Source organism: Rutilus rutilus (genome assembly GCF_951802725.1).
Source record: "Rutilus rutilus genome assembly, chromosome: 18".
NCBI classification, from domain to species: domain Eukaryota; kingdom Metazoa; phylum Chordata; class Actinopteri; order Cypriniformes; family Leuciscidae; genus Rutilus; species Rutilus rutilus.
Genome location: NC_140231.1, coordinates 30,543,021 through 30,650,981, shown reverse-complemented (window position 1 = coordinate 30,650,981; position 107,961 = coordinate 30,543,021). Strand labels below are relative to the sequence as shown.

Genomic DNA, 107,961 nt, shown 5'->3' with positions numbered 1-107,961 from the left:
GTTTGTTTTTCAACTAATAACTTAAAATTATGATTCAACACAAAGTGTGCACATCTAACGGGCAAAAAAGCTCAATGAGGGTGTTCAACCACACATTTTTTTTTAAAAGAAAGGAAAGTTTGCACACCACAGCCTAAAAAATGGAAACATATTTATCTCATGCTCTCACCACAGGTGAAGTTTCGAGCCCATGGCTCTTTATCAGTTTGACATCTTTTTTTTTTTTTTCACACAGCTTTAAATGTTTTTAATACTTTTAGTAAAACCCTGGTAAAATATTTATTTTTGAAAGAAATGAATGCTTATTCAGCTAAATTGATCAAAAGTGACAGTGAAGACATTTGTTATAAGATTTATATTTCGAATTGATCAGAGAAATAAAAAATAAAAATAAAAAAATGCCTAAATAAGCCTTGATGAGCAGAAGAGACTTCTTTCAAAAATATTAAAAAAATATGAATTATTCCAAACTTTTGACTGGTATATACATTTTGTCTCAAAAATGTCTCCAAGAAAAATACTTTGGAGAAATAAAAATAGACAGCTCAGATTCATACAGAATCTTTGTTATCTGACTTTCCTATGGGAAAATGTGAGTATAAATAGTGTTGTATGTGATGAGTGAATGTGTGCTGCTGTCCTTCTGGATAAATTTAATCCCACATGTGTGTGAGTTGTTTATGTGTGTATTTACATAGTGTGTGTGAGAGACAGCAAGCCTGCTTTAGGACCACTCGTAGCAGACAGCTGTTGTAGTGAAATGCTAACCACGCTAAATGCTAATGTGCTTAATGGTTAAAGGCCGTGCGAGCGGACAGTCCTCTGAACCTGACACTACAACCCCTCGACACACACACACACACACACACACACACACACACACACACACACACACACACACACACACACACACACACACACAGGAATCCTGAGGTTAAAAGACGGGAAACATGAACGCGCACGGTTCAGAAGCAGGAAACTCAACAACATCATCATGAGGTTTTTCAGCTAAACCACATTAAACATGATTTTACTAAACTAGTAGAGTTCTACTTGAAGATTTCGATTCTATCTGTTGATCTAATAATAACTTTTTAAATAAGTCTCTTATCGCTCATCAGGACTGCATTAATTTGATCAAAAATACTGTAATATTGAAGTAGGCTATTATTACAATTTAAAATAACCGTTTTCTGTTTCAATAAGTTAAAATGTCATTTATTCCTGTGATCAAATCTGTATTTTCAGCTTCATTACTCCAGTCTTCAGTGTCACATGCTCCTTCAGAAATCATTCAATGCTGATTTGCTTCTCAAAAAAAACAAACAAAAAAAACATTTCTGGTTATTATCAATGTTGAAAACAGCTGTGCTGCTTCATATTTTTATGTGGAAACCATGCATTTTTTTTTTTTTCAGAATAGCATTTATTTGAAACAGAAATAACATTATGCATTATAAATGGCTTTTCTATCACTAATGCGTCCTTGCTGAATAAAAGTATTAATTTCTTTCAAAACAAAAAATCTTATTGACCCCAACTTTTGCCTGGGTCAGTTTAGAAGTCACTAAAAATGTTTGCCCGCAGAAAATTCAGGCAGTGACACTGACCTTTTGCTCTTTGGAGGAGGAGTGCATGTGTGTGTGTTTGTTGGGGAGAAGCTGGTTCTCATGGTCTGAAGTCTCATGGGACACTGCGACAGATGTGACGTCTCTCGCTCTCTCACACACACACACACACACACACACACACACACACACACACACACACTGCAATCCTACACTGCCCATGTTCATGTGCACATCCTTCTCATACATGTCCATTTGTTTACCATGTGCGTGTGTGTTTGCATGCACCTGCACGCGTGTGCGCACATGTCTGCATTGCATGCGGACAGGCGGTGTGAAACGGCACAGTTAAAGGCTCTGGGTGTGTTTGTGGGTGTGAACGGTGATGCTAAAGAGCGCAGCCTCGGGTGATCTCTCAGGATGGGTGCAGGTTTGGGCCTGAGGCCGTCACACTCGAGGTAATGGCACGGTACGATCAGAAAACACCTCCACAGGATGAAGAGATTAGCATCCGAGAGCTGGAGGAAGAACAATAAAACATGACATGAAGTGCACTCAACTGACACCATGTTTTGTTCATTATTAATCACTGTTTGGTGTTTAATTAAGGAATTAAGGGTTTATGGGATTGCTAAAGGGGATCTTTTTCTGCGCCATTTGCAGGCAGGGTTTAACGTGGGAAAACTGAGGCTAGAAAAACACTTAAAACAGAGAGAGAAAAACCTCCTTAAAGAGAGGGTTTATTGAATACACTTCTGACTACTTAAACAATGAAAATTCTGTAAGCTATAAATGATGTTAATTTGTTACAATATTGTTCACACGTCCTGCTGATCAAAAATCTGATCATGGCCTGATCATGGAGTTTGGTATAATACAGTTTTGGTTGTATTTACTCAACATTCATTTTAAAATAGAATAGCATTTACTTGCAATATAGAAAAATGATAATAATCAACTCTATTATAGTCTGTCCTTTAAAACTAAAATGTATTTCTTTTTTCCCCTTTAAACTCAAACTAGGGGCAAACTAAGCTCCTCTACCCGAAGAATCCCTTAAATATACAGAGAGAGAGAGAGGGAGAGGGAGAGGGAGAGGGAGAGAGAGAGAGGGAGACGGAGAGGGAGAGAGAGAGAGAGAGAGGGAGAGATTATTGGATTTATACTAAAATGTTCCCACTCAATTCCAATAATTCATCACTCTTAAACAAACAAGCACACACACTTTTCCACAATTTTTCCTCACACACACCTTGCCGTTCACACGCCTCCCTGTCTCGCCCTCTTGCTCAGACCTGTCGACCGAAACTGCTTCACTCAGCAGTGTGTGTGTGTGTTTGTACCCCACACTGCTGGCACTTGTTCTTATTCCCACTCTCTTATGATCACGTGTTGTTCTTCCAAATGGAAACACCTCACATTATTGTTCTTATACTATTAAATGTTCACACACACACACACACACACACGGCTAACATAACATATTCATTAAATACTTTAATTTCAAAATGCACCAAAATCACAAAAATATCTGACGTACAAATTACGTTCTATGTAAGTACAATGTACATTATAATAATATCAAAACATTGCACATTTCATTATTACTGGAGAGTAGGCAACTAAAACTAACCAAATGTGCACAGCAATAATAATAGAGGTAATACCCGATACAGTGAATGGACTCTTAAAGGTATAGCGGAGGATTTTCCCGAATTTTAGAAAAGAACCGCCCTCTCCACTTTTTTAAAAAATGCACATGCGCAACACTCTACCTGCTCCCGAGAGGGAACGCCTCACATTAAACGTGTGCACAAGAGAGCATGCACGAGCTAATCATAGCTTACATTAACTTTTACTAGCAGTGATTTTAAATGGATTTCTCCAAATAGCATGCCAAACTTTACCTGTCAAGTAGAAACTTCGCGACTGAGGCATCAATGGGAAGCCCAACCAGTGTTTTGAGCGCACGCCATCGTGTGAATCGTGTGCACGAGCACGTATGATGGCCTTACGTAAACATATCACCAGAATGATTGACACTTAGGAGGACCAATAGTCTTGATGATCCACCCGGAAAAAGAAAATCCTCCGCTATACCTTTAAGTCTAACGAACATTCTCAGAACTTTAGCTAATGTTCAGGTGAGGTTCTCTCAACATTATGAACAAATATTCTTCCAGTATAATTAATAGAACTTTCATTATATATATAAATAACTTTTCAAGTTATCTGGCCTTTATGGAATGTCGTTCATGGAACATTACATCAAAAGTAACATTCCCATAATGTTTGCAAAAGGATAAAATGGAATGTTTCCTTAACGTTTGAATAACCAAGAAAAAAAAAAACGGTTTAAAACATTTAAAAAACTGGACGTTCAGAGAACATTCAGAAATACTGTTTTCATAACTTAATGGAAACGTTCTCTCAAAGTTCCTCGAACATATTTTTGTATGAAGAGATGCTGCACTTTTGAATCAACTGGTGATTTTAAGTGCATGTGCTCCTCAAGTTCGCACAGCTGAAATCTTTCTTTAAAATAAATGCTACTTGGTTTGATATTTTCTTATCTAATGCAATGACATTCAGACATGCATTTTTGTGGCCACTGTCCAGAATCAAGAAGTCTATCTGTGATCTTCTGAATGCAAAACACTGCAAGGCAATAAACAAACATGAAACAAAAGCGCAAACTAAATAGGAAATGCATGCCTGTATTAAAACAGCAAAAACCTGATTTTCCAAACAACAGAGGTAAGTTTGACTTGGATCCGTCATCATCGCCCTCTAGTGTCTGATCTACAACAGGACGCTTTTTCATCCATATGATCTCTGTGTTTCCCCTACAGGTCAAATGTGGTACTGCACAGATTAGGACAACAATCCCGGATGAATGACACTCTTCTTTGAAGGAACATTAAGTTTTACTTCACCACAAAATATTTCACAAATGACTACACTCACAGTTCAAAGCTCTTCTTTTGTATTATATGCAGTGTTCAGACCATAATATCACTGATGAATTACCATAGTCCAGTTATATCAAGGCTTTGTATATGATCTAGTTCTAGTGCTGAGTTCTGACCGGTTAAACTTTGTTGAGTTCTGGTGTGTTAGTTGTGGACCGGCACCGTCGGTTCTGTACGGGCGGTGCTTCGGGTACATGAGCCAGTGGATCTGGACGGATCAGGAACCTGCAGAACACAATGAGCACTTTGAGTGATTCATGTTTGGGTTTTACTCTGATAATGTGACTCTTGGCACTGACATGTTTGTGTGTATGCAATATGTATGAGAAAAAGCTTGTGTGTGCATCATGATTTGCTGCCTTTATGAGGGCCAAATGTTGCTTAAACCTGACCCACACACACAAACACACAATAAATATGACCAAATGTCCCCATAAAAATAGTAAAACCTGGAACACCCTACGTTTTGGGGACTTTTGGGTGGTCTCCTCTAGAAAAAAAGGAACCAAATGTCTTAACCCTGTAAAGCCGGACATAAAAATAATTAATAAAAATAATTTTTTAATGGATCAGTTTATTGACCCTTTAGACAAAATATAAAAAAATATATAAAATATAAAAGTTTACATATGTGTTTTTTTGTTGAGTATCATATTTGATACATCTGTCATATCGTCTGATTTAGTGAGAATATGAAGTTCAAATTCGAGGAAAAAACAGCAAAAATATGCAATTTGGTGCAGATGCTGATATTTAAATAAGATGAAATTCTGTAATTTACATAAAATGCACATAAATATAAGTTGTAACTCTATATCTCCCGATTACGTCTTAGTAAGATGATATTTAAATGCTTAGTTTTATGATCAAAGCTCTGTAAAACATATGATACAATGCAATACAATGATGAATGAGAGATGAAGAAATAAACCTTCCTCAAAAGCCTGACGATCATATTTGAGACTCACATTTTAACATTTTTCTAAAAAAAATTTCGCTTCAGTCCAGTAAATGTTCATCTTGAAATATTACTAACAACATAAAATGTATGCTTATGCTTGCTTTATAAAAATCATTTAAATAAAGGCCTTTTACTTGCTAATTTTTTTTATAAACAATCAATCAGACGACATAAGGCATATAGTAAATTGTGTGCAACAGGTTTTATCAGCAAATTTGATCATGTTGAAGCCTTAGAAATTCACATATCAAATATGATACAGTAGGCTTTATTGTGTAAAATCTAAAAAAAATAAATTAATCTGATTAAAATGTAAAAAAGAAAAGAAAAAAGAGCTAGGTTAGCGGAAGTGTATAATAAATACAGTTTGCTATGAGCAAAATCTTGTATGACAGTATGAACAATATTATATCACAGTAGTTATGTATAAAGTAGCCCAAAAAAGGGTCCTGAAGAACATTTCTGAATGTTGTCCTTTGAACCATATGTGATTTAATCTATTCAAATAGCTTTACGACTTACAGCAGTTAATGAAAGGTATGTGTGCATGTGCTACTTACACGACATCATTGAGCTGCAGCAGCGTGTCGGGGGCGGGGTTTATCAGCACATATGAGATGGAGTTCTGCTGGTCATTCAACTCATCTGGAACAGAGATTGGTGGATACACCTGTCACTCAAACCATATGGGTGTGGTTAAAGTTCCACAGGGAAAGATGAAGAAAAACTAGATTAAAAACTTCATGCCACAATGTTAAGGTGCTATACAATTTATAACGTGCTATGTAATTCAAATAACAAGACTATATTATAATACAGTGGGAGTAATAATGGGAATACTGTTTATTATATCTCATGCACTTAAACTTGAATCTGGATTGCATCTTTTTCACAAAAAAATGTCCTCTTATCTTCTATATAACTCTCAATAAAAGTGAATAAAACGCCAAGAAAAGAATAAACAACCTCATATTCGTTGAAACAGTAAAGTGGAAGGTGTTTACCTTGCAAATACCCCAAATTAACTCTGTTCATCACATCACTGGCTGTTAGATTTGTGACATCTTCTATTTGAGACGAAAGACACAATGAAAAAGAGGAAGAGAGAAATGAAGGAGATATTTTGGATCAAAATTATTATCTAGAAATATAATTTCTGACCAAACAAAAGTTCTTCTGGACAAAAATGTAGCTACATATTCAGGATTCAACATAACTCAGTGTTCACAACCCTTTTTACTTTCATAATCTGACATCAATTTTCAAGTGAAACATGATTTGAGAGAAATTTAGGACAGGACTTGATTTTATCCATCAGGAATTTGTGAAAAGGAGGTTTATGGTGGTTCCAATCTCTTTACCATATGAAAATAAACATTTGGATAGATCTCCCAGTTCCCATGTTCTACAAATTTAATTTAATTTCTGTTCTTAAAGTGACCATGAAGTCGAAATTGAAATTGAATTGTTTTTATGGAATACTGCAGTATCTATTAATGATTTATCAGCGCATCACCATTTTTCACATGTACCCTTATAATGTTTAATCAACACAACTTCCCCTCCCTCTTTCAAGTGACATCTTTTTTCTTCTCTGATGATGTGTTTACTGGTGTGAGGGCGGGGCAACCTGTCACTCATATGAGATTGACCAATAGCAAACCACAACCATCCAATCAATTCCCAATGGGCAAAATCAAGTCCCGCCCTACATTTTTTCCTTGTTCGAGAGGCTGTTTCACTTAGATATACATCACCATAGGGAAGAAAAAAAAACGATCACAACTTCAGTTTCAAGCCAACTTTAAGAATAAACATATTATATGTTATAAATGAGGTAAGGGGCGTGGTTTACTGTATCCAGCCGTGTGAAGGCCCAAGTGCTGCATGCGGTTCCTGACCAGTTCCGAAAGCTCCTCCCTTTCCGAGCGCCGCAACACGCCCAGACGCTGCTGGATGGAGCTGAGGGAGGAGTCGCTCCTCTTCACGCTCCGCCTACTGAGACGCCTCGTCCAGTGCATGCTCTTCTTTCTCAGGAGCGGGTGCTCTGATTGGTCACTGCTGGAGGAGCTCCGGGTGAGGATCTTTGACTCCTCCCCCTTCTCCCTGGTGTCGTTTAACCCCTCTATGCTGACGGAACCTTGAAACTGGAGGCAGACAGACAGATAGACAGATAGATAGATAGATAGATAGATAGATAGATAGATAGATAGACAGAAAGACAGACAGACAGGTAGATAGATAGATAGATAGATAGACAGAAAGACAGACAGACAGACAGACAGGTAGATAGATAGATAGACAGACAGACAGACAGACAGATACAGATAGACAGACAGACAGACAGACAGACAGACAGATACAGACAGACAGATAAGACACAGACAGACAGACAGATAGACAGACAGATACAGACAGACAGATAGATACAGATAGACAGACAGACAGACAGACAGATACAGACACAGACAGACAGATAGACACAGACAGACAGACAGATACAGACAGACAGACAGACAGATAGACACAGACAGACAGACAGATAGACAGATTGACAGATAGATACAGACAGACAGACAGACAGATACAGACAGATACAGATAGACAGACAGATACAGACAGGGACAGATAGACAGACAGATACAGACGGACAGATAGACAGACAGATACAGACAGACAGACAGACAGATACAGACAGACAGACAGACAGATAGACAGACAGATAGATACAGACAGAATCGTATCGAATCGTGACCCCAAAACCGAGGTACGTACCGAACTGTGACTTGTGTACCGTTACACCCCTAATAGACAGACAGACAGACAGACAGACAGACAGACAGATAGATAGACAGACAGATAGATAGACAGACAGATAGATAGATAGATAGATGGATGTCTGCATACCTCAGGATGTGCGTGTGATTCAGTGCGGTAGATTCCGATTGGAATCTCTGAACTAGACGAACAGAACTTCTGGAAGAGTCTTCCATATGTGCGGATCCAGAGGTCAGCCTCGCATATGTGCATCTAAACACACAGGAACATGATCAAAACCAAACACTGACAGATCAGTGTAGAACAGATTACAACATACATCTAAACACACAAACACAGTGTGTTGCACTCACAGCACACAGGTACCCGGATCCAGGTGTGGTGTCCAATCCCAGTAGTAATCTGGCTATTGGGATCATGTAGTCCTTCACAAAACACTCACACACAAAACAAACACAAAATCAACATTAAACAAAAGCTTTGCATCACAGGGATAAATTACATTTTTAAACCATTACATTTGTAATTTATATTCAATATTTTATATCAATTCCTGAGCCCAAGAGGGCGCTGTGACTGACTTTATTAGGGATAATCCAAACATTTGTGCATAACTCTATCTATTCCTTTTTTCAAAGACACACACACACACACATGCACATTTACCTGGTACAGGAGTGTGTCCAACATACTGATGCTGAAGACTCGACCCGCAGCGAACGGAAGACGAAACATGAAGGCAAGATTCGAGCCTTTGTCACGTTCCTTCTGTCACACATTTTGCAATAATCAAAACACAAAACTACAGAATTCAACAATTAAATGCAAATATAAACGTGCTCTCCTCTCTCCATCTCCCACCTTCTCTAACTTAGACAGGGCGAGGGAGTAACAGTCCTTCGCTCTGAACTGCATGAATCTCATGTTTGACGGGTGAGTCAGTTCTGTGATTATACTGAGACTTGGAAACAACCTGAAGAGACACACACAGAAATGGAGACTATTATGAGATTATTTACATTTATGCTTTTATCCAAAGTGACTTGCATTGCATTCAAGGTTAACAATTTAGTAGTTCATGCATTCCATGGGAATCGAACCCATGACTTTGGTGATGCTAGCCCCATGCTCTACCCCATGTTATGCAAATGATGTCAGTTTCTCTTCACAGACTGCAGGTCAGCGGATCTAGGCTCACCTGAACATGGTCTGCACATTGACGATGGTTTTAGCGTCAGCCATATAGTCTTCCTCTGCACTCATAGTGCTTTCTTTGTCCACCACCACTAGATTATCAGCATACAGAACGCCACACTGCAATAGGCTGTCCAAACTGTCAATCACACAAACATCCAATCAGTTCATCAACATCTAGACGGATATATTTGAATGGTCTGTCAAAAGATAGGGCTGCATGACTGATAGATATAAACCGAAATCACACTTGCAAAGGCTGTGATTTAATTACATAAATATATGTGCTGAAAATTATTATAATATTTTTAACACACATTTTTTATTTAAGTGAATAATATTTATTATTTTTGTTTAATATTTTATTTAGTTATAGTAATAATAATAATAGCTAATAATTTTCACTAATTAAACGCAACGCAATATAAAAATCCCAATGCAATGCAATGCAATTTAAAAATTTAAATAATATAAAAATCCCAATGCAATGCAAAATAAATAATATAATAATGCAATATAAATATAAAAATCCCAGTTGCAATGCAATATAAAATGCTACACAAACAATAATAATAATAATTATTTGTATTATATGTATTATAGTCATATACAAAATTATTGGTCAAACTGCATAGCCCTAAAAAAACGCACAGCAAACCGGGAGTTTGTTTTTATTGAACACATTTAAAATTGTACTCACAATGTTTATTAGAAAAATCACATTTTGTAATCACAAATCATGCAGTCCTAACGAAAGAGACGCTAACTATACTTGTCAATGGTGCCGCCCATATAATACACCATTGGGAAGCAGGATATGGCCTCAAGGAAGTGGTCATCGGGTCTGCAGGAAGTAGATAAAACATTCATAAGGCTAATGAAACACATGAGGTGAATGAGAATGTGTTAGGGTCTGTGTGTGTGTGTGCTTACGGGTTGTCTAACAGCAGGACTATAGGGTTCAGTTCTCTTCTGGGTCTGTAATAGGCTCTTAAAGGCACTACGAAGTTGTAAAGGCCGTTTCCAGCCGTCTCAGCGGAAACGATGATTAGCTTGTTTTTGAAGCCATACGCTTTAGCATCTTCAAAAGTAACATGCTCACAGCCCTGCAGCAGAAAACGTGAGACAAATATGACATGCTTACGTGGTCCAATGTATTGTAATTGCGCAAATAAAACATTTGGGAGAGATTCGATCGTACGTTCACCTGGTCAAGCCGTAAACAGCAGAACGGGGCTTTCTGGGGCAGGAGATGGCAAAGGGTCGGGGAGCTCCCGATGTATGGAGAATTTGGAGGGTATCCTTTCACAAATCTGAGGAAAATTACATTAAAATGCACCATAACAGGGTTTGTTCATAGTAAAGTCATAAAAATTCACATTTACTCATTTTGTTTGATACCTGCATGATTTTTTTTTCCAGTGGAACACAAAAGGAGAATTTTATGAATGCGCACATGCTCATATAGGGCTGCAAGATTTGGGGAAAAAAGCTAAGTGCAGTTTTTCAGATAGAAATTGTGATTGCGAACATGAATTTGCCGTGTTTGTTTGTATGGCTGCAAAATTTGGTCAAAAATTCTGTGATTATATATCAACATGATTGTAAAATAATTATATAAATGATTATTATTGTAAAATATTTCACTGTAAAATAAAAAAATAAGTATTTAATAAAAACAAATAAATAATAATAATTTACAATTCAGTACAACTGTAAAATGACAAGAATTATAGTTATGGCCGTCTTTTTGGCTGAAAAAAGCAGCGAGCCCGTTAAAGCTTTTCTTTTATTGACAACAGCCAGTTTATAAGCGACACGATAAGACATGGTTTTGGTTTTATTTTGATTAATCTACTCTTACTTGAGAGCAGACAGTCACCAGTGGCTGTCAAAAAAAAAAAAAAAAAAGGATAAAAAAGCACCACAAAATGACTCTTTTGCATTTAAGCTTTTTAAATAATTTTCATAAAAAAACGTATACAGTTAGTTTGCTTGTGATGTTGAAACAAACCACAAAACCCATTCGAATTGGAACAAATACTTTGTGCAACTCTTTTATATTGATGTACAGTATATTTAACTCTTTCCACGCCATTGACAGAATTATCTGGCTTTCCGTGTTTTCACTGTTATACAGTAGGGGGCGCTATTAGGCATCTACTGAAAACCTGATCAAAACACATGTGAAGTAGAGTTCTCAACGGGTCGGGTCGGCCCGACAAACCCGACGGGACCCGCGGGTTCGGGTCGAAAATATAATCAAATGACTCGGGTCGGGTCGGACCTCGGGCTTAATCTTTTCCAGTCAGTGAAAAAAACAAAAAAAACATTTATTAATCATCGCTGCTGTTCACCGTAAAGAAAGTCTGGCTGCTGCGTGCAAGCGCATCACAGAGAGGGGCGGGGGCAGACCTGACGCCGCTGCGTGCACGCCTTTAGCCTGGAGAAGAAGATGGAGTTGGTGAGAAGTAAACTTGCCGCAGGTGAATTCACCGTCGCTACTACAGCCTATTTATATATTTAAAGTTTATTGTTTCAGTTGTTTGTATTGTTAAAAGGCGTGAACATTAAAGGTTGATTTGAATTTCCGTCTGCTGGTCATGATAATACGTGTATGAGAAAAAAAAATTCCGACGCGGCGTCGGGCTGCGGGCCGGGTTCGGGCAGATAATTCATGTTGATGTGTCGGGTTACATCGGGTCCGGGCTTTAAAAGCCACGGGCCGGGTCGGGTCGGGTTGTTATTTTCAGGCCCGTTGAGAACTCTAATGTGAAGACGCAGCTGAAACAAGTGATATCATATGTAAGCGTATGCATATGTAAAATAACGCGATCATCAAATAAGCATATAAATCAAAACTGCCTAATGTTACTGAATGAAATGTTGAACCAGGATGAGGTCCAGGACTGTGAAGCTTTGGGGGTGTTGATGGACTCGATCTACTCCATCTATGTTCTGATCATCATTGTGAATCTGATCCAGATGTAGTCTTTGCCAAAAACGCTATTTTCTCAGCTTATTGCTCAAAATGTTGTTTCTTTTGATGAATTGCATATTCAGATATTCATACAACAAAATATTCTGGGGCCATGAAACTTTTGTGAAAATGATCAAAAATGCTGGCGCTGGCTGACAACTTTTTTCCAAAACGCTGGTGGGGAAAGAGTTAACTGTAAATTTAAACGTATAATAATGATTGGTGTTGTTGTTTGAATTAAGAATAAAGAAAGACAGAAAACATTCCTACAGACTTAAAGGTGCAGTAAGCGATTTCTGAGAAACGGTGTTGAATGTGGATCAGACAGAGCACCAAAACACACTTATAGCCAATCAGCAGTAAGGGGCGTGTCCACTCATAAGGGGGGAGGGGCCTGTGTTGCCTAGCGTGTTTATGAATTTGGGGGCGGAGCTATCAAGATAGGGGTGTGATCCTTTTGTGTAGGGGCGTGTTTGACGTGGTGATTTCAAACATCAACAGCGTTTCTCAGAAATCGCTTACTGCACCTTTAACTCACTCATTAGCTGTTACATCTTCATCTGAGTGCCCCGCCTCATCCTCTGATTGGTCACTGAGCAGATCACATTGCAGTAAGGAGGCGGAGTCAGCGATCTCCAGAACCGGCGCTATGCTTGGGCGTCGACTTCCTTGTTCGTTCTCTGGGGGCAGGGCCAGTTTGACGCCGCTCTCGGGGGGACTGGTGTTCTGGAAATCCATGGCAACCGTTCCTGAAAACAATCAAATATTCATAAACAGACCCTCTGACAACTGCCTATCCTTTTCTATGCATTCTCGCTCACCCATGCTAGCTATGATACTATGAACAGGCAGGCCAGACGGGCTGTTTAAAATGTCACAGTGGCTCCTCCCCTTTCCCTGATCTTCTTCCTGTCTGAAGATGAAGGCAGAGTTTTCCTCCTTCGTGATGTTGATGTAGTAACAGGTGTCGCTGGCAGACATGATGTGCCGTGGTCCAGGATTCAGCAAGATGCTTTTGTTATCTTCTCTCTTCACGCCGATCATACACACACCGTACCTACAAATAAACAGCCTGGCATTACAAGTTTTCAACACATTTTATATCTTTTAAATAGTGTGTAAACCTACTTTTTGTGAGCGTGAAAGGCCGCGTAGGTAAAGCTTTTGCTGTTGTACTCTCTGAAGAACATACTGTCACCCAGGCGGATATGATACACCTCATTACCAGAACAACGGCCGTACATCCTCTGCCACTGCTCTGGAGACTGCTGCCCCTCTCTAAAAGGGCATTAACGTGTCATTATAATATTTTTCCTTTTAATTTTCATTCATCAGGTCATTATACCAAACTTAAAATAAGATATACTAATTGCAGGAACAAGTTTATTGGAGCTGCATGGGATTAAATGCTTTGTGTTGTGCATGAAAAAGCATAGTGGTGATGAAACTAATTACTTAAAGTCTGCCTGTGTTGAAAATCAAGCTTTTAATGTTGTTTATTTGTCTATGTGGTGTTTTTAATATGCTTTAAGACAAACCATGTACAAATTCATAAGTCAACACCATTGCTGAGTATTGAGAGACAGTCTCAAAAACACGGTTTGAAATCGTTTCTGACGTCACAAACTACCTTATAACCAATCAGGTTAGCGTGTGAGTGAGTGGAGGCGGGGCTCATTTGCATATTCATAGAACCGCATATACTAAATGAGGCAAGGGTGTAGAGCTATTTTAAGGGGTGTTTTTTTCAAGGAAAAAAAGTTTAAATATGTAATTTTGGTGATCAAAGATGAGTTTTAAGGGATACAATTATTGACTAAACAGGGACTTTAAAGATTATTATTGCACTACTGTTCAAAACTTTGAACTTTGAATTATTGTGAAATTTAAAAGAACTGTTTTCTATGTGAATATATAGTAAAATGTAATTTATTCCTGTGATGCAAAAGCTGTATTTTCGGCATCATTACTCCAGTCTTCAGTGTCACATGATCCTTTAGAAATCATTCTAATATGATGATTTGATGCTCAAGAAACATTTTGTATTATCATCAATGTTGAAGACAGTTGTGCTACTTCATATTTTTGTGAAAACCGTGATACATTTTTACATTAAAAAAAGCATTTATTTGGAATAGAAACATTTTGTAACATTATAAATGTATTTATTTACTGTAACTTTTGATCAATTGAATGCATCCATGCTGAATAATAGTATTAATTTCTTTCCAAATTTTTGAACCCCAACCCTTTGAACAGTAGCGTATCATGATAGTGTCCAAAAAACATGGCATGACCACGTACAATTGTTGAAAAAACATGATAATGACTAGAGGAGTGTCGGGGAAACCTGTTTGAAAACAGTCAATATTTCTGAATTCCACATGGTGGCGCTAGAAGCACAGAAATAACACACTTCACCTTTAAAGAAGCTAAGAGAGTTGCGACTCACTGTCCGCGAGATGTGTGGACCAGTAACGTGATCAGCGTAGAGGTGGCCGGACACAGACAATTCAGAGCCAGCATGGCGTATTTAAACTCTTCTTCACACACAACGTGATCTGTGGAAAGAAACGGACATGCTGCTCAGAGGCAAGATGACCATGGGTTACAAAAATTGGTCGTCTAAGGGCTTCAAATGATATTGAGAGTGCAAGTGAGAAGAATACATAATGCAGAAAGAGTGAGCAATATTCCAGAAAAAGAAAGTGAACTAAAGGAAGTGAAAAGAGCACCTGCAAATTTAACATGGAACTTGTTTTCAGGCTTTAGAATCTGGACGAAAAGAGGGCAGTTTGGAGCGAAGTCTTTCACAGCCCAGGCCCTGAGAATGGTCTGGTGATCCTGTCAATAAATCAATACTAGTCTTTAGGGATGTGCTCGAAGCCGAATACTATGTTCGGAAAGGAAATGACACATTCTACGGAGCCCCTAAAGGGACATGTTGATGGAAAAAATATGAGATGGGAGGAAAAAATATATGTCAATGCTTTTGCGTTCTCTCGCAATTTTTCAGTTATTGTGAAATAATTATATTGTATATAATTTGAGGGCATCAGGGAGCGGCTATCAATATGCAGGGTATTGAAATCACTTTTACATGTACTCTGTCTAGGGAGCAGCGGCACTGACCACACATTTTACAGGAAAATATATTTCTTTCTTTCTTTTCTTCTGTTTTTGTTGGGTTGCTTTATGATAATTGGTATTAGATATTAGATAAAAAACTAGTCAATACAGATTATGACAGATAATAGTCTTATTCTAGGTATTCTAGTTGATGATTAGAAAAAAATTTGATCTGGTAAATATTGATGCGTTTACCTTTATCGAAACATGTGAATGATAAAATAAAAAGAACACTCACTGCCGCCATGCGATCAGCTTCATTCCTGCTGCTAAGAATGAAACATGCTTCCGCATCGTCCATCCTACAGAACAAAAGCGACCAATCACAGAGGGGAATTAACAAAGCAGACCAATCACAGAAGCTACATTTGTTGTTGTTCCAAATCTTGTCCAATGCAAGCCTTCAAACAATGTGCAAACTGTGCTGTTTAAAACAAATATATAAATTGTGAGAAAAAAAGGCTTAAAATACAAGTTACAATATAAGGGAGCAGAATAAACTATTATCCAGCACTTGTCTTTTTTAAACGCATTTTGTTCATTAGTTGTTGCAGTCTTATGAAAAACAAATCCGCCTATGCATGAGCAGATGCTGTGATTGGTCAGTAAGGCTGTCACTCACTTGGCTCTCAGTAAATCCTGGTTTTTGAGGGCTGAGCCTTGAAGGTAGATGACTCTCTGTGACCACAGAGGAATCTGCAAAATCCTCCTCACCTGGACATCCACCTCACATGGACACAAGATGACCACGTAATAATCCTAAACATGCACAAACACAACATGTCATCATACTAGAACAAAATGGACAGACATTCTAAACAAGACATTCTAAACCTATTCAACACACATAAGCCGCGTTTCCATTACCCTTCAAACTGCGCAAATTGAAATTGCGAATTGAAAATACGCCCAATGGAAACACGTCAATTTCGCAAAAACTCCCATTTATCGCAAAAAAGTTTTTACGCTCGCATGAGGCGGTTTTTCAGGCAATTCGAAAAAGAAATATTTCACAAAACTGCAATGGAAACAGTTTTTGTGCATTTACAGCTCACCTGACGTAGATGACGCGGTGTGTTTGGACAGAATACGAGACAGAGTTCTTTATTAAATTCATAAAAGACAAAAGAGTTACAGAAATACTGGATTCTAAACCTCAAAGAAATGCCACAATCAAGACTTCGAAGCAGAAATGAGGGAGAAACACCCAGAAACACCTCATATGTGCCGCTCACAAGTATACAGGTCTTTCCTTGCCATTAATGCTTGGATAACACACATACATCTCCTTCGGTTAATAATAATAGCCAGTGCGGTGGATGAGAATCTGAGATATACATAAACCTACCAACGTCCGTTGCTATGATTTTTGGAATGACTTATCGCGAGAGGAATGAAGTTTTAGTCGCATAACATCGCTTAATGTAAACGCCGTCATTTCGCAATAATTTTTTATCGACATTTCGAAAAAATCGAGTTTTACGCAAATCTGTACTGTGCCTATAGACAGACAGAATACACACCTGTGTGTGTGGGTGGGCGTAGAATTCGTTGAGAAAGTCCATAAGCAGGTCGATTTTGAGAGTGCTGACACATAAGACCACGTGTCTCTCAGTCTGAGCCCGATGTCTGCTGTAGTTTCCCCCAGATTTCTGCCTTTCCATCCACAGATAGATCAACTCTTCAAACTACAGCCAGAGAAGAGGAGAAACAGACAGGCGATGAATAAAATACTTGGAAAGGTCATTGGCTGTGTTCATATAGTCAGTATTTGGGTGATCTGACCTGTAGAGGCAGCACCACCAGGGCCACACAGATCATCACCACCACCAGCAGCTGAGACGGCCATATCTGTGGCGTCACATCGCCGAAGCCCACCGTAGAGAAGGTCACGATGCAAAAATACAACGCTTTAAAGAGAGACAGACTCTTCTTACCAGCACGCTCTAAATGCTGGATGCCACATGTGCTGAAAGAGACACAAAGACTTTAGTGAAGGTGATGAGAGATAGAGAAGAAGAAAGAGCCACTGCAGAGGTGGGCGATATACCAGTTGAAGCTATAAAATTGATAGAAATATCGTTTATATTGAGGTCGTGCAAGGTGCATGGAAGAGGGTGGCTGGTCGTTGTTAAAGGGATACTCCACTTTTTTTGGAAATAGGCTCTCATTTTTGCGTAATAATCAAGAAACTTTGCTGCCGTACCATGGGTGAAGCAGGCGTAATGATATGACGCAGTGCATGCCGCCTGATAATAGGCTACTGAGCTGGGGACTATTATCAGGTGCTGCGTCATATCATTACACCTGCTGGACTCATGGTACGGCAGCAAAGTTTCTTGATTATCACGCAGGAATGAGAGTATAGTTCCTAGCCATATCAGCCTAGAAAATCGCAACTTTTCATTTTTCGTCGGTCTTAGTACACGATGTAACTACAGAAGAGTCAAGTTTTAAACAGGAAAAATATCGAAACTCTTTGTTCATTTTTTTGAGAGAGATGCTAATGGTCTTGTCCGGTTCAATTCATTATGCTAAGCTATGCTAAAAGTGGGACCCCCAGACCCGGAGATCGGCTGAATGGATTCGAAAACGTTAAAACTCAACTGTTTAACTCTGGGGGAGTTGTAAAATGAGCCTATTTCCAATAGTATCCCTTTAAGCCCTGCCCTCCTTAGTTAATGTTGCTAGGTATAAAATTGAGTAAATAAATTCTCAAAATATTTATTTTGTAAATATAACTTACATTTTAATAAGAAAATGTAATGAAAAATAATAAATTAAACAAACATAATTTAAAAATGACAAAATTAATCTTGACAATAAAATGATGTAAGAATTATTTTTTATTTTTTTTAAGATCATTCAAAAAAAATTTTTTTTGAATTATTAATAAAAACTTTTACAAATACAAGTGAAAAAAATAAATAAAAACCCAATAACAACATTTTTGAAAATCCAAAATCTTGACACCTGCAAATGCTGGTGTTTTTTGTGCTTTTTTTAGAGAAGCTTCGTTTCTTGTCTGGATTTTAAAAATGAATTAAATAGCTTTTAATTACCACAGTTTTCGATACATTTCAATTTACACAGCTCTTAATAAGCTAACATTGTATTAATAAAGATATTCCAAAACATAATATAAAATATAAAATAATTTTTCTATAAAGATGCGTATATTCATTCATCCAAAATTTTGGTAAATATCACAATAAATATACAGTTTCGGATATATTGCCCAGCCCTAAACCAGAATAAAATGATTCTTACCCGGTGAAAACGAGACACAAGAGAGTGGAGATAAGAATGAGAACCTGGTTGAACATGGCCGAGTGTGTTCTCTGAATCGCTCTGTGCAGATCATTCTGTAATACACACACACACATCGCCTGGTTTCCATACAGCATTGAACAGACACTTGGTGTGGGTTTATTTGGGAAAGGTTAACACTCACTATCATGCTCTCCAGAGCACACTTGGCCAGCCAGCAGTTGAGGAACACTGGGATGAACAGGTTTCTGAGTGGAGGCCAGAAGATCTGACACACAGAAAGAGGTCAGGTTACATTATCGGCTGTGGTGAGGAGTTTGGGCTTTAGTTCTGAAGATGCATCTTACCGTTATGATGAAAGGGACAGTATTTAGCATCTCCAACAAAAAAGACACCTGAAATATCTGCTCCCATATATTACCCTGGAAAAACACATGATCTGTGTTGAACATCCGTGTCTTTATACTGCAGTGCCAAAGCAAAACTTGATATCAAATCAATCAACAGTCAATGAACACTTTCACACTTCAAATATATGCACATGCTCACCTTGTAGCTGAGGTACGTTAGCAACATGGCCTCCAAGAAACTGATGGATGCGACAGTCACCTGAGGAAAAAAACATGCAAACAGACAAATAAAATGTGTTTTTTTGTTAAATATCATATGTGACGCATCAGAATCCTATAGTCTGATATAGTGAGAATATGGAGCTCAAATCCGAGAGGGGAAAAAACACCTCGGTTTTATCCAGAGGCCCAAACTGAGCGAAAATAAGTTATTTTGGTGCAGATGCAGATATTTACAGTGCTATGCATAAGTTTAGACACCCATGCTAAAGTTGACTAAAAAGAGGAATAAAAAATCATCTTTTGGAAATTGAACTTAATGCCTTAATTAAAAAAATTAGGAAAAATCCAACCTTTAAGGACACCAATTTTCTTTGTGAATGAATAATGTATCGTAAATAAATAAATGTTCTTCCTTAAAATACAGGGTGCATAAGTTTGGACACCCCTATGTTAAATTCCCATAGAGGCAGGCAGATTTTTATTTTTAAGTATTTTTTTAAATTTTTTGTTTAGGATACTATGCATCCTGATAAAGTTCCCTTGGCCTTTGGAATTAAAATAGCCCCACATCATCACATAGCCTTCACCATACCTAGAGATTGGCATGGGGTACTTTCCATAAGATCATCTCTCAATGCAAATCAAACTAGCTTTTAGGCTAACTGAAATAAAACCATGCCAATCTCTAGGTATGGTGAAGGCTATGTGATGATGTGGGGCTATTTTAATTCCAAAGGCCAAGGGAACTTTATCAGGATGCATAGTATCCAGGATCCATGAAGTAACTGGCCTTTAAAAATAAAAATCTGCCTGCCTCTATGGGAATTTAACATAGCGGTGTCCAAACTTATGCACCCTGTATTTTAAGGAAGAACATTTATTTATTTACGATGCATTATTCATTCACAAAGAAAATTGGTGTCCTTAAAGGTTGGATTTTTCCTAATTTTTTAAATTAAGGCATTAAGTTCAGTTTCCAAAAGATGATTTTTTATTCCTCTTTTTAGTCAACTTTAGTATGGGTGTCTAAACTTATGCATAGCACTGTATATAGCCAAAGTGAAAGATGAAATTCTGATAGCTTGTAATGTCAATCAATAAGATCTTTATAACAGTATAACAGACAACTTACATAAAATGCATATGAAAATATCAGGCATCACTCTATATCTTCCAATAATATAGTAATATAGTCTTAGTAGGATGATATTTAAATGCTAAGTTTTATGATTAAGGCTCTGTTATTTTTATTTTATTTTGTGGGGGGCAAATAATGCAATACAATGTTGTCAGATTGAGAGATGAACAAATCAAAAGCCTGATCGATGGATGCATGGATAATCAAGTAAACCTAAGTTGCTTCAAGTGTTCATCTCACTGCAAAAAATGCTTTTCTTACTTAGTATTTTTGTCTTGTTTCCAGTACAAATATCTAAAAATTCTTAAATCAAGATGCATTTACTAGATGAGTAAAATGACATTTTGTCTTGTTTTCTGGGGAAATAAATAAAAATTAAGTGAGTTTTTGCTTAAAACAAGCTAAATTATCTGCCAATGGGGTAAGAAAAATAATGTTGTTTCTGTTTGAATTAAGATTATTTTTCTAAGAAGATTATTTATATAAGAATTAATATAATATGTCATTTTACTCATCTAGTAAATGCATCTTGATTTAAGAATTTTTTGATATTTGGACTGGAAACAAGAATTTTATATATATATATATATATATAAACATTTATTCTTACTGACTATGAACAGGCCTTAGAAATTTGCGTATCAAATATGGTACAGTAGGATTTTATAGGGTTAAGTGCATAAGTGTAAGTAGATGCCGGTGTGAAATTAAACTTTTGACGTTCAGAATACTGTGAATGGGCTAGAATGATTGTCTTTGTTTTGTTCCGCACATCAATCAATAAGTGAAACCATCATAGTGAGGCAAGGTCACTTTAAAAACCTTCACATTCATTGTTTCTTGGTGGTGGACTGAACTTTTGCCTTAACGGCGGAATCCACTGAAACCTTAAAAAAATTACGGAAAACACCCTTCCTGACTAATTAGCCTTTTCAGCAGGGGGAAAAAAGGGTATAAGTGTTTTTTTTACACTTCTGCTTCAACAGCATTGTACTACTTTAATTAAATAACTAATTTATGGAAATCTGGTATGGTAACACTGTCTTTTGGATAAAGTGTTCTGAATCAGCTGAACCAATTGCTTCGCAAAATGATTCACTGTTTTAAAGTGCTTGAAACACCACAGGCTGGCGCCATCTGCTGGTCAGAACAGTGTAAATGCAATGAAAACGCAGTCCAGACATGTACAGTATAATCATGACAAACCAACTGCAAATGTTTTTATGAAAGTGTAATGTATTAAATGTACAAATATTCAAACAACATTCAATTTGAAGGTTATGTAAAATTTAATTTGAAGTCCTTGTTTATGTGTTTTATGTGTCATTAGGCAGGGCTTGTCAAGCTAGGTCAATTAAAAGCAATTAAGTATCATTCTACTGTTTGTATTATACAGATGAATTATAAATTCATTAAATTAATTTATGAATGAACCTACATTATAAAAGTGACTCGAGATTATTTAAAACCATAGACAATCAATCAAGGGTTCGACTCATAGACGGTTCAACTAGATCAACGCCATCTAGCGGTGAATCATCCGAATTTTGAAATGTTTAGAAACCAAGGTTCGAAACAATATGACGTAACACAGCCTCGTTTGCTGAAATCATGCGACTTATCGAGTTTGATTCAACCATCAAAACCACTGATTCAAAACAAAAGATTTATTAATGTTTCGAAGCTTCACTAAGCAGTGTTGAATCAATACATTTAAATATGACTGCTTTGTTTTCCCGGGACTCACCTGAATGGCCCACACTGGTTCTTTTCTGTCTACCCAGAATATCAGCCCCCTGGAAGAGAGAGGCCGATTAGAGCAAATACATTAGAAGTATAAAATCAATCACGTCTGCATAACTGCAAATTGATGCTGATGGTTTTTCTCACCAGTTGATCTCATTGGTCTGCGTGGTGCTGTTGCAGTTGATGCTGTAGAGAGAGGAGGTGTGGGTCGCTTACTGTGACACTTCAATCTAGCATAAGAGATGATTCACTAACTTTATATAAATATAAAAAAATATGTAATGGTTCTGTCATGGTAATCATACTCTTTAACTGAAATGCTAAAGAGCCAGCACACTGCTATTTCTGCTCCCAAGGAAGATTAATAAATTGCAACGTTTTGACAACAAAAGGTCTTCGTAACAGCATCGTGCCGGCTCTTTAGCATTTCATCTCTTTTGCATTTTTTCTTTTGATCGAGCACCTGCTGAAGTGATGTTTGGATGTGAGCATATACTTTGAAATCATACTCGTCACACTCATAAACATTAAAACACAGTTCTGACCATGTGTGTCGGAGCTGGGCCGGATTGTCCGTCATGACTCGTATGATGTAGAGAACACATGTTAAAAGCTTCAGGCAGAAATTAAATATTCGGATCCTTAAACCTGGGGGCGTGAAAGTTCATGCATTAAAAGACCATAAAATGGGGTCAAATTACAGGCAAAAAAGTCACAGGTTTGAGACTTACTGGATCTTTGGTTTTTGATGAAGAAAAGTTTGAGTCTCTCTTTAAACGTGTTCTCATCCACATAAAACTCCACATGAACCCTGCAGTAAAAACATCAGTCAAGCATTAACATAAATCACTATCAATCAACTGAAAGATTGTTCGGGGGGGCATTTGTTATGAAAAATAGCAGTCTACATATTTAGAAACTATAACTACAACATGCCACAATTGTAATATAAATTCATAGTGAAAAATCTATTCCCTTAAAGGGTTAGTTCACCCAAAAATGAAAATTCTGTCAAGATATTTTTGATGAAATCTGAGAGCTGGCTCACTCCTCCATAGACTTCTAGGTGACCGAAACTTGCTGGCCCAGAAAATGTATTAAAGAGATCGTTAATAAAGTCCAAGTGACTACAGTGGATCAATCTTAAGTATATCAAGCGACGAGAATACTTTTTGTGTGCAAAAAACAAACAAAAATAACGACTTTATTCCACTATTCATTTCCTTCTATCTGGGCCTCGAGTTGGTTCACGTAGTGTTTTTGCGCAGCGCGTCTGTGTTGTACGTCACACGCATCACACACATGACCAGCGTCGGCCAATAGTGAGCCTACGTGGTGACGTAACACAGACGCGCTACGCAAAAACACTACGCAAAAACACTATCAAAATAAATCTTTATTTTGGGAAGACCAAAATGTCAGAAAGACAGTAATTATAACTCCGGCAACCCAGGCATTGGGAACTTTCCAGAAAAGTCTTCGACTTCCTTTCGGATTTCTTTTATTTTCAATTGGTACTTCTCATTTTGACAAGTAGTCAAAATGTACCACAATAAATACAACAGAACATGATGAATTCTAGTAAAGCTGCTCATGAGTGGTCTTTTTAGTTTATGTTTGACTTTCTCTTTAGTGTTTTAAAGTGGCACATGGTGATTTGCTCCACTCATGCAAAATTAAACAACTGGGCTTCAGTCATATTGCGCAAATAATTGGTCCATTCAGTTCATTTGGCTTATAAAAGTTCAGAAACACACAATGATAATTAATTAATAACCTAATTCTATGTTTTGTGTGGGTGGTCAGAGTACCACAAAACATGTGAGAAGTCCATATCGGCCCACTTCAAGCACTGCGCATGGCACAAGCTGATTGGCCTCTACTGATCCTGCAGCCAATGAGATTGCTTGCTCAACAATTAAATGGTCTGGTTCATTGTTTGCTGTAAGATAGTCCTGCAGCGCTGTCAGAGTTCCTCTGAAACCCTCAATCTCCCCCAGCTCCACCTGCCTATATCTGCTATGAGATTTATATCTGTCTATTTATGCAGCAGCAGCAGCAGCATATCTTACATGCTCACCGTAAGCTCACATGATCTATGTATCTATTAGCAGTAGCAAGTCCTGTACTTGCTCTGCAGCAGCAGCAATGTAGCAGTTACATTTGCCATATTAAATAGCATGCTAAAACTATTCATTGAAATCATTTTTAAGTGTGACTTAAGTATCTTTTGGGGTCACCATAATGACTTTTTTTCCAAGCATAACAGATCACGCTTCTAGCAACCGTACTCTGTCGCAATATATAGGCAGACAGATCATATATATATATACAGAGATGAAGAGAAAGTGAAAGAGGGCAAATAAAAGTTTACTTTATCATGAAAGCTTTACATTGGTGAAGGTGGACCCGCCAGAGGCTACAGCAATACTGCCTTATAAAGTCAGTGCTCTGTGTGGGTAAGACAGTGTGAATTCATGCATGTGGGTAGTTGACATGAAATAGACTTTTAGAAAGTTGACAAGTCCTGTGGTGCGACATGCTAAACTCCATCTACAGCAGTTTGTGAATTATTTTTATAATTATCATCATGCCATGCATGCATTAGTACTTGAAAAAAAATCACCTGTCACAGGACTATTTAAAATAAACTAGTAAAATCAAAATGTGATTAAAAATACTGAAATATAAACACACATTTTAACCTAAAATCTTGAAAAGCAGACAAGTTATGCATCAAATACTCATGTAGATATGAATGCGCATGATCATAATGCATAAACTGTTGTATAATGTCAATACAGATATGTGCCAGTATATGTGAGTTTTCCTGGAACTAACTGATCAGTGATATGTTGATGCACAAGGACTCTCTCTTCTCCCTTGTTCTCTCCGTCCATTACCATGTTTTACTCTGTTTACATAGTTGAGCACGAAGACCAATTCTCTACATTACAATCTCTGACAGGAGATGCGATATGTCCGCCAGTTCCCATGGAGACCACAGGAACCGTGGTTTTATTTGCCGTAATAAAGTGAGACGGAGCCATCAACATTACAACCCCTGGCACAATTTTATGTCCAAAATTTTCCTTATGTTTTTGTTAGATATGCCATCATTTATTGAGCATGTTTTACTAATAAAAACAGTGAAACTGGAAGAACAAAAAAATAATTTTATAAAAAAATGCAAAAAAACTTTGACAACAACTGAGAAGTGCAGCACTAACAGCATCTGAAATCCACTACAGCGTAAAAGGGAAAAAAGCCAGACTCAGTGATCATTTCCAGTCATTCAAAAGACTGCAGTGACTCTTATTAGAGAAGCATCCTACCTCTGCCCAGCATCGCTACCAAAAGAGTCCAGTCTCCAGTTGACCAGAGCCGGGTTAACCCAGGACGGTACAGTGTTCTTCTGCTCCATAACAGAGAAAACCCAGAGGGTTTCTACTAGACAAGGACGTGAGGAGATCTGAGCTGAGAGGATTGTTATGGAAGTACATAATCTTCAGCGGCACTGTTCAAAATAACCCGCCCACACACTCCTGACTGCAGGCGCTCAAGCGTGTCTCTCTCTCTGTTGTGTATGCCTCTGCATTCGATTTCAATACACTTTGTTAGTTTTACTAGCACCTCTATGTCAAATACAGGCCTAATTCATATCTATGACACGCACAACAGCTGTAAAACGTGGCAAACCTTACGAGTTCTGTTAATACATAAAGCTTATTAAAAATAAATGTTTTTTTATGTATAGTGGATGATGTTAGTCTTGCCTCAAGTGATGCTGTTTGTCTTTGTAATGGTGCAAAGTCACAGGAGTGTATGTAATGTTATCATAATGTGTTTGTTTACAAAGAGAACTTTGAATGAATGAGCAACAGACTCACCGAAGAAAACTAAAATATTTCAGTCAAATGAGCAGTTCTTTTGCTTTTTCTCTCTTTCCACCTTTTCCGCAGTGCCCACACTCTCTCTCTCTCTCCCTCCTGTTGTCAGGAAATTACAGATAATAACCTGCTCAAGAGGCTATTTCTGTCGATCTGGAGAGATGTGGCTGTGTGCCCACACACACACACACACACAGTGCGACTATTTTCTTAACATTCAAGGTTTGCCAGTATAAAAAAGTCAACGAGCAACTTTGTTTTTCTCTTGTTCAGCAAGACATGATTTTCAATACAGAGTTATATTTTCCATATCGAATGTTCTGGGTGGTTGCCAAGGTGTTTCTATTTGGTTGCTGAGGTGTTCAGAGTGTTTTTAGGATATTGCTGTGCAATTGCTTTCTGTCCATACAATACACTCGATCTAGGTGTATTGTATGGACAACACCTATACACTTAGGGCATCTGCCTGCTACTTCTAATCTTTTTTTGTGATGCAGTCAGTAAGTACTGACCAGGGAGGGTCTCTATTACAGAAATATCATAACTCATAAATATTTAATAGTCATTTGGATCTAGTTCTGACTCCTGGTCTTCAATGAGACAGGTATGAATTTGCAGATGGAGCAATGGTGACACTGGACAATATAGACCTTATGCGCCAGAGAAACATGCGCGCAACTATCTTTAGAAGTTTGTGTTTGAACTCTTGGTTTTGCAGTAGCTCTGTGGCATTGCTGTCAAAGAGTAATTAGCTGGTGAAGTGGATTTACTATTGTAGAGTTAATGAAAGTCATCATAAGCATTGTAATGTTTGAAGCAGATGTTTATAACAAATGTCAGTAGACCGGGAAGATTTTAAAACGAGCCGTTCATTCATAAATGGCATATGAAATGTCTGTTCACTCTAGTGAACAGTATTAGTGGACTAACATAGGGAATAGTGAATGAGGGTTTAGGGGGCAATGTCCTGATTACCTGTCATCATAAAAAGTCTGGTCTCCAAGCAACAGGTCTCGGAACCGGAAGTAGGTTTGAGGGGAAGGAACCACCGATGCTCCAGTGGTCATCTCGAGTTCCTGCACATTTAAGACCACCCCTCTGCCCCCACAACTGGAGCCACATCTCGGACTACCAGTGAAAGAAAAGACACAGAGACTTGGAAAAATAGACTATTTGACATTTTAAAAAGCAATTAAGCTAGTCTTAGGTGTCTTCTGAATAACAGCCTCGTTTTGAGGGTAGAAACTGATGCAAGAAAATGTGAAGATTGAAAAAAAGTGCTGCATTACCACCGACCAAGACTAAATTTACTATAATACATTGGATTGTGGTATGTGGCCACCAGTAGTTTAAAAAACAAACAAATAAATAAAATGAAATCTATCTATCTATCTATCTATCTATCTATCTATCTATCTATCTATCTATCTATCTATCTATATTGCATTTCTAGCTTAGTTCTGAAGAAGACAACTGTGCGCGCACTTTACCTCAGGCGCGAGGTGCTCCCATCATCGTATTCAAATGTGTGGTTGGTGTAGCACGCGCCGCTCATCTTTTCATCCGGCGAGCGGCGCGCGGACGGAAACGTCACGGCCACTGTTTCTTCCTCATGAGCCAGAGCTTCAGGCATCGCGCGCTTTTACGATTTAAAAAAAAAAATCCGTTATTCAGTCAACGGTCAAAGATGTGTCTACATCAGATAGACAGGTAAAACTTTGTGAGGTAAAAGTATGTTGTCCGAAAAAACATGGTGACGAAATCAAACCCTGTGAAAGGTCGGCTGATCTGAAATTTAATCAGTCTTCACTTACTTTCTGACAATTTTGTTGTTTTGTTTGTGCTGAGTTTTTAAATAAAACCTGTGGCACCCAACGGAGTCTCTCAACTTCTACATCAACTAACACTGAGGTAAGCTCGTCGAGGCATTTTAAAGTGTCAGACACACAGCGCCGTGTGCTGGACAGCCTTGAACAGCTTATTCATCACGAATAATAACTTATTCTGTTAAAAGACAGAAAGTTTCTCTTTAGTTGCCAAGGCTACATCTATTCACAGTAACATAGCAACAGAACTTCATTTCTTAAAGGCAGACATTAATGTTGTTTACGGGTACATAAAGGTTTTTCAAGGTCATGGGAGTTTTAAAATTGCCTGGGGAAAAAAGTCATCAAAATGTATCTACTGATTTAACTTACAATAGCCTATTTAATTGACAAATAATTGCTCTGTGGAAACTGGTCAAATGAATATCTGAACAGAAAAATACCAAACAGTACGATATGCTGTTTTCTTACTTTGACATATAGCATAGTACTGAATGATTTCCATTTGCATCATCTACCACTGCTGGAATAAAATACCATGGTATTATTATCCAATATGATACCGGAAAACATGGTACAACAGCAGTATGTTTTTGTGAGGGTCAAGAAATTATACAGAATTTAATTTCACTGTCATTTATTACAATGATATCATCAGACATCATTTCAATCAGTACATTTCACACAGCCTTAACCAGAGCCACATGTCCACCTGGATGCTTGGACTTCATACTTCCAAAATGTCTAAACACAAGAGGAGATATAAGGAATGTGAGAGATGAAGAAAAAAGTAGTATAATGACAGTATTTTTGTTTTTGGATTAACTATTCATTTCATGACAGTCGTGTTTTTAACACATTAATGGCATATTTAAATCCATTCTGTAGATTTCCTCCCACAATCAGTACTTAAAAGACTGCACATTTGTGAGGCTTTACATGTATGAGACACTTAAAACAATACACACCTCCAGGAGTTTTCCTCATGGTTGTAAGCCTCCATTGTTTTAAGGTCACTTACACCATCGTGTCCTCCGATAGCCAATAGAAAGCCGTTAAACAGCACTAAAGAAACCTGTGCATTTTAAACACAATAATCTCACCACAAAGGGCCATGATTAAACCACTTCAGAATAATTTTAGAATGGTAATATTCTATGTATAGGTTTGGAATGACAAGAGGGTAAGTAAAATAATTTTTTGGTGAACTATTCTTTTAAGAAGACTAGCTCTTGTTCACTCAAACCTGAAATCTCTTGTTGTTCATAGCCCTAACTGGGCTCCAGCGGAGAGTGTCTGGGTCATATTTCTCCACGGTGCTCAATGACAGACCGAGTTCGTCTCGTCCTCCGGCCACATACAGACAGTCAAGAAACGCAGCACATCCTGAAGCCACCCTCGGGGTGGACATGGTGGGGCAGAGACACCAACATCCCTCAAATGGATCAAAAAGCTCCACTAGGTCAGAAGAATGAGTATTGAGTTATTTGATTTTTTTCACATTTGCACATGTATGTGTTTGTGTACCTGAATCTAGCGGCATGTCTCCATCTGTTCCTCCCACAACGTAAATTTGACCGTTCAGGACAGCGGCAGATGCAGCTGCCCTGTTCCTCAGCATTGGAGTCAACTTAGACCAGGAGTTCTTCAATGGGTCATACCTACAACAAGTATGTGTATGAGTTTGTATCTCCAGAGTTATGTTTCTCTGTGTATATGTGTTATTGTGTGTAGACCTCTCTACTGTGTTAATGCAGGTCATTCCGTCAAAACCTCCGAGTGTAATGAGACATCCATCCATCTCTACAACACACACCCTTGACCGTGGCGAGGAGAGTGACGGCACGTCCACACACCAGGTGTTACGCTCTGGATCATACCTAACACACATAAACAAACACATTCACTCAGCATTTTAAGACATCATATGTACATGCTGTAACATGTGAAAGCTGTTTTAAACAATAACCAGGTACATTTACAGATTCTAGGAATAAACCATTGGCCAATTTCTAAGGCAGCGTTGCATGTCTCCTTTTTGGAAAATGTAATCCCAAAATGCATTGAGTGAACACATCAATATGAAATGGCAGACAAAGGCAAAGAAATTAGGATTATAATTGAATATCCTTCAAATTAAAGGCAGGGTAGGCGATTTGTTACAGACATTTTTTTTGTTATGCTGGTTGAAAGTCTCTTCACATCCTGATAGAAATCACTAAATTAAGTGGTCTAAATATTTATATGTATATATCTCGTCTGTGGAAGGTGTATGTAATAGGAACCAAGTAATGGGCACCAAAAAAAAGAAAAGAAAGTGTGGCCTAATTAAACAGAGGCAGAGTGAATACAAAAAGTTTGAAGTATAAATGAATATTTATTCAAACGTGCACAACCATGAAAAATCCTAACCCAAATATATAATATTAATGGAAAAATGTAACAAAAAAAGGGAAAAAACTTATTGAAAAACATCCAAATTAGATTCAAAAGCAATAATGCCAAATGTAAATTTTCCACAAAATAACTTCCTCAAAAATAACACCAAAAAAGACAAATCAACAAAGTACAGAATACCTGCAGCACTCAGGCCACGCTCTCCACTGCAGCAACCATTGCAACTCAAAAGGTGAGAAGCCAGTAGAAGACTGAGGGACCTCCCTGTGAGCAAACAATAGGTAGGGAATATCCACTGATCCCAGCCAGCTCCAGATTCACTCGCATACTTTCGCAGCATTTGTTTAAGTGTTTGATTGAATCTCTCCGTCAGATCATCAGTCTGCGGGTGATAAGGTGTGGTTCTTATAAGACCTTGACACCGAGCAGGACCATAAAATGTTCGTCCAATAATTGCATTCAGTCCAAATGCAATGATATGATGTCCTACCTACCTGTCAGCATATGTATTTTCATACCTCTGCGCACCTGCTCACGCAGACATCACACGTCATCAGTGCGTTTCATGCTATGCAGAGTTAGACAGACGTCAGTCACCGAGCACCACAACCGAAACAGCAGACGCCTTTTACAGTTCTTCATTAACCAAAACATCTTATGCTGCATTCAAACCATAACTACTGTAATTTGGAAGAGATGGAAACCCGTGACGTTATACATGGAGCCGTTCGTGACTCAAATTTTATGCATTTCAATGGCAACACTATCAACGTCGAAATGAATCTGAAGCAGTCAGGTGGTTGCGCTCTTTAAGTTGTTTATGTTCATTATTATTGTAATGTTATGTGCTTTGATACACGAGGTAGTTTAATGCCGTCTCTCGTGGCGCTGTACGCGATCATGTGTTTTGAAGGAGTCATAGCTTTGTCAACGCTTTGAAGGGAGGGTAGGATCTTATAGCCTTACTAGCCTCTCTGAAAATTACCTACCCTACCCTTACCTTTAATTCAACTCTGAGAAATCTTATCACAAAAACATTTAATATAATTAAAAAAAATGGTAAATCCGACATTTTATTATTATATTTAATTTAATTTGATTATGAGATCTGTTTGTTATTCTATAAGGACTATTTGACCTAATAATTGTGTGCTATGCATTCTTAAGATTTACTTAAGCTTTATTTAACCTAACTTAGTCATTAGAACGTACTAAACTCAATCCCAGAACGCATTACGACAGAAAAAAAGAAAAAAAAGATAGCGGAAAAATCTAGAGAAATATATATATATACTTAAAATATCAATAATTTAATATAAAAAAATATGTTTTTACAAAAATAGCTTAATATTGCTAAAAATTAAATTATGTTAGTAAGAGTACCGGAAGATTAGTTAATCCCAAACTCCATTGAAATCAACTGTGAGTAGAATCTCGTGCACTTCACACAAAAAAACTCTATTTGAAGGACAGTTTGTTTACTTCTAAACTGATGAAAACTCCCACCTCTCCACACTGCTCAAACAGGTGACATCATCAGACCCGCCCACAGTGTAGATGATCCCGCCCAGAGCACACACCCCTGTGTCGCCGCGTTGATGGTGCATTGGAGCGGTCATCTTCCACTCATTATACTGGGGGCAGAACTGCTCAACTGGACAGGACGGTTCATCTTTACTCCAGCCTCCAACTAAAGTAACACAAACAAACATTTAAAAACCTACTAAATTTTTTTTTTTTCATGCATATTTTTTAGTATGTGTTTTATTTGTTTGCATTTAAAAAAAAAAGTGTAATTACAAATGAAATTCTGTTACAATTCCAAATTTAAAAGATTTAAACACACAAAAACCTACAACATGTAGAGAAACAACTTGAGATCTCATTTGTGATTTTACACTATTAATACTGTTTACATTTATAGTTGCCACTGGCAGCAGACCAGACTTCCTAAAATGTTTAGGCAGGTGTAGAAAAGTCTGAAAGTCATTGACAGACAAAGAGACGGATAGAAATACTGACCAACATATATCATGTCAGAGGGTTTGCCTTTGGACGACGCTTTATTCCTCTTTGAGCTGGTGTTGCTACAGCAATGACCCTTGGTGCTGTCACTCTGCATAATATTTTTGATGAACAAAAGGTCCTCATCTTCCTTAGAGTGTTTACTAAACATACACACATAAAAAGAAATGCATTTCAGAAAACACATGCACAAACTCATCACTCTTAAAACACAGCAGGCAAACAACAAAACAGCCATCTGCTCTGCTGTGAACATGCTGTGCAGTAAATCACTGTTGTGTCTCTTGCTCTCACTGAATGACACTCAGATCTTGCAGTCTGCTGAAGAGATGTGTGTTGATAAGGCTTATAAGATTTATAAAAAATAAGGGGACAAATCCCACCGATTTATATGATCGAGGGACGTGAGCCATAGACCAGAAGATCAGAAAGACTTGACTTGGGTCACAGGGTTGGGGTTATCGCAGGCGCCCACCAACACCCTCCGCTACATCACTGCTCACACCCGTTATAAAATACTCCATTGACTGTGTCTAACCTACATATCCAATGTGATCGCCTACAAACCACCCCTCACATACTAGTGATATGCTGCTTTGCTATTGGGCGCTTCTATTTTGCATCTTCTTCGTGAATCTTCAACACTTTTGTGAATCTTTTTTTCTCTGAATCAGAAAAGCGTGTATCAAACTGAACAATCACGTGATTTCAGTAAACAAGTCTTTGTTACGTCATATAACTATATCAAATGTCAAAGAGCACTACCACCTGACTGCTTCAGATTCATTTCGGCGTTGATAGTGTTGCCATTTGAAATGCATAAATTTGAGTCACGAACGGCTCCATGAAAGGTCCTTTTCCGGATGGTATTGTTACTGTTTGTGTGTATATGCCATCTCTTGAGATTGTTCAAGACTGTTTGACATATCATATGTATCTAATAGGGATGGGCATTTTTCAAAAATATTGCATTCGAATTTTCGGGCTCATAAAATTCGAATATTCGAATATTCGTTTATTTAAATGACGTTTAACGAAAAATACGTTATTTTTTAAGGTCTTTTTTTTTTTACGTTTTGTCACCATTTCTGAAGAAGCTTATGATTAGGCAATATACACAACAAGCTTACAACATGTGTTAAAGTTTTCTTTTAATTGAAAACATTAAACAGTAGGCCTATGTGTAAACAAAAAAATATAAGAACAAAAGGATATATGCTCAAGCAGCGCGAACGGAAAAAAACGCCTAATAAAGCAGAGTAGCAGATTGCGCCAGTTATCATACACTCGAGTCAGCATATGATTATCGTGTTTATATTGTTTCACGTTTATGTTGAGAAAAACAATAATATCCACATGGAGGGACGCCGCGAGCAATTTATGCTCGAGTGAGAAAACGCGCTGCGCTGACAGACGTTTCAGAGAAACAAAGATAACGGTGTTCTAGTTCTAAGTTTCTAACAGCACCTTGCGTTTTCTGTTCTTAAACCTCTCTCTCAAAGAAAACTTAAAGGAAGAATATACCTCAATATCATTTTACTATTAGATAAGTTATCATCTCGGATCACTCGCACAGTCGCACTACAGCTGCGCTTACAGTCGTGATGCAGTGATAGACAGCTGTCTTTCCTCAGTCGACTGCTGCTGTTTGGATTTCATGTGATTTCTCATTGTGGTGATGATATTATAACTCCAGATTAATAAATTAATTTGATCAAAAGTAATTCCATTTTGTAAAATCATTTAATAACCTCATTTTCGACTAGTAATTCCAAACTTCGCGAGGCAGACGACGACATTATGATAAAATACAAACAACTTGTTAAACATGCGCCACAGTGCCACCCAGTGCATTTAATTATAACTGCGAGTTAGTGCTTGGGATTTATCAGGGATTCACTGCATTTACGACCCGCAAAGTATTTACGGCTTCATAAATTCTATAAAATTCGAATAGTATTTTATTTTTCGAATAATCATTACAGATCGAATATTCGAAAATTCGAATATTCGTGCACATCCCTAGTATCTAAGCACTATTGTTAATCTTTTGTTACATTTAAATATATAATTTCAATTGCTCATTTGTAAGCTATAATAAAAAAGGACTGTAGTTAATTGTCTAATATTGGCCTGATTGGCCATGATGAAGTCCTCCATACAACACACAAAAACAAGCTCTAAACATTAATAAAAGAACACATTATACAAGACATTTCATATTTAATGGAATTTGATAATTTGTAGATTGCATTCAGTAGATTGCACTTTCAAGAAAATGTTGCAATTGGTTTGTAAAAAGAGACTGCACTTTATGCTGAGTTCATTTTTATTGATTTTACGATGCCTTTATGACCTTTTTGAATCTTGCCTTGAAATCTGTCAGTGGAGGGATAGAAATCTCTGGTTTCACACAAAGAAATAGTAGAAAAATGTGGTCAAAAAAAAATATATGCATAATGCCAGAGAGTGCAAACCATTATTTTTTAGATGGAGGAAAAGGTCACATCATAACAAAATTGAACAAAGTCTATCAGAGACATATTTTAGAAACTTAGTGAAAAGCAGCGTATTGACCATGATGTGCTCTACATATATGTGTTTAAGTGTGAATAAAAGCCGAAATTAAATCTCCTGATCATATAAAGCAATCGTATCTCTTCACAAGACTTAGATTGAGTCACTTGATTCATATTATGATGCCTTTATGATCTTTTTGAATCTTACCTTCAGCAAGACAGAAAGCTCTCAGGTTTCCCTAAAAATATCTTAATAAGTGTTTTGAAGATTACCCAAAGTCCCATGGGTTTGGAATAACATGGGGGAGAGTAATTGATGTCAGAATTTTCCATTTTTTGGTGAACTAAGCCTTTCAGTTTTGCATAGGCAAACACTTTTCACTTTTATTTCTTTTTTTTTAATCTAGCTTTTTCATTTCATACACAACCATGTCTGGTCCAGTCTATATTTTTTCAATGAGAACAGATCAATTGTTTTTGATATACACAAACAGAGTTGTGAGTCACGCATGTGGGTGTAAGTCGATGTCCTTGACTCTGTCTGCTTTTAGTGCTCATGCTTTTCTGATATTCTGCTGATATTCTCTCTCTCTCTCTCTTTCTTTTTTTTTGAGACATACTTTACAGCAGGACGACAGCTAAGAGGATGGGGGTTGTGTGTGTGAGGGGTCATGGGTGGTCTGCGCCTGTCGCCACAATAAAATATATTACCTCTTGTCGACAAACATAGCTTCACATCAGACATGTATGCAGTGTGCACGAAATTCTTCTTCACTGACACAAACAAAGTGACAAGAGAAAATAATTGCACTGACAGTCAAAACACAATCAAGCCATGACAACTACGCACTCCTGTAACCCTGAGAACCAATTGCACTGTCATTTAACTTAACACCATGAAACCCTGAGTGCTAAACCGGTCACCGATTCACCATGCTGTTTCCATATGCCGATAATGCAATCATCACCCTGGCAACCAGTTTTGTTACCATGACAACCGAGAGCTCAAACGTTTTCACAACCAGTCACCAGGGTGTCTGGCAGACATCACACACTCAACCCATGACTTTTAAAACTCATAATTATCAGACACAAAGACTGACAGAGAAATGGGAATGTCCTATATGTGTGACTGAATGACAGACGGAGACATACCTGCTGCTGGAAGTAGTGATAAAATCTCTCAATTCTTTTACATCTGACAGAGATGAGACACTGATCACTAAATCTCTAATCAGAAGAACACAGCAGAACTAGATATCATTTATTTATAATGTCTTGTTTCCCCTGTTTTGTGTTTAAAGACTTATTAAAATATGTATTTTCTGTTTCTATCGTTTACAGTTTCACAACCTGTGTTTAGTTCCAGGCCACATTTACACATAGCCGGGTATTTAGAGAAACGAATATTTCTCCCCCTCCGTTTTCAAAAATAACATCGTGCACACAACATCGTTTTCAAAAAAGTTGTCGTTTACATCAACCCGCATAAATACGCCGTCGAGCAACATAATAATTATGCCAAACCTATGGGCGGCAGTGTAGGGAGAAGGGTAAAGCCATGCAAGCCAATCAGAATCCTCAAAATCGACAACAACGAATAGCACGAGCGACTTCTACAGTTCCTTTCAAAACAACAGACATGGCGCGAGATTCGTTTGTGTGGACAGACAGCGAAGCAAATGCAAACAGGCCAAAAACGTTTGCACAAAAGTAAAAATGAGTACCACCTTAACAGCATCCATGATCAAATAGTAGCCAAACAAACTCTAAACATAGGGCGCTCACATGACGTAAGCATTTTCTGGCGCATAATGTGACGTTTGAGAACCTAAAACCCCGTTTCTCCCAGTTGACACGGCAACACATAACCGGCGTTTTCAGAAATCTCCACTTTGGCCGGAGTTTTTAGAAATAATCGTTTTCTTGGATAAAAACGGCGTTTTCGTGTAAATGACAGGCCAAAACACAGGGAAATATCTGCGTTTTCCCATCGTGTAAACGGGGCCCCAGTTTGCCTTTCCATTGCCGTTTTTGTTTGCTTCCATAGTAACCCTTGTTTGTTGCCATAGCGATTCATTACCTTCACCTGCGCCTTGTTTAGCCTCTTGTTATCCATCTGTATGTGTTTCAGCAGTCCGTTGTCGGTTGTTGTCTTTACATCCCATTATAAACTGTTGCGGTTTTCATCGTTATTCCTGATGGTTCGGTTTCTTGTTTAGATTTCTGTTTCCTTTATGGATTATTGGCATCTTCATTGCTCTTTTGGATCTTTGTTTGTGTGTTTTCTTAAATTAACTGCTACACTTCATCTCTCCTCATCCCTGCATCACCGTAACATCTACAATCTACTGATTTTGTACCTTTATGAACATCAGAAAACTCTAACATTTGTGCCTAAAAATAGCTACTAACCTTAACTAGAAAGCCCATCAGAAACATATTTTAGAAACTTAGTAAAAAGCATGCTATTTTAATTTCAATAAAAGCTCATTTTGAAAGAATTTTATTTAATATAACCCATCAAAATGCAATAATTATGAATAGTTTAGAATAGTTATTATGAATAGAACACTTGTGTGCAATGCAATGGGGTAAAAATGGGGTAATTGCAGCTTTTTACAAACAATTCAGACTTTTTTCCCCTCTGAATTGCGAGTTATAAACTCTGAATTGTGAGAAATAAAGTCAGAATTGCAAGATAAAACGTTGCAATTAACTTTCTTATTTTATTTTATTATGTGGCTAAAACAAAGCTTCCATAAACAGGGTAAATCTAGTCATGCATAGCGTAACTGTTAAGTAAATAAAATATTACACAAAATAAATCAGTGGTATAGCCTAAATCATTAGAACACACTTGGCATGCAATTGTTCTGAGAATTACCCATTCTGTGCCTTAATGAAATTATTAATTTCAGGAGGATTTTGAGCAATAATTGTGGCTGATAAATTTAAAGCCTTCTCTCTTCTTTTCATATATATGTGTCTTTCTGTCATGAATGTGTTTATGAATGTACAGTACTCACTTCTCTGATGTCATGTTGATGTTTCTTTTTGCCTGTTGTCAATGTGTGTGCCACTGGTTTCTTTCTTTCTTCTCTCTCCCACTCGTTCTCTGCAGTACATCATGTACCAGACAGAGCCTCAGTCATCTTGAGTGAAGACACTGTAAAAGGTTTATTTGTGTATGTGACTGACAGAGAGAGAGAGAGACTGTATGTATGATATGTAGGTATGTAGGTTAGTGCTGACAATGAATGATGCACAACATGTAAATGTGATCATAGAGGAGAAAAAATAGCTCTTCTGACATGTGAATCATCACCCACGTGTCTTTCATTCTTACAGATGGGCAAATGTCCACCCCAGGAACAAGCCATCTTCACACACAACCATAACTCACATACACTGACATACATTTTATGTAAACAATTACAAAGGAGCCGAAACACAAATGAATTAAATGTAAAATTTTGAAGTAGAAAGACTGAAATAGTAATTTCCTTTTAAAACATACTCCAATAATCTTTGTTTTATTTAGGAAGATAATTTGTTACAGTGAGTGTACACACTTAATGATAGGCCTCGTCTTTTATTTTTGCACGGTGCTCTGGAATACTTGCTTCTCATTGGTCAGTCACAGTTAAACCTGCATCATTGATTTAATTGTTGTCCCTGGCAAATTATTTCTTACAAAATATTGCCATTCATATCAAGCTGTACATTCAGATGGTCACGGTCACAAAATACAACCCATCAAGATTTATTTTCAACTTGCTTGCCATTTATCAACTGAAAATTTAAAAAGAAAACCATTTCAAAAATCTTTTTCAGTAATACTTTGCTATAATATCCCATTTGTTAACATTAGGCAATGCATTAGTTAAATAACTGACTACAGGTTATTGAATTATTAGAAAATAATGCACACCGGAGGTCAATTATTCTGCTTATACGACGGTTACCACACCTCAAGACATTGAGATGTTGTATTTCAAGACATTTGTCAAGTTTTTGTCCTTCAAAGCTCTTGTGTGTAGGATCAATGTATTATGCACCTCATCCCACGCCTAATTTGCTAATTCCAAAACATAATTTTAGAGCAAGTAACTGAGGCTTCAGCCATTGATATCAGACTTAAGTCAGTTATTAATGCAGCTGTTAGAGAGAGAGAGAGAGAGAGAGAGAGAGAGAGAGAGAGAGAGAGAGAGAGATTCAGCGTGTATGAATAGCTGCGTTTACATGGACACTTATAATCGGATTGACGGCTCAATCGGACTAAAAAACCTTCATGTAAACACCTTAATTGATCCGATTGAGCTCAATCCGAATGAAATTTCGATCGGATTGAAAGGGGTGGTTTATCCCTTTTGTAATCCGATCGAGAGAACATGTAAACACTTGATCTGATTGAAAACCGAAACTGAAAGGACTGCGCATGTGCAATGATGTTAAATAGCGTAATGACGTATGACGCGCGGAACGAGCTGTACTTCCTGTTGAATAAAGTGTCATCTATCTATAAATTACAGAAACGTCTGTCTGTCTGTCTGTGTGTGTGTGTCTGTCTGTTCCTTGCATATCTCTCGAACCGTTAGTCCGATTGATTTCAAACTCGACAGGTGTCTCGCCACGGGCACGAGTAAGTGCAGTGCCAAGTTTGACATTGTTTGGATGAGAAATTCAAAAGATATCGTTAAAAATAACAGTAAAAGAAGCACTTAGAAGGTTGTGGTTTAAAAATAAACATTCTGACATAAACAGAACAGCTGTGTGTCAGCTACACTGTTTACTTTTGAATATTAGTTTGGTTCCAAAACGTGATAAATCCATGATAAATCCATTTTGATTCATTTGAGTAAAAATGTGTTTTCTTTACCAAGAAAGTGACAAGATGAAAACCACTATTTTCTGTTTCAAACTTTCACATAGCATCTTTAGGTTATAATAACATAAAAAAAATTCAAATCCAGATTTTGATTTTCAAAGATTTATTATAAAAACGGATTATTTTCCCCAAAAATGCAATAAATTCATGACACTTTTTTTTTCAAAATGCAATTAATCCATTGAATCAATATAAAAGTAATTTTTTATCATATTGAAACTGTTGAAATCAGCCATCGCTAAGAAATATATCCTGAACTTTTTTTGATGGCGATCAGCTCACAAAAACTGATTTTGCACGGGCACTTTGCACGGGCATCAGCCTATTCACAAACTGTTTGCTCAAGCATAGCGTTTTCTCGGAGTTCACTTTGTGCTTTCTACCATGCACATATAAAAATGTCACTGAACTTTTGCTGTGTAATTGTAACAATGAGCACTCAAACACATCAAACCAACAATTAGGCTACTAAAAACACACTCAAAAACTGATTTTGCACGGGCATTTTGCACTAGTATTAATAAATTTCCCGTCATTCTAAAATTCTCATTTCACTCGCGCGTCTGTGAAGTGAAGCAGGACAACGTCCCACCAGTGCTTGTTTTGGATTCTCATCCACAGATGACTGGTTTTGGCCGTGGGGAGGGGCATTTTTACTGCGTGATCAATAAGCAGCACGGCAAAACGGTTAATATGCTCTAAATTATGACCAGAGACGAATGCTGTTTAAAACAAATAAAGAACCAATAGAGGAGAATATGTATGCGCGAAAAGCGGGAAAAGTCTGTATATTCGTGCAGTGTGCGCATGTCAAAACATCAGATCCGATTTGAAACTTGTGACATATAAACGTGCACATCAACCCGATTACTTTATTTATCATTCATGTAAACACCTTGTTCGGATTCATCAATCGGATTGATTTCATTCAGATAGTGACCTGAATCTGTGCTTCTCTCAGTGTTCGGAAGAAGCGTCTCTACTAATAGTGAAACTGTAAGTTTATCTGCTTCAAGAACAGCGCCGTTATTCATCGCTAGTGAGAAAAGTCATGTCGATTTTAAGTTGCTAAACTATTTTACTGACAAAATCGTCAGAACAGCGCTGACTAAACGTTTCTGTGTGTGTCCGTGCTGTATATGTGTGTGGGAGTGGGAGAGAGAGAGAATGCTTTCCGTACATAATAAAGCGTTATTTTGTGGCAGAAAAACATGGAAATAATTTGTCGTTTTTTATTCTATTGTTTGCTATATTTATTTGCTTGGTCAGTGTCGTTGTGGGTTTTGGTTATTTTGCTGTTGTTGGCTGTAAGGACCTTTGAATTATTTGACGAAGTCACATGGAGCTGTAATGCTGGAACTACTTTAGCCGTTCGTTTCCCTGAAAATAATTGCACATCTTAGAACGTTCGTCAACCAATCAGATTCAAGAATTTAACAGCCCCATTGTATAACATGAACTACCTATGAGCAATATATTTTTACAGCATTTAATAATCTTTGTTAATGTTAGCTAATAAACATACAATAGTTTATTGTCTGTTCATATTAGTCCACAGTGAATTAACTAAAAATATAAGTAAATGTAGAAATGAACATGAACAAAGATTAATAAATGCTGTAGAAGTATTGTCGTTGTTAGTTCATGCTAACTAATGCAGTTAAATCATGAAACTTTATTGTATAAGTATTACCTCCAATTCTTCCCTAGTGCAAGGGTTTGTGGGTAATAAGAAAGTATCTTTTCAGAAAATCCAGCACAATCTGGGCACAATCCTTAGTTTAATATTTTCAATATTCTTTGATTTGGGACACACTAATCCTAAGTGTGCACACTATATAGTCCCAATAGTATGTAAATTGCAATTTATTTAGTACATCTGAAATTTCGACAAAACGTTCTGTTAGATGAGAGCAGAACAGCAGCTTTAAGTGATTCTGGGAAGGCCGGGGAAGATACAAGCGGCCTGGGAACAGCCAGTGTGTGAGTTCCTCGTGAGTAATGTATCCTGATATCATCATCCATTATTACTGTAGGTGAAGCTGGACATCTTTGCCCAGTGGAGACGGAGCTGTGTTATGTTACCAGTACCTGTCTGGTGTCAGTTTACTGTAGAAACAACGTCCAGGTGAGCAGCACACGCACTTTAGCTCATGGGACAGAAAACTGAACAGGAATTTTGATTTAGAAGAGAAGAGAGAAAGAAAGACACCCTAAAAGGGACATCATGAGGGTAAGTAAATATTTGTCCTCGGTTCCTATCATTGTTCCTCTCTATTGGTGCCTCTTTGCAAATTCTAGAATATTCTGGTCTGTATATATCCAGCGTATGTTGTGTTTTGGATACTGGTTCTTAATATGGACTTTGCTGGTTCCCTGCTTAACTGGCAGAACCAGCAAGACTTCCATGGTCTCGAAGCACCAGAAATACAGTACTAGATTTTGCTTGCCTACCGACTAGAACAGCATAAACCATGTTCATGCTGCATGGTCTAAGGTGGTCCTTTTAGCCGAGATTAGAGATTAACTGTTTGTGTATTTGATTAAAAAAATATATATATGTTGCGACTGATTGACCCTAGACTCAAGTTGTTGGTCCCATTTGTTGTTCCACTCTCTCTCCCAGATCTGTGTGTTTCGGCTGCAGACTCATCAGTGGTGTTTCCTCTTGTGTAACGTCATCTTGTTTCACGCGCTGCTGTTTGGAGGTGACATAGTCGAAGAGTTTCTCTTGCAGTCTTCTCCCGCCGCCTACACTGATCGCTTTGTCCTCGAGGTCCGGGAGCGTGCACGCAAACTGGACCTGACTGAGGCCAGGGTCAACACCTCGCAGCTCTATCCCATTAACACCGAACCCTGCCTTCATCATCAGGACCTCCTCATCCTCACGGTGGTCCTGAGTTCCCCTGGTAACTTGAGCCAGAGGGAGGCGGTCCGAAACTCCTGGGCCAATCAGACTTCAGTGCACCGTGTTGCTGTGCGGACGTTGTTTTTCACTGGCCCCTCCCCTTTAGGGGCGGAGCAAGATAGGATGAGGGAGGAGTCGGCCCGGTATGGTGACATCGTGCAGTTCGAAGGAGGTGTTTCAAGGGGAGACTGGCAGAGAGGACACTGGAAACAAGTTAAAATGTCGCTTCGCTGGATCCTACTTTTTTGCCCACAAGCCCGATTTATCGTTCTTTCTGAGGATTCTGTGTATTTAAATCTTCCTGCGCTTACAACATACGTGCTGGGACTGAGAACAAATCCGGATGACCTTTACCTGGGCAGGGTCATCCACCGGGCCGCACCTGAGAGAAACCCCGACAAATCGTATTACCTGCCCTATCAGGTGTATCCCGATAAATACCTTCCAGACTACTGCTCTGGCCCGGCCTTCCTTCTATCTCAAGACGTCGTGAGAAAAGTGTATGTCGCCGCAGAGGACGTATCGCTGCCCCTCCCCTCCGACGTTCTGATTGGCCTGTGTGCAAGACGGGCAGGCGTGGTGGCCACTCACAGTGCTCGATTTTCCGGCGACCGACACATTCGCTATAACCCCTGCTGTTATGACTTCCTATTCAGCTCGGCAGGAATGGGGGCGGGGCTGATGGGCGTGGCTTGGCAGGATTTAGGGGCGGGGAAAGGGAGGGGCTGTGGCATGCTGGAAACATATTATAGCTTGGTAGTTTGCAAAGCAATGACCTACCTGGATAAACTCTCCTTTCTGAATAACAACAACACCCAGGGCTAGAATGGACAGGGATTGTTTATGTGTGTCTCTTAGATGTATAAATTAGTGTAAATATTTAATTTACCAAATATATAAAACATTTCACAAAGTGTTTAAATTCACTCTAAAAGTCGACATGAAAAAATGGTTTAGGGTAATTTTTATTTATTTTTTTTTGAAAGAAATGAACACTTATTCAGCAAGGATGCATTCAATTGATCAAAAGTGACAGTAAATACATTTATGTTGCAAAAGATTTCAATTTAAAATAAATTATGTTCTTTTGTATGCACAACTGCTTTCAGCATCGATAATCAGAAATGTTTCTTGAGCAGCAAATCAGCATATTAGAGTGATTTCTGAAGGATCATGTGACACTGAAGACTGGAGAAATGATGCTGAAAATTCAGCTTTGATCACAGGAATAAATTACATTTTAAAATATTTAAATAGAAAACAGTTGAAGAGTTCAGATGCAAAAGCCTCTAAGTGCCTCTAAGTGCAATTTTCTTCTAGAATGATCATTTTTATAAAGCTTGTATATTTAAGTTCAGTAATTTCACTTAAATGGCAATGCAAATTACCTATTAATTGTCATTTAAGTGAAATTACTGAACTTAAATATACAAGCTTTATAAAAATGATCATTCTAGAAGAAAATTTCAGATGGCACTTAGAGGCTTTTTGTATATTGTAATATTTCACAATATTACTGTTTCTTATCAAATAAATGCAGCCATGATGAACATAAGAGACTTCTTTCAAAAAAAATATTTAAAAAAAATATTACCAACCCCAAACTTATGCTAGTAAATGCCTCATTGCAGAATGATATTACATTGCGAACACAATTTCACCTTGACTCTAATGATTCTGAGTTCATCTGTGTCATACATACAACAGTGTTAGAAGATAAAAAGTGAGAGTGAATTATTTATTGCTTTGGTAACAGAGAATGTAAGTGGTTTCATAATTTATTAACATAAATTAGCATATTATATATACTTTCTTGCATCTCTTACTGAATATATTCACAAATAAATGCTAAAGATGAGATGATATTTCAGTGAATGTAGTGCACATTAAAATGTTAATTAAATTGTGCATATATTGTCTCCATAAGCATTCAAAAGAGTCTGTTTGGCCCTCTACTGTTAAGATGGGTGAACTGCTCCCTCAATACATTGACCAATTACAATCCTACTAAATAAAAACACTGTGCACATTACAAATCAGCATTTAAGCTTTGTTCACACCATCTATACCAGCTTCAACCAACCTGCTTTCACCAGCCAGAAGTTTTCAGCTGGATTTTCCAATTGACAATGAAATTATAAAGAAAGATGATTGACAGCAGAATGTGCTTGTAAAAGTGCAAGACACAAAACAGCCATTTAAGCATTTCAACAGTTTTTATTACAAAATGAGCACATACAAAAAGGATAATGTACAAGCTTTGAAATTAAACAAAATGAAAACAAAACTAAACAAAACCAAAAACATTTTAGCAAAGCCACTTTTAAATTCATCATTAGTAGTAGTAATAAATAAGGTACAAAAATTCCACCAAAAGAGAATTCTAACATTTTACACAGACTTTTTTTTTTTTTTTACTCGACCAGCAGTTACGTACTAGCAGTCACACCAGCAGGAGGCGCTATTGCTTTAATATGAATGATAAATAGTCTATATTCTGCTAGAAAATCCGCTAGTGAAAAAACACCCACAGCACGCCGGCACCCCTGTCACTGGCACTTTTAGGACAACATTATTATTATTAATGTCTTTTTTTTTTTTTTTCGTTGGTTTTGTTTTGTTTTTCAAATGCAAGCAGCAGCAAAAAAATCAATCCTCTAATATCATTAGTAGAACATCTGCACTAGTTTTTATTTTCTCTATGTAGCTGTATATTTCTATTTAGTCATGTATATATTCAAACCTGAGAAAAACATGCATTTTAAATCTGTTGTGCTTTATCATACTCTGTTAGTCCTGACCCTGCCATGAGACAGGGAGAGAGAGAGAGAGAGAGAGAGAGAGAGAGAGAGAGAGAGAGAGAGAGAGAGAGAGAGAGAGAGAGAGAGAGAGAGAGAGAGAGAAAGAAAGAAAGAAAGAAAGAAAGAAAGAGAGAGAGAGAGAGAGAGAGAGAGAGAGAGAGAGAGAGAGAGTGTGAGAGTGTGAGTAAGACTGGCAAAATAAACTATGAAGAGAGAGGTTTCACATGTCCTGGAGACTGACTGACAATATCAAGAGATAAAGATTGAGAATAAAACAGAAATAGGCACAAGGAATGAGAGATTGAGAGAAAGACATGGGCTTGTTTCTAAACCTAGTGAGCCTCCCTACCTAGGCTAGACAACACCATATGCACACTATCTAGGCTAGACAACACCATATGCACACTACCTAGGCTAGACAACACCATATGCACACTACCTAGGCGATGGCTGTTGTACAGGATCTAAAAATCACATGTATGCTTAATAGGGAAGACAATCCCAGAATGCACTGTGACAAACTTGGCCACAATAAATGGTGGAGAATGCGGGCAAATTCTGAAATTTAATTCATTTTAGTACCCAAATGCATTGATTAAAAACAGTTCCATGGACTATTTTAACCAATATATTTGTGCATGCTATATATTTTTATGCATATCGCTTTGCCAGCTTAGCAATATGCTAATATAAAACACTATTGTGTGTTGTGTATTTGTTGCTGCCTATGTAGCGTTTCAAAACAGTCACTTATTAGGTTAGTATGCTGCCTTAGAAGGTAATCTCCTATGTAGGGATGCTCACTAGATTTTGACCACACCCTTAGATGTAAACATTAGCAATTTAAGACTGTTCAAGACAGCAAAATCATGAGAAAGGAGAAAGAAAAGCAAGTAGAGGATGTAAACATTAACAAGAATAAAACTGTTAAACACTAGCCAACTATAGACACAAATATGAGACGAGAGAGGTAAAGTTCATGTAAACATTAACAATGTAAGAAAGTCTTACAGAGAGAAAGGAAGAGAAAGATTGTTGCAAAGGTCGCCAGAGTGGTTAAAATGATGCCAGTGAGAGGGTGGCCTTGGAAAACTAAGAGTGCAAACAGGACAGCGAATCAAAACCCATAATACTCCCACTCCGCTGCCGTGTCTGACCAATCAGCAAGCGGAATGTCAGTAAGGTCACAGCACCAAAGGGAGAAACACACACGAACACGACCAACCGCATGCGAAGCATTCCCGCAAACCAACTCAAACATGAGGTAAGAGTTTTAATCATTTTGTGTTATTTCTAAATAAATAAAATATGATTCCATTGCAAAAAATGAAACTATACAAAATTAAATACGCACCCACAATATCTACAGTTAGTAATAAATTATGATTGTTAAATACTTAAGGCATTTCAACGGACATAACCCTGTGTAAACGATCAACACGAGCCATCATCCACCAATCAGCACACAGAACACTGGGGGGGGAGGAGCCGACACAGGCAGAAATGCAGCTCATTGGCTGAAACGAATAGGTTTTTTTTATATTGAAGTCAGGCCCAAAAATGGGCCCCAAATTGGTATATTAAGCCAAATTAAACCAGAAGTTTCGAAAAACAATGCATATAAAAATAATATAATTGTAAGTTATAAAGAAAAAAGAAGTGCAAGGCCAGAAACGTACACATTGCCAGCATGCTTCCCTTTTTTAATGTGCATTTTTTGCAAACTTCAGTGCTCAAGTGGGCGACGGTGTTCAAACGTCTGCACCATTAGACCAGATGTGCTATTGTTCACGTTGCTAGCTGTAAACATGTTAACAGTTTCGCTAATTTTTACTTCCTCAGCGAGATTCTCTGACATTTTGACCTGAAACTGAAAACTAATAATAGCAGAAAACTGTTACAGCTTGTGTATGTTTCGGGCCTAGGTGGGGGCAAGTACGAAAAAGTCCCGGTTCGTCCTTCTCGACCCGCTTGTGTGCTGTTGGCGGATGGTCCTCTATCACACGACATTCTACATTGTAGTTCTAGCAATACAGCATAGCATCCAGCATAGCAACCACGAAGGGAAACCTGTCACACAAGAACATGGTTGGACACGCACAAGCCCCGCCTCCCTCCAAACACTGCATGTTTTAAATACCAATAATAAATACAGTAACCATGGCAGCGCAGCACCAGAGTGAGGCCGGGCACTTCAGCTATGCTCACATGTGCTTTTTTCAGTAGGCATTTAGGGTCAAAGGTCATGGCAGGGTCTCTCTCGCGCACACTCACACGCTCGCTACATGAGTCTGATAATGTTACAGATCGTCACAGCTTAAAGGAGCTAATACACATTCATGCATTCTCACACACACACACACACACACACACACACTTCCAGGTGTACCTTGAAACAACAACCCAAGCACAGATGCATGCAACTACTACTGCGCCTATCTACACGAATCCACCAATCACGACATTCTCCGCCTACTTTGTTGTTTTTTTTGTGTGTAAGACAACAGCCCTCCTCCTGCTGTCTCAGAAATGAGTTGCTTTTGTGTTTTTCGTTGAGCATTGTGTTCTTTTTTTGGCTTCTTTACATGCACCGTCGTGCACCGCTAACCCAATGACCCATGAAAATATGAACACACATACGATACACGCGCACCAAAATGGTGAACAAGCGTACATACGCACACACGCAAGCCGAAGTAGCTCCAGTGTGTAAGACTAAAGCAGTATTGCAGATCAGAAATACAGTGGACACACACACACACACACTCCAGCAGCTAGATTTGACAGTGTCTTATCCGCTTCATTGTGTATATATTATAATTAGTGTGTAAGTGTGTGTGTGTGTATTGTATGCAAGCTGAGGGTCTTTAGTAAAGTTCATGGCTTAAGGAATTGCACAAATACACACACATGCTACGGACACACACCATTTCCCTACGGACAGAATCACTCCTTGCGACAGACCCTTTAGTAAGTTCTACCAGCGTGTGTGTGAGTTTGTGTAGTGTCAGTTATTGTCATTGGCTCAGTAAAGCATGTGAGTGTGTGTTTAGTGTGTGTTGGATGGCTCATACACATGTGTGTAGGTAATATACAGTGTGTGTGTGGATGGAAATGTCTGTATATAGACATATCTGTGGATGTATAAGAGCGAAAGAGAGCATGTGTGTGTGTGAGTTATTTGTTAACGCGTGTTATTTCAGCTCTCGGGGGTGAGCTGTGTTTGGATGTCCACTCTGCAGATGGGACACTTCCTACTGGTGGCCAACCACTGATCCACACACGCCTGATGGAACAGATGCATACAGGGTAACCTCCTGAAAGAGAAGTAGAGAGAGAGATTAGCCAACTTATTCTTTATGTTTTTGTATACAAACGGTAGCCTGATGTCAGAATGTGAGTCTGATACTACTCCATTGGGCCAGAGCCCGTCTACGGAGAGCCTAGTCCACTCCCTATGAAGTCCTATTGTACCAAATTTTGGTTGTAGTTCCTCAAGAGTTCCACTGGGGGCGCTCGCCCTTGAGTGCAAAATGAATGGGAGTCTACGGAGCTAGACGGCTAAATTTGTCTCTTTCACCCGATTGCCGTTGAGAAATCTCAGATTCGATAGTAGGTTTTGCAAGTTCAACATGGGTTATAGGTCGAAAGTGGAATGAACGAGTACTTATGTCCTTTCGATTTCTTACAGGTTGAGTTGTTGTTGCCCATAACACGCTAGCATTCTGCTAATGAACGCTGATTTGTCAGTGAAGGACTGATTACGACCAGAGATATACCGCTTGATGGCATCATGGCATCCGAAGCCGGACCAGAAACAAACAAAACAAAATCTCTTCTAGCACGTGTGTTTACCTGTGTCAGCTGTGTTGTCGATGCCTCGAGAGAAAAGAAAAGCGCGAAAGCACCAAAGTGACTGAAGGATTGCCGTAAAGCAGTATCTCTGGTCGTACGATGTGTATGACGTCATTGACATTTTAAGAGACTTTTTAAATCAAATAAGTGACTCTAAAAAATCTAACACCCAGCAGTGTGTAATTTATTTGCATCACTTTTCGAATACAATATTCAAATTACTAGACAAAAAATTATATCCTGAGAAAAGTGGATTTTGAGGGGTATAGCGCCATAGACCTCCATTCATTCTGCACTCGTCCTGTGAGCGCCCTCATATGGAACCAGAGTGGAACTGCAACCAGTTCAGAAGCCGGAAGTTTACTGAGAGTGGAACTTCTCCCCTTATTAGACATTCTCTGATTGGGCTGTGATTATAAGGCGTGGTTCAACCGAACCAGGAAAGAAAATGCCTCTGCACTCAATTGGATAGACCTACAACCAATCAGAGCAACGGAGTAAGTGACGTATGTTCTTCATTCATCTTTCCGATCGACAAATGCCTTGATCGCGGTTCTCTGTTCCTCTTTTAAAATCAACGCGCTGTCGATATCTTCTATAACAGACGCGATGGCGGAATCTACACATCTCAATTCTCCAGCGGCAGCCATCTTTGTTGTAAACGAATTCAACCCAAGCGCTCTTTGGTGACGTGGATGATTACGTTACTGTTGATCATCTGTCCATCATCGTTTAAAGCCCGCCCTGACAATTTGATTGGTCCGAACAGCTCTGGTTCGAGCATAGTTGCTCCACAACGGATCAAGTCCGGACCGAACTTCCCGACCTCAAATGTTGTGGGCGGGGCTAAGTTCGGCTGGCATCCAGGCTATATAAATGGTTTATTAGGATGTGTAAAGTTAAGCCCAAAGTATACTTCGTTTTTTTTTAACGTGGTTTTAGTGATAAACGCACACAACAAAATGACTAAAACGTACATTTAAAATGAAAGCTGAAAATATAAAAATAAAAGCCAATTCAAAATATTAATAAATACTATAGTGGTATATACATACTAAAATAACACTTGTATTTTGTAGTATTTATAATGTAGTACAGAGATTTACAAACTTTTTTATCATCTCTGACCCAAGTTAATATATTAATAATTTAACAAAACATTTACATTAAACAATGTACTGCGGAACATTGAGCAATAGTGCATTAAATTGATCAAAAGTTCCAGTAAAGGCATTGATAATAATCAGAAATGTTTCTTGATCAGTAAATCATCATATTAGAATGATTTCTGAAGGATCATGTGACACTGAAGACTGGAGTAATGATGCTGAAAATTCAGCTTTGCATCACAGGAATAAATTACATTTTAATAAAACACATTAAAACAGAGTAATATTGGGAAATATTACAATTTAAAAGGACTGTTTTTGCTGTATTTTGGATCTAATAAACACAGGCTTGGTGAGCATAAGAGACTTCTTTCAAAAACATTAAAACCATCTTAGCGACCCCAAACTTTTGAACTGTAGTGTATAGAGCTTCTGTATTATATACTACCTGACGTCTTCTCCATCCTCCAGCATGGAGAGGCAGATGGTGCATTTCTCATCCACGTCAGACTCTTCCTCACTCTCATATAACTTCAGATCCAGCGGCTTCCGCTACACACACACACACAAGTATGTTAGCAGCTGAAAACTCTGTGCTGGGCATGAATATAAAAATATAAAACTACATGTATAAACCTTCTTGTATTTGTGCGGGAAGGTGAATCTCTCTATGGTGGTCTGCACGGCCCCTCGGCTGACACTTCCCAATCGATCCTCTAACTGCAACAGCTCCTACACACAATCACACACTCAGTGTTAAGTGGAGCAAAGCATGAGAGTGTGTGCGAGTGAGTGAGTGAGTGTGAGTGTGTGCGTGTTAGTATTCCTCTGTTTGTGTGTTACCTCATAACTCTCCCGAACAGCAGAAGAGTGTCTGCTGGGACTCAAGCTCTGCAGCGCCAGCAGGTGGAGCTGTGGATATGGATAATTCCTTATCTCATGGACAACCTACAAAAAAATAAAACACGTTTAAAACACATCTACATCTCTGTGCTCCTTGTTTGAGAGCCACATTCAACACTTTAAAAAATATACAAACACACATACATACATTATATATACACGTGTCTATAAACGTGTAAACATGTGTATACATATACACACACACACGCATAATATATGTATAGACATGTTGCTTAGACACTCACCACCTGGGTGGAGGAGGTGTTCCTGGGGAGGTGGTGCATTCTGGGAGAGGCCAGGTAATGCTGGTAGGGTTGAGGAATCTGCTGCAGAGGATACTGATGTGGCACACCTGCGTCCACACTCAGATCCCTATAAACACACACGCACATGTTCATTTTATTAAGAGTCATTTAAAAACATTCAATCAGCAGTGTATTTCTTCTCCTTTTTTAATCACACTGATGATTCCTAACGCTCTAAGTAAGTTTACTGCTGCTTTGTATGCAGAGCTCACCAGTCGGTGCCTTCCGCCAGGTATCTGGGCTGCTGCGGGATTGGCTGTGGGACATGGAGGGGCGGAGCATATTCATATCCCGGGCGTAACCGATGCGTGTTCAGCGGGACTCGCTCCTGTGTGCGTCTGAAGAGCGACAATATGACCTTTTACTTATCAATTGCTTTGTGTGTTTCTCCTTATCGTGTCTTTTATCTTAATGAAACCTTTTTAAGTGTCCAAATACGTTTAGGTGTGCTTTCTACCTGCGCTGCAGTAGCTGTTGCTGGATGAGGTATTGCTGCTGTAAGGCCTGAGGTAGGAAAGGGGGTGGGACGTCCTGGAACGGGGGCGGGGCCAGGTGAGGGGGCGGGAACTCAGCAGGCAGAGGCGTTGCTGTAGCAGCCAGGTGAAAATGCCGGCAGGAGGTAGCATGACTATGCTGGTGCCGGCTAAAATGTGCTCCTGTACAGGAAAACCAATCACAAAATAGAGAGTCCACACAACCGATCAGAGATATGTGAAAAACAAAAAACAAAGGCTATGTTCAGAATAGCATACTGTGTGCAATATGCAAAATTACTCTAAGATACCCTAATAACTGGACGCCATTTACCGAACATGATGAGGTTATGTGACACTCATTATTGTAGTATATAGCTTTTTAAAAATGTTTAACATTGCTGTGAAGTTTAACTTTTTTTTAGCCTTATTCGTTAAACAGAAGCAAAAGTTGTGCAAAAGAATTTTTTAATTAATTCATAAATTTTTAACAGGGCGTTTGCTAGGCAGTTGCTATGGTGTTGCTAGGTGGTTGCTAAGGTATTCTGGGTGGTTGCAAGGCAGTTGCTAAGGTGTTCTGGGTGGTTGCATGGGTATTTTGGGTGGTTGCTAGGCAGTTGCTAAGGTGTTCTGGGTGGTTGCTAGGGCGTCTCTAGGCGGTTGCTAAGGTATTTTTGGTGGTTGCTATGGTGTTACTAGGTGGTGAGTAGTTCTTAAAATCTTTAGTAATGAGTGCCTTTAGTACAGCACTTTTACAGTCAGTTTGCAGTGCACAGTGCAGTATTCAGTAAATAGTACACTACTATTCCATTCTGAACATAGCCAATGAGAAAGACACACATGTACTTAATTTTTTTTTTTTTTTTTTTTTTACATTTTACCAATAGTTTGATGTAGCTAAAACAACACATTTTATAGATTTTTTTTTACTACAGGGAAACTTATAATTTTGTATTAGCATCAATAATAATACAAATTTAAATAACAAAAAAAGTCATTGTTAATGCAGAAAAACTGTCATTTGGTATTAGCACCACTAACATTAAAATATATAAAATAAATAAAGTTAATAAATAAAAATGAAATACAGTTATTGTTACTACAGAAAAACTGTTATAAATTGGTAATGGCATCCATAAAATTTTAAATAAGTAAAATAATAAATAAAATACTAACAAAATAAAAATAAAGTACAGTTATTGTTGCTGAAAATCTGTTATAATTTGGTATTAGCATCAAAATAATTAAACAAAATGATAAATAAATATAAATTAAATAAAACTTTGTTACTACAGAAAATTGGTATTCGCATCAATAAAAATGAAAATAACTAAAACAATAGTAAAATACAGTTACTGTTACTATAGAAAAACTTATAATTTGGTATTAGCATAAATAAAATAAAATAATAAATACAAATAAAATACAGTTATTGTTACTACAGAAAAAAACTAAGTAAACTTACTAACTAAAAATAATAAACAAAGATAAATAATCAAATACAATGTTATACATTAGAATTAACATCCATAAAAATGAAAATAACAGTAAAATAACAAATAACTCAATAATATTCAACAGAAAACATCACCTAAATATAAATTAGATAAATAATATTTAAATATAAATGAATAATGAATTAATTGATAACAAAAATGATGTTAAAACTTAAGTATCTTATTTCATGTTCAATTAATTTCATAAATAAATGACATAAATAGGCTACATTAAATATAAAAAATTCTAATAGCTTCTTACACATTGAGACACCATATTAATTATGAATGTACAGTAGCCTAGTAATAATATCTGGAGTAACTATGGCAATTTGGTAGAGACTGTGGTTACCATGGTAAATGTTTGTATTAGGGTAAGTGATGTTGTGTAATATCTCATCTTATCAGCAGGACATGAAGTTATAGTTGTGGAGGCCGTTCTGATGGATGTCCTGCATTAGAGAATATATATATTACCTGTTCTTTATTTAACTGAAGCCAGGTGACGATTCGTACGCCCGCGTTACTGCAGGTAGAACTCGTTCTTTATCTGGATTACCACTGATCTAACTGATCCCATTCCCTCGGGATTAGCGGTGCTTTTTTTCGGGGAAATATACTGGAGCTAACTGCGTCAGGACTGGAGATCTGCTTCAACAGAAAACCGATTGGGCCTAATAATGACAGGCGTTTATGAGCTGATTCAGCAGTCAAACGAATTCAGTGACGGACATAACACAGACAGATGGAGGGGTGGGGGGTTTCAGGGACACACACACACACAGGGGCGGAGGGGGAGGGAATGATGGGATTGGAGGAGGGGGAAGGGAAAGAGAGAGAAATGGAGGGGGAGGGAAAGAGGAGTGTTTGACAGCTGCTCTTCATAGATCTATTTCAGCCGCTCAGCTGTCCGACTCTCACACACACACACACACACACACTTACTAAATAACTTCACACTGCTTCCAACGGGAAACCTGCCGTGGTCATGCAGTGAAAACCTTTATAGATTGATATTAATAAACAGATGTTTGTGACACTTGATTTTGGTTGGTCACTTGTGTAATTTTGCTGGCGCTGATTTGCTGCAACAGTTGTGCTGCTTCATTCAGATTTGGGGATTTTTTTTTTGATGAATAGACAGTTCAAAAGAACGGCATTTATTTGAAATAGACATTAATAATGTTGCAAAAGATGTTCTATGTTCACCTTCGATCAATGTAATGCGTCCTTGCTGAATGAAAGTATTCATTTTACTGACCTTGTACTTTTGAACGCTAGCGTGCTAGTGTTCGTTCTTCTCACATAGGCTAATAAAACATCCCAAATTAATATTTCAAATGCATTCATCTATATGTTTAAATGGCAAAATAAACTCTTATAGGGTGATTTTTGTGATAATGACTAGCTGGCTAAATATATATGGTCTGTTGAATATGTTAAAACTGAAGTGTCTTATTTCATGTTCAAATAATTTCCCATATCCCATCTCAATATGCAGAAGATGACTGTAACTCGATCAGCCCTCCTTTGAGTACTGAAGTTTGTTAGTCACAGTAATGCATGTGAAGTATGTACACCAGGACAGCATGTGTTGGTCGGGTATCCAGATCTGCGTTTGCATACTGAAGAATCAACAGAGTAAGGGCCGGTTCACACAGAATGCGTTTTTTCCATTCCACTGTGCTACTTTTCCATTGTTTTTCAATGTAAACACGCTAGATGGACGTCTTTAACCTTTGCGCTCACGTCTCGCGTTGTTAGAAAGCCATGGCTGTGTCTGAAATCGCCCCCTATACCCTTGAATAGGACACTGTTTGATGAAACAGCCATTTGTAGTGGTGTCTAAATAGTGGACGTTATTGAGTGCACTCATTCAATCGCACAATGCACCGCAATAACGAGTCTACAGCTGATGTACACTCAACTGCTAGAGAATACCCATAATGCACTGTGATTGTAGCGCCGAATGATTCCTGCATCTGATCAGAAGATGGCGCTCCCACATGTGAATGATCCATCCATCTATTTTCCAAACCGCTGGTCCAATGTGGCTACAGCGTAATATCATACAGGTATTAATTCATTTTTAATTGATTAAAATGTTTAATTAAAGGGGTGGTAAAATGCCCTTTTCACAAGATGTTAAAATAAGTCTCTGATGTCCCCAGAGTGTGTATGTGAAGTTTTAGCTCAAAATACCCCACAGATATTTTTATATGGCATGTTAAAATTGTCACTTTGAGGGTGAGCAAAAACGCACCGTTATGTGTCTGTCCCTTTAAATGCAAATGAGCTGCTGCTCCCGGCACAGGGGGCGGAGCTTCAACGGCTCATGTCCTTTTACCTCACACAGACACACACTGAAAATTTCAAAAACTTTCAGCCTTTTATGTTCAAACCGGAGTCAGACAATGATGGAGAGACTCAAGAAGAAGTGACTACATGTAGAAGCAACAGGACATTTCTGAATGGTTAGTTGATGAATTTATGTAGCTGATGTGTAGTTATCTTCTAGTCATTGATTAGCATATTCTGTCTTAATCTATAAATCGTGTTCAGGGGGCGGGGTTTATGTAAATTCTAGGGTTGGTGATGTCACTAACCCGGGAGGAATGTCGTGTAGTCTCTACCAGCCGTTTGTTGTAGTCCTTAAAAAGCAATTTCTTTAAAAGCAAATATCTCCCTTTGCTTTGAACTTTGAGCGTCGTAACTTTGCAGATGTTGTTTATGCTCAAACAGCAACATTACACACTAACTAAAGTTAGAAAAGTGAAATCATAACCACTCCTTTAAGGTTTATACATGCTAGTTTCCATGACGGAGTTCAAAATAAATATTTTCATTACTACTGGAGCTGCCAGTTTCAAATGATTATTAAACAGCAAGCACAAACTATACAAAAGCAGCAGAACCTTCCGGCGCACTGTGTCCGAATTCACTTGTTTTCATTCACTTCTTCAAATGAGCTACATTACTGGAGTAATGTAGGGAATAGTGAATGAGGGTATAGGGGGCGATTTCGAACACAGCTTGACGTCCGACACTGAAAAACAATGGAAAGGTAGCGAAGTGGAATGGGAAAAGGCATTGTGTGTGAACAGTCCTAACACTATTGTTAAAGATTCCCAAGATGTCATTGCAAGAAAAGAACAAATCTGACCTCTGCCTTAAAGGGACAGTTCACCCAAAAATGAACAATCGGTCATCATTAGCGATATGTTTCCATTGAAAGTTGTCAATTTAACTTGTGTGCAAAATTGGAATATCACATAAATAATGTGCGAATAAAGCAGCGTTTCCATCCCATGTTTTCAAAAGAACAAAATCACCTTTTTCTGTGAAATTGGTACAAAATATCTGTAATAATAAAAAAAAAAAGGTAGTTGCTGCAATCGGGGAAAAAACTATGGCTCTTTTTTCCTACATCATCATAAATGACTCGTGTCTCAGACGAAACGCAATAAATGCCATGTTATCTTGCGTTCAGATGCCTATAGTGTTTGGAAACACAATCATGTGAGACTTCTGGGAGGGAATTAAACCAAATCATTCTGATGACAGACTTTGGTTCAGGCATTTCAGAATAACTAAACCAACATTTGAGAGGTTGTGCGATGCAATTGGTCCACTGGTTAATCCAGTTATCCAATTACAGCTCCTGTTGAGGCAAAGTCACGTGTGTGTTTTTGTAGCGCAGTGAGGGATTTATGCGGTAAATGTGTTTCCATCGCATCGCATGTCTTCTTATCGGATAAGAAATGAGCACATAAAGTTATGCACCCGTTTAGAATTTATGCGCATTTTGGAGTTTCCATCCAGTTTTTTTTAAAGCTACACTGTGTAGGATTTTCTCCCGTCTAGCGGTGAAATTGTTTATGACTACCAACTGAGTATTACTTTCTAGCCCCTCCCATTCCGAGGGCGTTTTAACTGGCCGTATTATTTCAAATCTGCCGGTAGTCGCGAGTAATCTCCCCTCGCATTCGTCACGGTGCCACTGAGTGTCAAAACGCGAAGGGCGAAGCTTGAATTTCCAGGTATGTCCCTCTTTGGCACATGTATTTTCAAGATGGAGGCGCAACATGGCTGCCGCCATTCGAGTATTCTGTATTCTAAATGGCAGATTCTACGCTTACGAGAATACTTGATTAGTTGGTAGAAGTAATTACACATTAATGAGCACATATCATTTTGAAAGAACAGTGTTTTTTGCTAAGAATCAACTTACACAGTGTAGCTTTAATGTGATGCACCAAAACGCACATAAAAATAGGTGGATGGAAACATATCCATTTATTCTCACTCACGCTGTTCCAAACCTGTAAAACTTACTTGAGATATTTTGAAGAACATTGAAGCACAAACAACATTATTTGGAGAAAAAAAAAGGGGGGTGTACATATTTGGGTGAACAACATCCTAAATCACTCGTTTCTTTTTCCCTGAGGAGAATACGAGGACAAAAAATTGTGTTGTAAAAGGTCACAGGAAAGATTTTTAAAAGCTCAGAAGTCTGTGGCCCCGGGGAAACAGAAACACCGTTGCACTTGGAGGAGGAGATGGAATTTTCCGAGAGCAAAAAGTGCAGAGACTATTGATATAGAATTGTTATTGTCTCATTTCACGCCGCCTTTGGAGAACAGAACAGAGGAGAAACCAGTGATTTTCTCAGCGGGAAATATTCCCCAGGGCTCCAGAGATTCAAGCAAAACTCTTAGATCAGCAGAAACGTATGGAGTGTGCAGTTCACGCGCTCTGAATTCTAATGATCTTTTCCCTCTGCTTCCCCTCAGAAACCCAGGCAAAAATATTGATCAGTGAATAATTGTGCGATGTACTCGCCGTCCAGGATATTGTACATTGCGAGTCCCTAATAAACCACGAACCTCTCTTCCACCTGAGATTCTGATGTTTATTGAGTGAAAACTCTCTGAAATCCACCGCTAGAAACAAAGGTCACGTCCTGAAGGTCAGGTAGCAGAACTCAATGAATGAGTTTTGTTAAGATTAAACCTCATTTAGATGCATTTTATCCTTCCCTTATGGCCTGACCCTTCATCTCGAACACTCTTTTATCTGAGGATCCTTTTAACTAATTGCTAATCTACCTTTATTCAGACCTCTGTTTCAGCATGTCGAGTTTTCTCTGCAGGTTCTGTAATATGGATTGATCTGTGGGACTCTATATAATGCCGGGTTCAGACTTCTACTAATCCGGTTTCGGCACGATCCGTTGGATGTAGGGTGTGTCGTGGTGATTCGTAAATGACAATGGGCATCAGGAATGCAAGAATCAAATCGCTTTATCTTGTATCTATCACAAAGTTTCGAAACATTTTATTTTCATAATCCGATGTACAAAGGTTTGGGGTCAGCTAGATTATTTAAATGTTAAAAGAAGGTCTTTTCTGCTCACCAAGGCTGCATTTAGGCACTATTTGATCAAAAATACAGTAAAAACAGGAATATTGCGAAATATTATTACTATTTGTAATAATAAAATGTAACGTATTCCTGTGATCAAAGCTGAATTTTCAGCATCGTTACTCCAGTCTTCAGTGTCACATGATCCTTCAGAAATCATTCTAATATGCCAGGATTCTTTGAATAGAAAGTTTAAAAGAGCAGCATTTGAAAGAGAAATCTTTTGTGACATTATAAGTGTCTTTACTGTCACTTCTGATCAATTGAATGCATCCTTGCTGAATAAAAGTATTAATTAATAAAAATCGTACTATCCCCAAACCTTTGAACGGTAGAGTATTTCCAAACGAAGCTAGAAAAATCAGTGCAAAGAAGAAAAATAAGTCCTCAGGATTTGTTTTTATCCATCAGGAATTGATTGGAGTTCATGTATTGTATTGATTTTCACTCAAAAACCCGTTTCTGCGGAAGACAAAATGAGAACGAGGAGGAGATACACTAACGCAGGAGGTCAGATAGTGAAATGCAGATGGGATGTGTGTGACTTGAAGTGACTATTTTGCCTCCGTATTTGTGAGTGCACATTCCCATGATTCACTCTGGCAAGTGGGAGGAGCTGAGAGATGACTCGAGGGAGGGGCCAAAGAGGCCGTAGAGTGGAGTGGGAGGGGTTTGAGGGTACGACACATGGAAATCAGCAGAGAGCACACTGAGGGTTAGGGGAAAATCTACAGTCTTTATTGGAAATTATTAGTATGAGTGGAATTGTGTGATCATAATAATAATAATAGTAATAATAATAATAATAATTCCATGCAAATAAAGAGCGAAGGCAAGGCCCAACCATGCTCCATAAAGTTAACATAACAGAAGCAGCATCCAATGGGTAGATGTGTATGCTACAACACGTCAGTACAGCAGGACATGTCTACACAAAGATACATTGGAGTTTGCTGTTCAATGTTCCAAAACAAAGAAACAATCAAAATCAAGAGGAAAATAATAAACATGGTCATGCATTACAGCCTAGTACAGGAACAGAAGGCAGAGAAACCACAACCAAAGAAATAGAGACATTTCGATACTAGGAGGACTTCTACAGTGCAGTTCTAGTGATCCCTGTAAAGCGGATGACATTGGCGCTCGCACAGCGCTAGGAGCGCCGCTCGGTAGCGCTAGGCTAATGCTGGCGTTGCAGCATGGGTAAATCAAATGAATGAGGGGCGGTTTGAGTGCTGGTCGGGTGTCATGTGCCAGTCAAGCGCCGAAAAATACCACTTAGCGACTTCTTGTTCCTTCCGAGTACTAATTTTATTACTTCCGAATAGGGCTGCGCAATTTATCGCAATTATATGTTGTAATTATATTACAACGGCTTGCAATAACTGGGGTCATGAACAAAAGACAGAGAGAAAATCACTCGCAGCTCTTGGCTGAATAACTTTTGTAGCTTTAATAAGAATCAGGATATATTTAATTCATACAGTGTTTTATTTTTACATTTGATTATTCAGTTTCTGTTGTTAAATAACCCTAATGTAGGATAACCTGAACCCCTAAACCCCGTGGTTTACACTTCTTACGCTACAGTAAAACACTGATGTTCACTTTCAGAAGTTGTAGTTTTCTTATCACAAAAAGAGTGTGAAACACGCATGTAGGTTATATCATTTTTAAGCTAATTTTACACACTTTAAGCATTATCGTAGTGCATTATTTAATGAGTTATCGCATATTTCTTAAATAATGCAGCTCTACTTCCAAACGGAAGACGGCTTTTTTCTTTAACAAAATATGCCATTTAGTTTGTCTTTACCATTATATGAATTCTGCACATGCATCTCTTTTTAAAAAGGGACATTATGCTGGTCTTGAAATAGCGGCATTTCCGTTTTTCCCCCCAAGTTACTCTTTAGAGATCAATAAAGCTCAAGTGTCTAATTCCTTTGAAAATAATACGGCAACATATAGACCTCATGCGTCAGAGAAACAAGCCATCATTAATAAAATTATTTGAACTAATGGTTTTGCGGTAGCTCTGTATATTTCTATGGCATCGCTGTCAAAGAGTAATTAGCAGGTGAACTCGGTTTATTTATTGTAGAGTTAACAACAGTTATCATGAGCATTGTAGTGTTTGAAGCGGATGTCACTCATTCTCATGTCGTTCCATAACCATGAAGTCACATGATAGTTTTGTGCGAGGAACATACAGATTCGGCTCCTTACAAGAACCAATGGCGTTTCTGGCCATTAAACGCACATGAGATTTCTTACATTTTACTCAGAAGACGTCAGAAGACTTGAAATATAGTGCACAAGTCATTTAAATCAAGTTTGTTATGAACTAAAACTATTAAAAACATTTTTTGTTATTCGCAAAAGCTGCAATAAAATATCAAAGTAACACTTTATTTTATGTCAATACATAACATATCCATTAATATCACTCAGTACTTAAGTACAAAGTGACTACGTCACCTTAAAATAAAGTGTGAACAATAAATATTAGATGAAAAATTAAACTTACATTAGAAATGTCGCTGAAATACGTTGAAGCACTAAAATAGCCAACGAGAAATAAAACTAAAACCTAAATAAAAACGAATGAAAATATTTCAGCTTGCCCGTTTAATTTTTAGTAATTTCGTTACTTGAATATGAACAATGCTCAAATAAAACTTGCATTATGGTGTTTTTGGTCCTTTCTGGAAACCCGTAAAGATCCTTAAACGTCTCCTTTTGTTTTGCACTAAACAAACGACAGCATAGGGGTTTGGAACGACACGAGGGTTAATAACGACAGAAACTACTCCTTCAAGGAAGATGGTATGGATTTATTTTGATTAAATAATTAATTGTTCGCCCCAGGAGGGCAAAGGGTCACGAGGTGCGACGTTATCGACTTGAATAATTAGAAAATAAACACGTCGAGCTCCTCTGGTGAGTCCAAATCTCGGGCAAATCCCACCGGCACAGCACACCCTCCCGAAAAGACGAGACAGAGACAAGTGTTTAGGGGTCGATCAAGCCCGGCTATGATCGAGTGAGAGGCCAATGCATCCACTTGACAGAAATTTACAGCAAAAATGTTGGTCTATCCACACTGAGAATGGGACAAATCACAATGACAGTCGTAAAAAAGCTAAATGCTACAATGAGTTGTTATTTTCGTCAAAGCAACAAATGACCATTTAAAAATAAGAAGACAAGAGGATTCTTCTAGAGAAGAGAGAGTGTTATTCTGCAGTCGGTTACACAGGAGGATATAAACTGGATGAGTGAGAGTTTGTTTGTAATGTCGTCTTCAGATGGAAAGAGAGGGAATGAGAAGAGGGAGTCACAACACAGCTAGATGCAGGGCAGGCAGAGGCTATAGCACAGCAGCGGCGGGTGATCGTTAGATACACAATGGAAGGGAACAGAGCTCTGAAAAAATGCGGTATGTAGAATCAGCCCCCAGACTATGGAACAAGGAAAAAAATAGAAACAAATACAAGCACAATCAATGAAACCATCGGTGCTAGGGCACGGCTACAAAATGCACCTTATTATTATTATTATTATTATTATTGCACACATACATTGATGCATTTGTTTTTCTGCTGGTGTAAAATGCATACACTACTGTATTAGTTAATTACACACATTTTATACACAGATCTGATGCACCTCATGTTTTACAATTGCACAACAAAATGCATATGCTACTATATTTAATTGCACATATTATGTACGAATGCATCTTTTTTTCTGCTGGTGCATTAAGCTTTAAAATGCATAACATAGTAGGCTAGTATTTGCATGTTAAATATAAATGCATCTTCGGTTGGTGCAGCATTATGGAATTCCAAAGCTGCCAAAATATGGCTAAAAATTGTGTTTTTCTACTATTTTTTTTTAATCATTTAAGTGCACAGATACTGTATATGATGCACCTTTTTTTTTCCCAGTCCAGACATGGCTGGCTAAGGTGGGATTTAAGATTCAGACGGTTTTTTTTTTCTCTTCTTCTTCTCTCCATTAGAGCAGAATTAAACACGCAATGCAAGCTGCAAATGATGATTAGATATTAAAACGATCCGAAGCCAATTTTGTCATGCATTCATCCTGTAAAAGCTTAAATTAGGAGCAGGTTCAGCTGAGGGTATTTTGTGCTACTGCAGCTGCCCATCAGTACACTGACTGCTGAAGCCATGTTTAATTATTCATAAACAAAACCGCACACGGCGGAACGGATGTGAGGGAATTTAACGCAACGCGTTATGTCCACTGCAACGAACTAAAACGCTGTCGACGCTACAAACGCGCTACTTTGTTGCTTATAATATGTAGGCTCGTTGAATCAGCTTCGTTGTTTGTACCAAGCGTTTGACGCGCCCCAATAGGGTGCTATACGCAAAACAAACACATGAATACGCATACACGCGCGTGGTTTATTCCTATATTAAACGCATATGCTTCCTGACACAAAGGATGACGCTTAAGGAAGGTTGTGCGCGTTGTCCAAATTGTGACCTGATAAATATTTATCCAGCAAATCAGAACACAGTGAATATCTAGAATATAAATATGATGTATTTTCTTTAATGTTACCCCCACTGAGCAAATCGCTCCGTATTTGTGTTGCAAAATACGCGACGCTCCGGCAGGCCAGCAGCCTTTGATCACGTCCGCGCGACCCTCGCGCGCTCATTAAAATCAGACGAGGGTGCGTGCGACAGCAAATAAGACGCAATTACCTCTACTTCTGACGGAACCGAAGACGGGAAGAACCAGATATCCGACGTGCACTAACACCATCCTGGCTCCTTTGTTGCTGTGCTGCCCATGGACACCTTCGCCTTCCAATACGAGACCATTCAAAATGCAGTCCAGACGCCAGCTGCCCGCACACAAAGAGAACGGCGGCCAATCAGCGAGCACGGCGCTGCTTCCTGTGGCTCCGGCTCATCCAATCAGAGCGCTCGGCACGGCGGCGAGTCTTTTGTGAATTAGCTGTAGGGGGTTTTGACATCATCAGAGTGGACGCGGCGGAAACGCTCAGCTACTAAAACGCGTCAAGATTTGTAAACTATGACGTCAGCGTGTAAATATTATACTGTTGGGATATATATAAATATAAAATTAACTTAAAACTGCTGTTCAAAGATAGTCACGGTTATGTAATCAGACCATTTTTTTTTTGGTAAGGAATAATCCAGGTTTAAAATTCTGTCATCATTTACTCACCCTCAAGTTGTTTCAAACCTGTATGAGTTTCTTTCTTCTGTTGAACACAAAAGAAGATATTTTGAAGAATGTCGGTAACCAGTTGATGAACCCCATTGACTTCCATAGAAATACTGTCAGCTGTCTGGTTACCGACATTCTTGAAAATATCTTTTGTGTTGAGCAGAAGAAAGAAACTCATACAGGGATGAAACAACTTGAGGGCGAGTGGCCTAAATGATGACACAAATTTACTTTTGAAGTGAACTATTCCTTTAAATACCTGGTCATTAACATTAAACAAACACTGGGCTTAACTAGGGATTTGATCAAACTAAATAATAGGGTTACAGAACGGACATGATTGTTATCTGGCATACAATAAAACGGTTGACGGGTTATGAGGAAAGGTTTAGAGAAAAACTAATAAATAAATCGCGATTAACAAGTTTTATATATATATATATATATATATATATATATATATATATATATAGTGTGTGTTGTTTTAACTATCGGGTAATAAACACAAAGACATTTGGGTATTCTGAATGGTCTGTTGGGCAACTGTTGTGTATCTTTTGTTACACTTTCAGATTTGAGGTTTGTAGCACATATACACCAACACAAACATGATCAACCTGTTTTTTTTGTATTTTTAAAAATCTAAATTGAAAGAGCGCAAGAGAATCACAGAGTGGGCCTGTTGGCCAGAAACGGGTTTGGTTGCTTTGAAAGACTATACACTCCATATGTCAATCCTTACCCGTCCTGAACCCCTTCCCCCAAACACACACACACACACACACACACAGGGGTCTGAGCTGTGATTATCTCTGCTCCTTCTGTTCATACTCCTCGCCACAACCCCTGTAAAGACCCCCACCCTCTCTCTGCTCCTCCAATTATAAAGTAACACATCTTATTCAACATCAATTACACTGCTTGTTATACAGTCGCTGTACTCATATTTTTCTTGACTTCTTACCTTACTTGACCTAATACACTACAAGAGGCTAAATGTAAGAATTTTCATGTATTAACAGCTTTTTGTATTGCCAATGTGTGAACAGCATGTAACAAAACTTACAAAAAGAGATCTTCCTCGGCTGTCTATGAAAGCCTGTAGAGTAGACTGATTTTTTGTTTTGTTTACAACCCTTTTATACAATATTTATTATAGGATAATTCTGCCATTCTGTACTGTAATGTCAGTGTGTCACGCAAAGAATAGGGATTAATTCAAACTAGTCTCACACAGCCAGACCTATATAATCTGTAGTTTCAAACATATTTTTTATTCAAACTCTCATAACAGTGTAATTTTAATGAGCTCACCTGTTGACATGATGACAGAGAATTGCAGAGCTGTGCAAACATATCCACATCGCTCGATCAGATGCTTTCGCTGTATGCTGTTTTTCCCAACAAAAATTGAAGCAGCACATCTGTTTTCAACATTGATAATAATCAGAAATGTTTCTTGAGCAGCAAATCAGCATATTAGAATGATTTCTGAAGGATCGTGTGACACTGAAGACTGGAGTAATGATCACAGGAATAAATTACATTGTAAAATATATTACAGTAGAAAACACTTCTTTTTAAATTGTAATAATATCACAATATTACTGCATTTTTGATCAAATAAATGCAGCCTTGGTGAGCATAACCATTGAAAATATCTTACCGATGTCTATATTTAAAGGTTTTTGGCCTAAAACAGTTATATAGACAGGATTAAGTCTCTTCTATAATGTCTTGGCTATAAATAGCAGAACTGAATTCATAGCACAAAACTTGTTCTGATGTAAAGCCAGCAGACTGAGCTGACATTAGCATACAGCTGCGGGCGTGTGTGTGTGTGAGAGGAACCCCTATTTCTTTGTCATTAGGGATGAACAGACCCTCTTGTGGCAGCTGCCTAGCCGTGACCCCCGGAGGTCAGAGGTCACAGGCTGCTTTCCCACACTGGAGTCCGTTTTATAAAAGGGTTGCGAGCTGTTGCTCTGATACACTCACAACTTTGTTAACTCGTTTTAATAAATGAAAACACACACGCACAAATGTTACTCTTTAAATATCTCTATTTATTTATCTTAAAATAGTTTCATTTTATATTCTACATAAATGTTTAAAGGAAGAAAGACTTGCGGAAGCAAAAAAAAATATTAACACTCTTTTGCTATTCATTTAAAATACTGTCGAAATGAAATGAACCAAAACAGAGTAGCACAATTAAATAAAGGGAAAGTGTTTTTCAAAACGCAGTGGAAATCTACTGAACGACCCACAACGTGGGCTCACACCGAGTTCAGCCACATCGGGACCGTCCCTCTGTTCTCAGGATTATTGCTGTTTTAGGACGCTTAAATCTGTGTTAAACTACAAAACATTCCGGCAGGAAACACAAGACAAATGATCACGAGACAAAAACGCAGGAGAGAACGATGACGACGTCATAATGGAGGCTTTAGAACTCCTTTAGAACTGAAATCTGAAACGTAACATTTAAAAGTGCTCAACTCAAGAGCCGGACGTGCTGGTGTTGTGTGTGTGTGTGGGAGAGAACATCTCACAATGGCAAAGGAATATGCCAAATGTCATATTTTACTCATCTACATGTGGTTCCAAACCCGTATGATTCACCCATGGAAGACAAAAGGAGAGATTAATGCAGAATCACGAAGTTGTTTTCCTCACAGTGAAAGTTACTGGGGGACAGATGCTGTTCAGCTCCATTAGTTCGTCATCTCATGACTGAAACGTAACGAAATACACTACTGTTCAAAAGTTGTTTGATTAAAAAATACAGTAAAACAGTAATATTATCAAATATTATTACAATTTTATGTTGAAAATGTTGAAATGTAATGTATTCCTGTGATCAAAGCTGTATTTTCAGCATTATTACTCCAGTCTTCAGTGTCACATGATTCTTCAGAAATCATTCTAATATGATGATTTGCTGATCAAGAAACATTTCTTATCATTATCAATTTTGAGAACAGCTTCATATTTTATAAATAACACATAAATGCCCGTTCTTATCAATTTAACATGTCCTTGCTGAGAAAAAAAATCGTGCTGACCCCAAACTTTTGAATGGTATCGTATATAGGCCTGCTTTTCACATAAAGCTATTGTATGTCATCAGAAGATTTGAAATATATAGTGCACAAGATGCATAATCTAGTTTAATGGTGCTTTTTTTTTGGAGCAGCATCCGTCCCCACTGAACATTCAGCTAATCATATTTTGTGTCCCAGAGAAGTCAGTCAAACGGGTGTGCAACGCCACGAGAGTTAGTAACTTTCAGAGTCAACTATCCCTTTAAAGCATCAGCTCCACATGCATCTCTATCATCCTGGAGGGTGTAGAACATCTCTGTGCTCTTTTGCTATCACAGGAAGAGAAGATATCACACAATCTGGGTATCACTGGTGACAGATGTGCCCACTTTTAACTCTGAAAGGGCTTCCTCTCCTTCACAAAAGCAGGCTGAGCATGAGGCAACAGCTGGGATCCAGCAACGGCCTTCACTTTTGAAGCCAGAGAAAACAAAGTCAGAGAGTTAGGAATGGAGTTTGCTTGGAGGGATGCATCTTAAAGGAACAGTTCAATCAAAAATTAAATGTGTCATTTGCAGAATGTTCACGCAGCTCTTCCAAACAAAGTAAATGCGACAGATCAATTCATAAAAAAATAAATAAATAAAAAAGTGTAGAATTTTCACTCAGAATTTGCTTGTGAATTTCAAACAATTGCAAGCAAGACATTGAACTGAAAACGAACGCGAATGTTTTTAGTATTATAGTATTTTTGGCAACACTTTATTCAAGGTGACGTAGTTACACGTTACTACATGTGTTTACTATAGTAATAACAGTAAATTATGCATAATTACAAGTAACTAACCCTCAACCAAACCCTAACCGTAACTATAGTAAGTACATGTAGTTTATTAATATTACTCAGTACTTATTTGAGTAAGTAAAATGTAACGGGTTACATTTAAAAATAAAGGGTTACACTAATTTAAGGTGTCCATGTTACGGTGTAATTATACATTTAAGTACTGAGTAATAATCATTAACTACATGTACTGTAAATAGTTACAGTTAGGGTTTGGATTAGTTACTTGTAATTATGCATAATTACTATAGTAACTACATGTAACGTGTGTAACAGACACTGTAAAATAGTGTTACCAAATAAAATGTAAACATGTTTTCTTGTAAAACGTCCTCCAATTAAATTGGTTTTATATACACCTTTGAAAAATAATTTTTCACAGTGTAGCGCACAAGTCATATGCATATATTGTAATAGTGCTTTATGGGAATTTTCTCACAAAATGATCATATGCTTCAGAAAACTACGTTTGTGTTGGTTTTCGACAGCGGCCATCTCCATTCACTTCCGCTGTATGAAAAAAGAGCTGCGTAAACATTGTACCAAGCATCTTTTTACAGAACAAAACTCATTTTAAACGACATGAGAGCAAGTCAACGATGATCATTTTTAGGCGAACTATCCTTTTTTAAATTCCTGTTTTCCTGCTCTGGAACTACATTTTCCCTTTCTCGAGAAGCAGTTATTCACCTCACGTGATTGACAGAGGTAAAGGTCCAACCAAACTCTTAGAGGGGCGGGTCACAGTTTAAGGCGGGACTAAGAGAGCCAAAATGGCCACCAGCATGGCTTCAAAACCTGCCTCTGAAATGTCCATACACAAGCTGAAAGAAGCAGAATAATTCACATTCAGGTAGTGAGTGCTCCTCACACACAGTGGTCTGACAAGTAACAATCGTGAGGAAGAGAAACAAAAGGAAACATTTGATGTTATACAGACTGAATATATTGCCAAGACTCAAACTTAAATCTACAGCGCACCCATAAATGCATGTTTGTCGTCATTAACTCACCCTTAATGTTATTCTAAACCCACATAACTTTCTTCCGAGGAACACAAAAGGAGATGTTTTGAAGAATGTTCACACTGCTCTTTTACAAAGCATAAAGAGACTTTAATTCTCCAATAAAGCACCATAAAAGTGGTCCATCTGACTTGTGTGCTGCATATGGACCACTTTTAAAGCAGCTCTGTTGTCAGATTTGCTTCATTTTAGGGAAACGATCAGCATAAATATTCTTCAAATCACCTTTTGTGTTACAAGGCAGAAAGTAAGTCACGGTTTTAAAAAAAGACATGAGGGTGGATACACGACTGTTTTCATTTATAGAGCGAACCATCCCTTTAATATGCAGTTTTGGAGATGCATATTCATATTGCTCTTCGAACAAATGACTCATATATGTAACATCAAGTAAAACACAGCAAATATCAATAAATAGTTTCAGTGGTGTCTGGGATATCGTGATGCAACCATAGAAACATGTATATAAAACTAAGTTGTGGTTAAATTGCTTAAAAAGTCTATATGCAAATTAGACCCCATTTAGAAAACAAAACCTAGTATTTTTTTTCTCGTCACACACTGATTGTATTCACAAGTGTAAACACTACCAGTCAAAAGTTTGGAATCATTACAGATTTTTTTATGTTCTTGAAATAAATCTCGTCTGCTCAGCGAGGCTGCGTTTATTTGATCAAAAATACAGTGAAAACTACCCTGGTAATCCAGAGTTCTCACGAGAGCGCAAGTTGAATTTGCTCAGCGAGTTACTCTGATGCTCATTAAATATGCCCCTCGATCTGAGCTGCACCAATCACATCGGGTTATCTGATATAGGCGGGCCAGAGGCGAGATGACGACCAGTTGGATGAACACCAGTTGTTTGAAACGGCTTTGGCCGCTACAATGAACGAGTTAGACGTGGCTTTTTATCTAAAACAGGAACAGAAGACACCACTCGAATCGTTCCTTTGCAAGAAGGGCGTTTTTGCTGTTTTGCCGACCGGATACGGTAAGAGTCTAATCTACCAGTTAGCTCCGCTGGTAGCTAGCGTATGGGGCTTGCTGTGATTGGTCGTAGTGTTATCCAATTGCGTGCAGTGAGATTTTCAAATGCATGCTTGGTGCCGCCCCTCGAGCTGGCCGATTTTCATTAGTCGACGCCAGACCATTAATCTTTCAGATTTAGGTCTGGCTTTCCAGGCTAAGTGTATACAGTAATATTGTGAAATATTATTACAATTTAAAACAACGGTTTTCTATTTGAATATATTACAAAATGTAATATCTGTGATCAAAGCTGATTTTTCAGCATCATTATAATCATTCTGATATGCTAATTTGGTAGAGTATTTCCACCAAAATATTACATAGCAAAAAAAATTTTCAACATTGATAATGCAAAATGTTTCTTGCAACAAATCATCATATTAGATTGATTTCTGAAGGATCATGTGACACTGAAACCTGGAGTAATGATGCTGAAAATACAGCTGATCACAGGAATAAATTACATTTGACTATATATTGACATAGAAAACAGTTGTTTTAAATTGTAATATTTCACAATATTACTGTATACTATATTTTTGATCAAATAACCTCAGCCTTGGTGAGCAGAAGAGACTATATAAAAAAATCGTAATGATTCCAAACTTTTGACCTGTAGAGTGTTAGAATAAGTTCCATTGGCATAATAAAAGCAAGGGCCCGTTTCTATGACAATGCGAGATGTACGTAACAAACATGCTCTGAAAAACTGTAATGCTCAGGATACACACACACACACACACACACACACACTCGCACGCAAACGTATTGTGAAAGCAGTATCGGGTGAGGAACACACACTCCAAGGCTTCTCCCCACACAGCAGCATCAAATGTTTGACAGTGAACACACACAATCTCGCGCACGCAGAGCAGTGGGGCATTTGCTCCGGTGAGAGTAAGACCAGCAGGTTTGTGGTTATATCTCGACTAACAGCTCTTCAGCAGCTAACAGGAAGTTACATCACAATAACAGTGGCTGGGGTGGTTCAAGCAAGCGACTCCTGAGGCCAACAGCAGGATCATGTAAGTGTAGGTGGTTTTTTTTCAGTGGGGCAAAGTGACTCAAAAGACGACGTTGAAATCTGAGGATCTGAGAAAGCAAGGCATCCCTGATTTGCCATGATGAAATGACTGAGGTTTGATGAGGAATTCAATTTGTTGGCTGAATCCCACAGAAACGCATTCAGGTGTTATTTCACCTCAAAATCTAAAGAAAAACAAACAAACAAGAAATTATATTTTACCTAAAGAAAAAGAAGCCTATTTTTAGACCACTTTCTATTTTTCAAACACTTTTACCTCAAAATTACCGTAACATCCATATACTTTACTTTTGAGTTTATTGTAACTCCCAGTATTTTCAATAATGATTCTTGTATTACAGTAAACGTAATTGAGAGCTTTGTTAATTAAACAAATCAACAAAGGCAGAACAATTAAAATATTTGCTTAAATTACAGTATTTTTTCATTACAATAATAAATAGCACAATTCAAAAATCTTAATACTTCTAAAAAAATAGTCTGTTCTAAGCTAAATAATCTAATAACAAATTCTTATATTCTATATTCTTGATTTTGAAGTAAAATACGACCAGTTTTTGTGAGATTCACCCGTTTACATTCAGTATATTAATTTATTTAAGGAAGCCCCATATTTTATTTTTAAGATTGTAATAAGTATTTCAGGCCAGTAGCTTTGATACCTGACTCTACCGAGGGGAGACCTTGGTACAGTATGCGCTCGCTAACCATTACCAGCCCAGTGTCATTTACTGACATTACAATCCCAGTAACAAATAATCAGGCATATCAAAGTGTATCAGAAGAAAGCATTGAACAGTAAGATTGAAGAGTTTTTCATTTAATGAAAACATTATTCTGTGTTGTTAGATTCAACAGTCAAAGTTCATTTTGGTTTGAGTCACTCAGCCCACCAGTCACATGTATATGAGTGTGTGTATCTAAGCGTGTATGTGTGTGTGATCACAGCAGGTATCTGTGCCGGTCTTCGTCCAGCGTGAGGTCCACCACCTCAGGAGGAGGAACCCAGCCTGACTGCGCAGAGACTGACGTCCACGCCGGCGGAGCTCTTTGCTTCCAGGAAGAAAGCGACTGGATCACTCCACCGCGAGGAAACCTTGAGACAACGCTGAAATAACATTACAAAAACATTAAAACGGTCACAAAAACATCATATTTCAAAGTAACAATGATTAAGTGACCATATCCTGACCATATAAGTGACCAAATAAAATATCCTAATCAGGGCTTGACATGAACACCCGCCAACCCTCGGGTGGATTTCAGCAATGGCGTGTAACGCAGTCACTAATACTAGCCACTTTGGTGGGTTAAATTTTATATATGATATATACATTTCTCAGTTGTAGTTTATTAAAAAGGCATCTGAAATAATAAAGTGTCAAATATAGATTTTTCGATACATATGGATACAGAAATATCTGAAACGCTCCCAATACTCATTTTCTGCAGAATAGATGCACGATACCAGCTGCACTTTCACGGTCTCTCATCTCTCCGACAGCGAGTTACACACAAACTTTACGCACTCATTTGCTCCGGATGAACATTGCTGATGTTACAGGGCTTGAATTTCAGCGTGGGATTGTGCTTTTTGCGCATCATTTTACTAGTTTCCACATATTTTGTGCTTAAAGCTGCCTCAGTACTAAATTTAGTTTTTTTTTTTTTGCTGCTTATAGCACTTAAACAGTCAAATGAACACAAAATAATGTCAAAATGCCATTCTTGGCAAGTATTCACGTAAACACAGTCAGTTATGTTTTAAGTGAACATTAACAGTTGAGAAAGAAAAAGTATGTGTAACAGTAAAATGGATCCGTGCGTCAGGTCTTATGCTGCGTTCACACTGAACACGAATTGAGCATCAAATTCGCTTCTATCGCGTCTAGTTGGACGCTTGAACATTTTGAATCTACTCGCGCGTCCAAAGCGAATTGGAAAGCGAGCGTTTGAAGCAAAATAGACGCGCGTTCGAGGCGAAATCCGCTTCTTGTGGGAGGGCCGAGTGCTAGGCGGTTGTCTGTTTGCAAGATGGCTGATGTTGATCGAGCATTCATCGAGAGAGTCACTGCTCTGTATTTGCTCTGGAGAGCAGAACATCGGCGTAGGGGTCATCTTTGCCATACTTGGGTCCACCAGACACTTTCAGCGGTACTTCCGCCTGTCCCGCGCCCAGTTTGATGACCTGTTGTCCCACATCAGAGCGAGGATCACCCTCCAGGACACCCATCAACTACAGGCGCTCTATCCCAGCTGCGGAGCGCCTGTCCATCTGTCTTTGGTTAGTAAATGTATATGAAATTTTAAATACAGTACATTAAATATATGCTAATATACGCTATGCTATCAATGTTTCTCAAACTGTGGTACGGATACCACTGTTGGTGCTCTTTCTAGTGATACTCAGGAGGTCTTTGTATTTTAAGTCCTGATTTAGTTTCATTTAGACCTGATTTTGTTCTGGTATTATCATGGTTGAACCCTGAGTCCTGGTTTAGACCTGGTTGAGTCCTACTTTTGTCCTGGTTCAGACCCACTTTAGTCCTGGTTTAGACCCTGTGTTTTCCTAATTTAGTCCTGGTTCAGACCCACTTTAGCCCTGGTTTAGACCCTGTGTATTCCTAATTTAGTCCTGGTTCAGACCCACTTTAGTCCTGGTTCAGACCCACTTTAGTCCTGGTTTAGACTCTGTGTTGTCCTAATTTAGTCCTGGTTCAGACCCACTTTAGTCCTGGTTTAGACCCTGTGTTTTCCTAATTTAGTCCTGGTTCAGACCCACTTTAGTCCTGGTTTAGACTCTGTGTTGTCCTAATTTAGTCCTGGTTCAGACCCACTTTAGTCCTGGTTTAGACCCACTTTAGTCCTGGTTTAGACTCTGTGTTTTCCTAATTTAGTCCTGGTTCAGACCCACTTTAGTCCTGGTTTAGTACTGGTTCAGACCCACTTTAGTCCTGGTTTAGACTCTGTGTTGTCCTAATTTAGTCCTGGTTCAGACCCACTTTAGTCCTGGTTCCGACCCACTTTAGTCCTGGTTTAGACCCTGTTCAGTCACAGTTAAATCCTTGTTAAGTTTTGATTTAGGCTTCTTTAAATTCAATAAAGTGGTACTATTGCAGTTAACTGCTATAACCTAAAAATTATAATATTCTCTTGGCAGACGTGATACTGTCACGTCTCTATCTCTAAGCAATATGTATTGCTTGATTATTGGCACACTAGTGATTTTAATACACCATATACCCTTTTGTTTTGGACATTCAAAACTTTGTAAAATTGCTAGCAAACAAACAAATATGGTACATTTAAGTAAAACAGACTGGTTATTGTATATAGTTGAATATGTAACTACAAGTGTACTATAATATTTATAACAATGTTTTCTAGGTTTCTTGCCACTGGGGACTCATTCAGGACCATAGCGTACAGCTACAGGGCTGGTGTCTCCACGGTGTGCCAGATCGTCCCCCAGGTAGTGACCGCCATCTGGGACTGCCTTGTTGAGGACTCCATGCCTGTGCCCACCACCGATGACTGCAGGTCCATCGCAGAGGGATTCCAGGAGCGGTGGAACTTCCCTCTGTGCTGTGGAGCGGTGGATGGGAAGCACGTGGTGATCAAGGCACCCCTCAACTCAGGATCCCAGTTCCACAATTACAAGGGAACCTTCTCCATCGTTCTTCTTGCAGTTGTGGATGCGAAGTATCGCTTCCGGGTGATCGATGTTGGGGGGTACGGCAGGGCCAGCGACGGTGGGATTCTGGAGAACTCCGCCTTTGGACGGGCTCTCCGGGCTGGCACACTTCATCTGCCTCCTGACCAGCCTCTACCCGGTGCTGAAGAAAGAGGACCCCAGCCCCATGTCTTCGTGGCTGATGAGGCGTTCCCGCTGTGGAGGACGCACCCTTCCTCCAGAGAGGCGTGTCTTCAATTACCGTCTCTCCAGAGCCCGGCTGGTGGTGGAGAACGCCTTTGGCATCCTCTCCTCACAGTGGAGGACGTACCGCCGCCTAATCGAGGTCCACCCTGAAGTTGCGGAGAAGTGTGTGACGGCGACGTGTGTTCTCCACAGCTTTATGAGGTGTTCGGAGGGGAGAGACGCACCTGCTGTGAGGGGCGCGGGACATGCTGGAGAGGAGCCACTGCCAGGTCTGGGTCGGGCTGCGGCAAACAACTCCTCCAGAGAAGCACTCCGGGTGAGGGACGTCTTCATGGCACACTTCTCGGCGGAGGGAGCAGTACCATGGCAGCCGACAAGAGTAGCGTTTGAAGTCCTCCTCACGACTTCCCCACAACTGCTCTTTTAAGAGGCACCCACAAACCCATAAAGAGCATGACTATCTAAAAATAGAAAATAAGTATGTCTCATATATTGAAATCAAGTTTTTACGTGATGAAAGATTTGCTTTGTTGTGCATTAGAACCACACCAGGCATTTAGTCAAATTACTGAGTTTATTGAGGCCAAACATATAAAATAACATGAAAAATGTACAATATGTACAAACTATTTACATACAGAGACAGGAATAAAAAGAACCTCGCTTGGAAGGTGGAAGAGCCACAGGGAACGACATGAAGGAGAAGAGGAAGGAGGGCATTCTGCGTTTCCTGTAGAGCCTGCTGCCTCATTTAGTTATTTTTTAAAGCCTACTGTGTGTGTGTGTGTGTGTGTGTGTGTGGGGGGGGGGGGGGGGTCAATTTCCATAGCCAATTTGTACATTTCAAATTTTATGATTTCTTTGGTACGAGGCGGCATGCTCTGCAGAAAAGGCAGAAGGCTGAGGAGGAAGTGTTCATCGGCGGACTTTGGTGGTGGGGCTGGAGGTCGCGCCGGAGGTCGCCCCAGCAGCGCCTGCTCCACCTCCGACGGACCATCCTGGGACCGCTCATGGGGCCGCCGGGGGGCTCTCCTCCTCTGTTGGCCTGTGAAATAAAGAAATACAACACAGTGCAATGAGAAGGCAGAAAGATGATTCCTGATTTTCATGTTCACAGTGAAGGTTTAAAAATGTAATTGAAATAACAAAATTGTCTAGATATTGGGAGAATAATATCTGTGCCTGTGTGAGAGACATAGACAGTGCTTAAATGCAAGTGTGAAATTGTTTTGAACTTGCTTTTACATATATTAAGTAATTAAAGTTATACTTCAGACATATACATATGTAAAAATGCAAATGAACAGTAGCTAAAAAGCATGTATGCAGATGATTGGTGGCATACATTGCAATGTAATTGTGTCTGCATTTACAAATACAATGATTATTTGTAAGGGGACTAATTCACAAACTTCTGTGACTTTATGTGAATGTTAAAGCTATGAGTGGATACTGTACTAATGTTTTGTGCACGTAACATGTTCAAATACTGTTTGTACTTTTGCCTTCACACACATGTGGGTTCAGCGGCAGGGGGTGAGGGACCAGGGACTGGGGAGACAGGAGTTGTAAAATAGCGGCAAGGCAGCTTGCTAGCTGGTTAGCAGGGTCGATAACGTGACTCAAAAGTGAAATGTGTATTTACAACTTACCAGGTTGCCCAATCTCCTCACTGACACTCTTCCAAGCGAGGTCCTTTTTATTCCTGTGTCTGTAGAAATATGAACTTGTGTCATATAGCTCCGTATGACTGCTCACTGCCAATATCAGTCGTTCCTCCACGTTGAATGAGTGACTCCGGGCGGGCCTGCCCCCGTTTATCACGTCACTTCACCACGTGACAGCAGCAAGCAGGCTCCTGATTGGATAACGCGGCGTGAACAGTTATGATTTTTCAACTCGGGCGTCAGATACGAATTCGCTTCAAACGCGTGAATACACAAAAAGCACCAACTAAAATCACTCGCACGTATCGCGCCAGACGCTCAATTCGTCTCGAACTGGATGCACGAATGAGGCGAAATCGCGTCCATCGAGCGTCAACTCATCTTTACATTGACTTAACATGCAAATCACTCGCTCCAGACGCCCAATTCTCGTTCAGTGTGAACGCAGCATTAAGTGAACATAAACAATTGAGAAAGAAAAAGCATGTGTAACAGTACAATGGATTCATGCGTCAGGTCTTAAAGGTCCCGTATTATGCCCCTTTTCACAAGATGTAAAATAAGTCTCTGATGTCCCCAGAGTGTGTATGTGAAGTTTGAGCTCAAAATACCCAACAGATCATTTTTTACAGCATGTTTAAATTGACATTTTTTGGGGCTCAGAAAAACGAGCTGTTTCAGTGTGTGCCCTTTAAATGCAAATGAGGTGCTGCTGGACGACACAGGGGGCGGAGCTTCATGAGCTCGCGCTCAGTCTCTCAGGACAAATTCATCTCACGGAATGATGATAATATCAGAAACTCTCAGTAACGGCGTTCATTTCGAGTCGGACAATAATGCCTACAGAGTCAGAGTGCTGTATAGAGATGAAACAGGTATGGTTTAGTAGTTTAATTACGGTTATTATAACGTATTTGTCATCTGCTTGTAGGCTATGTATCCATTATTTATTAATAGCCTACAAGTCTGCTGTCCGAATGATGATCAAACATGTACTGATGAGTTTAATAAAGTTTATTGTACATCACACAAAAGATGAAGCGTCAGTTTTACTTCAGAAAATCACCGTAAGAGCTGAGTAAACACAGTAGCCTAAGTTATAAGAAGTGCGCAAGTAGCCAGTAGAGTTGAGGGAGCATTCCTGTGGGCGGAGGTTAGTCAAGAAACGGTTCTAGTGACATCATTAAAGCAGGATGTAGAGGGGTGTAGTCCAATCGAGCCGTTTTTTTGTAGTCAACTTCTGTTAAATAAAATATCTCGCTTGGCATTGAACTTTGAGCTTTATAATTTTACAGATATTATTTATGCTCTAACAGCAACATTACACACTAACTAAAGTTTGAAACATGGGATCACGCAGAACGGGACCTTTAAAGTGACAGCAAGTATATTTACTGCTGCCAAATTATGAGATATTATACTATATGGCAGTTTTCCCCTATGGTAACAATGACAAAATTGTGGCCAGTGAAAATGCTGAGTGGCTAATAACTTTGGGAAACCACTAGCCACAGTGGCTGGTGAGCAGAAAAGTTGATGTCAAGCCCTGGTCCTAACCCAAAATGATCCAGTTACACTTTACAATGAGGCTTAATTTGTAAACATTAATTAGTCCATTAGGTATCATGAACTAACCATCCATTTTTTGCGGCATTTATTAAACTGGGTTAATGTTAATTTATAAAACTATTGATCATTTTTAAGTTACGTTCGTTCCAAATACACTGCAAATTTATACAACTTGAAATGTTAAAAAGAATTCTGTATTATATTTTATATGAAGAAATTAACATGAATCTAGATTATTAAGTTACTGAGAAAGTAAATAATCAGTGTTCAGAACGGTCTCCCTCCCTACTTTAGATTTAGTATTAAAGTTAAAAGTTTGTTCTTAGATTGGTTGTTTTAATGAAGAATTTGTATTAGTTTATGTGTGTTTAATTGTGATTGTACAATTGGTAAATGTGGACATTTTTTGCAATTTTGTATTAATAATGCTATACTATACAGTTTGTGCTTTACATCAAGGACCACAATGGAAACAAGTAGAAACAATGTATTTCCCTATTTTTTGTCTAATCAAATCAAATCAAAACCCCAATTCACAATAGTAAGCTTATAAAAATGATTTATAATTTGAGCATTTTGATTTTGCAGGAAATGTCAGTTTGAGGTTATAATCTTTATGTGGTTACGCCACGTCCGTAAACCGAAAGAAGACCCGGGTGCTACACTGAATGGCGTATGCTGAGGATGCAGTTACTTAGAATTTAAACTTGTCGTCTAGATGGGCTGCTTTTAATCTAGAAAGAATGGCAACCGTTGACATAGATCTGAGGAATCACCAGGGGCCTCATTTATAACCGTTGCGTACGCACAAAACAGGCCCTGAGAGAGGCGTACGCCACTTCCGACGCATGAGTTGTGATTTATAAAAACAAACTTGACGAGAAAATTTGCGCACCTGCACGCAAACTCTGACCCATGCGTACGAACGTTTTGGAGATGGAGCAGTTTAGCGACACCGATGGTGAGCTGGAGTTAAGTGTCTTTTTGGTCACTTTTAGACAGAAAATCTCAAGAAAATTTAACATATACAGAAAGATAATACAAATATAATTTCACTCACCAAGCCTGTCACTTGAAGCAAATATCCATCCCTTCTTAATAAATGTCCGCGCCAGCGAGCGCGTTGGGCCGTTTAGTGAAACCAACGCAAATAACAGTTTAAATAAATAAAATAATGATTTAAACTATGTTTTACCTCTGATATAAACATTTAGATTAAATATGCCATTCAAATTAATGGAGTTAAACACTTAAACATGAAATCATTACTGAAGTTACAACATTTTTTTATATTCAATCATTAGAAATATTTGTTGTGGATGCGATTGTTTTTGAACACTTCCTGTGGCGTGCTTTAATGTTTTAACCACAGAGATAATTGCTTATGATAATACCAGATTGTCTGAGAAAATAGTTTCGTGCAAATAATGCCCAAGGCATATCTGCTTCCATTAAAAATATAAATCAATTAAAGATACAATTCGGCAAGTGGAAAAGATTGAGAAAAACTTTCTCTGAAATGTTTTTTACACTATTTGATTTATGTATTCAAAAACAAGGCAAGGACAGGCAACTACTTGATTTTTATTAATGTAATGTGTCTTGTACCGTTAAACGTTATCACGTGGATGAATAATCATATGCAAATGATATGCAGATGAGGATCTGCATAGTAAAACTAGGCGTTGTAAGCTCCATATATGGTTATGTCGGGGTGGAGGCGCATGTGCGCACAATCTTCCGCTGACTGGGATTAATAAAGTGAATTCTGCTCAGGTTCTGGCGTACGCACGGTTTTATAAGTCTGAATATTTTTTGGCTTTCGGGCGCACGTACACTTTTAGTAAGGTTCGTACGCACAGTTTTATAAATGAGACCCCTGATGTCAAAACCAAGAAACCTTGAACTTTTTGACAGGTGACATTGACAATCCTACAAGAACTTGTTTAAAAGAACTGTTAGTTAAAGGTACACTATGTAACTAGTGTTTTAAAAAAAAAACTGCATGTATTTTGCAGAAGAACATTGTTTTAGGTTGTGCTTCGGCTCTGTGTGACTGTGGATGAATATGACCCTTCACAATAGATGATGCTTTGCAATGAAATCTGTTAGAGAGCTGCATGTGGCAACTTATCAATCAATAAAATACCTTAATGACCTGTTGAGTAATAAAACGCCATCTCTTTCACAATCTCAAATCCCTGAGTTCGTCTTTTTATTTTATTTAAAAAGGCGATTCCCCATAGGTTGGAGATTTAGCGGCTTCATGTCAAACTTTCACACTCGTTGTGACAACTAACCTCCGCTTATTATACATTTACTAATTACAACTAACTTTCACACCAGACACACGTGAAGTAGCCGGAGCAACTTTCTTCTATTTACGAGAGATGCATGTACGCAATATAAACACTGTATAATAGGCTTACCATAGTGAATCAGGGTAAGACAAAAACATGTTTTGGAAGAAGGATTGATGATGTATTGACTCTTTAGAATTTATTTAGGGCTAAAATATGATAAACATGATCTTGCCTACCTAGTTAGCATAAGAACATTACTATTATAGGACTAGTGAATGAATTGGACGAGGATCGACTCACTTGGCGTTCTCTTGAACTCCAACGATCTCCACTTCACTGTCTGTGGACGCCAGACTCACCTGAGATGGCTGGGCTTCTACGGCACCTAGAAACACAACAGACTACATTCAGCAAATGCTAGCAAAAAACCTTAAAACCATCCTTAAAATTAAATATGAGTGAATCTGATGCAACACACAAATGCCCTTCAACAGAAATCAGACGCCTGACAGACCATCTAGATTTCAAAGGGATAAATTTCATTTGATAATCTAACACAAAATATCCTGTAGTTGAGGCCAACACTTGTTCATCTCACAAAAAAAGTGAGGCAAGTCAACGAGGAAATGGCTGCGTCACAATTCTCATACTAAAAGGCAACGTTTAAAATACAAAACATGATTGGTTACAGAGCCTGACTGGGAACTTCCAATACCGTTCAAAAGTTTGGGTGTGATATTAAAAGATATTAATACTTTTATTTAGCAAGAATGCATTAAATGGATCAAAAGTGAGAGTACAGACATTTAAAATGTTTCAAAAGGTTCTGTTTCAAATAAATGTTGTTTCCATAAAAATTATGAAGCAGCACAACTGTTTTCAATATTGATGATAAATGTTTCTTGAGCAGCAAAATCAACATATTAGAATAATTTCTGAAGGATCATGTGACACTGAAAATTACGCTGATGTCACAGAATGCTTTTGAAATGTATACAGTACTGGTCAAAAGTTTGGAGACATTACTATTTTTTATGTTTTGGAAAAATCTATTGATAAAAAATACAGAAAAAAAAGAAGTAATATTGTGAAATATTATTACAATTTAAAATAATGGTTTTAAATTTTGATATACTTTAAAATAGGATTTATTCCTGTGATCAAAGCTGAATTTTCAGCATCGTTACTCTTCAGTGTCACATGATCCTTCAGAAATCATTCTAGTATGATTTGATACTCAGTAATTATCAATGTTAGAAACAGTTGTGCTGCTTAATATATTCTGAAATAAATTATATTTTAGAGTATATTCAGATAGAAAACCATTATTTTAAATGGTAAACTATGTAATTATATTACTGTTTTACTGTATTTATGATCAAATAACTGCATAAGATTATTTGTCTATTGAGTACTTCCAATTCACGAAAAAATAAAATAAAAATCACATTCCTAAAAACAAAACTACTGTAGTTACTTCCCATTTCTGCAGTGCAAGGGATCGTGGGTTAAGTCTAGAAACCGTATCGATGCACACTAAAAAACTTGTTTTAAATACTATGAATCTAATATTGGCATGCGAAGTGAAACGCAGCCAATGTGTACGAGCGTACAGTCAGACGAACCTGAGAGCGATTGCGACTGTTGTTCCTGCTCGGAGTGAGTGTCTGAAATATCATAGTGGCCAACCACTGCAGGACCCACTGCAACACAATCACACACACACTGTTCAGAAGATTCACCGCTATATCTGCATGTCCATCATTCAGCTTTGAAGTTTATTAGTCTAAATAGTTCCTGTTGAAAATCTCCTTCCAAACACTGGTCACAGTAAATTAGTGAAACACTGAATGTTTGGCTTTAGGATTAAACTGTGTTTGTGGTGACAATTCGATTTCCTCGGTGGAATTTTAGTGAGCAAACAGGCGTAAAAAGCAGAATCTCACTTTTTAAAGTAAACATAAAACGGCTCACAATGCTTTTTATTCCGTAATGCAACATATTTTCAGAGAGAAAGTAAATATATGGCAATAAAAATGGACTTGAAGATTACAAAGATACTTTTTGTATTCAAGTAAATAGGGTAATTTTTCTGTTTTAAAAAGACTGTGTTGTTTAAAGTATTTATATTTAAAGTATTTGTTGGGCTGTATTTAATGTATATGATTTTATATCTATAAGACTAAAGGCCCATTCACACAAAAGGACAATAACTACAATATCTAGTTCTAAACATTTTTCTAAATATAAAAGAACAGCACGATGAACGATATCGTTTGAATACATTTCAGAGCGATTTTTCCCCAGCTAATGAACGATACAAACAACGACAGCCAATCAGAATCCATCCTGCTTTAAGGAGCTTGAGCATTTAAAGTGACAGACGACAAAACTGCAGCGCGTGCTTCGAATAGACAGAACAAAGCAGTTTTCTTCACAGTTATCGCTTTTGGTGTGAACGGGCCTTTACATAAATTCTTTAGTCAAAAAAAAATATATTCAGTGATAATTGATAGCGCGCCCCAAAGGCAGTACATGGACTTTAATTCTAGACTAACTGGATAATAATGTCAGGTAAAACAGATTGAATGCTGGTAAAATACTTGTATATTTATTTCCCAGCTAATGACAGAGCAGATATTACACGTCAATGTGTTACACAGACATGAAAACACAAATTGAACGTCGCCTGGCACACTTTTACGTTTGGTGAGGCAGTAGTATGACATTATTAATAACGCAATGATAAAGAAAAAAATATTTGTAACAAATAAAGACATCTATCTCTGGTTACTAATTTCTTAGTTTCTAGCAATTATGTGGAGGAAATTCTGTCCTCCATCTAAAACATTATGACACTAAACTTAGGCAGCTGGTTATTACCCATAAAGACATAAAAACGTAAACAATCTCCTTCAGATACTCTATACAGTAAAGCGGTACAGCAAACAGCTTTCAAGTCCTCCTGTGAGTCAGTAACTACAGTAAACATTGACTATGTGTGTGTTTGTATTAGTGTGTAGGAAGCACATGATGGGCAAATCACACACACACCAAAAAAAATTAAATAAAAAAGTCAAGAATATCTGCAGCTCGTATTTCAACCCAAAAAAACAGAACTTATATTTTTCAGTAAAACTAAACCTATTTATATGCATATGAAGAATTCTGGCATTGCAACATTATTTTAATGACAATTAAGTACATTTTGATGAAAGAAAAATCAGTCAGTGTAACACAAAATAGTTAGTTTAAGTAATATTTTTTTTTAAGTATTAATATAGCAGTATTTGTTGTGATGCAAAAATGATTGCATTATAGGATATTACAGTAATGAAAATATAACGAGAAGCAACAATGAAACTAACGCATCTGGTTGTTCTACTTTCAGTAATGAGAATCAGAGGAAATGAGCGTAATTGTCATGAAAATAATTTCAAAATGCATCAAATCTTAATGCTTCTATATATAGGCTACATTGTTTTATGCAAATTTGGGGGTAAAATAGGACTCGTGAAAATCACCCTTAAATAGATACATGTAAGTGATCAATATCTCTTGCTTTAGACATAGTGTCGAGTAGTAGAATCACCCCCGTTTATTGCATGTGACTTTCTCCATTAGTGTTTGTCCTAGGTCAGTATTCAGCACAAAAAAACCCAAGGTATAGGCTGTCATTACATTACAGCTCTCCGTTGTCAGCTTATGTCATGCATATTCCGCTCTGGAAGAAGCGATTAAATAAGAACCTAAAACAATCCACAATGCAAACAACAGTTCTTTGGTAGACATGCCAGCCCAGGTGTTTCAGATGAAGACAAAGAGACACATGGCAGTCGAGGCAAAACTTTAGAAGTCTCTCTATGGGAACAAAACGTCTTTCGGTCACTCTATGGGCAAAAAAAAAAAAAAAAAAAAGATTCTTTTAAAATGATTAATCTCCAGGTGAATGGGAGAATCTGGCTCTCCCAAAGACATGAGATCGCAAAGGCACTGACTGTGGAGGGCGGCCCTGAGATGCGAATATAAAACAGAAAATGTTAATAGCAATAGGTCAGGTGAAGTTAAAGAAACAGTTTACCAAAAAAAAAGAAACCATTATTTACTTACCCTCGTGTCGTTCCAAACCCGTAAGACTATTACTTCCATTGAACACAAAAGTGGAAACTTTCTTACATTGACAAAGGTCAATGCAGACTAAAGCATGTCGACCTCCAAGAAGGACAAAAACACTTGTTCACCTTCATTAAAATGGGAAAGAATCATGATATTCCTCAAATTCACATTTTGTGTTCCATGCAAGAAAGCCAAATAGGTTTGGAATAACATGAGGATTAGTAAATGTTGAATTTGTTGGTGAACTGATGCTTTAAATAGAGAAAGAGAGATGTAGAAGGCAGAATGAAGGTGAAGAAAAATTAGTAGAGGGTTAATGGAGAGATGAAGAGAAAAGTTTGTGCATTGTCCCAAGCCTCCACTTCAGCGGTCAAATAGAGTCGGCACAGTTGTTTTGCGTCTTTAGACATTAGGTTCAGATGGCTCCACGTTTCCATTGAGACCGGCAGTCTGAGAAGGAGGAGGAACCGTGATGGCGCTGAGTCGGGCCATTTGATAGGCCGCCAGCGTTTCCTGCGACTCCGATGACGGCAGGAACGAGCTAACGTGGCTCCGCCCTTCCGGGTTTTCGCTTGATGAAAGGTCATCGTCCGAGTGCATGCGGGTCAGTCTGTCCATCCACACGCGAAAGCGCTCCTCGGTCTGTCTCTGCATCGCGGCGAATCGCGTAAGAGCTTCCTCCAAGACTCCGCCCAGGCTTCCACTGGCCATGCCCATGCCAAGTTGGCCCCGCCCACGCGCTGATGCTCCAGAAGCGTCGGCTCGGCGATGGCCAGCTTAAAGACAGACGGCAGTGCCGAGAGAGAGACGTCAGACACACAGGAATGCAGAAAGTGGCGGCGTTATTGCGTGCACACCGGCGAGCATGCTGGGAATAAGACATGCAGCTCTCACAGTGCATTCTGAGTACAGTTCACCAATGGTCACATGACTAAAGACGGCTTAAAGAGCACACAGTGAGATAGAAGCCAGCATTTTAACCCACCCTCAGGAATGGATATGTGAAAAAATAAAAACAAGCGTAACCACTAGGGACGTACAGAATTAACTTCCGCTGTGTCATTATGCTGGTTTAGAGTCATTTATCACAGAGCAAATGAGTTTCCTAACGATATACGGATGTTAAATGCTGTCCTGAGAGATATTTAATATTCATATGAATAGGATAAATAACATTATATTACACAAAATTATCATAGACCACACAGGTAATATCATAATATGTTTCTAAATAAATAGGTTTATTATGACTAAACCTAACTGTGACGTCACAAACTACATTGTAACCAATCAGGTCAACGAGTGGATCTCTGAGCTGCTGTGAGTGAGTGAGTGGAGGCGGGGCTCATTTGCATATTCATAGAACGCATATACTAAATTAGGCAAGGGTGTAGAGTAGGCTTGTTACGATAGTCGGCTCCTCACTGTCGTTTAGATTTTTTTTTTGTACATATATAAAATCATTTAGTTCAGTTAGAAAACAGACACTACAATTAAAAACTGAACGTGTCTGCTTAATAAATCGTGAGACGAACGAGAGTCGCAGCACAGATCAGCAGCAGGAGTCAGCTTTCATTAATCATGAGAGTGAGGAGCTGACTGACAAGATGGCGGCAGAATATTTGGTCTCAAAGCGAAATCGTTTTGTTGTTTTTCATTTAGAATAATAGGCTAATAAACTCACCATTCAAGCAATCCGCCCCCGAGTTAGCACTAATTTGAAAGCGAAACTAAAATGCGCACGGCCGCATGCACGTGTCCACAGCGTTTTAAATACTCGGTTCCGCTCGGTCCGCGCCCGTGGACGGTGATACCAATATTACCGGTGTTGTCACACGTCGATTAACCGGTGGGAAAATATCTTCACCGGCACATCCCTAGTGTAGAGTTTCATTCAAGCTATTTTAAGGCATGAATTTTTCTTCAAGAAAAAAACTTTTAAATGTAATTTTTGTGATTTTAAGGGATAAAAATGATTGACTACAAGGGGACTTTAAGGTCATGAATGTGTTACAAACGTACAGCTTAGAGATGTAACTTGGGCTTTGAAACATTGCATCTGCAAACTATTGTTGTTTTTAACAATTTTTGCAAATTGAAATAAAGCTAAAATAAAATATTGTATATAAATATATTATACTTAAATGATATGTTGCCTTTGGCAACTAATTGAAGCAGAGTAAATTTAAGTAATAAAATAACTAAATCAAGTAACTAAATCAAATTGAAATAAGTAAATTAAAGATATATAGAATGACAAAAGCACATAGCAAAATTAAAACAAATTATAATGAAAGCTGAAAATAAGTGCTAATTCAAAATATTAATAAATAATATATTAGAGTATAAATAATACTGCTGCAAATGCACCTGCTTTTATTTATTTTTTGCTAAAATAGAAAAAGAAACTCAACACTGGAAGCTAACAAACAGGCCTTCAAACTGCATAAAAACTGTACTAATAAAATCAGAGAGCTATGGTAATAATATAATATAATCAAAGTTAGAGTTTCAACTCCTGCCTTGCCAACATGTGGCCCCAAGAAAGAAAGGCATACGCCCCCTGGTGGCCCCATGAGCAACTGCTCCTGCCTGTAGTGCTTTGGACAAAAATGCATATCCTAATTAAATACTGTGCAGAAAACTAAGGGTTAATGAAAGGAAAAAAGAAAAAACTGCAGACATTTCACACATGAGTCAGATGTAGGACACAAAAACAACAGATACTGAGACGATGGAAAGACAAAAGACAAAGAAAATCTTGAGATATTCTAAAAAGCAAACTTTCATCCAATACCTTGTATAATTTCCCTCCAATTAATCTGCATTTGTTCAAATGGTGGAATGTCATGCATCAGCGCTGTTGATCATAAATATGCTTGAATTATAATCTCATTGCAAACATGACATGATTGAACATAATTGCTGTTTTAGTGAATATTTAGTGCTTGAACATTTGTCCACAGCAATGGTAGACAGGAGCATCAGACTATCAAACTAACAAAAGAAGTGACAAATTAGCTGCTGTGTATTCACCTTGGATTTTCAAGACTAGTAGCCACACTTAGTGGATCATTCTGGTTGGTCACTAATGACAGGGGTCAGCGTAAGGTCAGAACGCTGTTGAATTCTGATACTGGAAAAATGTTCCTCACCTGGCGCTTTGCATATGAGGTCATTCAACATGCATGCACAGAAAACACACCCTGACCGGTGCAGAAGATCCTTCATGTGTGTGTGATTGAGTCTTTCGCAGTGTGTGTGTGTGGTCATTTTTAACCATTCTGTCATTCAGTCAACATGCACCAAACAATGCATGAAAGAAATGAAATGTCAAAATGGCTTCACTGCAGGTGTTCGTTTCAGGCCTAGAGCTGGGAACCTTCAGGCACCTCACGATTCACTTTCCATTCAAAGTCACAATCTGATTCCAAAACCAATCTGATTCTCGATGCATCTCAATTTTCAGCACGTCTTTAATGAGTTTAACAGAACTCGCTGCAAAATTGTGTGTAAAGATTTTGCATAAAACCATACTATAATACATATGCTCTCATCCACAAACAGAAGTAAAAATAAGTTGTATTTTTTTACCGTAATCAGTTAAAATGAGGTCTATCGATATCTAACACCATATCGTTTTATTTGTTTTGTTTTACTTTAAATGGTCAGATAAGTAATGATTTCTTATTATAAATGATGATAAAAAAAATAAAAATAATAATAATAATAATAAAATACACAATTATATATATTTTTTAAATAATACAAATAAATTAAGCCATTAAGTCAAGTGGTTTTGTATTAATAAAAATATATTTACTAACAATAAATGAATAAATATGCTCTCAACCACAAACAGTGTGTGTGTATGTATGTTTATATATATGATTAAGTGAACTGGCCAGACAAGTAATGTTTCATTGTTACATTTATTATGAATTATTAGGGATGCACCGATGTATCAGACAAAAATCTGTATTTTTTAAATAATTAAAAGGCCGATTGTTTTGAAACAGCCGATGATTAGGGCCGATTAAATGCATGTATCATGTCTCACGACACTTTAATCAGCGTTTCAACCGTGGAAATAAGTCAATAAAACAGCTTGTGAAACAGTGTGTCAACTTAATGTTGCATTTACCTCAGGAAAGTTATCTAGTGTTCACAAGGTCGTTAGTTAGCTATAAAAAAACACCAGAAATGAGCTTATTTACTGTTAATTATACGCGTTTGCTTGAATAAATGTGTCATGAAGACAAGTGCTCATGAAAACTACCTTACGTGCAACTGAGTTGTACACAAACATTTCCGTTTTTATTTGAGTGTAATTATTTTATCTAAAAAAAACCTAATTATTAAATGTAATTAATTCAACCTCTAATTTAATAGTAATGTACCTTATGAGAGGGTTCCCTGTGTATATACAGCATTAGTACATTTTTGATACGTTCATTATTAAAGAAAAGCTGGTTATTTTTTTGTATTTCTGAGCCTTTTCCTTCTTTCGGTTTAAAGCAAAGTTGAACTAATGTCATGAAAAGTGAGGTATGTGTGTTAATCTGGAGTGGTGATTGGCTGCCATGGCTGGAGAGTATGCTTTTATGTCATCAGTTTCTCCATATTATTCATGAGAAAAAACTCTTTTAATCCAATCATTGTATTACGCATGAGATCTCTTTACAGTGGAGAACTCAAATGTGACAAGACCAGTTCGGCGCTGTCCTTCACCTCTGCCTGCTTAGCTTCATAAGTGTAAGTGTATCTTTCCTCATTACAGGAGCTCAAGTGTCGTTTGCATTATCTCTGCGATGATGTCCGAACTGGAGTTTGACTACAAACACGCGGAAAATTGGAGTAACAATATTTAAGCGAAAAATTTCAAGAAGAATGGGCACAAAATTAGCGATGCCTTAATTCTTTATTCCCCCAACTCTGTTGTGTGTGTTCGTTGTTCTCCGCTCATATTTTAATATTCATCTGTCTGAATAATGAGTGTGTTGCAGGTGTGTTTTATTGGTTGTCTCCCCTCTTCCCACCCTCTACACTCCCATTTTCCCACAGCTTTACACGCCCATGTTTAAGTCTTTTTCAAAGCTGGGGTGTGAACGACCAGTGATAAAATGGGGGTTTCATGACATTTTAAAGTCCCTCTGTGGGTAAAATCAAGTTTTCAATGTTGCTTATGTGTCTATGTGGTGTTTTCAATATGCTTTAAGACAAACCATGTGCAAATTCACAAGTCAACACCATTGCTGCCGAGTATTTTCTTCTTAAAACTGCAGTGAACCAAAGCGTTTTGAAATCGCTGGTGTTTCTGACGTCACAAACTACCTTATGACCAATCAGGTCAACGTGTGATCGTCAACGAGTGGATCTCTGAGCTGGAGTGAGTGAGTGAGTGGAGGCGGGGCTCATTTGCATATTCATAGAACCGCGTATTCTAAACGAGGCAAGGACGTAGAGTCCTTTTTCCAAGGATAAAACATTTAAATATGTCACATTTTGGTGATAAAAAAATATTAGTTTTAAGGGATAAAATTATTGACTACAGGGGGACTTTGAGAAAATAAAACTATCGGTAGACATCATACTGAATAATCAGCTATCGTATCGGCGGAGAAATTTAGTATCGGTGCATCTCTAATTAATATTAATGAATCAATAAATCTATTACTGTAAATTAAAGATTATTTAATTACACTGTATCAAATTGTGAAAATTTGATAAAATTGTTTCACTGGTTGTCAAACACTTAATCATAAATCGTACTGGTTGTTGAATAATAGATAAATGTATTGAATATTTGTGGATTAACGAATCGTGATGCATCAGTGAATCGATTTGTTCAGGACAGGCAGTTACCGTGTAGCACACAACAGCCAGTCTGCTCTGATCTTCTACACAAAATGCTGTGCGTGTTTGTGCAGTTACCTGGTGCGTGAGAGTTGATTGTCTCTCCCTCGTTGTCGGACGAGGCCGTTAGTGGCGAGGATGATGAAGAGTGGGCTGTGATGTCGCTGTCGCTGGTGCTGCTGTCCTGGAGCACGTCGGGTTTGCGTCTCGCCGCCGCCTCCCGCTTCTGCCGGAGCTGCCGCATGCGTAGCTTCTGCCGCTGGCTCCGCGGGCCTCTGACGCGCACGCGTCCGTTGGCCTGCTTCTCCTGGCAACGGTTCTTCTTAGCCGCCATCGCGATGGTGGACGTGTCGCTCTCAGAATGCGAGCGCCGTGACTTTCTTCCGGCCGTCTGGGCGGGCGTGGCCTTTTCCTCCGCCGACGAAAGCGTGTCGGAGTCTCCGAGGTGCCCGGAAGAGGAGGGCGACCGCAGGCAGACGGAGGAATCGCTGTCTTCCCGCGGGCAGGACTGGGCCGCGGTCGGGGGCGGATCCGTTTCCTGCGGCTGCCCGGGGGCGGAGTCTCTATGAAGCTCCTTTAATAAGCAGGGCATGGAGAGCAGGCCAGGGGTTGGCTGTTTGTCAGGACTCTGCGAGCTGATTGGCTCTTCACAAGCTGGAGAGCTGGTGGGCGTGGTCTCTGGTCTCAGGGGCATGTCCTGCTCCTCTGTGGCCCCGCCCTCTGAGGGGCATTGAGGGAGCTCGTTGGCCTTCTGGGCATCAGTCATCTCTGGAGGGCGGGGCCAGGGGCGGAGTCTCTGAAGTGGCAGTTGCTGGTCGATAAACAGGGGCGGCTGACCTGGAAAACACCAACTATGTCAAAATAACAGCCAACTTCCTCCTAATTTGTCAAAACAGCAATGGGTGTCCTATTTTACAGATATTGATCGTTTGGAGCGATCCACTGCCTTAATAGAGCAAAGATTAAAACTATTATGCAGTGGAACCGAACTCATGACAGCTTGATTTCTATTCTTAAAACTTGAGTGATCTAAAGGTAAAGGATAGGAGGAGAGTATACCAAGATGTAGATCAGGGCAAATGGGACTGCAGGTTCTCTTTTTTGTTTTATCGGTTTCCTTTTTTTTGTCTGTTTTTTCTTTTATTTTAATAAACACTTTCTATGTATATAGTCTCTCTCTCTCTCTCTCTAAATATATATATATATATATATATATATATATATATATTATTCTTTATGTGTATCTGTTTCTCTTGTGTATATCCATTTATATTTGTTATCAGTTATGTCCTCCACACTGAATTAATTCAGTGAAAATGTGTCAGTGCTAATGCTGGTTACTTTGTTCGTAAGAAAAACAAAGTATTGGTAAAAAAAAAAAAAAAAAAAAAAAAAGCTGACAAATATCTGATTAAACAGTTAGTTTAGTTTCTCACGATCAACACTGAACTGACTTGAGCTGAATAATGACTCTGTTGTCTTCTGAAGTGCTGCTTATGGCTGAAATTGAATTTCTTTCAAAATTGACGTATTATGCAGCAACATTAACACTTATTTTCCTAAATAAACGTGACTCGACTATTTAAGCACCACTGAGGTACAGGTGTTTAACCAGGCAGAACCCTGAACTATCACGCACCAGTGAAGCTCTTATCAACCTTTCTACACGTCATCCGACTCCAATGCACAATGCTGCATTTCACAACAGTGTAGCTTTAAAGCGGTTTCAAAACTTAATGTCCATAAATAATTTTTTTTGCTGTGATCAAGTGTTTAGAGAGGCCTGTCAGACTGTATGAAGCACACAGGGTTTGTCATTTAAAAAAAAAACTCACAAAGAGCACTTTACTTGCAATACATTTTTCAGATCAATCCAAACGTAGACATTTTCTTGCTGTGAATATGCATGACTTTTAAGATTTTGTGTTATTAATTCCAGGACTTTTTCAGGTCAGAAAATGACCATTTTATGATTCTCTCACAGGTTTCCATGACCTGCTGTGCAACAAAACACTGCAGACCTAATTTAAATGCACCCTCTCCAGACATGCAAAACTTTACCTCAGGTTACTGGTACACTTTCAACCAAAACACCCCATTCAGACGAAATACTTGTGAAATTCATAAATATTTCTACACACACACACACATCATATATTCTGCAGTGAACCAAAGACAGTCTCAAAAACACGGTGTGAAATCGCTGATGTTTCTGATGTCACAAACTACTTGGTAACCAATCAGGTCAACGTGTGATCGTCAACGAGTGGATCTCTGAGCTGCTGTGAGTGAGTGGAGGCGGGGATAATATGATATAATGAAGCGGGGAAAAAATAAGCAGCAAAATAAAACGAAACAAATAAGAAACTTGTAAAAACTGTAACTGTAAAACCCCCTTCCCTATTAATTATTCATGTTTTACTTGCCTAATAATATTTTCCCCCATATAGTGTGCACGTGTTTAATTGCAATATTTTGATGTGCCATTAAAATTCTGTAGGTAACATTATTGAATATAGATAGATAGATATAGTAGCATATACAAAGGTTGGACATTTTCTTACTATTGGCAACCAAACATGATGTTATTCCAAGCAGGTGTTTTACATGCACCGACTGCCACAGGTCGTATTTCTTTTGTGAATTACAACAAAAACCATAGCAAAATGCTATTAGATCGCAATGTCAACTATCAAAAGGAGAAATTAAAATAACGTTTCTTACACCGTTTGAAGGAGATCCCAGATTTATTACGACAGCAATCACAGCAGCAACAAATGTGGTGTTTTGGCGAACGCTGTGTGGCTACCATGGTAATCTTTTATGAGTTTCCATCACATTACTAGTCCAACTTGAAACACGAACCGCGCGCGCAACACGGTTCACGCGCTCTATCAGACAGACATCAATTCATCATGTACGAATATCGCGCGCGCTCTGATCCTATCGCACTGCATGCACGCAATGACGCATGTAACAGCCCGTAGAGTTACAAGGGCTTATTTGCAAGTAATCCACATGAATGCTTCTTTTACATATTTATGCAGCTGTGAAATAAACGGACGGAATAGCGCACTTGAATCATCAGAGAAAGAGAACTAAGAAGTAAAACCCATGAAAATGAATATATGAGACACTGCAGCACAAACACTCATCTTGCTGCAACACATTCGGTCTGGAAGTTGCACGTTAACCGGTACATTTGCACGTTGAGTGAAGACAGCACGCATGCATATGTGCATGAATAAAAGCATGCAGTAATTAAAGTGAGAGTAGGTTTGGGTCAGAACTGCAGTACATGCTCAAAATGGAAGGGCGCAGAGATGAGCGCGCGGCAATAACCGACGACCGTGGCTTACCTGCTTCAAATCTGTCCTCATGTGTGTGTTCTCTGTAACATCTCAGGCTCCTACTACCATATTCATGGGGAAAATACGGAGTCAATTGAAATTTTATAGGATAACTGCTGTGTTCTCGACTTTCCGACCGCTTTAGCACAGTTTGCTAATTTAAAATGTCCCCACTAGCCGTCGCTGGAACAAATGTGTAGGCGTCATTTCCGCTGCGATGACGGCGGGAAAAACAGACGGCACCACCATGAGATGCGGAGAGGAATTGCGTTTATTACAAACACCACAAGTTGGAAGTCAGATTTATTACATTTATTGACACGTTTAATGTTTTATTAGATACTTTATAGCTTTAAAGATAAAGTGTTCATGAAGTCCACTTTCTGCTCCAGCTGGGCATCCAAGGCAGCCTTTGGATAAAAATAATGTTACTCAAGTTACCATTTCCCCTACAAAAAGAATTAACAAATAAATTATACACACACACACACACACACGTCTGGTTTACTATCTTTGTGGGGATTTTTATACTGTACAAACTGTATATTCTGTCTCCTTACACTAACCCTACCCCTAAACCTTCCCATTACAGAAAACTTTCTGCATTTTTACATTTCCCCAAAAAAACGAATTTTGTATGATTTATAAGCTTGTGTACCCATGGGGACCTCAATTTAGGTCCCCACTGTTACACGAGTCCCCATGAGTCTGTGAGCATTCAGGTTGAAGTCCCCACCGGGATAGAAAAACATGAACAAACACACACACACACACACATATATATATAAAAACATTCTCCAGTCAAAAGTTTGGAAACATTACTATTACTGGTGCCAAACTGTGATAAAAGCAACATTTTCAGCATCATAACTCTTCATAACTCTTCAGTGTCACATGATCCTTAAGAAATCATTCTAATATGATGATTCATCAATGTTAGAAACAGTTGTGCTGCTTAATTATTATTTTTTTAACCTGTGATACTTTTTTTCAGGATTCATTGATGAATAAAAAGTAAAAAAGAACAGCATTTATTCAAAATAGAAATCTTTTTTAACAATGTAAATATTTACTATGACTTTATCGATTTAACACATTGTTGCTGAATAAAAGTATTAATTTCTTCTTCTTCAAAAAAAAAAAGACAGAAAAAAATGGACTGACCCCAAACTTTTGATCGGAAGTGTATATTGTTACAAAAGTTTTTTATTTTAAATAAATGCTGTTCTTTATTTAACTTTTTATTCATCAAAGAATCCAGAAATATATCATTTATCTGATAATAAATCAGCATATCATAATGATTTCTGAAGGATCATGTGACACTGAAGACTGGAGTAATGATGCTGAAAATACAGCTTTGATCACAGGAATAAATTACATTTTAAAGTTTATTAAAATAGAAAACCATTATTTTAAATTGTAATAATTCAATATTGTAGTTTTTTTTCTGTATTTTTGATCAAATAAATGCAGGCTTGATGACCATAAGAGACTTCTTTAAAAAAAATTCAAAGCAGTAATGTTTCCAAACCTTTGACCATATATATATATAAAATGATAATATAAATAAAATTGTGAATTAAACATTACCAGCTCTCGTTTAGCTTCCTCGATTTTCACCCGTGCAAGAGCTGGACTCTGGAAAAAAAAAAGTACAACAGTAATAAAAACTGAGAAAATGGATAAAGGATCAAATTATTAGAATTTTAAAACAATTAGAAATGATTTATATGGATGTGGACATGATTACTTCATTAAAATGTGTCCTATATACCGTGCATGACAAAAAAATATATATTTATTACCTACCCCCACACATTAAACAACAAAACCACTTGGTGCTTGTTCATGCAAAACTCACTGCCATGATGGTTCCCATGTTCAATAAGGAAAATCTTGATATAAATATACTTACAGGGCTCAAATCACTATACGGCTCGAGTTTCTTCTTCAAAGGTAGTGTTTCTTCTTTCAGCGAAGCGATTTTCTAAGTATAGAAAAATATCAGAGTAAACAACTTTTATACCACCTTGTAAGATGAGTTTTGTTTCAAGAGGACATATTCTCGTTCATGTTCTTTAGTGTGTAATGTTGCTGTTTGAGCCTGAAAAAGCGGACACGTGGACTCAATAAATCCTTATCTTGAGCCAAATAAGCAAGCTGATGTTTAGTACAATCTGGATCTTTTATTTAGAATACGTACAAATTTCATTTACATCTTTTAGTTTGTCAAGAGATTTAAAGTGTTGTTTTCAAAAAGAGCGAATGAGCTCTAGTATTCAAGAACGAGCCTATGATTGAATCTGGAAATAAAGCAAAATAACTGAGTCCTCAGATGGCATGCATGTCTGTAATTAATAGCAAAACATCTAGCATTAATTCGATCTCAAACAGATTCATTAAAAGAAGTTGTTACTTCACCACCTGCGTGACATCATTAACCAACGTGGTTGCATGACAAATTTGCGACAATACGATTTCGGGAAATCGTTGATTTCATCATGGATGCATTATACTATGGTAGTGAAGCAGCGAGTTACGCCGTTAGAGCCCAAAAACAAGATCAAGACTTTGTAAAAGGGCCTTTTTACAAATTCTGCATTCATATCACATCAGAATTACATGTTATTAAAACATCTTTGTTGATCTGTCTGTAGTTTACCTCTGATAACTGCAGGATGGCCTGATGGGTAAAAGAATCTTCCATCTGCCGCGAGTCCAGCTTTTCCTGTCACAAACACACAGATTCTGTCTGAATAAGGCTGCATGACAGACATAAAACCGTATAAAGTGATGCCCGGATACAGTTTTAAAATACAAAAGGATACACAAACCTGTGCAATCTTATTCCTGCAAGTGAGATCTCTGGATTTATTCTTCATGAAGTCCATGTTAAGAAGCCTCTCCTCCACTGTCGCTGCTTCCACCTGCTGTACATGTGTGATCTTCATCAAGTCACTGAAAAACAGTTTTACACACAGACGTCAGTTGTAGATCAGGGGTTTCCAACAATAATTACAGCTGCATGTGACGGGGGTCCATGGAAAGAATAGAGAATTTCTTTTATAAACGATAGATGGCTCTTAAAGTTTAGGATGGGGGTTCCTCACATGAGGATGATCATATTTGGGGGTCCGATCTAAAAGATCAAAAGTCCCTGTTTTAGATACATTTGTGCAGTTGTTCTTATTATGATCAGTAAGAGGACTTAAGAAGGCTGAATACAGTAGCAGTAAAAATCATGACAGATTAAAAAACTTTCAAACAAAATCAATACAATTTTGCACAATTAACAAACAAAGAACAGCAAAGTAAAATGCATTGATTATCTCTCGTGTTTTCTTACTCCTGATGTTTTTTCCGAATGACAACCGAGGCCGTCATTTTCTTCCTGACAGCAGAAAGTTCCCGCTGCAGCTTCCGGTCCGTTTTCTCTGCCTCCAGCACGTCATTGGTCAGTTTATTGATTGCTGGCATGTAGCTGGAGACACAAGAGTGTGAAATCAACCACAAAATACAGACATAGTTTAAATCAGTTATCATGCACATAGGGACGTAGCCTGGTAATACCAAACTCTGCTACTTCGCTTTGCTTCGTAGACAGAGTCTGGAAGGGCATAATTGAAAAGCGTTTTTTTTCTCGCGGGGGGGGGGGGGGGGGGGGGGGGGGGATGGGCGCTTGTCTGAAGTTTAAAATCATTGGCTACCCGTAAGCCAATCACATAACGTTTGGTTATGACGTGTGTTATGCGCAGGCTCAGCCGCATCTAACTTCCACTGTAAACACATGTATGATGCGAAAACAAAACCATCGAGCGAAATACCGGAGTGAACATGGCTGTGAACGACTTTTGCAGATTATGTGAAGTAAATCTACGCATCCACGGTACAATCGGCGTCTACGTCACGGCTCTCAGCCCGTCCTCTGTTCGTTGATTGGCCGGCTGTTTTGAAGCCGGAGGAAAACTGGGAGATAGGTCGCTATCTCAGACTGAGTACAGAAGCGAACTGAAATTGAGCGGAAGTACGAAGTCTGACGTAGTCAGGCTAATAGGGACGTGGCTTAATATGATTTTGCCAAGTTTGAAACAATCAGATTTCAGGTGAAAGTGCCTCTATTATGTCATTTTAAAGGTTCCCAATTTAGTATTGGTCTATTGTGATTGGTCTACTCTGCTCTGATTGGTCAAACGGCCCAGTCTGTTGTGATTGGTCTACTCTGCTCTGATTGGTCAAACGGCCCAGTCTGTTGTGATTGGTCTACTCTGCTATGATTGGTCAGACGGCCCAGTCTGTTGTGATTGGTCTACTCTGCTCTGATTGGTCAGACAGCCCAGTCTTTTGTGATTGGTCTACCGCTTAAACCGAAACGCCTATTACCGCATCTGAATTGCAGCTCTGGATCTTCCTCAGCGCTTGATACACAGTGATACGAACAGTAACAGTGTCGGGTTTTCTGTATAAATTCCAGCCTGAGTCCTCATCTTTTGAAGTGCATCAAAGTGGATTGAAAACAGCATCTTCTCAACATGTCGACAACATGAACCAAACTCTTCCAGTCTCAGCTACAACTACAGTGTTTGAGGGTCAAAGTAGACGTTGTTCACGGCACGGGCAGCCAATGAAGACCATAGACTGGCATTATGCAAATGTGTTACATTGTTAAGTAGGAATGTAACAGAAAGTGAGACTGAATTGCTGATGAATCGTTTCAGCAGTTCAGAATCTATTCTTTCTTTTAGGAGACAATAACTTGAGTTGTTGTGTGCTTTGATGTTTAAAACCTAAAAGCCTTTTACATTCACAAACAGCCGTATAACACAATAGCCTGGTCCTACCAGACTCTTGTACATTTCACTTGTACAGAGAGTCTGGCCACTCTCCATTGACAAGCGTTAACTTCCTTGAAGGCGGGTACTCTGTTGAAGTTTAAAGCTATTGGATCTGCCCAGAGCCACTCTGGATCTGCCGTAACCAATCGCTAACGTTTGGTCGTGACGTAACCCTACAACTCAAACTAGCGCACGACCTCAACGTCATCGTTCTCAGCCACTCCCTCAGTTCGCTGATTGGACCGGTAAAAATTTGGCCGGAGAAAACGCACGAATATACCGCTAACCCAGACCGAGTACTGAAGGAAAATGAAAATTGAGCGGAAGTACGTACGAGGGCGGAGCCAGGCTAATTACACAATGCATGAAAGGTAATATTTGAAAAAGCATAACAGGGGCACTTTAAGATTAGGTTCAGGTAGGATCTTGAACAACATGATTTTCAACCACTTGATTTTCTCTGGTTGTTTATGTTTGAGGTTTTTTACAGTAACGCTGTTCCAAAACCACCAGGCATGTTGCCATAGGAACATGTCTAAATTATGTATAAAGATGTATATGATGCATTTATGACGTAACATGTTTTTTTTTTTACCTTCCAAGTGATGTGTCTCTGAGTTTAAGCACTTCAGCGGTGCCCTCCAGCACCGACAGCAGGTCCACTGTGGGTTTGGAAAGTCCTCCAGACTGAAGTCCAACTCCCTGGAGAAGCACTTCCTGCAGATGGGCTCCTGCCATAGACCACAATGAAAGTCATGGACCAGCAGCCCCAGCTCAACATGAAAACAAGTCTCCAAAATGATGATTCATTTATTCCACAAACTAAAAATGTACATTTACAGAACATGTATGCACGCACTTGGCAGGCTGTGTTCTCCAAAGTGACTATGCTAGAGTCTCACCATCACTGCAGTACTCTTCTGTTTTCTGCTTGTGGTCCTCGATGAGAAGCTCAACCTCTCTGCATCTCATCTCACTGCTCTCCGCCAACTCGTACAGAAGCTCCACTGTGCGTGTGTTCACCTCAAAATCCGGTACCGGCTGCTGTCCGAACACCTTCCTGAGCCACTGGGACACCTGCAATTACATGGTATATGCAAATGTAAATGGTACATGCAAAAGCTTTGAGAATCAAGAATCAACATGAATTGCCATAGCTTGGTAATAACTGGTACTTTGATATATAACATGATTCTAAATGATTTTATATAAACTGACCATGGTAGTTACATCGTTTTTCAAAGGATACCATGGTATTGCATTGCCAATTTTTTTTTTTTTGTTGTTGTTGTTTTGTTTTTATCGACCACACAAGGACGTGCAGTATAAGACGTACCATATCAAACACATATGTATTAAACCATAGTGAACACATGTGATATAAAAAAGATTAGTATGTGTATTCAGTACAGATAAACACTACAAGGAACAACTGAACTGCGGCGAACATTCACGCATTTGATAAAGCGTATTTAAATATATGTGCATTTTATTAGTTTAGTGTATATCATTCTAGTGAATTCTACAAAGACATTAACTCACGATTTTGCTTTTCTCGCACATATTTTCACTAATTTAGTGTCGCATCTAATCAGATTCAGTTACAAACTTCCGAACCCAACACGTAAAGCTCCCGCCACTGGATTTGTTATTCTTGTTCCGGGGTCTCAATGCGCATTTCTCATTGGCTGCACGAATGAAAAACCGACCAATGAGATTCTAGGACGCTGCAGCACTGCCCAATTGGGAAGATCGTGTTGAAATGTTCAAAACGTTTACATTTTCATATCCCTAAAAAATAAGTTCAGCGTGATTTTGTAAATATAATTATGTAATTTGTTTTCTCAAAACATACAGATAAATCTACAGCATAGAAATCATTTTTCATACAACGAATAAAAAAAAATTGCAATTTTCCTTTTGCAGTTTTAAATGAAATGACATAAATAATTTACCTATTTAGAAGTATATCGTTCTAAAAGAAGAGATGTTTGACAGAATTTTTTACTTGGGAAAAAAAATCGTTAATTAAATATGAGCTATTGTTCCTCTTTCGCTTTGGATAAAATCGACTACTAAATGCACAATTGTAAAAAAAATAAATAAAATATATTATCAACACAAACACAGTTTAATAGACATAGCCTTGACTTTATATGTTATAATCTACATGAATAAAAATGTCTCAGGTCGTCTCAAGGAACTGCATCCGGGTCTGTTGCTGACCTTTCGTATATGAGCTGTGCTCGCGACCTCCATTTCCTTCACTCAGCTCCTCGCGCATCAGCCGGCCGCTGCAAGAGGACACACGCTCGAGCTCACGCGAAACAACCTATCAATAACCATGCTCTCCGTTCGCGTTGCGGCGGCTCTGGCCCGCTCCTTGCCCAGACGGGCCGGATTCGTAAGTGTAATTTTGTGGTGTTTTAACGCTTGTGCAGCGCCGAGCCGGTGAATGTCAGCGCTGGTTAATGGCGAGAGGCTGCGCGTCGCCATCTTGCAGTGTGAAGGGCCTACGTATGCTAAGATTGATTAAGCTTTATTTGTTTCGCGTTTTTAACTTCAGCAATGTACTTTTAGGGAACTGAATCTGCGTGTTTTGAACGTATATTTACCTTAAATATGGTTACGTTTGCATGTTTTGCGAGGTTACCAATGAATGACATTCCCAATTGAAGGTCAGGAAATGCTGCTTGGGTTTGAGACAGGTCAGCTGTCAGTAGTTTTATCTATATGACTGAATTTGGAGTATTTTAGTGCGTAATGGTTTAATGCATCCATGTATGAACATTGTTGTTACACTTGCGTTTACCCTTTTATTTAGGCGTAGCCTACGTTTGTATGATGTCATAGTGCTTTGCGCTGCATTACGATCACTGAACGCATTCTTATGTTTGCAGATTCAAAGTTATACACACTTTAATTAGTATTTATAGTTATTCTGCTGTTACACTGTTAATAGATTTAAGTTCAATGACGTGGTTGTTGATGGCGCATGAAGGTCAAGGGCTCACAAGCAACATGCTCGGATTCTGGTGTCTATTACTAACACTGTTATAGGATTATAACCAATATATTTGCAATTGCAGGTTTCCAAGAATGTTGCCGCTGCATGTGTCGGAGCGAAGAACCTGCACACTGCCAGGCCGTTGCTGCAGAAGACAGGTATTAAATGTTTCTTTTCATGTTGTACTTGGGACATTTAGGTGTGGCTTTTGTTGTTTTATTAAGCTCTTGTATTATTGCATTCATTCACTCATTGTTGTTCAGGCACAGCGGAGGTGTCCAGCATCCTGGAGGAGAAGATTCTTGGAGCCGACACTAGTGCGGATCTGCAGGAGACTGGCCGCGTGCTGTCCATCGGTGACGGTATCGCTCGTGTGTACGGGCTGAGGAACGTGCAGGCTGAAGAGATGGTGGAGTTCTCCTCTGGGCTGAAGGTGAGCGAGCCCGGGGTCATGAGGTCGTGGCTGAGCTTCAAGATGTTTCAAGATTCTTAAAGGGATAGTTCAACCAAAAGTGAATGGTCATTTACTCACGTTGTGCCAAACCTGTATGAGTTTATTTCTGCTGAACAAGATATTTTGAAGAATCTTGGTAACCAAACTGTTTATGGGCCTCCTTGACTTCCATAGTTTCTTTTTTCAATGGGGTAATTTTACTTCTATCACCAATTCTTCAAAATATCATCTTTTGTGTTCAGCAGAAAGAAATGAATACACGTTTGGAACAACTCGAGGGTGAATAAATCATGACTGAATTTATTTTTAGGTGAACTATCCCTTTAATGCAGTGTACATACAAATTAGCTCTTATTTGAGTGCATTATTGTAGTTCGAGATGTATGTTTTTTTGGTGTGTATATGCATAGCAGTCAAATATAGATGTGCCTTCTTTCTCCCCCTACATTTTAGAATCAAATCTTAAATATTTAACTTGTCAAATTTCAGTTTTATTTTAATTTAACAAAATTAACTGGGTTTTAGTTTTAACATATTTATGTAATCCGGTCGCTAATGTTCTGGGTTAACTGCTTTTACATCGACACTTTCGCTTCTCCTCTTAGGGAATGTCTCTGAACTTGGAGCCTGATAACGTTGGTGTTGTGGTGTTCGGTAACGACAAGCTCATCAAGGAGGGTGACGTTGTCAAGAGAACAGGAGCTATCGTGGACGTTCCTGTCGGAATGGAGCTGCTCGGCCGCGTTGTGGACGCTCTGGGAAACCCCATTGATGGCAAGGTCTGACCAACTATTGGTTACTTGCATAGTTGTAGATCCTTTCTTTAATACTGATGCCAGTTGTCGGAATTGTTCCTTTAGAGTTGAACAATTTGTCTTTTTGTTTCTCCTCCAAGGGTCCCTTGGGCTCTAATGAGCGTAGGCGTGTGGGTCTGAAGGCCCCTGGCATCATCCCTCGCATCTCTGTGAGAGAGCCCATGCAGACCGGCATCAAAGCCGTGGACAGTCTGGTGCCCATTGGCCGTGGCCAGAGAGAGCTGATCATTGGTGACAGACAGACTGGGTAAGTGCAGGAGATTGATGTACTTTTGCTTGGACTTGCTTCATTTTAGCTCAAATCATGCATTTTTAAACTCATTTACCCCAGCAAAACCGCCATTGCCATCGACACCATCATCAACCAGAAGCGCTTCAATGAAGGCACTGAGGAGAAAAAGAAGCTGTACTGCATCTACGTGGCCATCGGTCAGAAGAGATCCACCGTGGCCCAGCTGGTGAAGAGGCTGACAGACACTGATGCCATGAAATACACCATCGTGGTGTCGGCCACCGCGTCTGACGCCGCTCCCCTGCAGTACCTGGCTCCTTACTCCGGCTGCTCCATGGGAGAATACTTCCGAGACAACGGCAAACACGCTCTGATCATCTATGACGATCTCTCCAAACAGGTGACGGCTTGGGACACATTTACTCCTTTAAACCCAGACATGACCAAGTTGTGTATGCAAGGTGTTGTTTAGGCCACACTAGATTAACCCATGCATGTTTGTTAAAGGGTGAAGAAGCACCAAAATGCGAATTTTGTTTTAACATGCTTTTGGTCTACCCTTTTTCTTAATGTCATGAGACAGATTATCTCTCAGGACAAACTTTTAAGGACTTATTTTGTAAGATGCACCCAGAAAGATGGAGCTGCAGTCTTTCATACAAGTGATTTTGAGTATCATATACATCAGGCTTTTATGTATGGAGCTCACACTCATTCAGAGGTCCAAACTGAGCAAAAACCTGCAACTTGGTGCAGTTGCTGTTATTTAAATGGACAATCTACTATCTTCCGATAGCTAGTAAAGTAAATCGAGATCTTTATAACAGTATAGCAGATGTCACTCAATATCTTCCAGTAATAATGTCTTAAGATGATATCTAAGTGTTTGTTTTATGATGAAAGCTCTAGTTTTGCAATGCAAATCAATGAATTAGATGAAATGTTCCTCAAAAGTACTATTTTTATTTTTCTAAAACCATTGTTTTGATCAAGTCTCTTCAGTCCAGTAAATGTTCATCTTGAAGTATATTACTAATAGAAGTTATTGTTTACTTATTGCAAAGGCAGGTGAATGTGAACCACGAACAAGACCTTTTACTTGCTAAAAGTGTAAACTATCGGACAACAGTCCTGTTGCGCACAAAGTTGTTAAATTGAGGCCCTAGAAATGTGCATCTCAAATGTTGTAGTATGTTTAATGGTATTGCAGGAGTTTGTGTATCTGTGAGTTTGTGAAATGTGAGCTTTGTTGCTCTTTCAGGCTGTTGCCTACCGTCAGATGTCCCTGCTGCTGCGCCGTCCCCCCGGTCGTGAGGCCTACCCCGGTGACGTCTTCTACCTGCACTCCCGTCTGCTGGAGAGAGCGGCCAAGATGAACGACAACTTCGGTGGTGGATCCCTCACCGCCCTGCCCGTTATCGAGACCCAGGCCGGAGACGTGTCCGCTTACATTCCCACCAATGTCATCTCCATCACCGACGGACAGGTGAGCCATTGCACAGGCAGATCCTGCACACTCAATGGCTTGATGCACACGCTGATCTACTCAATCTTTTCATGCAGATTTTCTTGGAGACTGAGTTGTTCTACAAGGGCATCCGTCCCGCTATCAACGTGGGTCTGTCCGTGTCCCGTGTCGGCTCTGCTGCCCAGACAAAGGCCATGAAGCAGGTTTGTTCTGTCCTAGTTTGGCTCCCAATGGATATTTGTAAGCTTGTTTCTAGTAGGGCTGCACGATATATTGGGCTGCAATATAATTTCATTTCTTCTAGATCACCATATATTGCTTAATTTTTTTTTTTTTTTTCAATATTGTGCTGCCCTAGTTTCTGTGTAAAAAGAGGGTTATAAAACACCTGCTGTTTGTTCTCCAGGTGGCTGGTACCATGAAGCTGGAGTTGGCTCAGTACCGTGAGGTGGCCGCTTTCGCCCAGTTCGGTTCTGATCTGGATGCCACCACACAGCAGCTGCTCAACCGAGGCGTGCGGCTCACAGAGCTGCTCAAGCAGGGCCAGTACTGTAAGTACACTGCTGCCCCCTACTGCATAGGAGGACATGTTCTCCCTATCTATTTGTAATGTCCCCGTGCTGTTTTGTCTCAAGGTCCAATGGCCATTGAGGAGCAGGTGGCTGTCATTTATGCTGGTGTGAGAGGATACTTGGATAAAATGGAGCCTAGCAAGATCACCAAATTTGAGAGAACCTTCCTTCAGCATATTATCAGCCAGCACCAGGATATGCTTGCAGCCATCAGGTAAAGTTTCATAAGCGCTTCAGTATTCATTGTAATGTCAGTGGAACAGCTTGTTCCTGAGACATCACTTTAAAAACCAAATGACCGCTATAAATGTAACTTGCTTAAAGTATAAAGGTGCTTATACTCTTATATTTGTGTTTTAGGACCGAAGGTAAAATCTCAGAGGCCACTGACACAAAACTCAAGCAGATCGTGCTCACCTTCCTCTCAAGCTTCGAGTAGATTGTTTCCTGTATCGCTAATGTTTTGTCAATGTTTGCATAGTGCTCCTGCTTAAATTTATACAAACCCTAAAGAAATTCAAGTGGCACTTGATCCTCAATGTACAGAAGTCTCCTAACAGAGAATAAAGTGTTCCCAACTCCATCTTTGTTTGTGCTTGTGTGATTTTTGTTTAAAATTATCAGTTTTCATGATTCTGTGGTTCTAGTGCATTTTAGATGCATTTATTAACTGTACTGTTATGCAGAGTTTTCTTTTGGTTTGTTAACCTTACCATTTAGAAATACAAAGGGTAGTTTAACACTTTCACTTTACATTAACTTCAGTAAGTTCATTTGGTAACATGAACTAACAATGAAAGAGACGAGCATTTTTACTTGTTAAATTCAACATTTACAAATACATTATTAAAATCAAAAGTTTTGTTAAATGATTTAATGAACTTGAACATGTGTACATATGTATAATTGTATTTTACTACTGTTAAGAGATTAAATGCTTGAATGTAGTGTTCATTAATGCGTTAACTAAGCTTAAATAATGGGGCCTTATTGTAAAATGATAACTTGAGTGATGAGATTTCACGCCTGCTGACAGCAGGTAATTATGCACATTGCTTGTTCAGGTAAAGTTGAGCGGACTCGACTCCTTTATTCCCTCAAATAGCAATGTTTGTCACCCATGTCTCTGAATTTACTTGAGAGCTGAAAGCTTGGACCCTTCTGTCTGATGGTAGCATTGCCTGGTTAAATTGAAATGGTTGGTAAACAGTTTTCAAAACTATTAATAAAATAAACCTAGTATTCAAACCTGGTTCTAGTTGCAGTATGAGCTGTCGAGGTCACTTCAGTTCAATGTCATTTTAGGTCAGTTATACACATTCGGCCACTAGAGACAGTCCAGTAAAGCTCTTCTCACTAGTGTTTGTTTCATGTCTTTACCACCAGGTGGAGACTGTGCTTCAGGACACTAGTGATGGCAAAGTGCATTTGCTGTAAAACACTGAAGTCCTGTAGTAAGGTAACCTCAGAGAAGCAAAAGAGTAGATTAGCAGCATGACTTGCTCCTCTAAAGATGTAAAGTGCAGATCACTTAAAGGGATAGTTCACTTTGAAATTAATTTTTGATATGTTTTAGCTTACCTCAAGGGCATCCAAGATGTAGGTGTCTTTGTTTCCGCAGTAGTTTCAATTTTGATATTTTTAGGTCAAACCGTTCTTGTCTGTCAGTCATATAATGCATGTCGATGGTCACTGGCTCAAAACACAAGCACAGAGTCCAAATTAAAACAATTCCCCATCGTAAGTACACATTGATGGCCTAAGACACGAAACGAGCGGTTTGTGTGAGAAAACGAACAGTATATATATCGTTGTTATCTCTTGAAAACAGCACACGTCCAAATGATCTGAGGGCGCGGGCGGGTATAGATGTATACACTAGATGTCGCCTTCGCTACTGCAGTTCATTGGAACGAAACCGTAGCCAAGGCGACATCTATGTATATATCTATACCCGCCCGCGCCGTCAGATCATTTGGACGTGTGCTGTTTTCAAGAGATAACAACGATATAAATACTGTTCGTTTTCTCACACAAACCGCTCGTTTCGTGTCTTAGGCCATCAATGTGTACTTATGATGGGGAATTGTTTCATTTGGACGTGGGGAATTGTTTTAATTTGGACTCTGTGCTTGTGTTTTGAGACAGTGACCATAGACCTGCATTATATGACTGACAGACAAGAACGGTTTGACCTAAAAATATCAAAATTGAAACTACTGCGGAAACAAAGACACCTACATCTTGGATGCCCTTGAGGTAAGCTAAAACATATCAAAAATTCATTTCAAAGTGAACTATCCCTTTAAAGTGGAAAAAACAGAATAAAAAAAACTGTCTGATCAATACATTTACACTTCCAAAATGCACACAATAACAATATAGTTTCAAATTAAAGACAACAGATAACTGCGATACAAATGAGCCATTTGTAATACAGAGTATGGCCTTTGCATTGAGTAAGTTAACATTGGCGAGA

General features: G+C 38.5%; 7 protein-coding genes across 18 annotated transcripts; 2 read left to right on the top strand and 5 right to left on the bottom strand.

Annotated features, from left to right (window-relative positions):
• Window positions 1–3,090: 3,090 nt before the first annotated feature.
• kcnt1a (potassium sodium-activated channel subfamily T member 1a) lies at window positions 3,091–27,281 on the bottom strand. 2 transcript variants are annotated; one of them, XM_084387637.1, is made up of 30 exons: window positions 27,174–27,281; window positions 23,040–23,119; window positions 22,854–22,956; window positions 22,453–22,494; window positions 22,310–22,358; window positions 19,402–19,461; window positions 19,200–19,274; window positions 19,037–19,120; window positions 18,853–18,947; window positions 17,368–17,551; window positions 17,106–17,270; window positions 16,205–16,341; window positions 15,821–15,884; window positions 15,189–15,297; window positions 14,906–15,014; window positions 13,582–13,731; window positions 13,275–13,510; window positions 12,992–13,202; window positions 10,681–10,786; window positions 10,407–10,579; window positions 10,246–10,317; window positions 9,478–9,612; window positions 9,141–9,252; window positions 8,946–9,047; window positions 8,633–8,716; window positions 8,409–8,531; window positions 7,357–7,648; window positions 6,506–6,568; window positions 6,062–6,146; window positions 3,091–4,765 (listed from the first exon to the last, which is right to left on the bottom strand). In XM_084387637.1, the coding sequence occupies exons 1-30, from the start codon at window positions 27,263–27,265 to the stop codon at window positions 4,660–4,662; spliced, it is 3,498 nt and encodes a 1,165-aa protein (XP_084243763.1). In that variant the 5' UTR covers window positions 27,266–27,281; the 3' UTR covers window positions 3,091–4,659. The 2 variants fall into 2 exon arrangements, with proteins under 2 accessions (XP_084243763.1, XP_084243764.1); XM_084387638.1 differs by lacking the exon at window positions 27,174–27,281 and adding an exon at window positions 25,644–25,738.
• Window positions 27,282–28,661: 1,380 nt separating this feature from the next.
• On the bottom strand, window positions 28,662–38,114 carry LOC311277895 (uncharacterized protein). The gene is made up of 8 exons (XM_084388375.1): window positions 37,995–38,114; window positions 32,444–32,589; window positions 31,928–32,111; window positions 29,761–29,904; window positions 29,552–29,685; window positions 29,271–29,482; window positions 28,993–29,099; window positions 28,662–28,768 (listed from the first exon to the last, which is right to left on the bottom strand). The coding sequence occupies exons 1-8, from the start codon at window positions 38,006–38,008 to the stop codon at window positions 28,705–28,707; spliced, it is 1,005 nt and encodes a 334-aa protein (XP_084244501.1). The 5' UTR covers window positions 38,009–38,114; the 3' UTR covers window positions 28,662–28,704.
• A 3,969-nt stretch (window positions 38,115–42,083) lies between these two features.
• b3galt9 (beta-1,3-galactosyltransferase 9) lies at window positions 42,084–43,589 on the top strand (the record flags this gene model as incomplete). The annotated part of the gene is made up of 2 exons (XM_084388053.1): window positions 42,084–42,089; window positions 42,483–43,589. The coding sequence occupies 2 exons, from the start codon at window positions 42,084–42,086 to the stop codon at window positions 43,587–43,589; spliced, it is 1,113 nt and encodes a 370-aa protein (XP_084244179.1).
• A 4,467-nt stretch (window positions 43,590–48,056) lies between these two features.
• On the bottom strand, window positions 48,057–63,980 carry ark2ca (arkadia (RNF111) C-terminal like ring finger ubiquitin ligase 2Ca). Its single transcript, XM_084387636.1, is given in 9 exon segments — window positions 48,057–48,882; window positions 50,978–51,081; window positions 51,166–51,261; window positions 51,373–51,477; window positions 51,678–51,804; window positions 51,950–52,075; window positions 52,195–52,393; window positions 63,876–63,951; window positions 63,954–63,980. Coding segments are annotated over 9 exon segments (963 nt in total). The 5' UTR covers window positions 63,966–63,980; the 3' UTR covers window positions 48,057–48,764.
• Window positions 63,981–71,360: 7,380 nt separating this feature from the next.
• ark2n (arkadia (rnf111) N-terminal like PKA signaling regulator 2n) lies at window positions 71,361–94,343 on the bottom strand. Of its 11 annotated transcripts, none has more exons than XM_084387417.1 (7): window positions 94,109–94,271; window positions 90,828–91,586; window positions 87,691–87,753; window positions 82,403–82,480; window positions 81,078–81,162; window positions 76,891–76,949; window positions 75,886–76,283 (listed from the first exon to the last, which is right to left on the bottom strand). In XM_084387417.1, exons 2-7 carry the CDS (start codon window positions 91,513–91,515, stop codon window positions 75,994–75,996), a joined length of 1,263 nt encoding a protein of 420 aa, XP_084243543.1. In that variant the 5' UTR covers window positions 91,516–91,586; window positions 94,109–94,271; the 3' UTR covers window positions 75,886–75,993. The 11 variants fall into 11 exon arrangements, with proteins under 11 accessions (XP_084243545.1, XP_084243552.1, XP_084243550.1 ...); XM_084387427.1 differs by lacking the exon at window positions 75,886–76,283 and adding an exon at window positions 76,664–76,789; XM_084387424.1 differs by lacking the exons at window positions 75,886–76,283; window positions 76,891–76,949 and adding an exon at window positions 72,159–72,466.
• Window positions 94,344–94,353: 10 nt separating this feature from the next.
• haus1 (HAUS augmin-like complex, subunit 1) lies at window positions 94,354–100,593 on the bottom strand. The gene is made up of 9 exons (XM_084387416.1): window positions 100,477–100,593; window positions 99,837–100,011; window positions 99,530–99,665; window positions 97,449–97,583; window positions 96,937–97,060; window positions 96,765–96,830; window positions 96,018–96,089; window positions 95,693–95,740; window positions 94,354–94,509 (listed from the first exon to the last, which is right to left on the bottom strand). Exons 1-9 carry the CDS (start codon window positions 100,495–100,497, stop codon window positions 94,444–94,446), a joined length of 843 nt encoding a protein of 280 aa, XP_084243542.1. The 5' UTR covers window positions 100,498–100,593; the 3' UTR covers window positions 94,354–94,443.
• A 546-nt stretch (window positions 100,594–101,139) lies between these two features.
• Window positions 101,140–106,065, top strand: atp5fa1 (ATP synthase F1 subunit alpha). Its single transcript, XM_084387158.1, has 11 exons — window positions 101,140–101,338; window positions 102,024–102,099; window positions 102,205–102,374; window positions 103,001–103,174; window positions 103,291–103,457; window positions 103,542–103,842; window positions 104,704–104,928; window positions 105,006–105,113; window positions 105,317–105,461; window positions 105,546–105,696; window positions 105,843–106,065. The coding sequence occupies exons 1-11, from the start codon at window positions 101,279–101,281 to the stop codon at window positions 105,919–105,921; spliced, it is 1,656 nt and encodes a 551-aa protein (XP_084243284.1). The 5' UTR covers window positions 101,140–101,278; the 3' UTR covers window positions 105,922–106,065.
• Window positions 106,066–107,961: the final 1,896 nt, after the last annotated feature.

What these genes read in the sequence shown, in the direction of transcription:
- kcnt1a (XM_084387637.1), bottom strand. Translation starts at nt 27,265, where the DNA reads ATGACCACTGGAGCATCGGTGGTTCCTTCCCCTCAAACCTACTTCCGG. An exon ending in AACCAGTGTGGGCCATTCAG is followed by an intron (nt 19,462 to 22,309) that starts GTGAGTCCCGGG and finishes TTTTTTCCTCAG; the next exon opens with GTGACTGTCGCATCCATCAG. An exon ending in GATCCGGGTACCTGTGTGCT is followed by an intron (nt 8,532 to 8,632) that starts GTGAGTGCAACA and finishes CTGTGTGTTTAG; the next exon opens with ATGCACATATGCGAGGCTGA.
- LOC311277895 (XM_084388375.1), bottom strand. An exon ending in CTCTGACATGATATATGTTG is followed by an intron (nt 32,112 to 32,443) that starts GTCAGTATTTCT and finishes GTGTTACTTTAG; the next exon opens with TTGGAGGCTGGAGTAAAGAT. An exon ending in TGAACAACAAGAGATTTCAG is followed by an intron (nt 29,100 to 29,270) that starts GTTTGAGTGAAC and finishes TAAAATGCACAG; the next exon opens with GTTTCTTTAGTGCTGTTTAA.
- ark2n (XM_084387417.1), bottom strand. Translation starts at nt 91,515, where the DNA reads ATGACTGATGCCCAGAAGGCCAACGAGCTCCCTCAATGCCCCTCAGAG. An exon ending in AATCAACTCTCACGCACCAG is followed by an intron (nt 87,754 to 90,827) that starts GTAACTGCACAA and finishes TATGATCAACAG; the next exon opens with CGCTGATGCATGACATTCCA. An exon ending in TGAGGAGATTGGGCAACCTG is followed by an intron (nt 76,284 to 76,890) that starts GTAAGTTGTAAA and finishes TTTATTTCACAG; the next exon opens with GCCAACAGAGGAGGAGAGCC.
- haus1 (XM_084387416.1), bottom strand. Translation starts at nt 100,497, where the DNA reads ATGTGCGAGAAAAGCAAAATC. An exon ending in TGTGCGAGAAAAGCAAAATC is followed by an intron (nt 100,012 to 100,476) that starts GTGAGTTAATGT and finishes ATGTAATTGCAG; the next exon opens with GTGTCCCAGTGGCTCAGGAA. An exon ending in GCAGGAATAAGATTGCACAG is followed by an intron (nt 96,831 to 96,936) that starts GTTTGTGTATCC and finishes TGTTTGTGACAG; the next exon opens with GAAAAGCTGGACTCGCGGCA.
- atp5fa1 (XM_084387158.1), top strand. Translation starts at nt 101,279, where the DNA reads ATGCTCTCCGTTCGCGTTGCGGCGGCTCTGGCCCGCTCCTTGCCCAGA. An exon ending in GAAACCCCATTGATGGCAAG is followed by an intron (nt 103,175 to 103,290) that starts GTCTGACCAACT and finishes TTCTCCTCCAAG; the next exon opens with GGTCCCTTGGGCTCTAATGA. An exon ending in TCTCCATCACCGACGGACAG is followed by an intron (nt 104,929 to 105,005) that starts GTGAGCCATTGC and finishes CTTTTCATGCAG; the next exon opens with ATTTTCTTGGAGACTGAGTT.